The sequence below is a fragment of the Eumetopias jubatus genome, unplaced genomic scaffold, assembly GCF_037043125.1.
Source record: "Eumetopias jubatus isolate StellerSeaLion01/CBP00866 unplaced genomic scaffold, mEumJub1_p1.0 scaffold_8, whole genome shotgun sequence".
NCBI lineage: Eukaryota > Metazoa > Chordata > Mammalia > Carnivora > Otariidae > Eumetopias > Eumetopias jubatus.
The window spans coordinates 84,895,692-85,038,834 of NW_028274814.1; the positions used below are offsets into that span (position 1 = coordinate 84,895,692).

Below are 143,143 nucleotides of genomic sequence, written 5' to 3' on the forward strand. Positions count from 1 at the left end.
TTCTTGCTGAGCAGGGTGCCTGATGTGGGGCTTGATCCCAGAACCCTCTGGGACTATGACCTGAGCCGAAGGCAGACGCTTAACGACTGAGCCACCCAGGTGCCCCAAGATCTGTGTAGTTTATTGTGGCTGGAGCTTAGAAGAGACTGTAGGTAAAGTAGAATGGTGAGAGTTAAGGCTGAAGAGGTGGATTCAGGCCAAATGGTGAAGGGCCCAATATGACTGCTTATGGAGTTCGAACCTGATTCTTTAACAAAGAAATTTTTAATAGTACTGATGCTATAGTGTGGGTGCACAAGTTTCTTGAGTGTCATATTTGTCTTTTGTGTTTCTAATGCCAGACACATATGTGTCTGGCAACAAATGTTTGTGGAATATAATTCACCATCTGGAGTGGAGAAAGACTGCAGACAGACCAGTTATGATTGTTTAGGTAAGAGAGTAGGCCCAGAGCTAAAGCAGTAGCTGTACGAGTGAAGAAAAAAAAAGCTCACCCAGAATTTTGATAAATTTGAAGACCAATTAGAAAAGGGGAAGACAAAAAAGAAAAGAAAAGGGGAGGAGGGGGATTCCTCGGTTGCTCAGTCGGTTAAGCGTCTGCCTTCGGCTCAGGTCATGATCCCAGGGTCCTGGGATCGAGCCCCACATCAGGCTCTCCGCTCAGCGGGGAGCCTGCTTATCCCTTTCCCTCTCCTTCTGTCTCTCCCCCTGCTTGTGCATGCTCTCTCTTTCTCTGGCAAATAAAATCTTAAAAAAGGAGGGTAGGAATAGATAAGGAGGTTTGTAGTTGGGGAGATTGGGTAAAATGCAACACCATTAGCTGAGACTGAACGGGACAGATATAGGAATAAGAAGAGGTTATTATATTGTATATATTTAGTCGTCAAGGGAAAGGTTTTTATTTTTGTGGCTTGTTTAGGAATTAGGAGGGGATCTGTTTTTGATTTTGGTTTTTAAATCATGTTTGAAGGATGAGAGAAGCCAGGGGAAACAGAGGTATTAGAGAAGACAGGATAACTGAGAAAACAAAGTCTGGCATGAGGCAGAAGAGGATAAAACCTAGAGAAGAGAGAGATGGTTTAGGAAAAGAGAAGGAGATGAAAGTAAGTCTAAGGGATATATTCTAAACTCCTTCACACTTAGAAAAACTCAAGGCTTGGCTTGTAAGAAGGATGGATCTTTTGTGTGTGTGTATATATATAGATACAGATATAGATAGAACTATTTTTGGTATTCTAATCCTGGAATGTTACAGTTTTGGGTTTGTGCAATGGAATGAATGTTTATGTACTCCCAAAATTCATACATTGAAATCCTAACCCCAATGTGATGGAATTAGAAGGTGGGGGCCTTTGGGAGGTAAATTGGTCATGAGGGTGAAGCCCCTCATGAATGGTATTAGTACCCTTGTAGAAGAGACCTCAGAGAATTCTCTCTTCCCCTCTTTCTACCCTGCAAGTGTACAACAAAAAGTTGGCAGTCTGCAACCTGGAAGAGGGTCCTCAGCAGAACCTAACCATGCTAGTAGCCTGATCTCAGACTTCTAACCTCCAGAACTGTGAGAAATTTCTGTTTATAAGCCACCTAGTTTATAGTACTTTGTTACAGCAGCCCAAGCTGACTGAGACAATTTGCCAAAAATGATCAGGCATATGTTAAAGTGATTATTTGGTAGAGATCCAATCACCTTTGTAAAATTTTAATGATAACCAATAACAGAACAGTGTATTCCTGATAAGAGTCCTGACACAGACTTAAGAATACTTACTCCAGGGCGCCTGGGTGGCTCAGTTGGTTAAGCGACTGCCTTCGGCTCAGGTCATGATCCCGGAGTCCTGGGATCGAGTCCCACATCGGGCTCTCTGCTCGGCAGGGAGTCTGCTCCTCCCTCTGACCCTCTTCCCTCTCGTGCTCTCTATCTCTCATTCTCTCTCTCTCAAATAAATAAATAAAATCTTTAAAAAAAAAATAATACTTACTCCAGGGGCGCCTGGGGGGCTCAGTCGGTTGAGCGTCTGCCTTCGGCTCAGGTCATGATCCCGGGGTCCTGGGATTGAGTCCCACACTGGGCTCCCTGTTCAGTGGGGAGTTTGCTTCTCCCTCTCCCTACTGCTCCCCCTGCTCATGCTCTCTCTGACAAATAAATAAAATCTTAAAAAAAAAAGAATACTTACTACAAAAACTATATAGTGTTGTATGTCAATAGCATCTCAATTTTTAAAATAATTTAAAAATACTTTGTAAGCTAAATAGTAAAGTTTTGCTATTTAAATATTTTCATTTTCAAAAATAAATAAAAATAAATATTTTTAATTTTCACTATAGAATTACAGTTTCCGTGAAGTCAGGGATTTTGTTGTGTTGTATCTCTAGGCCTGACCTGTAACAGTCATTTCTTTCATTCATTTATTCAACAGATATTTATGGAACAGCTACTATGGCCCAGGCACTGTAGATGCTCAAAATATAACTGAACAAAACAAAAATCCTTGCCCTCATAGAGCCAGCACTCTTTGTTGTTTTGTTTTGTTTTGCTTTGTTCTGCCAGCACTCTTAAATCAGTCTGCCAAAAGCTGTATTACAACTTGTACCTCATTGAAAACTCATGTGGCTACATCCATCTGCAAGGATGAGACTGGGAGAATGGGAATGTTTGATCCACATGATTATGTGCCAAGCTAAAATCAGAGATGGTGTGACTTAGGAAGAAGAAGAGATGTTGAGATAGGTGGCTAACAAGTCTCTACCTCAGACATGTTTACATATTATACCATTTTTTAAAAGATTTTATTTATTTATTTGACAGAGAGAGAGACAGCGAGAGAGGGAACACAAGCAGGGGGAGTGGGAGAGGGAGAAGCAGGTTTCCCACTGAGCAGGGAGCCCAATGCGGGACTCGATCCCTGGGACCATGACCCGAGCCAAAGGCAGACGCTTAATGACTGAGCCACCCAGGCGCCCCAACACAACTTCAAAATTTGGTTGTATTTTTCATTTTCAAGGGGGAATAGAAGGCATAGCAGAAGGAAGAGCTTTGGGGTAATTAGGGGGAGAGGCTTGTGTGAATCCCAGCTACTTCATTTCTAGGTCCTCTTTTTATGGCTTTCTCAAGGTCCCCTATCCTCCTGCAAATACCTATGACAGCAAGAGGTTATCATATGTGTGCCTAGGTGTTCAGTATTTGATGTTCTTCACACTTCCTGGGACAAAAGTAGGAGCAAAGACTTTTTTTTAACAAGCTAGAAAGGGTTAAAAATGATTGCCCAGTCTTAGCATCTGGCTAGGGTATCTCCTGGGTAGAGAAATAGGAGTTGTACCCAGTTAAAGTAATCGCCATTTTAATGGAACTGTTCATTTCCCAGCATTGTGGTTTCTCCCTGCTCCCTCTCAGAAGTGAGAATCCATTTTTTAAAAAGAACCATTTGAATCTACCTACTTCAATCACCATTTCTCCCCTTCACATTCTGTCTTTGGAAACAAAGTCAATGCCTCTCCTTTGTATTTATAGATCACCTTTAGGTTTTTCTTTCCTTCAGCCTCCTTTCCTCTACTTCATCAGAAGCAACTCTCAATTTCTTACATTCCCTCTCCCTGTAGTAATTGTGGGTAGGGGAGAGGAATTTTGTACCTTGATTTTGTCATATTCTAACTCATGAAATAACTGGTAAAGTTGGCACTGTCTACTCAGTGCTTAAATTTTATTGTTGAACAATTTTAATTAAAATTTTTTTGTTGTTGGCTGTGCCTAGGTGGCTCAGTCAGTTAAGCATCTGACTCTTGATCTCAGCTCAGGTCTTGATCTCAGGGTCCTTGAGTTTGGGCCCTGTGCTGGGCTCTACTCTGGGCGTGGAACCTACTTAAAAATAAATAAAATAAAATAAAATGTTTTTTCCCTAATATTTTGGGGCCTCCTTTCCCTATTGGGTTTGGGGGGAATGAGATGTCAAATTTAATAACATGCCATGGGTAAAATATAATGAGAAAAGTGAACCTCAGTATAGTACAAAATAAAATGTTTCCCTCAGGTAAGTTTTAAACTATATTTTACTGGCTTTAACTTCCATTACATGGACAACTGAGAATTGACTACATTTCTAAGTGCAGCTCCTAGGAAGCTTGATATTTTGGTATATTCTCCATCCTGTAAGTGTAGGCTTCTAACTCTCAGAGGAAGGAAGCAGCCTCTTTGCACCTTAGAGACAAATTCAAGGAGGAAGATGTTTATGTCAGAGAACCTGTTTTCCTGTTTGGCTCAAGTCCAACAGATGTAATATTGGACAAAATGAGACATACTCATGTTTTCTTATTGTGGCCAGAAAAAAATGAAAGATCTTAGTATGTAGTTTTCTTTTCTTTATGCTGGTTGATCTAGAATTGGATAAGACAAACCCAAATCAGCCACATATTTTACTTTACTGCTTCAAGCTCTTTTGTAGATATCACAAAAACGGTCATCTCTTTAACTGAAGACATCTCTGAAGGATGTGACTGGCCATTCTATCTAAATGTTTCTGGCCCATCATATTGCAAATAAATAGCCTTTGCTGCATAACCACAAAGTAGCTTTAAACAACAATTTATTATTTCTTACTATTTTGTGTGTTGGCTGGCCACAACTATGTGGCTTTTCTGCTCCATTTGGTATCCTCTGGGTTCACTCATGTGACAGTCATCTAGAGGCTCGACTAAGTCTGAGTGATCCAATAGAGCCTCACACATTGGTTAGCAGGTGCCTGCTGTTGGCTGGAACTTTTCTCTCCACATAATCTCTCCAGCAGGATAGCTGGATTTCTCTACAAGGCTCCAAGGAAGTGAAAAGTAAAAACTACCAAAGTCTCTTGAGTCCTGACTCTCAAATTGTCACAGCTATTTCCACCACATTCTCATGGTTAAAGCAAGTAACAAGGCCAGTCCAGATTCAAGGTGGGGGTGGGGGGCAGATAAATGCCACCTTTTGATGAGAAGAGTAGTATGTGTATATAGGAATGGGAGGAACTATACTGGTCATTATCTTTGCAGACAATCTATCACACATGAGGAAAGAGAAGACTAAAAAGAGGGAAAATAATTTGAAGTTGAGAAAAGAGGAGAAACATGAGCTGAAACACAGAAAAAGCAGTATAGGTATGCTTCTACAGTGCTTTTGTGGTTAATATTCTTGAATTTCCCCAGAAAAACTAGCTGAATGTATAAATGAATGAATATATGTTTGTTTCCAGTAAAGGAAAGCAACATCATGCATTTTGTCTGCCCCCTTGTTCTTAAGCCCAGGATGTGAGAGAAAATTCATATATATGTTGTACAAAATATATAGATATATGAACTGCTGTATTTAGAATATAGGTTAAGAACAACTGCTTGAGGGCCTCCTGAGTGGCTCAGTCGGTTAAGCGGCTGTCTTTGGCCCAGGTCATAATCCCAGGGTCCTGAGATCGAGCCCCTCATTGGGCTCCTTGCTCAGTGGGGAACCTGCTTCTCCCTCTGCCTGCCTCTCCACCTGCTTGTGCTCTCTCTGTCAAATAAAATCTTAAAAAAAATTGTTTTGTAAGAACAATGGCTTGAGTTCAAATCCTTGAACCATCACCAGGGCAGTTACCTAATTTCTCTAAGCCTTAGTTTCCTCATTTTTTAAAAAAGTGGGCTCCACACCCAACGTGGGACTTGAACTCACAACCAAAAGTCACATGCTCTACCAACTGAGCCAGCCAGGAACCCCATTAGTTTCCTCACTTATTTTTTCTTTTTAATATAATCTCTACACCCAATGTGGGAATCCAACTCACAACCCTGAAATCAAGAGTCATAGCCTCTTCTGACTGAGCCAGCCAGGCGCCCCCTTAGTTTCCTCATTTTAAAATGGGCTTAAAAAGCAATACCTACTTTATTGGGTCATTGTGGGGATTAAATAAGATAATATACTTAGCACATTGCCTGGAATCTAGTAAACACTGGATAGATATTAGTTATTCTTATTAAATCTATTAAGTCTGCCTTCATATGATAGAGAATCTTCCACTGGAATAGTCGGGGAGGGTTATGGCCCCAGTGCTAGTCTAAGGTAATTATTTTGGCCTTCTGGGTTAAGGACCTCATAACTTACTTATTTTGCTTTTCTCCCTGTCTTTGTAGACAAGCAAAGAGAATATCAAAACTGCAATGTTTACAATAGGTGAACATTAGAGATTGCCTAACCTTCCAAATCCTCAAAGGAACTCAACAGAACCTAACTTCTATTGGAGGTATTATTATCCAATAATAATACCTAAAATTTGTAGATTATTTCAGAGTTTATATTGCCTTTTCATATCCATTATATAATTCTCACCATTCTGCCAGGTATTATCCCCAATTTACATGTTAAGAAACTGAGTCTCAGGGGGATCAAATTACATTCATACCCAATATCACATAGCTATTAAGTGGCAGAATTGGTATTTGAATCTGGTGTTACAATACCTGTAATTTAAAATATTTCAATACAGAAAGTAAAATATTATGGGTGTGTTAGGTTAAAATTATACTCTAGGTGCAGCTAGCATTTTAATTGGGAATTCATACGCCAGAGGGATTGCTAGAAGCACTTCAGTCCTCTTAACTCTAATCAACGTTAGATATTTTGCTTATTAAACCAATGAATGACAAATTAATTTATATTGGAGACATTAATGGATTGTTAATTGGAATAATGGACATTAGGGATGGGCTCTCATTGCTGAAAATAGTGGTGCTGTGGATTAGCTAAAATCAAAATGCTTTTGGGGCACCTGGGTGGCTCAGTTGTTAAGTATCTGCCTTTGGCTCAGGTCATGATCCCAGGGTCCTAGGATCAAGCCCTGCATCGGGCTCCCTGCTCAGCAGAGAGCCTGCTTCTCCCTCTCCCACTCCCCCTGCTTGTGTTCCCTCTCTCGCTGTGTCTCTCTCTCTCAAATAAATAAATTAAATAAAATAAAAATGCTTTTCATGCTTATATGAATTGGTAATAGTATACGAAATGATAAAACACAAAAGCATTTCAGTTAAAATCTATCAAGACTGGGGCGCCTGGGTGGCTCAGTCATTAAACGTCTGCCTTTGGCTCAGGTCATGATCCTGGGGTCCTGGGATCGAGCCCCGCATCGGGCTCCCTGCTCAGAGGGAAGCCTGCTTCTCCCTCTCCTACTCTCCCTGCTTGTGTTCCTGACCTCGCTCTCCCTCTCTGTCAAGTAAATAAATAAAATCTTAAAAAAAAATCTACGAAGACCTATAGCCTATGTCTTTAGGGATGGAACCTGACACTGGATATCTAAAAGTTTCAGTGTCTTGCCATTGTGGTGGAAGGTTTGTGGTTGCCTGATGCCAACACTAAGGGTAATAAAATTCTAAATTTTGTTGTATTACTGCATTTATCTTGTTTGAAGCTTCATGCCAAAGCATGGTGGAATCATAGAACACAGTGCTTAGGTTTTTAAAATTGTTTTGTTTTGGCTTGCTAGTAAATATTTAATGCTAAATGTCATCTTCGGATTTATAAAGTTATGTTCTTTTTGTTTCATCACAGCGATTCCATCTTCTCCACTATAGCTTGCTATAGTTTTTTTGTTTTTTGTAGAGAGAACTAGCAACCAATCTCACTTATAGATGCAAAACTCCCCACTGGCAGGGAGGCTGAGAGATGAAGGGAGAGATTTCAGCATCGAAGACTGGCACAGAGAAGGAGGCAGTGGCCCCTGGGGAGTTTGAGTGGGCTAGCCTGAGCCCGCGGGCCAACGTGGATCCAGGCCAGACCTACAGGATTGTCCTGGACTCCCCGTGGGCCTTCCTAGCCGCAGTGGAGGGTAGTGCCTGGGAGACCTCAAGACCTGACTCTGGAGAAGCGGACGGAGCTGGAGAACATGCAGCCGAGGAAGCCGGAGGTGCTGATGGAAATCCAGCGCCCGTGGGAGGCGCTCAGCAAAGCCATTGGCAAGGTGGAAGGTCTGGAAGCCAAAGAAGGCAGTTAAAACCTTGCAACAGAATCGAAGGATAACAATGGGCAGGAAGAGCTTCAACATGGACCCGAGAAGGGGATCTAGGTTTTGGTGGAAAAGGAGATTCTCCAGAGCATGTGGGTTTCCTGTACCAGGGCAAGGGCCTGAGCAAGAGAGCCATGGGGGTTACCTCGGGGAGAGGGAAGGGCTAAACCTGCCAAGGCTCCATGCCTTTATGGATCTGTATGAGTTCACAGACCTCAACCTAGTGCAGACCCTCATGCAATTTCTTTTTTTCTTTTTAAGATTTTATTTATTTGACAGAGACAGCGAGAGAGAGAACATAGCAGGGGGAGTGGGAAAGGCAGAAACAGGCTTCCCACAGAGCAGGGAGCCCGATGTGGGGCTCCATCCCAGGACTCTGGGATCATGACCTGAGCTGAAGGCAGACACCAAATGACTGAGCCACCCAGGCGCCCCAGGCCCTCATGCAATTTCTATGGAGCTTTCTACCTCCCTGTGAGCCCAGAAGATTGGCCAGATAGATGATGGAAACCTTTGCCCTGTGATACTGCCTGGGAACCCCAGGGTTTTCTAGTCTACAGACATATGCGAGGTGCTGTCCTTCACCTGATCATGCTGAACACCAGCCTTCACAATCCCAACATCTGGGACAAGCCAGGCCTGAAGCAGTTTGGGGCCATGAACCGAGGCATCGAGGGTGGGACCTGCCTATGGAGCTGCTCAGGAATCTCTATGACAGCATCTGGAATGAGCCCTTCAATATTCCTGAGGATGATGGGAATGGTCTGACCCATACCTTCTTCAACCTGGACCAGGAGGACTGGCTCCTTAAGCTGGAAGGAGGCCAGGTGAAAGTGTGGAATTGGCGCTGGTTTATGGCCACAGACAACTGCCTCTACCATTTGAGAACATGAGGGACAAGGAGCTGGGAGGAATCATCCCTGTGGAGAACCTGAACATCCAAGATCTCGATGAGCCTCAGAAACCAAACTGCTTTGAGCTTTGTATCTCCAGCACCATGGGGCAGCTCATCAAAGTCTCTAAAATGAAGGCAGGTGGCAGGAGATGTACCTGGTTTCGGCACCCATGCAGGCGGAAAAGAAAAGTGGATCCAGTCCATCCTGGAAGCTGTGAGCATAGACCTCTTCTGTGAGATGCTGGTGGCAAGAAGAAGCTGATTCTGTCAAGAAGGAGGGAGCAGCCCTGCCCCCTTGCTCCATTACTTATTACGGAGCTGCCCCACCCTGGACCCCTGGGCCCTGCCCCTGCAGATTCTGGTTCCCCATTTGGAAAATTCACCACCCCTATCACCTTTCTCTTGTTTGTAATCAACACACTGTTGGTAATTTTTTTTTTAACACTGTTGGTAATCTTATTAAATTATTTAACCACAAAAGAGAGAGAGAGAGACAGAAAGAAAGTTCCTTCTTGGAGGGGCAGTTCTTCTAAATAACATGTTAGCAAAGAGAATTCATCAATGTACAAAAGAATAATACTCTACAACTAAGTAAAGATTTTTTTTGGAATGCAGGGGTGGCTTAATATTAAGAAAATAAATCACTATCATTTAGTGTGATCATATTAGGACTATGATATTGTTAATAAGTGTTAAAAAAAAACTTTTGAAAAGGGGTGCCTAGGTGGCTCAGTCAGTTAAGCATCTGCTTTTCGCCTTTGGCTCAGGTCATGATCCCAGGATCCTGGGATCGAGCCCTGCATTGGGATCCCTGCTCAGCAGGAAGCCTGCTTCTCCTTCTCCTTCTTCTGCCGCTCCCCCTGCTTGTGCTCTCTCTCTCTCTGTGTCAAATAAATAAAATCTTTAATAAATAGATTTTAACATCCCTCTTTCAATAATTGATAGAATAAGGGGACTAAAGATTAGTACAGATACGAAAGACTTGAACAGCATTACCAGTCGACTTAACATTTATATAACATTTATATAACACTCCACCTAACCACACCAGAATACACTCTTTTCAGATACACACAGAACTTTTACCAAGATAGACCATATTCTGAGCCATAATACAAGTCTCAATAAATTTTTTTAAATTTTTATTTGTTTGACAGAGAGAGACAGCAAGAGAGGGAACACAAGCAGGGGTCTGGGAGAGGGAGAAGCAGGCTTCCCGTGGAGCAGGGAGCCAATGCGGGGCTCGATCCCAGGACCTTGGAATCATGACCTGAGCTGAAGGCAGATGCTTAACGACTGAGCCACCCAGGCACTCCAGTCGCAATAAATTTGTGAAGATTCTAGTCATATGAGCTATGTTCTAGGGCCACAATGGAATTAAATTAGAAACCAATAGCAGAAAGATACCTAGAAAATATCCCAGTATTTAAACTAAATAAAACAATTCTAAATACCCACAAATCAAAGAAGGGAAATTTAAAAGTATTTGAACTAAATGAAAATATCAAAATTTTTGGAATTCAGTAAGGCAGTACTTTTGGGGAAATTTGTTCTAAATCTACTAACTACTCAGCATTTAAAAGAAAGATTATTGATTTATACAGCAACATGAATGAATCTCAATTACTAACAGTGAAAGGAGCCACTTAAAAAAGTATATCTTGCATAATTACAGTTCCAATTTTTAAAAATTCTGGAAAATGCAAACTTATCTCTAGAGACAAAAATAGATTTACCTGGTGCCAAAGTTTGGGGTGGGGAAAGAGGAGAGATTACAAAGGTGCATTAAGGATGCTTTTTGGAGTGACTGATAGGTTTATTTTTGTCTTGGTGATGGTGCATGGGTGTATAAATATGTCAAAACTTATCAAATTGTATACTTTAAATATGAGCCTTTTATTGTATATCAGTTATACCTCAATAAATTATTTAAAAATTAAATTGAAAAAAGAGCCCAGAAATCTGTATAGAGATTTTGAATCTTTGAATTCTAAGCTGTACATGTGAGGATAAGTTTCCACTTAGTTTTAGTTTTCTGTAAAATTTGCCTAACATTACCTACTAAGCCTCCACTGTTGATGTGATGCCAAGATTTTATATATATAAATATAAATATAAATATATAAATATATATATATTTAAATATTTGAGCCCTGAGGCACCTGGGTGGCTCAGTGGGTTAAGCATCTGCCTTCAGCTCAGGTCATGATCCCGGGGTGCTGGGATCGAGCCCTGCGTCGGGCTCCCTGCTCAGTGGGGAGTCTGCTTCTCCCTCTCCTGCTCCCCCTGCTTGTGCTCTCTCTGAAATAAATAAAAATCTTTAAAAAAGAAAAAATAAAATAAAATATTTGAGCCCTATTATGGGACATGTATTAGGAATGCAAAAACCAATGAACTCCGTTTCTACAAGGAGTTCTCATCAGAGTATGGGCCCCAATCTTCAGGAGCCAAGCATGTATATATGTGTGTATAGCTACCAGGCAAGAATTATAAAGACTGAAGCACTCTAGAAAAACCAAATGTAAAAGCAGTAAAATCTAAATACTATATTTAAACATCTTCATACTAATTAAACATTTCTGTGGGCTGACCATTTTATCACTCCTAGTATAGATGGATAAGGGCAAAAAGTATGGCAGGGACAAGGTATGAGAATATATTAGGAAAGAACATAGGCAAAGGATTGCAAAATACAACAGCTTGTTTTAATTAGTCTTTTTTAAAAATTTTTTTTAAAGATTTTATTTATTTATTTATTTGAGAGAGAGAGAGAGCACATGAGAGGGAGAAGGGTCAGAGGGAGAAGCAGACTCCCTGCCGAGCAGGAAGCCCGATTGGGACTCGATCCTGGGACTCCAGGATCATGACCTGAGCCAAAGGCAGTCGCATAACCAACTGAGCCACCCAGGCACCCTACTTTTTTTTTTTTTAAAGTAATCTCTACACCCAATATGGGGCCTGAACTTACCACCCTGAGATCAAGAGTCATATGCTCTACTGAGCCAGCCAGGCACTCCTACCTACTTTGTTGCCTATGCTTCTGGTATTGCATAAATCACTGCCAAATCAAAGGCATGAAGCTTTCCTCCTGTTTTCTTCTTAGAGTTTTATGGTTTTAGGTCTTGCATTTAGGTATTTGATCCATTTGTAGTTAATTTCTCTTCCTTCGGAGAATTATTTTCCATGTGGATATCCAGTTTCCCCAGCACCATTTGTTGCAAAGACCAGGTTTCTTTTTTATACAACCAAATGGACAGCTATGTCATTCATGAGCTGTTAACAGGTAAAACATTTGACCATTCTGCGACAAAGTTAGTTGTACATTCCTTTTTTTTTTTTAAAGAATTTATATTTGTCAGAATGAGTGAGAGCAAGAGAGCACGCACAAGTAGGCGGAGCAGCAGGCAGAGAAGCAGGTCCTCTGCTGAGCAAGGAGCCCGACGTGGGACTTGATCCCAGGACCCCAGGATCACGACCTGAACTGATGGCAGATACCTAACCAACTGAGCCACCAGGTGTCCCAGCCTCGAGACTTTTGTTCAGCAAATGAGTGGTTCTATGCTGGTAAAATGGAAGGTCACCATCCTCAGCCAGATGTCAATTTGTGGTTCTCCAGGATAGTCTACCACTTCTTACCAACACAGCCCACCAGAATGAAAAGATCCTACTCAGGGGCGCCTGGATGGCTCAGTTGGTTAAGCCACTGCCTTCGGCTCAGGTCATGATCCTGGAGTCCCGGGACCGAGTCCCGCATCGGGCTCCCTGCCCCACAGGGAGCCTGCTTCTCCCTCTGACCCTCCTACCTCTCATGCTCTCATTCTTTCTCTCTCAAATAAATAAAATCTTAAACAAACAAACAAAAAAAGACCCTACTCAGAGAGTGGCTGTTTTTGGGTCATTTAACCTCTTTGGTCCTCAACTTTTACTCACCTCTGTTAAAATAGTATCTACTCTCATAGGGATCAAGAAAACTGAATTCAAGGGGCACCTGGCTGGCTCAGAGGACTGCAGGACTCTTGACCTTGGGGTTGTGAGTTCGAGCCCCATGTTGGGTAAAGAGATTTATGTACATAAACAAACCTAAAAAAATTGAATTCAGGGGTGCCTGGGTGGCTCAGTCATTAAGCGTCTGCCTTTGGCTCAGGTCATGATCCCAGGGTGCTGGGATTGAGCTCCGCATCGGGCTCCCTGCTCAGCAGCAAGCCTGCTTCTCCCTCTCCCTCTCCCCCCGCTTGTGTTCCCTCTCTCCACTGTCTCTGTCAAATAAAGAAAATCTTTCAAAAAAATACTGAATTCAGGAATAGAAATGTCTAAACTTTAGTCCCTAAAGCCTTCTACCATATGTCTGATTTATTCCCATCCTAACATTCCTTCTAGGTGTATTATCACTTACTTGTTTTAGGACTCTTGCCACTACATTTACTTTTAGCCTCCCCATTTCCCAATTTTAGTCCTCTGCTTTCCACCCCCAAACCATTTTCTAACAACCCAAACTCAGAAGTTTTACTCTTCTCCTAGGACTTCTATGGAGTTGTGTGTTTTTCGTACACGGGCTAATCATTATCAGTTTGCCTGGTTTTCACTTATTGTCCTAACATAATTATGGCTACCCTAATCATAATTTATTTTGTACATTAAAATGTCTGTATAGTGACTGTATGTCTTGAGAGCAGAGTGTTTGTACTGTATACAGTCAAAAACTCCCTTCACGAGGTACCTTTGCATTTTATTACAAAGTGGAGTCTTTTCATCCATTATGCATCCATTATGCACCCTCTCCAACCCTGCACCAAGCTCCTACATATCAACATGTAAACAATATGAACTGCTTCTCAGAGGCCAGATAAGGTCCAATATATATACTCAAAGATTGTAGGCCAGAAAAGAGGCTGATGATTGTTAAATATAGAAGAAATGATTTGCTAACAGTTAACATCTGGGAAAGAAAATGGAAAGGAGAAACTTTACATGTTAAGTTCTATTCTCTGAAGACAAGAAAGTCCTAACAGACAGACTAGTAGAGTATCTTTAAGAGATGAAAAGACTTGAGATTTTAAGTGAGGAATCTGTGGCATTAAACCTTTTCAACTGAAGCTGAGGCCTTAAGAGTAATTATGTGTTTTCATTTCTAGAGCCTTCATGTTTTTTTTGTGGGGGGGGGGGTGGAAAGAGACCAAGCACCCACTGAGTTCATCCAACAAGAAGCCATAACTTTATTAATGATAGAAACAGTACAAATTTCAAACCAAGCTGCAGTTATTCTTTTGAAACACCAAAAAAAGTCCTCGTTTTCAGATGGTTACATTGTTAATTCCTGTAAGAAAAGAGATTAGAAGCAGTTATAGGCAAATTGAGAATTCAGGACACTAAAATATGAGGTAACTCAGAATAGGCTTTGGAATGAAGCTTCCTAACTGGCTGATATTAAGTACAGAAAATAAAGTCACCCATAACTGGTCAGGGCAGAAGAAGTAAAGGAATAAAGGTTTGGACACTTACCATAATAGCATTTACAATATCATTACTGTTGTTCTTCAGGGCTCGGACTGCCTTTGCTCTTGACACATTTGCTTGTGACATGACCAATTCTATGTCCTTAACCTCTACACCGGTTTCATCAACCTAAGAGAAGGAAAAAAAGCACAATAACCTAAAGGCCAAGAACAGCTCCAGTAGTTCTTTGGAGTCACGGGTCTCTTTAATCTGTTTCTTTCTTTCTTTCTTTTTTTTTTTTTTTAAGATTTTATTTGACAGAGATACAGCGAGAGAGGGAACACAAGCAGGGAGAGTGGGAGAGGGAGAAGCAGGCTTCCTGCTGAGCAGGGAGCCCGATGTGGAGCTCGATCCCAGGACCCTGGAATCATGACCCGAGCTGAAAGCAGACACCTAATGACTGAGCCACCCAGGCGCCCCTGAATCTAGTTCTTAATATAACTCAGACACTATTTAAGTCAAATGATTTTGAGAACCTAAAGCAATATAGAATGCACCCATCAATACAAAATACTACTGGGCGTATGGGTGGCTCAGTTCATTAAGCGTCTGCCTTCAGCTCAGGTCATGATCCCGGGATCTGGGAATTGAGCCCCGAGTCGTGCAACTCCGCTCCTCAGGGAGCCTGCTTCTCCCTCTACCTCTTTCTCTCATGGATAAATAATTTTATATTATAATTAATACATATTATATATATAATAATAATATAAATAAATAAAAATCTTAAAAGAAAACCCCACACAAAATACATCTGGAGAGGATTAAAAGTATAAAAGATTTCCCTATATACCTCTTCTTCTTCACTCTCCTCTTGTACAGTTGGAGTCTGTGTGTTTTCTTGAATGTTTGAGACAGCTTCACCTTGAACTTTGAATTTCTCAGCAGCTGCTAGCTGTGCTTGCTGAGATAAATCCTCGATCTATAGGGCAAAAAATACAGATTTATATGAACAGATCGGTCTGTAGTAAATGAAATAAGTAATTTGTATCTTTTCCAAACTCTCACTCTAAAGCCACTTCAGGTTAACTTACTGTATAGCTTTAATTGTCTGCCCTCACTAAGAGTACATATTACTGTACAAAGAGAACTAGTTTAGGTCTAAAGCAGTGGTTCTCAACTGGGAGGTGATTTTGTCATCCAGGGACATCTATCAAATGCCTAGAGATTTTTTTGATTATCACAACTGGGTAGGATGCTGCTAAACATCTGTAACACTCAGGAAAGCCCCTCCACAACATGGAATTATGTGACCTCAAATTCCACACCAAAGAATTATCCAACTCCATCAATAGTGCTGAGGTTGAGAAACCCTGGTCTAGAGTGCATCCAAGAAAATGTTCTTTACCTTGGCTTCCCCAAAAACTATGTAGGTATCTGAAGCTGGGCTCTTGTAGACATCTGGTTTTGTGATGACAAAGAGGATGTTCTTAGATTTCCGGATAGTGACTCTTGTAACCCCTGTAACCTGTCGAAGACCCAGTTTGGACATAGCCTAAGAAATAGAAAAGAACATCAGGTTTTCAACTTCTCTAGAAGCAGCTTCAGAGGGCAACCTGAGTGGTTCAGCTGGCTGAATGTCCAACTCTTGATTTTGGCTCAGGTCGTTATCTCAGGGTTGTGAGATTGAGACTGAGCCCCACATCAGACTCTGCACTTAGCAGGGAGTCTGCTTCTTCCTCTACCCCTCCCCCTGCAGGCATTCTCTCTCTCACTCAAATAAATACATAACATCTTAAAAAAAGAAATAGCTTTAGGAAGTAAAGAACATAGTAATAACTATATCCAAAGCAAAGCCTTAACTGAGGGTTGCTGGTGGGGGGGGTAGGGGAATGGGTTAACTGGGTGATGGACATTAAGGAGGGCATATGATGTAATGAGCACTGGGTATTATAGAAGACTGATGAATTGGGGCGCCTGGTTGGGCGTCTGCCTTCGGCTCAGGTCGTGATCCCAGGATGGGATCGAGCCCTGCATCAGGCTCCCTGCTCAGCAGGGAGTCTGCTTCTCCCTCTCCCTCTTACCCTCTTCCCTGCCTGTGCTCTTTCTCTCTCAAAGAGATAAAATCTTAAAAAAAGACTGAATTACTGACCTCTACCTCTGAAACCAATAATACATTATATGTTAATTAATTGAATTTAAATAAAAAAGTAACAAAACAAAACAAAGCCTTTTCCTAGGCTAACTTTATTATTATTATTTTTCAAGATTTTATTTATTTATTTGACAGAGACACAGCGAGAGAGGGAACACAAGCAGGGGGAGTGGGAGAGGGGGAAGCAGGCTTCCCGCTGAGCAGGGAGCCTGATGTGGGGCTCGATCCCAGGACCCTGGGATCATGACCTGAGCCGAAGGCAGATGCTCAACAACTGAGCCACCCAGGTGCCCCCTAGGCTAACTTTAGATAATACAGAATTGGTTTCCAGGACTCCTGTTTTTTTTGCTATAGTAATTTCTATCACTTTAAATATGATTCTACCACTACAGTTCCCCCTCTCTAAAGCTGCTTCATCAGAACCTTTAATCCTTTTTTAGAACTTAAAATCTTACCTTCCGTGCCTTCTTTTCACTCCGGCTCTGTTTTGCTTTACTGACTGGTTCTTCATCGATTTCAGCAGCTGCTGCCAGCTAAGGAGATAAAACAGCTATGAGTAAACTGGAATATAAGGCCTAGATACCATAATCCCCATAAGGTTTTCCCTTTATGAAGGTTCACATTTCCAAGTACTGAAGTCAGCTTCTCTGATCAACCCTTGTTCTTCAATGCTTCCTTGACTCAAGTACTCTGACCAGCAAGTAAGAGAACAGAACACCCACCTGGGCCTGTTGTGTGGTTGCCTGTGTGGAATCCTGTTCCTCAAGCTCTGGTACTGATTCATCACTGTCAGATTCTGTTCCAGACCCTGAGATGACAAATAACTTTGAAATTTTACAGATTATAGGGAGGAGGCACCTCACCATAGCCTGCCTGGCTTATGTTAGACCTCACAAAGTTAAATGCAAACCAACTGACTTCTATGAAGCCAGCTTGACAGCCTCCTTAGCCATAAACTAGTGTGTACACATCCATTAAAGACCCAGCCCCAGAAATAAAGAGGTAATTACTAGTTACAGCCAAGCAATTTATAAACAGTAACTGCTTCCTTTCTCTCAAGGTCTTCACTTGGCACAGGCCAACACCAATGACCTACGTTAACTCCAAATTCTACCTGATAGACCACCCATCCCTAAAAGGTTATGGCAGACAAGGGATCTCCAGATACATTTAAGTGAAAAAACAGTAAGATCACATTGTGGAGGAAGACCAGGGAGGACACTACCCTCATGCTTTATACTGAGTTGGGGAAGGCCAGAAGCAGTTGTGTACACACATTTAGCCTTGTTTTCAAACCACTTACCCTAGCAATTTGGTTTCATCAACATGGCCTGAAGATTCTCAATGATTGCCAATCTATAGTTCTAACAGTCATCTCTGTTAGAGCCTGTCCTGTGACCTCTCCCATTTCTTCCAAATATAATTCACATATTTTAAGTTTACCTCAACCAAAAGGCCAAGCATCAATAAAGACTACTAAGAGAAAAAATCATACACCTGTACCATTCTCAGGCTAGGAAAAAAAGTCTTGAAAAGGGAGTCCCTTGGGCACTGGTCATTACTAAATCTAAGACGTGAAAACAAATTCAAATAGTTCCATATTTCCCAAAATTTTAGCAAATCCCAGGCCCAGGGACAAGGTTAGTTATGTGGTAGAAATTAGAGCAAATTAAAAGGTCTAATAGGTCTTGGTTTTCAATGTCAGATCACTCAGGTAAAAAAGATGGCAGATCCAGGGTTAGCTTGAACCATATTATACAAGATGATACAGAACAGACTATCTGAGGTGATGAAAACCAAGATTGTTTCACATTCCTAGAACTTTTGCATTTAAAATTATCATTCTATGTTCTATGTCCAAACACAAGCAGATATACTGGAGAAAGCGGCGCATCCTAGGGTTAGTATTGGTGGGTAGCCCCAGGAGGGGTGTGGGCGACACACCATGCACACAGCAAACCAAGGCAAATACCCTTGTTGTTCTTCAGAACAGGCTGCTTGGCAGAGGGGGTTGGGGCAGGGATCCCAGCAGGTTTGGGGGTGGGCATGTTGACGAGGACCGACTGGAAAGGCACTCCCCCCGAGATTGGTTCCGGGGGAATCAGAGGCGGCAGCTCATCCTCATCAGCAGGGGCTGAGGGCTTACAGGGTGATTCCAGCACCAGCCCAGGTGAGGACGGCAGAAACTGCTGTTTAGGAAGCAGAGGGGGAACTGGGGAGGGAGTGAGAGGCAGAGAGACTGATGGGGTGGGTGCTGGAGGGATAGATGCTGATCCAGCTTTAGGAAGGACCTTCTCAGAGTAAACTGTTGCTAGAGGAGTAGATGTCACAGACTCAAGAGGAAGAGTCAAAGGGCTCTTTGGGGAATGAAAAGAATCTTTGCTTTTTAATGGAGAAACAGAGAGGGCTTTGGGAGTCTTTGAAGAGCCTTTCTGAGCAGAGACTGTCAGCGGGGCTGGACCCATTGTAGAAAGGGGTCCTTTAGTACCATTCTTAGCTGAAGGATCTGGGCACAGAGGAGGTGAAGTAGCAGAACTCTTCTTGGCCAGCGGACCTTTCTCAGAGGGAGCTGTGACAACTGGTGCACTTTCTGGGGCTGGGGCAACAAGTCCCGCTTTGAGAGCTGTGGAGCCTTTCTTTACTGGTAGGCCTTTAGAAGCCTGAGGGGCAATGGACCCCAAGGGACATGTGACTGCAACTGGAGAAGTAGGGGCCTCTTTGGGGGAGGGAGGAATCTCAGATGAAGGAGTGGGGACACCTCTGGATGGGGTAGCTGGGGCTCTCTTGGGGGATGGAGTTGCCGAGGCTCCTTTGGAGGATGGGGTTCCTCCTGGGGTTCTTTTGGAGGATGGAGTTGCTGAGGTCCCTTTGGGGGCTGGGGTTGACAGAGACTCTTTGGGAGAGGAAGGAGTCACAGCTGGGGGAGTGGAGGCCCCCTTGGGGGATGGGGTTGCTGGGGCCCCTTTAGGGGCTAGAGTTGCTGGAGACTCTTTGTGGGAGGAAGGAGTCACAGCTGAGGGAGTAAGGGACCCTTTGATAGATGGGGCAGCTGGGGATTTTTTTGAGGAAGGAGTCACTGCTAGGGGAGTGAGGGCCCCTTTGGGAGGCTGGGTAGCTGGGGACTCTCTGGGGGAGGGAGGAGCCACAGCTGGGGCAGTGGAGGCCCCTTTGGGAGGTGGGGTAGCTGGGGACTCTTTGGGGGAGGGAGGAGCCACAGCTGGGGGAGTGGAAATCTCTTTAGGGGATGGGGTTGCTTGGCCCCCTTTGGGGGATGGAGTTGCTGGAGCTCTTTTGGGGGTTGGAGTTGCTTGGGACTTTTTGGGGGAGGGAGGAGCCACAGCTGGGGCAGTGGAGGCCTCCTTGGGCAGTGGGGTACCTGGGGCTCTTTTGGGGGCTGGAGTTGGTTGGGACTCTTTGGGAGAGGGAGGAGCCATAGCTTGGCTTGTGGAGGCTCCTTTGGGAGGTTGGGTAGCTGGGGACTCTTTGGGAGAGGAAGGAGTCATAGCTGGGGGAGTGGAGGTCTCTTTAAGGGATGGGGTTGCTGAGCCCCCTTTGGGAGATGGAGTAGCTGGGGCTCTTTTGGGAGATTGGGTAGCTGGGGCCTCTTTGGGGGAGGAAGGAGTCATAGCTGGGGGAGTGGAGGTCTCTTTAAGGGATGGGGTTGCTGGGCCCCCTTTGGGAGATGGAGTAGCTGGGGCTCTTTTGGGAGACTGGGTAGCTGGGGCCTCTTTGGGGGAGGAAGGAGTCATAGCTGGAGGAGTGGAGGTCTCTTTAGGGGATGGGGTTGCTGGGCCCCCTTTGGGAGAGGGAGTAGCTGGGGCTCTTTTGGGGGCTGGAGTTGCTTGGGACTCTTTGGGAGAGGAAGGAGCCATAGCTTGCGGGGTGGAGGCTCCTTTGGGAGGATGGGTAGCTGGGGACTCTTTGGGGGAGGAAGGAGTCATAGCCGGGGGAGTGGAGGTCTCTTTAGGGGATGGGGTTGCTGGGCCCTCTTTGGGGGAGGGAGGATCCACAGCTGGGGCAGTGGGGGACCCTTTGGGAGATGGAGTAGCTAGGGCTCTTTTGGGAGATTGGGTAGCTAGGGACTCTTTGGGGGAGGAAGGAGTCGTAGCTGGAGGAGTGGAGGTCTCTTTAGGGGATGGGATTGCTGGGCCCCCTTTGGGAGATTGGGTAGCTGGGGCCTCTTTGGGGGAGGAAGGAGTCATAGCTGGGGGAGTGGAGGTCTCTTTAGGGGATGGGGTTGCTGGGCCCCCTTTGGGAGAGGGAGTAGCTGGGGCTCTTTTGGGGGCTGGAGCTGCTTGAGACTCTTTGGGAGAGGGAGGGGGCACAGCTTGGGAGGTGGGGGCCCCACTGCAAGGTTGGGTAGCTGGGGCCTCTTTGGGGGAGGAAGGAGTCATAGCCAGGGGAGTGGAGGTCTCTTTAGGGGATGAGGTTGCTGGGCCCCCTTTGGGGGAGGGAGGAGCCACAGCTGGGGCAGTGGGGGCCCCTCTGAGAGATGGAGTAGTTGGGGCTCTTTTGGGAGGCTGGGTAGCTGGGGACTCTTTGGGGGAGGGGGGAGGCACAGCTTGGGTGGTGGGGGCCCCTCTGGGAGGTTGGGTAGCTGGGGACTTTTTGGGGGAGGAAGGAGTCATAGCTGGGGGAGTAGAGGTCTCTTTAGGGGATGGGGTTGCTTGGCCCCCTTTGGGGGAGGGAGGAGCCACAGCTGGGGCAGTGGGGGTCCCTTTGGGAGATGGAGTAGCTGGGGCTCTTCTGGGGGCTGGAGCTGCTTGTGACTTTTTGGGGGATGAGATTGCTGGGGCTCCTTTGGTGGAGGAAGGAACCACAGCTGGAGTGAAGGGAGTGAAGGCCTCTTTGGGCGATGGGGTATCTGGGGTCTCTTTGGGGGATGGAGTGGGGGAATGCTTCTTGGCCAGTGACCCTTTAGGGACTTGAAAAGAAAGACTGGCCTCTGGAAGAAAGGAAGCTTCAACTGGAGAAATAGGGGATGAGTGATTTCCAACAGGAATATCAGGGACAGCAGGAACACTTTTTGAAAGAGGAGAAAGAGTTAAAGTCGCAGAAGAAGCTGAACCCCTCTTGGTTGGACGTCTTTTAGTTTGAGGAGACACACTAGTCCCTAAAGGAGATGGAGAGTCAGCTAAGTAAGCTCCTTCAGAAGATGCATTAACAGAAGCACCAGAGTCCTTGGTTGGATGCCCTTCAGGAGAGGAAGTCACAGGTGCCAATGCAGAGGTATGAGAAGTACTGTGAGCTTTCTTTGCACCTTGAGGAGGAAGAGAGGGAAAGAGCTCAGCCTTGGGAATATCAGGGGCTGGTGCCATGGCAACTGGAAAAGCAGAAACATTCTGGGGGGATAAAGTCACAGTTGGAGCTACAGGGCAACTTTCAGAGGCTGGAGGAACCAAGGGTAAAATAGTAAGAGTGGAACTACCCTTCTTATCTGGGTGGCTTTTATGAGCTAAAGAGACATCTCCTAGAAAAGGGTTGGCTGTAGTGGCAGAAGTGGAGGTACCTTTGGTAATTGTAGGAGCCACTCCTGCAGTAGCAGCATGTTCCAGAGGAAATGTAGCTATGTTTGGGGTAGGGAGAGAACTTTTGAGAAGCAGACTAGTAGGGTATGGACTTGCACAAGGATCTGTCTTGCTTATAGAGGTTGGGGAGTTAACACCCAGAGGAGAGGGAGCAGTACTGGCTGGCGTAACTACGGGGGGAGGCTCTACAAGGCTTTTCTTTGCTAAAGTGGCTTCAGGAGAAAGAGCTATCTCCAGAGATGATGATATACTTTGGGGAGAGGGGGGATTTTTAGGGGTTGCCAGGGCCAATGGTATTAGAGTAGAGTCTTTCTTGGTAGGGAGTCCTGCCTGTGCTGGTGATACAGGGGCTCCAGTAGGAGAGGGAGGTTCAGTTTGGGTATCTTTTTGTGTCGGTAACTTTACCAATGCTGATGCAGGGAGACTTTTGGGGTTCTCAGAGGCTGGCAGAGAAGGAGGGACTGGTATTCCCAGAGGGGTTACCTGAGGAGTAGAAAGTACTTTGGGAGCCACAGGAGCTATAACCAAGGCAGTATGGGAAGCTGAGTCCTTACTACTTACGGGGCCAGATGAAACTGGAGATGACATACAAGTAGCTACCTCAAAGGTAGTAGGTGCCGCAGAAACTGTAGAGGGGTTAGTCATAACAAATGGGATGGTTCCAAAAGAACAAACAGAAGCTTCTTTCAAGCTTGGACTCCCTGGAGGAGAAGGAATTTGGGCCACCAAAGGCTGATGATGAGTGGCATTAGGAGAGCCTTTCAGAATGAGAGAGGCTGTAGGAGATAACGGAGAAGAGGTAGCTACATTTGATGAGCCAGAAGGGCTGAAGGAAGCTATGCCAGTGATGGCAGAGGGGTCTTTCTCAACAGAAAGAGCCAGAGGGGCAGCTGAAGCCCCCACTGGAAAAGCAGCCACAGCAGCAGGAGCCACCTCATTTCTGGAAGGAAGGGGAGGAATCTGAGAAGGGTAAGAGGCCCCTACGGGAGAATGATCTGCAGAAACGGCATCTACTTTAGGATTTGACAGAACATTAGGGCCTGTTTGACCTAAGGGAGAACCAAGAGAACTCTGATGTAAAGGTGCAAGATGAGAGCCTAGAGAAGTGAGGAAAACTGGAGGGACGCTGGGAGCCACAGATACAGACTGGGTGGAAAGAGATAACGCAGCAGGTGAACTAAGGGGTCCCTTTAGGCTGAGGCCTTCAGGGTTTTGTGAGGAAATAGGGATGTCTTTGAACAGGGGGGGAATGATGGCTGGGGGAGTGATGGGTGGCATTTGAGGACATGAGGCTACTCCACACTGAACAGAGGCCAAGGGAGTTCCAAGATGGGAAGGAACAGCACTGACTATACCTGGAGGGATGGGGGTGCCTTTTGAATTAGGGCCTACTTGCACGGGAGCTTGGATAGGAGAGGTCTTTGGTTCTGAGGAAACAATGGGAGCAGACAGAGATGTCACTGACCCTGACTCAGTCACAGCAATCAAAGGAGGTGAACTAAGAGGGTTAAGTGGATAAGCAGAGCTCTTCTGAACTGAGTGGGGAGCCAAAGCCACCAGAGCCAAGGGAGCTGAAGAGGAATGGGTACCTTTCACAGCTGGAGTTATCATGGGAGAGGCCAGAGCTAAGGCAGCTGGGGAGATGGGAGGCCCTATCAGGTTTGGTAGGAAAGTTGGGGTATCATTGGGGGAAGGGGAAACTCCCAAAGGCAGGGCTGTTCCAGAGGATGACTGGGGAAAAGGAGCTTCAAAAGGGGTTGAGACAACACTAGAGGGAGAAAGGAATGGGGAAGGCTGGTTAGGGGTTGCCAGAGGGCATTGTTGGGGGGCCAGGGAGCAAGGAGGGGGAAGGGTAGATTCAGGCTGCCCTAAGGCAGCAGTGACACTCAAGGCTGAAGACACAGGAAGCATAGCTGGAGGAGGAAAGCAAAAAAGGGGATAAAGAAGGAAAGGGAAGGAAAAAAACAAAGGTGAGTTATGAAGCCCAATTTGGTACAACATGCCTCACAGGAAACAAGGAAATTTTTAATCCGAGAATGAAAGTCACCACACAGGATTAGACAAAGGTGACAGGCAACAGCAACCTTCCCCAAACATACTTCGGTGGTCGAGTAAGAATACATCCCTCTCCCAATCTCCCCCATTTCCCAAGTTCTACCCCTCCAAAAGCAAAACTATTTTAAGGTGGAGATAACAGTCTAAGCAGCCTATTAGTCTCTAAATGGGGAGCACAAGCCTAGTAGAGGGTTGGGAACAGCATGCTTTCTACGCTTTCCCAGATGTGCCCTCCCTTCCCTCCTTGAATGAACCCAAAGGCTTTCTTACAGGCCACAGAATACCAGTAGAATAGCTGTTCTACTGTCAAGGATCACGAACTAACTGAAACAGATACTGAAAACTGGAACAAGGAAGGCAGTGAGTGGTGATAATTATGGGGAGTCGGAACTGAATGAAAAAAAAGAAAAACACCCCCCCCCCAAAACAAACCAAGTCTTTATATGCTCAGGCTTTCACTAGGTCAAGAAAAATCTGACTCTTAGATTAGGAAGGTGGTGTCGACATACAATTTTATGTCAAGTATTAAATACTAAGTCACTTTGCCTCCCTATGCCTCAGTTTACCTACTCACCCAAAACAAGCAAAAAACCAACCACAAATGGGTTGTTACTTCATAATGTCTATACACCTTCCTAGGTATTGTTAACTCTTCAGACATCAACTTAAGATGAATCAGACTGCCAGGGAGAGAGCTTAGTCACAAGGGTAGGGGTTGTATTATGAAACTGTAGCCCAACTTGTTAAACCAGACTGTGGTTCTATTTTGGAAGTAGGGAATTGGAGTGGAGAATACACTGGCTCTCCACCCCTTAATCTGGATAAGTATGTCATTCTGCCAAAATAGACCAATGCTCAGCACTAGAGTAAAGCTCAGTAAAAGGTTTTCTGAATGATATAAATCACAATTTATTCAACCAGTAATTCTAAAATTGTTACAGTATGCTACTACAGAAAGGACAGGTGGCTCAACCAGTTTTTCCTGGAGAGTTGGTAGGTCAAATCTTATGACTACAGTGCAAATGCCTCCAAACATATAAATCAGAATTTGAAATTTAGAATGTTTTCCTCTGACTGGACTTCAAGAGGGGATAAGGCCCAATTTACTTGCTTTAGACACAATAACCAGTTCCTTGGGCTAGTTTTTGCATTCGTTATAATAATTACTTAGTTACAGTTATAGAAAAAATTCAGAGTTTTACCACTGGCACTCCCTTAGTATTACTAAACCTACTGTGCAAGCTCAAACTATTCGGAAATAAGCTTAACAGCACTCCAGGATGACTTCAGAAGGAAATGGCATGAAGCTTGAAACCAGATTATTCTAAATTCATCTTTATTTCAGTCTCCACATTTGTAAAATCAAATTGTTCAATAAGGTTTTGGTTAGCACTGGATCTTTAGAGACCAGTCCTTTATTTTTCCTTCCATTAAGTCCCTTGTACTTCAAGGATTTCATATAGCTTGTTCACTAGCTTAGAGGCCCCCTCCTTTTTCTTTTCTAGCAGCTGTATTAATCCCTTCAGCTGCTAAAATCAGACAGGTGGGGAGAGAGAACCTCAATGCTTTCAACTATAAACAACTCTACTTTAATTCCAGAAGGGAAAAAGAATTGCCCTTAAGTGACAGGTGGAGTTAAAAAAATAATTTATAATAAGAAAAAGTGATGATGGAAGTTACAGCCTGAAGATTCCCTTCATTTATTTCAGCACAACTGGTGCAACAAGAAGAACATCATTAAATATTTTTTCACTACCCCCTCTAAGTTTTCTAGAGAAGTATTTTAACCAAAATTCAAAACTTGCCTTTACACTATATTTATATCCATCAATTTCAAAGCTGAAGAACAGTCAAAGGAAAGCTCTATTTCAATCTTGGGTTCCAGGCAAGCTGTTGATGCAGGCACTATTCCAGCACACTAGAACATCTTAGCACCAACTCATAAAATAAGTTAACCAACCTAGGAGGGCCCTGGGGCCCAGTAGGACACATTTACCACCAGCACACATCTCATCCAGACATGTGATGAAGGCGCAATGCCAAGCTCTGCCATCTAAAACCTTGATGCAACTTGCTGGCTGGAACTTCACAAAAGCTCAGGTCTCCTTGGCCTGCAAGTGTGTCATCCAGTTCCAATAGGTAAGAATCACCAAGCCCCTTCCCTGCTCAGTTTTTGTGTGTCGTGAGGGCTCCACAGAATGCCCTGTGAGGCAGTTGCCATAGCCTACAAAGCAAGCCTGGGAGTTTTTTATGCTCCTGGATCTAAATATACTGTTTATATTCCATCCTCTAATGAAGTCCCTTCAGGACGGCAGTTAATATCATGGATTCTCCTCCCTGGTAAAGCTACAGCCATCTTTATAATGAGTTAACTCTGAAAAACCGGAGTGTATTCCCTTTGCCATTTTAACCCACCAAATGGTCTTAGGGTCAGTCTTACAATTTTATGAACAGTAAGGGGGCTAGGGGAACCTACCTGTCTCAGCCTGGGGCTGTGGCAACTCCTGCTCTGTAGCAGGGACGGTTTCTGTGGCTTCACCAGGCATTTCTGAAGGGAATAAAAAGGAGGCCTGAATTGACTAGGATCCGTTCTGCTGCCCAACCCAGAGTCAAATATTCTTAAAAACTCTGCTGTTAAGAAAAAAAAAACCGTGAGGGTGTTTCGGGACAATCCTCCCCAAAGCAGCTGGGAATAGGTAAGAAATAAGACGTGACCCTCAGATCTCTGATCAAGCGAATCACCTTCTACCTCTCTTTACTCCGCAGAGAACAGACTTCTAGTGCCCAGGGGTTCCTTTCACTCTACACTCCAAATCCCACAACGGCAACAATCACCACTGCGTTCTCAACCCGAGGGAGAGGATTCCGGTCTGGCTCCCGACCACCGGCGAATTCAAACGCTACCTTGCACCACCTCCCCACCACCTCCTCTCCTACACTCAACGCCGCCTGCGCTGGGACCACCAGGTCTCCCGTTTGCCGACTTTCGGGAACCAGGAGAGGGTAGACGGTGCCTTAAGTCCCAACACTCGCTTGTCACAATTAAGAACGGCGTGTTTGTGTGTGTGGGGGGGAGCTGTTCCAAGGCTGTGACCCTCTTAACCTCTTTGGATTCTCGTGAAGCCGTTCCCAACAGGCGACGCACTCCGCTTCCGCCCCCACGCACCGCAACAGCTCTATCTGCCCAGCCCTGGCCTCCAGGCCCCGCACGCGGCCTTTCTGCCCTGCTTTTGCCAGGACATCCACCGCAGACCCCATTTTGTCGGGAGGCCCCAAGGCCACACTTCCCAGGGCCGAGTGGGAACCCGGTAGCCCCATAAAGCCTCCAACTTCCCTTAGCTCTCAGTCTCTGGGGCGGCTTAGTCCGCAAGGAAGGCGGATGGCTGCGGATAGAGACTAGCGGCAAAGATAACACTTACTGTGAGGGGAACGCGGAACCAAGATGGCGGCAGAAAGAGAGCGAGCGAGAGCGTGACCCACGCCTGTTGCAGAAGGAAGCCTGGCGGAGTGGGCGGGAGCAGGATCCGATTCCGGGTCAGGAGCGGCCGGCAGTCACTTCCTTTAACAAGTGACCCGTCTTGCTGTTCCCGGACGGGGGTGGTGACGAGGTCTAAATAAGGGTAAGAATTCAGAACAGGACGCGCTGGCCTGGCCGGAACCTCAGCTCACTCCCTAGATAGCCGACCCTTTCCCGTCCCCTAAGTCGAGGCATTTATTTTTTTATTTTTTAAAGATTTTATTTATTCAACAGAGAGAGACACAGTGAGAGAGGGAACACAAGCAGGGGGAGTGGGAAAGGGAGAAGCAGGCTTCCCGAGGAGCAGGGCGCCTGATGCGGGGCTCGATCCCAGAATCCTGGGATCATGACCTGAGCGGAAGGCAGACGCTTAACGACTGAGCCACCCAGGCGCCCTCATTTTTTTTTTTTTAAGATTTTATTTATTTATTTGACAGAGACAAAGCGAGAGAAGGAACACAAGCAGGGGGAGTGGGAGAGGGAGAAGCAGGCTTCCCGCCGAGCAGGGAGCCCGATGGGGGCTCGATCTCAGGACCCTGGGACCATGACCTGAGCCGAAGGCAGACGCTTAGGGACTGAGCCACCCAGGCCCCTAAGTCGAGGCATTTTTGATATCCGAAGGGAAGTTGTAATGGGAGAAGCATCCTCTGTCCTCTGGTCAGTAAAGTAGCCACAGCGGTATTAGAGTGACTTTTTGATTTCCCCTTTTCAACTAATGCAGGGAAATAGGAGAAACGAAATAATATCGAACACCGCAGATTGTAGTCACATCATTGTAAGGTAGCAGTGACTTAGGTTAACTCTTCTCAATTATTTTATTTTTGGAATACACAATTTAGACCGATGTTGAAACTATTAGATTACGCTCCTCAGAAGAAAGAACATAGGCACATATACAATTCTTTTTGCCTGTTTTGGGCTAATAGATACCCTGAAACTCATCCGTTCTAGTAGTCCCAGTCCCCACGTTAAGAACTCATGCTTTACACAGTTAAGATTCCTGAAAGTAGAATGTAAATTCAATGTTTTGTTAATGAAAAGCCATGGGTCCTGATCCCTGTGCCCTCTCTCAGCCCTATAAAAGGACTCAACAAATACATTACCTAAATCAGCTAGCACTATTTGAGCTAAAGTCTTTAGGACAATTGTGGCTGCCTTTTAAGGGAAGCAGTGATGTTATGCTCTGAAAACTTGTGAAGTGAGGATTAATAAATTAGGATTAAATTAAATAGTGGAGTTTACCAGCAATGAGAAATTCTGAAATTTTTTTCGGATAGGGGAGGCAATATTGTGGAATGATTAAGAACATGAACTATGTAGGGGTGCCTGGCTGGCTCAGTTGGAAGAGCATACATCTCTTGATCTCAGGTTCATGAGTTCAAGCCCCATGCTGGGTACAGAGATTACTGAAATAAATAAATACATCGACTCTGTAGCTGTACTCCAAATCACAGCTTAGTCACCTCATAGTGACCTTGGGCAATTTAATTAAACCGTTTGTGATCAGTTTCCTCATCTAAAAAGGGATATAGTAGCTACTTCATAGGATTGCTAGGAAAATTAGGTACTATATGTACATTACTTAAAAAGTGCTTACTATTATTTTTTCTAAGTAAATATGTGATCTGGAAGATTTGTCAGCACAGTCCATTTACCTTCAGAAGAAAGGGCCAGCAGTAGCCAATCATCTTCTTAGACAAGTAAAGCTATTTTGACCATTTCACTTTCTTTTCCATCAAGCCACTGACTCTTCTCTCTGTTGTTAATGACTACGGAAGGATTATTTTCTTTCTTTGGATTTCTTTATAAATTGGGCAAGTTTGGAGATGGAAGTCAGTTCTGTGCCCTTTGTTTCTACAATTCTCATATATGGATGAGTTGGTAAAATCAGAGAATAGGGAAGTCAATAGTTTTTGAGCATATTTCTGCTATCTTCAAGAACCAAACATTTATTTTGAAAAAAAAAAAAGGACTTACTTTTTTAATTCTTTAATTTTTTTTTTAAAGATTTTGTTTATTTATTTGACGGAGAGAGAGACAGTGAGAGCAGGAACACAAGCAGGGGGAGTGGGAGGGGGAGAAGCAGGCTTCCTGCCGAGCAGGGAGCCCGATGTGGGACTCGATCCCAGGACCCTGGGATCATGACCTGAGCCGAAGGCAGATGCTTAACGACTGAGCCACCCAGGCGCCCAAGATGGACTGAGTCTTTAGTAATTTTGTATTCAGGAATTTTAACTGGCTCACTGTTTTCCTAACCTAAAAACTGAACAATACACAGTAAATAGAGGCTCAAATGAGGAATTTTGCACAATGGTCTTTAATGTTTTTTTTTTTAAATTAGAAAAGAGAAGGAAATGCAAGGCATTGCAGTGTGTTGACCACATTGTAAAGTGTTTTATATATATAAACCAAAAAAATTAAAAAAAAATGTGTGGCTATAGAGAAAGCAATGTTAAAGGAAATGCAAAGGAAGGAAAAAAAATTTTTTTTTAAGATTTTATTTATTTATTTGACAGAAAGAGACACAGCGAGAGTGAACACAAGCAGGGGGAGTGGGAGAGGGAGAAGCAGGCTTCCTGCGGAGCAGGGAGCCTGATGCGGGGCTCGATCCCAGGACCCTGGGATACTGACCTGAGCCGAAGGCAGACGCTTAACGACTGAGCCACCCAGGCGCCCCAGGAAGGAAAATTTTCATAAATCATAGAAAGCACCAGCCTGATAGCTTGACTTCTCAGTGTTTCTCAGAAGATGGACTGTAATCCAGAATGGCTATTTTGTTTAGACTGGTTGTAAAACTAGGCAAGAGAAATTGACACTTTCAAAAAAAAAAATCAACTATGGAAGAAACAAAACCTTTACAATTAAGTATCTGGATATGTAGAAAGGGAAGTGTTTTGACAACTAAAACAGATTTTATGTTGGTGAAATTTGTTTTTCTAAGTTGTTTCTTTATGGTGCAGACTAATCCAATTTTTTTCTGAGGAAGGAAGTCAAGAGCTACAAATGCAACAGTTGTAAAAAACACTCTACCAACCCCTATTGTAATCTAGTAAGTCATATCTTTTGAACTCAAGTTTTGGTATGTTTAGATGCCCAGTTTAAAATGATTTTTAAAAGATAGGCAGTGGGGTGTGGCCTGACCAATAAAAATATCAGTAAGCAAAATTAGAAGTGACAGAATACATACTCCAGGTATAATTGTCTAAGACTTAAGGATAAAGCTCTCATGCACCTACAATATTCAGTCCAGAAATAAGGAGGCTATATCTAGTGAGCTGAGATTAAAGTCTTGGGCATATTACTGCTCACTTGCCTCTACATATGGCAACTGGTAAAAGTATATGAAGATACATATGGCAACTGGTAAAAGGTATATCAAAAATCTTAGTATAATATTAACTTTTACAATATGTATCTACAATTCACTTGTTCCTCCCATTATTGCTCCTTCCAGAAACCTGGACACTCTCCTTTGGTGGCCTCAGGAATCTTTTTAACATAATTTTTCAAGAAAAGGAAATTTTGCTTTGAGCATTAAGACACATTATGGTTCTATAATATTTATTAAATGGTTCTTGAAGTATTTGATTTTTTTTAAGAATTTTTATTTACTGATTGAAAGAGAGAGAGAGAGCATGAGCAGGGGGGAGGGGCAGAGGGAGAGGGAGAAGCCGACTCCCTGCTCAGCAGGGAGCTTACTGCGGGACTCGATCTCAGGACCCTGGGATCATGACCTGAGCCGAAGGCAGACACCCAACCGATTGAGCCACCCAGGCACCTGAAGTATTTGATTCTTGAAGCTAGAAGACATCTACATTGGTTTGAGGAGAGCTGTTATCTTTAAAAGTCTTTCTGTAAATCTGGAACAGAATAGATTCTTGTCAAAGGGATAGTAAAGGAAAACGACAAATCCCATTTATTTTCACATTCTGATTTGCTTAATGCTTCTATTAAATTCACATCATGCATAAAGATTTGCTTTCACATTTGCTGAAGCCTGCATTATAGGCTGAGCTACTACAGAACAAGAATACAAAGGACTTAATATAGCCAGTTGGAATGACAGGTTCATTGAGGCTTTCCAAGTTCAGAGTCATCATTGTTCATTCAGTAAGCACATATCTGAATGTCTACTATGAGTTCAGCATTATCTTGGGCACTACTAAAGTGGAAAGGAAGTTTGTATTTCTATAACACTACTACAGTTTTCTCTGGTATCCATCAATCTCCTGAATAATATTCACTGCTGATTTCTTTCATTTTGGCTTACACATATGTTTGGGTCTCTCCTATTCAAAGAACTTTTCCTTTGACACTGCTGTCCTCTTAGTTATCTCCCTTTAGTTCCAATATCCAACAGGATTTTATCAGTTCTCTATGGCATTTGACACTTGATAATCTCCTTGAAAGTTTCTTTTCCCTTGGCTTCTGTGACACTTTTATTTTCCTCTTTCATCTCTCCACTTCCAAATCATTACCAACTCTCAAGGATGGCCCTAGTATTTGCACCTTTTGGAGATATCCAGTACTAGTGTCCCAATGGTAATAGCCCAACTGGCCTCTTGGGCTCTATTTTATCCCCTACCTCTCCCCAGATACATTGCTGCTAGTTTTATTTTGCTAGATAAAACTATAAATCATGGTACTCTCTTCCTCAAAAACCTTTAATAGATTCCCTGTCCCTACTGAATTAAGCCCAAACTCTCAAGACTAGAATTCAAGGCCATTTATACTCTGGCTTCAGTCTGCTTCTTCAGATTTCTATTGCATCACTTCCTGACACATCTTTTTCCCAGATAAACTGTATTACTTATGACTTCCAGAGTGACCTGATGCTTTCCTGTCTAATGCCTTTGCCTCTGCCATTCCTTCAAGAAGGAACAATCTGTCCCCTTTTTCCATTCCTGTACCCAATCATATCTCTGCTTGTGGAAATCCTACGCATACCTCAAGGTATGGTATATTGGCACTGGGAATTAGAATCTGTATAGCAGCTCACTGTAAGGAGTTCATATACCACTTTTTTCATAAGAAATCTTCTCAGGTTCTCTCAATCAGATGAGATCTCTTTCTTAGCACTTTATACTTCTTTGTTTTGTATCAGTTTGTACTTCCTAAGGGCAGGGGGGCATGGTGTCGAATTCATTTTTGTATAATTAATCTTTGTTTCCATCATAGTACCTGATACACAGAAGGTGTTTAATGAGTATCTGTTGAATTGAATTAAGGGAGCTCATTTTTAAAATACTAAGGATAGTAAGCTAAATCAATACTTGTTTTAGTAGGGCAAAGGCTAGGCTCTAAAATTACTCACTTGCTGGATGCTTTAAACTTCCCACACTAAGATCTAAATAGCTAAAAGGGAAAGGTATAGAGTCTTACCACTCTTCTTGAGAAGTTCTCCTTTTCGGGATTTATCCAGGTTTTCAAGAAACTGTTCAAAAACTTTTATATAAGGAGCTAGACTGGTCTTCTTATAATCTAAATTATGAAGGCCATGCATTAGAATTAGCATTTTGGAAGCAAAAATAACATGACATTATAATTTTAAGTTTCTTTAAAGAATTTTCTAGAACACCACCAACAAGAAAAAGAATTATCTAGAACAGTACTGTCCAATATAATGAGTTTAAATACTCTAGTAGCAGGGCACCTGTGTGGCTCAGTCGGTTAAACATCTGCCTTCCACTCAGGTCATGATCCCAGAGTCCCGGGATTGAGCCCCACATCGGGTTTCCCGTTCAGCAGGAAGCCTGCTTCTCCCTCTGCCTCTGCCTGCTGCTCCCCCTGCTTGTGTTCTCTCTCTCCGTCAAATAAATAAATAAAACCTTAAAATAAATACTCTAATAGCCACATTAAAAAGGTAAAATTAATTTTAGTATTTTATTTAATCCAGTACATCTAAAATATTATCATTAACACATAATAAAAACTGAAATATTTTACATTCTCTTTCATACTAAGTCTTTGAAATCTAGTATTTTGTACTTAAAATACATTTCAATTTAGATGATACATTATCATGAGAAATACTTGATCTATATTTAGATCTGGGTTATAAAATAGACAGTGTAAAGGTAGGCTCATATACTCAAATTTCCCAAACATATTTAAAGTTCTCCAATAATTGAATCAAATATCAGTTTTAAATTTTATTAAACAAATTTTTTTAAATGAATCTTTTTTTTTTAAAGATTTTATTTATTTATTTGACAGAAAGAGACACAGCAAGAGAGGGAACACCAAGCAGGGGAAATGGGAGAGGGAGAAGCAGGCTTCCTGCGGAGCAGGGAGCCCGATGCGGGGCTCGATCCCAGGACCCTGGGATCCTGACCTGAGCCGAAGGCAGATGCTTAACGACTGAGCCACCCAGGTGCCCCTATTTAAAAAATTTTTTTAAAATATTTTTAAAGAGATTTATTTATTTATTTTAGAGAGAGACCCCTTAAGATTTTATTTTTAAGTAATCTCTATACCCAACGTGGGGCCTGAACTCATAACTGAGGTCAAGAGTTGCATGTTCCACGGACTGATCCAGCCAGGCACCCCTATCAGTTTTAAAATTTAAATTAATTAAAATTAAATTAAAAAAATCAGTTCCTTGTTTATACTAGCCACATTTCAAGTGCTTAATAGCCATATGTGGCTAGTGTATTAAGACAGTGGTGCTTGAAAATACACAAACCAACGGGCGCCTGGGTGGCTCTGTTGGTTAAGCGACTGCCTTCGGCTCAGGTCATGATCCTGGAGTCCCGGGATCGAGTCCCACATCAGGCTTCCTGCTCAGCAGGGAGTCTGCTTCTCCCTGACCCTCTTCCCTCTCGTGCTTTCTATCTCTCATTCTCTCTCTCTCTCAAATAAATAGATAAAATCTTTCAAAAAAAAAAAAAAGAAAATATCCAAACCACATGTACATACCTACTTTAGTAGTCAGTCTTTCTAGTATCAGACCAACAAAATCTATTGCTCTTTGTTAAGTCGCACACAATATTCTTTTCTTTAGAAATTGTGGCTTCAGTAATAAATAGTTTTACCACCAGAGCAAACATTAAAAATGTGAAGTTAGGGCCATTCTACCTGGAGACAATCAGAAGTTTATAGTCATAGCGCCTTAAGTATAAGTATTCTTTGCCTTATATAAAAATTTTAGAATGTACACAAAATTTTGAATACACAATCTTAATTATCTATTTAATTACACAATCTATAATACCCAATAGGAGAAAAAACCTGAGAACAAGATGAGATTTGGATTTCGGTAGTGTGCTATATCTGCATGGAATAGTCCTCGTAATAGTTCGTTCAAAAGAATAAAAAAGGAAATTATACTTAAAAAAATTTTTAAGGGGTGCCTGGGTATCTTAGATTGGTTAAGCATCTGCCTTCGGCTCAGGTCATGATCCTGAGGTCCTGAGATGGAGCCCCGTATCATGCTCCCTGCTCAGCGGGGAGCCTGCTTCTCCTTTTCCCTCTGCCACTTCCCCTGCTTATGCTCTCTCTCTCAATAAATACATAAAATTAAAAAAAAATTTTTTTAATAAACATTATCTGATGTACTCGGGACTAGAAAAGGAATCTTGATGAGGATATTAAGGATGAGTATCTGAACTGTGGCAATTATGAGAGTACATTATATTTTGCCCTAAACTTTTATATATGAATTTCCTTACAATAATATAAAATGTATACCAAGGAAATAGTTTAGTTTGGGATCAGCCACATAATACTTTGAACCTTTAATTCAAGATTCTAAGCTCCTTGCATAAAGGTCTATATGTTTACTTCACTGTGGAATATGTAATAGGCATTCAATAATTACTTAAATATTTACTAACTACCTATTATATATTAAGTACTCTGCTAAATTCTAAAAACGTATAAGCCAAACTTTTTGGTTTTAAGAAGTTGTTAAATGAACTGGAAAAACAAGTCCTAAATGCAGTAATAGAAAACAATATATAATTAAAAGACCAAAGAGGCATATGGATAATTATAAGGCCAAAGAATCCACCAGTCAATGTTGACTGAGGTGGCTGTGAAGTGGGTCTTAGAGAAAAGATATAATTAGGGGCGCCTGGGTGGCTCAGTCGGTTAAGCATCCAACTCTTGGTTTCCACTTAGGTCATGATCTCAGGGTCATGAGACTGAGCCCCGCGTCCGGCTCCAAGCTCTGTGTGGAGTCGGCTTTAGATTCTCTGCCTCTCCCTCTGCCCAGACTCCCCCTGCTCGTGCTCACACTCTCTCAAATAAGTAAATAAATAAAATCTTTAAAAAAGAAAAAGAAAAAAGATATAATTAAATAGGAGAGAACATTCCAGGATTTGTGAAGAAGGGCAGGAATAAATGGTACTAGTGTGAAAAAGGACAAAGGCTTAAAATCAAGAAGCTAAAGCGATAGTAAGGAACTTACACATCACTTATTCCAATCCCCCACCATCTCTAAAGCACCCCTGACTAATGGCTATTAGGCTATTTATGAATACTTGAAATGATAGGCAGTTTAGTTTATTTTTGAATAGTTATATTATAAAATTTCTCTTTATTTTTTATTTTATTTTTTTAAAAGATTTTACTTATTTATTCATCAGACAGAGTGAGCAAGAGCAAGAGAGAACGAGCAGCAGGCAGAGGGAGAAGCAGGCTCCCCGCTGAGCTGGGAGCCCGATGTGGGACTCGATCCCAGGACCCTGGGATCATGACCTGAGCTGAAGGTAGACGCTTAACCAACTGAGTCACCCAGGCATCCCAGAAAATTTCTCTTTAAAATCGTTGAACAGGGGCGCCTGGGTGGCTCAGTTGGTTAAGCGACTGCCCTGGGCTCAGATCATGATCCTAGGGTCCTGGGATCCAGCCCTGCATCAGGCTCCCTTTCCCTCTCCTGCTCCCCCAGCTTGTGCTCTCTCTGTCAAATAAATAAATAAAATCTTTAAAAAATAAAATAAAATCTCTGAACAAAAGAAAAAGATGTCCATCAAGAGACAATATTGTTAAAAAAATTGTGTTGAAGTCATGTATGCATGTTGTTAAAAAAAATAAAATAGTACTAACAGGTTGGAAAAAATAGCAGCTTCCTGCTCTAATTCTGACCTCTCCATCCTCCTGAATGGCAACCACTTTTTCTTTTCTAGCACCTACTTCTAACAGATGAACACTTCCAATGATTATAAATCCAAGGCCATTTTTCCTAGGTCTGTGGCTTTTGGGGGGAGGAGAAGTAGGCAGGGGTCAGAAAGCTAAGATCTTTTCTTAATTCTCAGTGTTTTGAAATTTCAAAATGATGTGCCTTGGTGCCGGTCTGTTTTATTATGCTGACCCTTTTCTTTTCTTTTTAAAAGATTTTATTTATGGGCGCCTGGGTGGCTCAGTTGGTTAAGCAACTGCCTTAGGCTCAGGTCATGATCCCAGAGTCCTGGGATCGAGCCCCGCATCAGGCTCCCTGCTCAGCCAGAAGCCTGCTTCTCCCTCTCCCACTCCCCCTGCTTGTGTTCCCTCTCACGCTGTCTCTCTCTCTTTCTCTGTCAAATAAATAAATAAATAAAATCTTTAAAAAAAAATAAAAGATTTTATTTATTTATTTGATAGAGAGAGACACTGTGAGAGAGGGAACACAAGCAGGGGGGGTGCGAGAGGGAGAAGCAGGCTTCCCACCAAGCAGGGTGCCTGATGCGGGGCTTGATCCCAGGACTCTGGGATCATGACCTGAGCTGAAGGCAGCCGCTTAACGACTGAGCCACCCAGGTGCTCCAATGCTGATCCTTTTCAATAAAGGGCTCATTTTTGCAATGGTTTCCTATATAATTTGGATATTTTTTCCCTCCCTGTTTGTTGTTTTTCTGAAACTCCCATAGTCACATATTAGACCTCCTGAACCATTTTTTTTTTTAAGATTTTATTTATTTGTCAGAGAGAAATAGAAAGAGAGCACAAGTAGGGGGAGTGGCAGGCAGAGGGAGAAGCAGGCTCCCTGCTGAGCAAAGAGCCAATGCAGGACTCGATCCCAGGACCCTGGGATCATGACCTGAGCTGAAGGCTGACGCTTAACCGACTGAGTCACCCAGGCGCCCCTGAACCATTCTAATTTTATCTTTTTCCTCCTTAAAATAACAACAAATTTATCTTTTTTTGTAGTACTTTCTGGAAAATCTTTTTTCTTTTCTAACCCTTCCCCTGAATTTTGTTTTCTAATGATTATGTTTCTGATTTCTAAGACCTCTTTCTTGTTCTCTGAATATTTCTTTTCATAGCATTCTGATCTTGCTTCATGGATGCACTATCTTCTCTCATTCTCTGAGGATATTACTTTTTTAAAAAAGGTTTTCAGGAGGGGCGCCTGGGTGGCTCAGTCGTTAAGCTGCCTTCGGCTCAGGTCATGGTCCCAGGGTCCTGAGATCGAGCCCCGCATTGGGCTCCCTGCTCTGCAGGAAGCCTGCCTCTCCCTCTCCCCCTCCCCCTGCTTGTGTTCCCTCTCTTGCTGTGTCTCTCTCAAATAAATAAAATCTTTAAAAAAAAAAGGTTTTCAGGGTGCCTGCCTCGCTCAATTAGTAGAATATGTGACTCTTGATCTCTGGGTTGTGAGTTTGAGCCTCATGTTGGGCATAGGGATTACTTAAAAAAAAAAGGGGTTTTCTTTGTTTCTTGCATTATCTGTTTTCTCTGAGTTCCTTTTTCCAGTTTATTCTGATTTTTCATGTTGGAGATGTTTTTCAAATACTTTATTTTTTAAAAGATTTTATTTACTCATTTATTTGAGAGAGAGATGGGGGAGGGGCAGAGGGTGAGGGATAAGCAGACTCCGCGATGAGCAGAGCCAGACGCGGGGCTCGATCCCATGACCCTGAGATTATGACCTGAGCCAAAACCAAGAATCAGATGCCCAACTGACTGAGCGACCCAGGTTCCCCTCAAGTACTTTAGACAGAATGCTTGTCATTATTTTACAAACATTAATAGTAGAATGTACTATGTTTAGGTATTATGTTAGAGCTGGAATAGATGAACTGATTTTTGTTTGTTTGTTTTGTTTTTGTTTTATGGAATGATATGTGAGCTTGGGTTTTGAAAGAAGGTAGCAACATTTGACCAAGAAAGGTCAATCAGAGATCACAGATCTGCACTGTGTTACAACAGTCACTAGGCACATGTGGTTATTTAAAAATTAAATGAAATTGAAAATCAGGTTTCTCACAATTCAAGTGGAATGTGCCACATGTGGCTAGTGAGTACCACACTCGGCAGTGCATTACATTTCTATCATCACAGGAAGTTCTACTGGCTCTGTAGCTATAGAGTGTCTCTTGGGTATTGGCATATGAAGATGTGGCTTTTTTTTTTTTGAAGATTTGCCTTCTATTAGCAGGAAGATTTATAAATTCCCCAGCTCCCTCAAATTCTTGAATATATAATTCAACCACAGTTTAGATATATATTTACCCTAACACTCATCGGGATACATCAAGAACAAAGAACAAAAGTACTGCATACATAGTAGTTGTTAAATAGGTTACTGTTGAATCTAAGATTGTGAGAGTCAACTATCAACACAAATTGATGATTTAATCTTATAGTATAGATCCTGGCATTTAAATGTTGCTTAGTAATTATCTGTTGACACAAATCGGATTCAACAACACCATTTGGGCAATTGATGAAGAAAGGACAGAAACATTGCTATGATATTATTTGTAACTGAGCTGGTTTCAGGATAAACATTGTATCCATTCTGGGCTGAATCCAAGGAGAATTAATTACTGGACTGACAGAAGGATGTCTATATAAGAAAATTATGTTAAAGTGAGACTTCAATATATTAACATACCTCTGGTTCTATGTTTGATATCAGATTCAGCTTCGTTTCCCTCCTTTCCCTCATCATTAATGGAAATGGCATCCAATTCATGGCAGATGGAGCTACAAATAATAGAATAAGAGAATTTTTTTTTTTTTTTTTTTTTACTTTTTTACTCTATACTCAATATGAGGCTCGAACTCATGACCCCAAGATCAAGAATCACATACTCTACCAACTGAGCCAGCTAGGTGCCCCAGAATAAGAGAATTTTAATTTTTTTTTTTTTTTAAGTAAGCTCCACGCCCAGTGTGGGGCCCAACTCAGGGCCTAAACTTATGACTCAGTGATCAAGACGTGAACTGAGATCAAGAGTTGGACGCTTAACCAACTGAGCCACACGGCACCCCAGAATAAGAATTGTAAAGTTGGGTCTTGGTCAGTATTACCCAGTGTATGATAGCACAAGAATCCCACAAGATTTTCTATGAAAAAACTGTGTGACCACCTAAATTTGGGATAGTCTAAAAATCACAATCTCTTCTTGGAGTTTTCCATGCATAACAGCATAATAAAAACTGGGAAATCTTGCAGTAAAGAACATTTTATCTGTTTAAGTCGTTATTTCCCAAACTTACTTGAATTTACAATCTTTTTATTAGAGAACAGCAGCCTGTGTTATGTGGAACTCACCAGGAAATGTTGCTCTGCTACAACAGAGCAGCTGCCTCTCTGAATGGGATCTAATTCAATCTACTTCAAATTCCGAGTAACAATCACAAAGAAAAATGGAATGATCAGTGATCTGGAACATACCTTATGGTTGGAACAGTAAATGGATCAAACTGGTCCACTTTCTGTAAATCAATAGGCACAGAAATACGACCTGTAAGAACCAAAAGTTATAAACTGATGATTGTAAAATATAATCCTATGTGTTATTTTGGCTAAATTTTAATCTAAGGCTTAGAAAAAAGGGTTAGACTGGGGCGCCTGGGTGGCTCAGTCATTAAGCATCTGCCTTCTGCTCAGGTCATGGTCCCAGGATCCTGGGATTGAGCCCCGCATCGGGATCCCTGCTCGGCGGGAAGCCTGCTTCTCCCTCTCCCACTCTCCCTGCTTGTGTTCCCTCTCTCGCTGTGTCTCACTCTGTCAAATAAATAAAAAAAAAATCTTAAAAAAAAAAAAGAAAAAGGGTTAGACTTATCTGTTAAAAACAATAGCTAGAAATTACTTCCACATTAGGTGTGCTTTTAATTTCTCTTAAAAAACCGAAAAAAATAGGGGCGCCTGGGTGGCTCGGTTGGCTAAGGGTCTGCCTTCGGCTCAGGCCATGATCCCAGGGTCCTGGGAGGGAGCCCCACATTGGGCTCCCTGCTCAGCGGGGAGTCTGCTTCTCCCTCTCCCTCTGCTTGTGCTCTCTCTCTCTCTCTCTCTGACAAATAAATAAGTAAAATCTTAAAAAGAAGACAAATTAAAAAAACAAACAACCAAAAAAATAGGTATGAAAGAATGTTGGGCTATTATCTAGTGCTCTTATCTCTACTTTTATTTCTATCTTCTTCTTCCTAATATCCTTTTATATGTAAGTACAGAATGATATCAAATTTAGTGAGTCCTGAAAATGAAATAACATAGATATAGTTCATTTCATTAACTTGGTTTATTTGCTGAGATTAGAACAGACACCTATATGTTGGGCATCTTTTTAAAAGATTTTATTTATTTATGTGACAGAGAGAGAAAGAGAGAGAGAGCACAAGCAGGGGGAGCAGCAGGCAGAGGGAGAGGGAGAAGGAGGTTTCCCTTTGAGCAGGGAGCCCGATGCGGGGCTGGATCCCAGGACCCTGGGATCATGACCTGAGCGGAAGGCAGACGCTTAACAACTGAGCCACCCAGGCGTGTTGGGCATCTTTAGAAAGCATTTTGGAAATAAAATAGCATTATACTACCCTTTCACAATATCCACACGTGGGATACCTCATAAAATTCATTACATCTCAGAAATGAGATAATGAATCCAAAGGATGCCAGGTAAATAACAAGTAGAATAATTAAGAGAATTGGGAGTAGCTATTTGAAGACAGAGTAAAAAGACTGCAGCTGCTTAATGGGAAAAAGGATATAATCAAAATGCATATACTTATGAACATATTTATTTACCCAAACCCTGAAGTTTAGAATAAGGGCATACCCACTATAGCTTTAGAGTCAGGTTTAAAAAAATATTAAGAAATATATAATAAGCATTGGGTGCTATATGGAACTGATAAATCACCGAACTCTACCTCTGAAACTAATACACTATAGGTTAATTAATTGAATTTAAGTAAACTAAAAAAAAAAAGAAATATTAAGCTTATTACCCAAAGAAGCTGAAAACACATAGTTGATAGGTTCGGAAAGAGGCAATTCAAATATAGGGACTAGAGAATCACTACAGATTATTAAAGGAAACTAGGCAACCTAGGAGAACTGAATGTGTGACAGACACTTTTCTAAGCACTTTACATTTTATTATTTTTTTTCATTAATTTTTTAAGGATTTATTCATTTGAGAGAGAGAGAGCACAAGCAGGGGAAGAGGCAGAGGGAGAGGGAGAAGACGACTCCCTGCTGAGCCGGAAGCCCGACATGGGGCTCGATCCCAGGATACGGAGAACACGACTCGAGCCGAAGCCAGATGCCCAACCATCTGAGCCACCCAGGCACCCCAGCACTTTACATTTTAGATTTTCACAATAACCCACTGAGGTAGGTACTATATTATCTCCATTTACAGAAAAGAAAACCAAGGCACAGAGAGTAATTAGCCTAACATCCCACAGCGAGTGGCAGAGTTAGATTATTAATGCTAAAAAGGACAACTATATACAACTGTATATGTCTCCTGGTTGGATGAAGCAAAGTTTATGTCAATACAGGAACTGTTATATTTATTTTAAAGTCAGTTTCAGTCCATCAAAACATATCTAAGAGAAATGTGAAGGAGGAAAGCTAAAACTATGGAAAAAGAACTGAGTGAGGAGACAGTGGGAAAAGCACAGAACTTTGAGGGTTTTTTTTTTTTTTAGATTTTATTTATTTATTTGTCAGAGAGAGAGGGAAAGCACAAGCAGGGGGAGCAGCAGACAGAGGGAGAAGCAGGATCCCCGCTAAGCAAGGAGCCCAATGTGGGACGCGATCCCGGACCCTGGGATCATGACCTGAGCCGAAGGCAGACGCTTAACCAACTGAGCCACCCAGGCGTCCCAGAACTTTTGAGTTTTAAGAACTGAATTCTGTTCTTAGCTCTGATACAATTTAAGACTGTGAACAAGTCACATTAACCTCTTGGACCACTGTTTTCTCATCTGTACAAGGAGAGCTGTTGTCCTGTGATTTCTAAGTGCCTCTATAGTTCCAACACTAAACCTCAGAAACTCAGAGGAAAATTATTTGTGTAGTGGAAACTCATCTGGTAGCACTAATTGACAATTAAAAAATAACTTAGGTATTAGCTGATAGTCTTTCAACCTTCAATATCTCAGACATCATACATATTCACACCCAGTGACATGTTTACTAAAATAAAAAATAACTCATTTTTCTTCTAGTTTTCTTTACTTTCTATACATTGTACCTGTTTTAGGATGAACACTAAAAGGGCTCTTCAGTAAATGATTGATTCCTTTGCTAACATTGATATCCAGCCGTGGAAAACAGTACTGGAGCATGATCTCCCATTCAAGCAAGGGTCCACATTTGTCATTTTTAGTATTATCCTAAAAGCAGATGCAAGTCTAGCATGAGGATCAGTAGAAACTTTTGAGGATTTCTTTAAGAGGTTAAAAAATGGCTTTCAATGATCTTTAACTTACTAAGCAAAACAATTAGAATTTAATTAAGAATTACATTATTAAATTTATAATAGAGATTTCAGTGGGATATACCTGCCAGCTGATGGCTTTCTTCAAATATTCCCAACGCTGAAGTGAATTGTGATACTTCTGGAAGTTTTGCTGAAGTTTCTCATGAATTGGTGATGAATCATTAAGGAACACACTCATTTAGAGCACACTGATGAACAACTTATTTTCACTATGTATTACCACAAGGATATCAAAAGTTTCTAGGAAGTAATTATCGTTTTCTAAAAAGCAAATATGAATTAAACACATATCCTTAAGAAATTCCCCTGTAAAAATATATACTGATTTGACAGAAAGAATGCCAAAATAACTATATGGTTTAATGTAAAACCTTTCCCTGGTCTGTACATATTTTGATTAAATGATCCAGCATTCTTTAAGTATCCATTAATTCTATGAAGATCAACTTCCAAAATGAGGAAATTTATTTCCAAAAAGGTCTCATTTCTTTTTTTAAGATTTTATTTATTTGACAGAGAGAGAGACAGCCAGAGAGGGAACACAAGCAGGGGGAGCAGGAGAGGGAGAAGCAGGCTTCCCACGGAGCAGGGAGCCCGACATGGGGCTTGATCCCAGGACCCCGGGATCATGACCTGAGCCGAAGGCAGATGCTCAATGACTGAGCCACCCAGGCCCCCCAAAAAGGTCTCATTTCTTATTGTATTCTAGATAAGACATAATAAAATGCAGAAAAACAGGAGATGTTTTGTGTAAAAAGATTAAACTTATAAAAGTATATAAGAATATGTAGGCAGAACACATTTATAATATCATAGATCAATACATGTAGCTCATATAGAAATGGCCTTGGGAAAGGATATTTTCAGGAACAAGGGCTAAAATCTTATCCCAGCTTTCTTTATTTTCAAGAATATCTTGATCAACTAAGGCATATTCTTCAAAGTATTTTTTTATTATGTTTATAGATTTGCTGTAGAAATAACAATAGCACAGTCCTAATACTATTAGTAACACATACACCGCATAGTTTTTCTTGCCATTTGGGAGGCTAGTGCTTGCTTCTATTGAAAAAAAATTTTTTTTTAATGAGCATATATTAGTCTAATAAGAAGACAAACAGAATTAACTAACAAACAGAAATTAGCTATGTAAAATGGGAATAATGCAACTTCAAAGGGTTATGAGAATTAACTAAGACATTCTAAGGGGGAAGAACCTAGTATAGTACCTGGCTTAGAATAGATATTCAAGAAATGTTTACTTCTTAAACTCTACAATTTAGCAGGTTAATGGCATCATAAATACGTAACAAGGGTAGAAAGCAACCAGGCCAGGACAACATAATAATACATCAGTAGTAGTGTGGGATAGAGTCTACAGTTCCTCCTCTGAATTACTTGCTTTAACATCTCAACAATTATGTAGTGCTTAGCAGTTTGCAAACAGATTTCACATCTATTGTTTCATTTTATCTTTGCCACAACTCTGAGAGAGATGGAGCAGATGTTGTTTTCCGCATCATACATTTAAGGAAATAGAGGCTCTACTATTTTGTCAGGGTATTAGGAAGCTGCAGAATAGAGATTCTTACTCATTGCAGTGCTCTTTTCACCTAGAGAAGTAGTGAATTTAGTGGAAAGAGTATGGGTTCAAAACTAAATTCAAAATTTAGGCAGATTAGGACACGAATCTTAAAAATTTAACAATTACTTGTGTGGTACCAAAGAAATTACACAATCTTTCTAAATCCGACTTCAACTATAAATGGAGATACCATCATGTCCCTCATGAAGTTATTGTTAAGACCAATAAGAACATTTGTAAAGCACCTATCATGAATGCTGCAGCATAAAATAGCCATTCAATTAACTTTAGCATTATTATCTGTAAAATGCTACCCCAATAGAGAAATTTGGTAACAATGTAATTCTAAAAGCACAAGTAGGTAAATCAGATACAACTTAAGCTGCATGGAGTCTTTTCCAACAGACCTGACAAAAGGGTGAATTTTTTCACTTAGGTGGACTTTCTTTTTAACGTCTTGACCACCCTGAAAAAGAAACCATCAAAAAAGAACTTCATGTATATGACACAAATGAAATAATTTAAATTTTTAAATGTGTTCTAAAGATATTGATTAAATTCTGTCAAAATATAGAAGTTTAGATGTTATTTTATATAGTCTCAATACCTGTAACTTTCTGGGTTAACTTTGCTTGACATAACTGAACTGGAAAAGTAATTTTCCTTTTGCTACAAAGGAGGATACTTACAGTAAAATAGGAAAGATCTTAAAAAATGTAGCTACTATGATTATTTGATCTGCTGGTAAGATCATCTACTCTGGAATGTGGATGCTATAAAAGATAGTTTCATTTTTTTCACTAAACATTTCAGGCTTGGTAACATCTAGCAAACAAAGAAGTGTAAAGTATTATTGAGATCTTACCTTTACAAGACTCAAATACTCAACTATCCCGGAACGTACTGCAGAGGACAATTTTCTAACCGATTCATCACAGACCCAACAATGAACACCTCTCCTTCCAGAATAGACCCAGAGACGATGCTTAAATCCAAAGTCCTCTGAGGAGGGGAGAAATAATAGGTTTTAAAATCTATAAATAAATTTACAAACTCCTGGTTCTTGCTTACTTCCTTGGCTTCATTTTTACCTCTTATCCACATGTACTCGCCTTAGCTATACTAAATTGTGTGGTTTCCTGTGTCTCCCATGGTCTTGCCTTCATTGCCTATACCTATCCTATTCTCTCTGCCAAGAATTTCTTGACGCCCCAGCATTTCCATTTCTCTTCCTGACCAATTGCCGTTTATCATTTAAGGCCCCATCTAGGGATATTAAAAAAGTTAATAAATTTAAAGTGTTTAGAACAGTGCCTGGTACATAATAAGCACCTTAAGAGTTAGCTATTTTTTTCTTTTTTTCTTAAGAGTTAGCTCTCGGGGCGCTTGCATGGCTCAATTGGTTAAGTGTCTGCCTTGGGGTCCAGCCATGATCCCAGGGTCCTGGGATGGAGCCCCACGTCAGGCTCTCTGCTCAGTGGGAAGCCTGCTTCTCTGTCCTCCGTTTGCCGCTCCCCCTGCTTGTGCTCTATCTCTTTGCCAAATAAATAAATAAAATCTTTATTTATTTAAAAAAATTTTTTTAAAGATTTTATTTATTTATTTGCAGAGAGAGACACAGCGAGAGAGGGAACACAAGCAGGGGGAGTGGGAGAGGGAGAAGCAGGCTTCCCGCTGAGCAGGGAGCCCGATGTGGGGCTCAATCCCAGGACCCTGGGATCATGATCTGAGCCGAAGGCAGACGCTTAACAACCGAGCCACCCAGGTGTCCCAATAAATAAAATCTTAAAAAAAAAAAGTTAGCTCTTTTTAGTATATGTGCTGCTGAAGCAAGGACAAAAGTTAGCTTTTTTTTTTTTTGAGAGAGAGAGAGAGAGAGAGAGAGAGAGCGAGCGTGCACAGGGGCGGGGAAGGGCAGAGGGAGAGAGAGAATCCGAAGCAGGCTCCTTGCCCAGCGTGAAGCCCAATGTGGGGTTATATCCCAGGACTCTGGGATCATGACCTGAGCTGAAATCAAGAGCTGGAGGCTTAACCAACTGAGCTACCCAGGCACCCTGAGAGTTAGCTATTTTTAATATCATTATCATCCTTATCATCACCTTTTCTGATCCAATCTCTTTCTATTCCTGTAGGCACTCCTGCTGTTCTCTATCCCCATGGCAACCTGTGCATATTACTAAACTAAACGTAATCCTCAATTTTATTTGTTTCCTTCTTAGACTGTATAACCTACTTGAGGCAATCATTATCTTTCATATTTCCCTCACCTAGGACAGTTTGTAGCACACAGAACTGCTGACTGATTTGGGAAAAAATTCACTGGTTTGATCAACAGCTTTATTAGAGTTTCAACTACAACTTTATTCTAATCATCTTTTATTTTCCAGCCATATGTTTCAAGGAAACATGTTAGAAATCTATGAGATTTGATTATAAAATGGTATAGATAGACAAATACTCAAACAGATTCTTGCATCTGACCCCACTCAGACACTGCCAATACTTGCCCTTCAGTGCTCGGTCGATTATGTGTATGGCCATCGTCATGAGGGTCCAGCACTTAGAACATATGTCTGCAGAACTGGAGCAGAGGCATCATTACTCACTGTCAGTGATATCACCCACCCTACCAGCAGGGCATGCAGTGCTTACCTACAACATCTCCTCACATCATCATAGTCTGTCATGTCAATGTCAAACACCAGTTCTTTTTCCTGAGCCTGGAAAGCTCCCAGCTTTACTGTATTGTGTTGATTGGGCTGTAAGGAGAAAATATCAATCAGTTTTGATAAGAGCTGTCATGCTGCCAATTATGCTATTTTCTATCCACACAAAGAAAGTGACCAAAGAGGAATGAAAAAACCATAATATAATGCCAACTCTACTCAGTTAAAGTTCATTAATTTGGATTCATCCAGAATTGATGACAATGTAAATTTCATCTACCTAAAACAGGTTTTGATAAGTATATATTACCACAGATATTTGTTTTTTACCAGTTCTACTGAGATATAGTTGATATGTAACATTGAATAATAAATATTTGTTAATCAATAGAAATCATAATAAAGCTTTTTTAGGTTTCTGATAAGGAAAAGTACATGCAAATAATTAATGCCCTATTGTTTTAAAGACCTTTAATTATTACTGGACATATAAGTAACAAAAGTGTATTTAAAAATTTTCAATAATTCAGAAGATCTCAATTAGTTTGAGCTGAGCCTTTGACTCAACCTGTAAATAGCCTCCTTTGAGGCTAGGGGCTACCTGGTATATAAAGCAGACTGAATACAGATACCTTGCTCTTTTCAGACCTGCACAAAAATGATAGTAAAGGTTTTCTTAAGAAATGCATAAGTCTTTTAAAAAAGGATCACAGGGAAAAAATTTTTTTTTCAAAGATTTTATTTATTTGACAGAGAGAGACACAGCAAGAGAGGGAACACAAGCAGGGGGGGGGAGAGGGAGAAGCAGGCTTCCCGCTGAGCAGGGAGCCCGATGTGGGGCTCAATCCCAGGACCCTGGGATCATGACCTTAGCCAAAGGCAGATGCTTAACGACTGAGCCACCCAGGTGCCCTGAAAAATTTTTATTTATTTATTTATTTATGTATTTATTTTATTTATTTATTTTTAAAGATTTTATTTATTTATTTGAGAGAGAGGGAATGAGAGAGAGAGAGCACAAGAGGGAAGAGGGTCAGAGGGAGAAGCAGACTCCCTGCTGAGCAGGGAGCCCAATGCGGGACTCGATCCCGGGACCCCAGTATGATGACCTGAGCCGAAGGCAGTCGCTTAACCAACTGAACCACCCAGGCGCCCTGAAAAATTTTTTTTTAAATAAAAAAAATTAAAAAGTACGAGAGAGGAGAAAATACCACCACAATTTTTATAAGAATACCCGTAAGAGCTGAATCTTAAGCTCTCAGTAAGGAAAGATAAGAAGCAATCCAATTTACACCTCAGCATCCCCCAAAAACTCAGGTGACACTGGGTATCCCTGGGGGGGGGGAGAGAGAGAGGTAGCGGTGAAGCTAAGATTAAAAACAGGAGTATCAGTTAAAAATCTGCTTATGAAGCAGTTAGTTCCCCAGATTCCTCCATTTACTCAGCAGAGCCAGGTGACTACGCTTTCAATTCCCTGGTAAAGACACCTGAATTATTATCTGGAGAACCTCAAACAGTGGGTCTCTCTGGACTGGGATGGGGGTAGGAACAAAAGGCACAGTTGAGGAAAGTGTATTGTACTGACATACAGGGGATTAAGTGGACATCTACGGGTGGAAAGTTAAGACCCCTCTCCCCCACTTCTATACCCTATCACTGCCACCCCAGGCAGGACACCAGAAGATTCCTCTCTGAAGAATCTGATTAGGAATGTCAGGCACTATTATAGGCTCTGGAATAGAAGATCAGTGATCAAAACAAAGATCTCTGTGCTAGTGGAGTTTTCATTCAAGCAAAAATCTAGAGAAACTGATGTTGGAGCTTCCTCCCCCCAAAATGGCCCAGCCAGATCACCCTGTAATAAAGAAATCTCAGCCATGTATACATAACTTCCAATCAGCTTTTTTAGTACTCTATTTTTAAATATAAACAGCATGCAAGAAATTATCAGACTTACGAGGAAAGCCTCTAATATGAAAGAGGAGAAAAAATGGGAAAATAAAAGCAACTTTGAGAAAACAGATTGCACAACAGAAAACAAACTATCATTGATATCCTCAGAAAGATAAGACATATCAATAAAAAAAGTATAGGATGCTCTAAAAAAATCTTGGCAATTAAAATATAACAGCAGAAGTGAAAACCACTGAGGAAATTCCTCAGCAAGTAGAGCAAAAGGACAAACAAAATAGAAAATAGGAGGAAAAAAAAAATTAATGGATCAGTCCAAGACACATAACATCTGACTTTTGGATTTCTAGAGAGACCAAATAAAAATTACAGATAGAAAAAATTGTATTTAAGAAAGAAAAGATAGGTGTGGGTGCCTGGCTGGCTCAGTTGGTAGAGCATAAGACTCTTGATCTCTGGGTTGTAAGTTCGAGCCCCATGTTGGGTATAGAGATTACTTAAAAATAAAATCTTTTTTTTTAAACTTCAAAATAAAATCTTAAAAAGGAAAATTTCCCAGAATTGAAGGACATGAGTTCATGATCATAAGAGCCCATCAAGTACTAGCACAATAGGTGAAAAAGATGCACACCAAGGCACATCATTGTGAAATTTTAGTACATTAGAACAGAGGGGATAGGTAGAAAATCCTAAGAGCTTTCAGGTCCAATACAGTGGAGCAAGAATCAGAATGGCATTAGTCTTCTTAACAGCAACACTGGAAACTAGCATATCATGCAAAATTCTAAGGGAAACTGATTTACAAACTCAACCATTAGTTAAACATAGAGGTAGAATGAAGTCATTTTCCAGATACAGAAAGTGTCCAATATTTTCTTTTCCATGCACCTGTTCTCTGGAAGCTCCTGGAGGATGTACTTTACCTTAAAGAGGAAGTAAACCAAAAAGAGAACAAAGGATTTGGGCAATACAGGATCCAAAATGGGAGAGAGGTGAAAGGAAACCGGGGTGATTACAAGACCATATTTATCCATGAGGCTTAGAGAGAGCCATCAGTCCAGCTTGGAGGTCAGAAAGCTGCCGGTGAAATTTCTTCAGGATGAAACTGACAAAAACCTGATGGGTCTGAATATATGGGGAGACTTAGACAATTGGTAAGGAGTCTGGGGTTGAGTTAGTGATCTAACCCTGATTTTTAATCTAACAAACATATTAGGACATGTGGAAATGGGAAGGGAAGCGGTGAGGTTAAACAAAAAAAAAGCCAAATCCTTATCTGCCAGAGAAGAAGGTCAGTAGATAATGCTTAAAATGGAAAATGAAAAAAATATTAAAATGTTATTTACACACAAGGGGCAAATACCCTAAGAATCAGCTAAAAAGAAAGTAGTTGCCTCTGGGGAGCAGAAAATAATGGGAGTAGGAGACTCTTAAAAAAAAAAAAAGCCTGGGGCACCTGGGTGGTTCAGTCAATTAAGTGTCTGATTTTTGATTTTGGATCAGGTCATGATCTCAGGGTCACCGGATCGAGGCTGGCATTGAGCTCCATGCTCTGTGCAGAGACTGCTTGAGATTCTTTCCTTCTGCCTCTCTCCCTGCTGGGTATGTGCTCTCTCTCTCTCTCTCTCTCAAATAAATAAATAAATCTTAGAAGAAAAAAAAAAAAGAAAAAACTCCATACAAAAGCTATTATCCCATGAGTGTGTTTCTCCCCCATGTGTTTTTTTTAAGATTTTTTATTAAATTTATTTACTTGAGAGAGATAGAGGGCAAGCAAAAGCAAGAGAGAGAGCACAAGCAGGGGAGAAGGGGCAGAGGGAGAGACAGAAGCAGATTCCCCACTGAGCAGGGAGCCTGACATGGGGCCTGATCCCAGGACCCTGGGACCACGACCGGAGCCGAAGGCAAAAAGCAGATGCTTAAATGACTGAGCCACCCAGGCGCCCCTCCCCCACCCCATATGTGTATTTTTAAGGAGAGAAAGAAGGGCAATTTTGGTATGTTCATTCATTCAACAAATACTTACGGTGTTCTCTCTCTGCCAGGCACTATTCTAGACATTTAGACTATATCAGTGGCAATGGGTAGGAGGAGTGGCAGGTTGCAGTAGGCCTCACTGAGTGAAGACTTGAGGAAATGAGGGAAGGAACCAAGGAGATATCTGGGGAAATGGGTTCTGGACAGTGGAAACTGCTTGAGCAAGGGTCAGTGTGGCAGGAGCAGAGTGAGTGAGGGGGAGAGAGGGGCTTTAACTCTGAGTGAAATGGGGAGCCACTAGAGAATGGTTTTGAGCAGAGGAATCACAGAATCTAACTTGTTTTAAAAGGATTGCTCTGGCAACTGTGTTGAGAATAGACTCTGGGTATACAGGAGCAAATTGTTAGGAAGTTTTTACAGTAATTCAGATGAAAGATGATGAGGATGGTAGTAGCACTGGTACCAGTGGTTGGATTTCAGATACTATTTTGGTAGAGCTAAAGAGATTTCCTAATGGAATAGATATAGGAGTATGAGAGATATAGAGGAATCAAGAATAACTCCATGGGGTGCTGGCCTGCCTCAGTCGGTAGAGCATGTGACTCTAAATCTCCGGGTCACATTGGATATAGAGATTACTTAAAAAACAAAAATAATAAAATTAAAAAAATGCAAAAACAAAACAAAATAAAACACCTCCATTGCTGGAAGACAATGTAATTCTTTTAAAATACGCTCCTTTAAACCATGCTGACTTTCTCATTTACTCTTTTGGCCAGATACTCAATTTTTTTGTCCTAGTGAGAATACAACCAACTCACTTCCAAATGATTTCCAGTCAGTAATGTAGAATATCAAAGAACAGAAAATATTGCAATCTACTTGCAAAAAGTTAAAGTGGGACTCAATTAGAATAAACTCTAAAAATTTAACCTCAAAACAATGGGAGCACCAATCCATTCCTGGTTTAAACAACAAAACTACAAAATACATAAAAAACCGATTTCTTACTCTGTGGGAATATACCGCGCCTATATCAATCTTGTATGGATTCATTTTCTGCATCTCCTTTTCCAGATCACTCTGGTTGTTGAAGGATTGGTAGCGAATGTAAATATCATCTTTCAATGTGAATGAAAATTCACGGTGTTGAAAGTAATTCTTTATTACTGCAAAATAAATATACAACTTTAAAGTTAATTTGGTAATTTATTCAGCTCAGCGCATTAAAACATTAACCAATGATAAGATATTTTTAATGAGCCCTCTGCACAACGCTGTTACATGTTAAAAAAAAAAAAACTAGTCCCTAATCTGAAGGGGCTTACCATCCTGCAACTGATAGGAAAAAGTAAAAATGAGGAAAAATATGCAGAAATATTTTTAAATTTTAAATACATTAAAGATGTAATGTCCCCTGTCTCTCCTCGGCGGACACTACTAAGTTCAGCTGCGAAGAGTTCAGTACCTCTCGTCTTCCGGGAGATGCCCGGCTGTCCCTGATACAGAACATGCCTCTGCAGCTTCAAGCTACGACCCAGTAATCTCCCTGGCTCAGGCACCGCGGTAGGTAAACGGGGCACTGAACGTGAGTGCCACCACGTAGTGGTAGGAGCAGCGGCTCTTTCTTTTACCGTGTGGCCGGAGGCTGGTTACCGTAACCTCTCTCGGCCCACTTATACCTCTGAGGTGGTGGGAAGGGCTCGAGATAATGCGCGAAGGCGCCCGGCATAATGCCTAGCGCACAGGAGGCACTTCATATTGTCATTCCAAGGTACCCTCCCAGAACCTCTTCACCCTCCCCGCCGAACCACTACCCACTCCCCTCCCGGCTTCCATCACCTCCGCCATAGTTGAGCCAACGATAGTACTGGGCGTAGGGAAAAAGCCTCCGGTAGTAAAGCTTAAGCAGCTCAGGCAGCTCGGCTGGGTCAAACGTCTCCATGGAGCGCGGGACTCAACGTCTGCAGGGTTACCACAAGAATTGGCGGGAACCACACAGCCGGAGCCTCTGACACTGCGCAGGCGCGCTGTGCCCGTGGCCCGGCGTATGCACGGGCCGCTGGGAATTGTAGTTCCCACTTGGGGGTTGGCTTAGAGCGCGGCGTGGTCTGGGCCTTTCAGCGTCCTCACTAGGTCAGCTGCTCTGGTGGGTAGAAGAAAGCCGCTCCCATTCCCGGAAGGAAGGTCTCCTACAAAAAGGTGAGCCCTTGAGCATATTGACTTAGGTTATTAAGATGAAGTAAAAAAATGTTCCCCGCTAACTTTTTGAATGTTTTCGAAATAACGCATTTGAACAATGCAAAGCAATATCTTTTTTTCTTTTTTTATTCATTTCAGAGAGAGCACAAGGAGGCAGAGCTGCAGGCAGAGGCAGAGGGAGAAGCAGGCTCCCCGCTGAGCAAGGAGCCCAATGCAGGGCTCGATCTTAGGACCCTGGGAGAATGACCCAAGCCCAAGGCAGACAACCGACTGAGCCACCCAGGCGCCCCTAAGCCAATGTCTTTTTGAGAGGGTTTGGAAATTAATTCTTCATAGAATTACTAGGTCCAATATGTGGAAATAAACGAAGACCAACCAAATAAGAAAATCAAAGGCTATTTATTCAAGGGGGTCAGCTGCAGACACTTGAGTTTTGGCAGAGACTCAAAGGCAGGCAGAGGAGTGGGGAAGCTTTATAGTGGGGGAAGAGGGGAGGTTTCAGGAATGTCCTGATTCAACGGGAAAGCTGTAGTTGGGGTAACTAGGAGTAGGGACATTCTGTGGGATTGATTAGGAGCGCGTATTGGCTTTCTCTGGTTGGTCCTAAATTGGAAGTGGCCACAAAATCTGAGGAAGCTGATATTTATTAATCAAGTCCTGGCCATCTGGGGCCAATTGTTACAGGGGTTACTAGAGACAATGGTCTTACCTCTGCAAGTATGACTTAGAGCAGGCTGGCTTCCTGAGCTGTTTATTACAGATAGGGGGACTGGTTACCTGGGTTGGCTTCTTCAGGTTGTAGGTCACGGTTCTGTTTTGTTTTTGTTTTTACATAAACTCTACGCTCAACGTAGGGTTTGAACTCACAACCCTGAGTTGCATGCTCTGTGAGCTGAGCTACCCAGCAGCCCTCAGAGTTCTGTGTTTATATATGGTCTGGCTACTGTTCGTATATTCAGTCTCTCAAAAAGAACACCCAGGAATGCTAAAATCTGAATTAGAGGAATCTTGCAGAATCCTGGAGAGCTTTACAAGTATAAAAGGAGCCTGTTTGCTACTAATGTGCAGATCTGCCAATCAATCTTACCTGGTAAAGATACACCTCATTGCAAATGTGGACTGGGTGGGCAGTCTATAATCACAAAGATATCATGTCACTTAAAAACCATCATTTTCATGAATTTTATGTTTGCAGTAACAGTAGGAGAGCAGGGAGAGCATAGAGTCTCTAGTAAGTTATTATTAGCCTAATCTCGGAAATGATCACGGTCTTTCAGCTTCTGTAGGCAAAGTGGTCAAAATGGGCTCTGGGCAGATCATACTTACTTGAATATTCCTTGAAATCTGGTTTCCTGCACAGATCTTAGTTGATTTTCATAATCCTTATGCATCTTGTTTTGGGTAGGGTGAGTTTTGTTACTGGGAAGGTCTTTAATAATAATGACGAGTGCTCTGGGGAGTGCTCTTTTCCAGAACCATATCTGTCTGGACTGTTTAATGGAGGTTTCTCAGTTTTCTCATTGCTGCCTTTAGGAACTGACTTCTTTGGGATATTTGGGAGTCCCCTGTTTGAATTTCAGGACCACTAAGGAGGGCAACACCAGAAGGAGCTAAGATGTAAGGGGAGAAAGCAAAGGAAGTTACATTTTTTGAGTTCTTACTATCTGCTCGATTTATTTAACATCAGTTTTCTCATCAGGAAAAGGAATAATAATAATAGCTAGTATTTATATAGCATTTGCTATGCTGTCAGGTATCCTTCTGAGAATTTATTCTTCCACTTTCCACCTGTCAGAATGGCTAAAATAAAAAAGACAAGAAATAACAGGTGTTGGTGAGGATGTAGAGAAAAAAGAACCCTTGTGGACTGTTGGTGGGCATGTAAATTGGTGCAGCCACTGTGGAAAACAGTATGGAGTTTTCTCAAAAAATTAAAATAGAAATACCATATGATTCAGTAATTCCACTACTGGGTATTTACCCGAAGAAAATGAAAGCACTGGGGCGCCTGGGTGGCTCAGTTGGTTAGGTGTTGGCCTTTGGCTTGGGTCATGATCTTGGGGTCCTGGAACTGAGCCCCATGTCAGGCTCCCGGCTCGGGGTTCTGCTTCTCCCTCTCCTTCTCTGTTCTCTCTCTCGCTCTTTCTCAAACAAATAAAATCTTTTAAAAAATTTAAAAAAAAGTACTAATTAGAAAAGATATGTGTGCCCCTATGTTTATTGTAGCATTATTTACAGTAGCAAAGATATCTAGGCACCCCAAATATCCACCAATAGATGAATGGGCAAAGATGTGAGGTACACACACACACACACACACAATGGAATATTGCTTAGTCATAAAAGAGAGTGGGATCTTGCCATTTGCAACAACATGAATGGATCTAGAGAGTATTATGCTAAGTGAAATAAGTGAGACAGAGACAAATACCTTATGATTTCACCATGTAGAATCTAAGAAACAAAACAAAGAAACAAAAAACCAGACTCTTAAATACAGAAAACAAAATGGTGGTTGCTGGAGGTGAGGTGGGTGGGGTGGGGGGGTGGGTGGGGTGGGGGGGGTGAAATAGATAAAGGGGATTAAGAAGTATTAACTTCCAGTTATAAAATAAGTCACGGAGATGAAAAGTACAGCATAGGGAATATGGTCAATAAGATGGTAATAATACTGTTTGGTGACAGATGGTGACTACACTTACTGTGGTAAGCACTGAGTAATGTATAGAATTGTTAAAAAAAAGAATTTATCAGGAAACTTGGGTGGCTCAGTCCATTGAGTGTCTGACTCTTGATCTCAGCTTGGATTTTGATCTCAGGGTTGTGAGTAAAAAAAATTTACCCCTCATAACCCTATATGGTAGATACTAATATTATCCCATTTTGTAGCTGGGGAAATATTCAGAGAATTTAAATACTTTGTTCAAGGTCACACCAGCCAGATAGCTCTCTGCATTTAACCGCTAAGCTACGTGCTGTGTCTCTACAAGGGGTTGTCATGAGAATTAAGTGAGATGAAGTGAGAGGTCCCTAGCACAGTTAACTCATAGGCCACTACTACAGGTGTGAGAAAAAGGTCTAATTCTGTGCAAATGCTCTGGTAGAGAGGCTGTTGTCCTCGGTGCCACTGGGAGGCAGTATTGCCATTCAGTTGGTGTCCCCTTGCGCTTTCATCCCCTTAGGTGCGAAACCCCTTTGTCCTTCAAGCCTTTTACTATCTGCCATCCCCTTTACAGTTACCGTATACATCTGCTGTCATCCTTTTTGGGTAATCCATCAGTTCTAGGTCTCCCTAAGTCATTTGCAGACTTGGACACTTACCTCGTGGACTTCCCTTCCCGTTCAACTCCTATTGTTATTCTGGTTGTTTTTAGCATGTAAAAGATGATCTATGTGGTAGATAGATCCACAGATAGCTAATGAACATTTGTGTTGGACACTTAGGCTCTGGGGAGAAAAAAATTCATGACATGGTTTCTGTTTCCGAGAAAGTTATAAGCTAGTAGGGGCAATAGACACAAATCAAAAAGTGAAAGGAAGTGTTGTAGATGCATTTATTTTTTTATTTTTAATTTTTAAAGGTATTATTTATTTATTAAAGATTTTATTTATTTATTTGACACAGAGAGACACAGCGAGAGAAGGAACAGAAGCAAGGGGAGTGAGAGAGGGAGAAGCAGGTTTCTTGCTGAGCAGGGAGCCCGATGCAGGGCTCAATCCCAGGACCCTGGGATCATGACCTGAGCTGAAGGCAGACACTTCACGACTGAGCCACCCAGGGGCCCCTATAGATGCATTTATAACCAGCTGTCTATTGGTATCAGCATTTTCCGTAAGACTTGGGTAAGATTGGTAAAGGAGCACAGACACAAAATTGTAAATGGCGTGGCACTTTCCAGAAAGTGCCAGTAGTTCGTTTGGACAGAGCTCAGACTTGAAGGGAAGGCTGATGAGATATGGGGCTAAGAGGCAAGCTATGGCCAGAGCATTGGATGCCAAGCTAAGATGTGTGGAAATAAAAATTCTTTATCTTCCATTTTTATTCCACTTTGATTAAAATTAAGATAAAATATTGATCATACCATTATTTGATGAGATGTCTTGGGAGTAAATAATCTTGTTGAAACAAGTAATTTGAAAATTTGATATACTTCTGTGCTAGTTGTTTTCCTCTTTAATAAGGTAAGGAAGAGAGGACTAGAGAATATGTTCTGATGAATCAAGAGCATAATAGAGACTATCTAGGTGGGGCCAAGGTCATATTTAGGTTTAATTATGATAGGTTCTGTCTCTGGTTATCATGAACTACTGAAAAGTAATAAAGAGCACCTTCATAATTGTTTAAGGGCAAAGTTTTAATTTAATCTCACAGGGATGCTGCTTTTAACCACAAAGCAAATGATGGCCACAAAGCCAATAAAACAAGTGTTATAGGACATTGCAGTTGTTTTTTAATCTCTACACTGGATTTCATGTATAAAATTGAATTTTTTCACCTAAACTATAAGTTAACCCATCAGTTTTTTTGGTAAGTAACCTGCCAGTATACATACTGTGTAGGTTTTCATGTTAGTCACGAAGTTGCATACTCTTTGGGTCTAGCTTTCTCTTTGCAGGCTGTATAAAATAAAGGATGGCAGATTCAAATGGGAACACATCAAACCTTGTTCTTCCACAGGAATTTGGATTGGTCGGAAGACAGTGGGGAGCCTTGGAAGGCTTTTAAGCAGGGGAGAGGCATAATCAGAGTTGTGTTTTATTTTTTTTTTTAAAGATTTCATTTATTTATTTGAGAGAGACAAAGAGTGTGAGAGGGAGCATGAATGGGGAGGACGGGCAGAGGGAGAGGGAGAAACAGGTTCCCCACTGAGCAGGGAGCCTGATGCAGGGCCCAATCCCAGGACCCCAGGACCGTGACCCGAGCCAAAGGCAGACACTTAACCAATTGAACCATCCAGGCGCCCCAAAGTTGTGTTTTAGAAATAAATTCTGGAACCCTGAGGAGGGCAGATAGGAGGGGAGAGAGCAACCAGAACCAGAAGCAATCCCCAGAAACTTTTGCTGGAATCCAGGTGACAAATACTTGTGGCCTGAACTAAGGCAGTAAAGTGGAGATGGAGGGGATTGGGTGGACATAACTGACTTAAGAAGGTAGAGTTATTGGGGCGCCTGGGTGGCTCAGTCATTTAGCGTCTGCCTTTGGCTCAGGTCATGATCCCAGGGTCCTGGGATCGAGCCCCGCATCGGGCTCCCTGCTCCGTGGGAAGCCTGCTTCTCCCTCTACCAGTCCCCCTGCTTGTGTTCCCTCTCTTGCTGTGTCTCTCTCTGTCAGATAAATAAATAAAATCTTAAAAAAAAAAAAAGAAGGTAGAGTTAATATTGATTGGATATGGGGAAGGAGGAAGTGGTCTAGGATGATTGCTCAGGTTTCAGGCTTGGGCAACTGGTGAGAAGTGGGTTGTCCGGCACCCAGCGGGCACTCATTACATTTGTTGAACGTTGAATAGATTTAGGGACAGGAAATAACATGAAAATGAGGAGGATTAGATTGCAACAAAGCGTCCTTCTACAGTTTTGGAAAGTTTAATTTGAAAGTATAATTTTTAATTTGAGATACCCCCTAAAAGCATCCTATGCTTTTCTTTCATAGACCCCATCAGTATGTAATGATATATTTATTTGTGGGACTATATATTTAATGTCTGTTTTTCCTGCTAAGACTATAAGTTCTAAGATTTCAAATATCATGTCTACTTTACTCACCCCTACTGTCTCCAGTAACTTGATAGGACCTAGCACGTAGTTGGGGGAATACATTATGGAATGGATGGGTGCAGCCAGGTGGGAGATGTCCAGCAGGCACTTGGATCTGAGGAGCTAGATCTCAGGAGTGAACTGGACTGAAGACAGAGATTTGCAAGTCATTAGCACTCAGATCCGGGTTGAAGCCGGTGATGACTGAGGATATGTACAGTGAGAAGAGAAAAAAGGCCAGGAGGGAACTCTTAAAGATACTGACTTTAAAAACTGGGTAGAGGAAGGGGAGCCAGCAAAGACAATGTGAATGAATAGGAATAGAAGCAGGAAAAGAGCTGGGAAGGGTGATTTCATAAGAGCCAAGGGGGGAGAGTTGTGAAAGGGTGCTGATACCAATTCCAATGTGGTTGGAGGGTGCACATATCCAAACCAATTCTTCAGACACTAGCTGGGTGTCCTATAATTCAACAGTATCTACCTGGAGCTAGCATCAGATTCCGTAGGTTAAGGGTTCAATCACACAAGACTGCCCCACTTCAGATGCCGATCGCAAGCCCCAGCTTGTCACCTGTGCTTCTGACCAACTGGCTACAAATCAGAGGGTCCCACAAATCGCTCCTTGGGTTTGATTAATTTTCTTTTCTTTTTTTTTTTTTTAGATTTTATTTATTTATTTGACATAGAGAGACACATGGTGAGAGAAGGAACACAAGCAGGGGGAGTAGGAGAGGGAGAAGCAGGCTTCCCTCTGAGAAGGGAACCCGATGCGGGACTCGATCCCAGGACCCTGGGATCATGACCCGATCCGAAGGCAGCTGCTTAACGACTGAGCCAGCCAGGCGCCCCGGGTTTGATTAATTTTCTAGAGCTGCTCACAGACCTCAGGAAACCCCTTTACTCACTAGATTACCAATTTATTACAAAGGATATGAATCAACAGCCAGATGAAGAGATATATAAGGCAAGGTATGTGGGAATGGGCTTGGAGCTTCCATGCCCTCTTCAGATTCTACCTGAATTTAATCTGCATGTGTTCACCAACCTGGAAGCTCTCTGAACCTTGCCCTTTTGGGTTTTATGGCAGCTTTATTACATAGGCACAATAGATTAAATCATTGGCCATTGGTGATTAAACTATCTCTAGCCCCACTCTTTCCCTGAGGTCTGGCGGTGGGACTGAAAATTCCAACTTCTGTTCCTGGTTGGTTCTCCTGGCAGCCAATGATGTGCTTTCCAAAAGTCACCTCATTAACATAAGCCCAGTTGTGGTAGAAAGGGGCTTGTTATGAATAGCAATACATCATTTTACCTTCATGGCTCTGGAGTGATTTCAGGGACTGAGGACAAAAGGCCAAATATTATTATAAGGAAAGATGCTCCCATTGATCTTTTTTTTTTAAAGATTTTATTTATTTGTCAGAGAGAGAGGGAACACAAGCAGGGGGAGTGGGAGAGGGAGAAGCAGGCTCCCCGCTGAGCAAGGAGCCCGATGTGGGACTCGATCCCAGGACCCTGCGATTATGACCTAAGCTGAAGGCAGACGCTTAACTGACTGAGCCACCCAGGCATCCTTTCCATTGCCCTTTATCCCTCAGGAAATTCCAAGGGCTTTGGGAGCTGTGAGCCAGAAACATGGACAAAGACCAAACATATATGAAAAATAAATAATTGGTCATCTGAAAGACCAAATATATATTTCTTACAAATCACAATATTGCATACTGATACATGCTACATTATGGATGAACCTTGAAAACATTATGCTAAACAAAAGGAGCCAGTCATAAAAGGCCATATATTGTGTGATTCCATTTATGTGAAATGTCCAGAATAGGCAAATCCGTAGATGTGGAAAGTAGATTAGTAGTTGCCTAGGGCTAGAGAAGGGAAAAATGGTGACTGCTAAGGAGTACAGGGTTTCTTTTTGGGGTGAAGAAAGTGTTCTGAAATGAGATACCCTGTGAATATACTAAAACACACTGAACTGTATACTTTGAAAGGGTTAATTGTATGTGAACTGTGTCAATAAAGCTGTTATTAACATACACGTACATACATACATACACGTACACATCCTGGCTGCAGGGCCCAAGACTAAGCAGCTGCAGCTCTTTGGCAAGGTGTCTCACTCCATGAAGGCTGAGATCCCAGAGTTGTGCAGCTGATCTCAGATTGGCGGTCTGTGTGGGCTCTGCTTAAATTAGCCGACCTCCTTACTCCTTACTCCAGCTGGGGTTTTATATTTTAGTATTCCAACTTAAATCAGAGGATGGGGGCCGAAGGGCATGGAAAATGCTCTGGTTGGCCAGGGCAGCTCTTTTCTTTCTGCTTTTTATTTCGGTTATAACCGATCTGGTTCTCCAGTTGAACAAGGATGGATGACACTGGTGAGAACTGTGAGCTTGGCCCGAGGGTGTGGAGTGGCCCCTGCTCTTACCACAAGGTTCTTACCACAGACGGAGATACTGTGCAAGCAGTGCAGAAGGTGGAGGGGGTGTGGCGAATGGGAGAGGCTGGGGCTGCTGACCTCCGCGGATTCATGAAGTCCTCCCAAGTCTCCGGGACTGGACTCTTCCCTGAGCCGGTGGGGGTGGGGGTGGTGGTGGTGGTGGGGGGTGTGTGTGTGTGTGTGTGTGTGTGTGTGTGTGTGTGTGTGTGTGTGTTGAGTTGAGGATTGGGAGGAGATAAGGTCTGTGTGGAGAGAGGTCTTAATAATGATTTCTGGTTTCTCAAAAGATCTTTCAACTTTGATTCCTGAAAGAAATTTTATCACCATTGTTTTTTCTGCTTTTTAAATCTGCACTCCTTTGGAGTTTGGGAAAATATTGTTTAAAAGTTGGGGGTGATTTTATCGTTGCAAATAAGATCCCCTGGGTATGCCCTATAAATTGAGATTCTTGACAGTGGGGAAAATCAGCTCTCATAGTTCATGCTGGTAGCTGTGGGGTAAGTTTGTGAAACTGTGGGTAAGCAAAAGGAGGTTTCTCTAATTATTAAAGTCATGAGAATTGTGTTGCTGAAGCTTGGTAGTCTAGTTTGGGTCCTGCCCTAAGCAGACCCCCGCTAACACCACCCAGTCTCCCATGGCCAGCAAGCTCTTTGCAGTGGGAGTGGTGAAAAAATTTTTTCTTTCTTTCTTTTTTTTTTTAACTCAGCCACTAAACACAGTTTAATAGTCCCATTATTGCTTCCCACTTGTTAAATTTCTAATTCTGTGGAGAACAGAGAAGTAAAATTCCAAAGGCAGTTAAATAAGAAGTGTTTGAAATCCGACATATATTCCCAAACAAGAATTCCTCAGGTAACATTTTTTCTTTCTCTTTGTGGAATCCTATATACTGTTATGAAGTGTGTTATAACAAAAAAAATGCCTGGGGGCGCCTGGGTGGCTCAGACGTTGGGCATCTGCCTTCGGCTCAGGTCATGATCCCAGGGTGCTGGGATCGAGCCCCGCATCGGGCTCCCTGCTCAGCTGGGAAGCCTGCTTCTCCCTCTCCCACTCCCCCTGCTTGTGTTCCGTCTCTCGCTGTCTCTTTCTCTGTCAAATAAATAAATAAAATCTTTTAAAAAATGCCTGTACACTGCATCAGTTGCTAGAGTATTTGTTTATTTTTCCCACTTGGCAGAGGTGAAGTCAGTTGTTGGAATGAGGCTGAGATTAGAGAATCTGTTAAGTTTTATTCTTGGATAGATGTAGCATCTTCAAAAAGAGCTTGAGGTAACCTAAAGTAAAAGACACGTGTACATTAAGGATAATAAAATGCAATTTGAGTGCTTGCTTTGGCAGCACATATACTAAAATTGGAATGATAGAGAAGATTAGCATGGCCCCTGCTCGAGGATGACATGTAAATTCATGAAACGTTCCATATTTTAAAAAAATAAGTAAATAAAATGCCAATGGAGTACAAAAAGAAATAGAAAATCAAAGTGATAGAAGAGCGAAGAAGAAAAAAATGCTGTCTACAAAGGCGGAGAGAATTATTCTGATTGAACATTAAATTTGGCTTTGAACTTCTAAGATAATATGAAGAACTAGGTACTTTAAAAATAATCAGTAGCAGGGCACTTGGGTGGCTCACTCGGTTTAGTGTCTGCCTTCGGCTCAGGTCATGATCCCAGGGTCCTGGGTTCGAGCCCCACATCTGGCTCCCTGCTCATCGGGGAGCCTGCTTCTCCCTCTCCCTCTGCACCCCTCCTCCTGTTCTCTTGCTCGCTCAATCTCAAATAAATAAATAAAAATTTAAAAAAAAATAACCAGTAGCGTACTCTTTACTTAGAAAAGACAAAGTCTCAAAAAAAGAAAAAGAAAGAAAACACAAGTACTCTCCCGGTACTAAATGCATGGCAGTATTTATGTATGTATTTATTTATTTATTTATTGAAAAAGATTTTATTTATTCATTTGAGACAGATACAGAGAAAGAGAGCATGAGCTGAGGGAGAGGCAGAGGGAGAGGGAGAAGCAGACTTGCCGTTGAGCTGGGAGCCATACGTGGGACTCGATCCCAGGACCTGGAGATCATGACCTGAGCCAAAGGCAGATGCTTAACCATCTGAGCCACCCATGCACCCCAATGACAGGATTTATTGTGTGGGGTCTTGCACAGTGTATGGATGCATGTTGTTCTTGATAAGAATTTCATAAGCAAATGCGGGGGTTATTTTCTTCAGACTTTTTTGTTTTTTTTATCAAAGAAGTATTTTTATTTTTCTAATTTGAGTTAAAAACATGCAGATCATAAGTGGATGGTTCAGTGAATTTTCACAAAATTAATACTTACATTACAGCCACACAGGTCAAGAAATGAACTTTACCAGCACCACAGACAATCCCCTAAATACCTCCCTCCATCTTTGACCCCAGCCACCTACCCAAGGGTAACCATGAATCTGATTTGTAGCAACATAGATTAGTTTTGCCTATTTGTAACTGTGTGTAGGTAGAATCTACACAAAGTTCTTTTGTGTCACAATATTATGTTTGTGAGATTCACACATCTAATTGTATGTAGCTATAGTTCATTTTTGTCACTGTATAGCATTACATTGTGTGAACATATTTCAACTTATTTATTCAACTGTTGTGGCATATTTGGGTTGTTTTCAGCTTTTGGCTGTTACAGATGATAATGCTGCCACGGACACATCTTATGATGCACATGTGCGCATATTTTGTTTTTGTTATGCACTTAAAAGTGGAATCAATTAGTATAGGGAAGGTGGATCTTTATCTTTGGTAGATAAGGACAAACCATTTTTCAAGTTGATTGAATCAATTAACTCTTTCAATGGAAATGCTTGATTGTTCCATATTTTTGCCAGCACTTGACATTGTCAACTTTTTTTCAGTTAAAACATTATGGTGGGTGCATCTGATTATGATAAATGATTATTGACTTGAGTACCACCTAGTCTGTATGTCCAAAATGAGAACAGAGAATGTTGTGGTGGATCAGTCCATGAATCCATGTACTGATTGTGTGTGTGTGTGTGTGTGTGTGTGTGTGTGTATTTTAATTTATTTGAGAGAGAGAGCGTGCGAGCACGAGAAGGGGGAGGGGCAGAGGGAGAGGGAGAAGCAGGTTCCCGCTGAGCAAGGAGCCTGATACAGGGATCGATCCCAGGACCCTGGGATTATGACCCAAGTGGAAGGCAGACACTTAACTGACTGAGCCACCCAGCTGCCCTCCATGTGCTGATTATAGACTCACTCTTAGGATCAGTGACTAGACTGATAGGAGTCTGTAGACAAACCTGAAGGTCTGAAGTTTGAAAGGAGGGAATACAGGCCTTATTTTGCCATGCACTATATTGCAGAGAGCTAGGTTCTCTGCTTGAGACTGAAGAAAGTCAGGGTGAATTAGCATTGTCCAGTATGGTGATAAAGAGCTGGTAGAAATGATGAAGCGTGTTGCAACACATGGAGTTTGACATCTGAATGCACCAAATAGTTTGAGTTCTCATGGTGCAATTTCCTTCTGTTAAAGCCTGGAGGAAGAGGTAGGGCTCATAGAGAAAGACCTAGAATGGCACTGATAAAACAACAACCAAAATAATGCTAGTAACATCTAATGATTTTATAGTGTTGTATGTGTGTTAACTCATTTGACTTTCTCAACAAATCACGGAGATGTCCTTTTCCCATTTTGAAAATGAGCACCCAGGTACAGAGAGGTTAATTCACTTACCCAAGGCCATACAAGTAAATGACAAATAAAGCTGAATTTGAACCCAGGTAATCTGGCCTCAGAATCCAGGTTCAGGACTTTATGCTAGCCACAAAATTAGGGTTGGGGGCAGGGGAACTCATGCAGAGAGATTCTTGGAAAGGAAGAAAAGGAAAAGTAGGCAGGAATTAGCCGGGTGGTCTCACTGGTATCAACTAACAGGCTCCCAAAAAAGTGTTCTGACAAACGGAATACATTCTGCACTGTTGCTGAAGGGGAAAATCTTGGAAGCCTGAAACATCTCCAGGTTTGGATGTGAGAGTCTTCAGCACACAGCAAGTACAATGGCTGGGTAGGGAAGCCCGGTTTAGCAGAGAGCCTAACACTGAGGATTGCCAGTCTTCCCTCCTTCTCATACCTGTGTCAGGTTTTTATGATTGCTCTACTGAGGGATAGATGACGAGTATCACGGCTAGTTTCTTTTGGGTTTCCTGGTTGTAGAGAAACCAATTAGGGGCAGCAGTTGATATATTATGATATATCATAATATATATATGATTATATTAAATCATATTACATATGATTTAAATTTCTAATACCCATGCCAGTGGCTTGGGACCCTGTATTTGCCCCAGATTTTGAGACAACCAACGAGGTCAATTCATGGGGCTCCAAAGGGGCCCTGTCACTGAGACCTGGGCTGGAGGGTAGGCTCTGGAGACTGATAATCAGGAGGGAGGAACAAAGGAGGGACACCTAGTGGGTTCTTAGGTGGAGATTAAACCATCTTTACTTCCTCTTGGAGCCCCTGGACATGTCCCACTTCCCTACACCCTTTTATATCTTTGTTTCCTCTTCCCCTAGCTTCTCCCTTTTTTCCTCATGCTTACATTGCCCCATCCACAAATATAAATAATAACCTTCCCTGGGAGAAGAGCTCACTCTAAATAGGGAGAGGAGGAAGGAAGTCTCAGGCTGGGAAATGGCCATATGACCTCTATAGTTCATGTAGACAGTCTCAGGACCAAGTCTCCAAGACAGGATGGGCCAGTGACTGCACTGCTGGTAAAGAAAAGGCTCTGTAGGTATTTCCTACAGAGTCATGTTTGGACTCAAGCATCTCCAGCCCAAGGAGGTAGCTCAGTGAAGAGTATTGCTCATCTCCCTGAGACTTCTCCAAGGCTTTCCCTTTTCTCCTTCCCAGTCTCCTTCAGGTTGTTCCCCATCGTTGCCAACACTTATTTTTTCTTGTTATTTTGGCTCCTATGTATATGTTGACTATGTATGTGGGTTTGTTTCTGGGCTCTTGATTCTGTTCTCTTGGTCTATGTTTGTGTGTTTATGCCAGTAAATGTCTCTTTGATTACTATAGCTTTGTAGTATAGTTTGAAATCAGGAAATGTGATGCCTCCAGCTTTGTTCTTCTTTCTCAGTATTAAATTGGCTATTTAGGGTCTCTTGGGCTTCCCTAAGAATGTTAGGATTGTTTTTTCTATTTCTGTGAAAAATGCCATTGGAATTTTGATAGGGATTTCCTTTGATCTATAGATGGCTTTGGGTAGAATAGACATTTCAACAAGATGAATTCTTTTTTTAAAACATTTATTGATTTAAGTAATCTCTACTCCCAATGTGGGGCTTGAACTCCTGACCCAGAGACCAAGAGTTGCATGCTGTTCTGACTGAGCCCCAACAATATTAATTCTTCTGATCCACGAACATGGGATCTTTCCATTTATTTGTGTACTTACTATTTCTTTCATCAAAGTCTTAATAGTTTTCATTGTACAGATCTTTCACCTCTTTGGTTAAATTTATTCCTAAGTATTTTGTTGTTTTTGATGCTATTGTAAATGGGTTTGCTTTCTTTATTTCTTTTTCAGGTAGTTCATTTTTAGTGTATTGAAATGCAACTGATTTTTGTAGGTTGATTTTTTTTTTTTTTTATGCTCCAGTTTTACTGAATTTGTTTATTAGTTCCAACGGTTTCTTGGTGGGGTCTAGGATTTTCTTTCTTTCTTTCTTTTTTTTTTTTCCCCTTAGCCCCGAACCCACCCCTAGGATTTTCTGTATATGTTGAACCATCCTTGCATCTCAGGTATTTGAAACTGGATATCATCCTAGGACTCCCCCATCTGATCACTGGGTCCTAGGGCATCTGCCTCTTATATATTTCTAATTGCTCCCTTCCTCCTCATACCCACTGCATGGTCAGCTCTTTCATCTCCTGCATGTCTTTGTCCAGATGTTGCTTTCTTAGTGAGGCCTACTCTGACAACTATATTTAATACTGTAAACTGTCCTCACTCCAGCCCTCTTGATCCCCCTTATTCTGCTCTTTTTCTTTTTCCCAAAGTGCATATCCTCTTCTAACATATTTATTATGTCTATTGTTTATTTTACTTTTTCAAAAGTTTTATTGAGATATAATTCATATATACAATTCACACATTTAAAGTTTACAATTCAGTCACTCTTAATATATTCACAGAGTTGTGTGACCATCACCAAAATCAATTTAGAATATTTTTATTACCCTAAAAAGAATTCTCTTACTCTTTAGCAGTCACCTCCCATTTCCCTCCAGCTCCTTCAGCCCAACCCTAGGTAACTACTCACCTACTCTTTGTCTCTATAGATTTACCTATTCTGGAAATATCTTATAAATCGACTCATACAATATGTGGTCTTTTGGAACTTACTTCTTTCACTGAGCATAATGTTTTCAAGGTGCCAAAGCAACTGTACCATTTTACATTTTCACCAGCAGTGAATGAGGGGTGAGCCCCTAATGCAGTGCCTGACACATAGTGGGTGCTCAATAAATGTTTATTAAATGTATGGATGAGAAAATGTGGGACACAATCTACATTGTTTAGCATGCCATCCAAGGGCTTTCCTGATCAGGTCCCTACCTATTTTTCCAGGATCATCTTTTGCTACTCCATGGCTTCTAGCTTTACAAACCTCTCTGCCTTCTCATATACATCCTGTTCCTGCTGCCTGAGGTATGCTTCTTGTCCTGCTTATGTGCTGAGCTTCTGTTCGCCTCCAGCACTACCTCTGCCCTTACACCTTTGGTGTAACAGGTGCTTTCTCTTGCTGTCCTCTCCACATTTTCTTAATAATTTATTTCTATTTCTATATCCCCTGCTAGTTCTGTGAGCTTCTTAAGGATTAGCACTGTTCTACTCATTTTTGTATCCTCTGCACTTGGCACAGAGTTGGTATTTAATAAATGTCTGTTTCAGCGAACAAGTAGAGGAAATAGCAAGAGCAAAACCCCAGCGGGAGAAATACACTGGCAGGTTTGAGAAACAGTTTTCCAACTTGACTGTGTTAAAAAACAAAACTCAACTGAGTAAATTTGAGGATCTAATTGACTCTGCTAAATGATTCATGAATTGGGCAGTATCCCATCTAGCAAGGAGAGGGGAGCTGCACTGAGCTTGGAAAAAGAAAGGTTTTTAAAGGCACAGAGAGGGCATTAAAAAAAAAAAAAGGAAATTTATTAGCAAGGAATGCATTCTTTAGGCAAGGTTGCCCTCCTAAGGGAGAAAGGGGTCTATGGGGGATTATCTCCTACTGTTGACCAGGAAATTCCATTTTGGCTGGTTAAAGGTTACATTCCTGGGGAGGTTGACACTGCAGTTAGCTTAGGTATTAAATCATGGTTTACTGACACGGGGCCTTAACATAAGTGACTCCATTTGGGGCCTGTGGATTTCTTTTTAACATAGCCCCTTTTTGATCAGACCTGCAGTTTAAGTGAGAGATGTGATAAAAAAAATTATTTTTGAGATGTCATAAAAATTTAAGGCATCACCTCCACTCTCAGCTACTATTCTGTAGTTTTTGCAGCTGTTAAAAAGCAAAATTCAGCAAGTAAATTTGAAGATCTCATTGGCTTTATCAAATGATTCATGAATCAGGCATCATCCCATCTAGCAAGTAGAGGGGAACTCAGAGGAGCTGTACAAAATGGAAAGTTTTTATAGGAAGGAGGGTGGGGCAAGAAAGTTATTTGCAAAAGAAAAGGATTATTCTAGGCAAGGTTGCTTTCCCTTAAGGGGAAGTGTAGGGGGTCTTACCATGAAGATCATCCCATCTTCCTTTAGAGGGTGGAGAGGGCCCACGTGGCAGACTTATAAGTGCCGATCATGTGCCGATCGGAAAATTCCTGATTAAGACTGTTTTTCTGGGGAGGTTGGAACTGCAGTTAAATTAGGTATTAAGCCCTTGTGTGGGGCCTTGACCTAAATGACACCATTCTGGGCTGTTGTTTCCTTTTTTTTTTGTTTTTTAAGATTTTATTTATTTATTCATGAAAGACAGAGAGAGAGAGAGAGGCAGAGGGAGAGGGAGGCTTCCAAGGAGCAGGGAGCCCGACGCGGGAGTCGATCCTAGGACCCCGGGATCATGACCTGAGCCGAAGGCAGATGCTTAACCATCTGAGCCACCCAGGCGCCCTGTTGTTTCCTTTTTTTTTTTTTAAGATTTTATTTATTTATTTATTTGAGAGAGAGAATGAGAGAGAGAGAGCACATGAGGGGGGGAGGGGCAGAGGGAGAAGCAGACTCCCTGCCGAGCAGGGAGCCCGATATGGCACTCGATCCCGGGACTCCGGGATCATGACGCGAGCTGAAGGCAGTCGCTTAACCAACTGAGCCACCCGGGCGCCCTGTTGTTTCCTTTTTAACACAACTTTGTTGATCCTTTGTTTGGTATTCACAGGTCATGACTTTTTTTGCTTAATCTCTGAGATATCCACAGGTTACAGCTTCAGGTTCACAATTTTTGAGTTGGTCCTCCTCTTTGTTCTTTTTTTCTGATGTTCCAGTCTTAGGGAGATCATTGGATTGGTGGTTAGTGGCTGTGAACATGCATGTAAAACTTTTGAGAGAATATGACACACCAGGGAGATTATTATGATTATTATAAGGAAGATAATTCCCAGTGTTTGAAGTGTACTTCCAAGCCATGGTGACCAGGACCCAAACCAATCAAAATCGAATAAGTCAAACAAAAACCTTAAATAAATAAAATGTTTAAAAAAAATCTACAGATAGTTAATGTGGATGAGAACTAACCAACTGTTGATTATCAAATAAATGTATAAAACTGCCACACACCCACACAACACACGCACACACACACGAATCTGTATGGTTTGGAGAGTAACTAAGTGTGAGTGAAGAGTGAAGATGGAGGAGCCAAAGACTGGGCAAGGCTTTGCAGCCCCATGCTGGGCAGAGTGGTCAGGTTCAGTCTTGGAGTCTTGGCTTATTATACTTGCTTCTATGTGTCTTTGTGGAGTTAGATACTTTCTAACTATCTACAGAGAAGGAAAAAGCCTGTAGAAACACTTATTATGTATTATAATTACAACCTTCAAGAAAAACAAAAGTAATACAGGGAATACAGCTGTGACATATAATTGTAGTCAATCAATTGGGTGCAGTGGCATCGTTTTTTCGATTGTGCTAAAACCAAACAGGCTCTTCTGGAAGTGATATTTGTTTATTCATACTGGACCAAAGCGCTGAAGTAGGTGCTGTGTCACTTATAAAGATGAATCACTCACAGAACTGCGCCAGGGGTACCAGTCCAGTTGGAGAGATGAATTACATGGGAGAGGTATGAATAGACGTTATGGGAGAGCAGATCTATTGATGATTCAGAGAAAACTTTATAGGGAGGAAGTGTGAATTGCTGAGGCTTGCAGGACGAGGGAGTATTTGACATGCAGAGATGAGCATCCAGGGCATTTAGGGCAAAGGCATGGTAAGAGTGTAGACCTGGAGCATGGAAAGAGCCCAGCACAACTAAATGGAGAGCAGCAAGCTCTTTGGTTTGGACATAGGTTGTGTGAGTGGGAAGAAGGGGAGGTAAATTTGAGGCCTAATCATGGAGGGCCCTGTACACCCAACTAAAGTTTTAGATTATTTTTAGTAGGTTCAAGGCTTTTCAGATAGTAACATCAGCAGAGCTGTGCTTTGGGAAAATTAAGCAGACAGCACCATGTGGATGAGAGAGGAAGGGACTGACCCTGTGGGGATAGTGAGAAGGCTTCTATGATGGGCCAAGCAAAAGCCACTGAGTGTTGAAGGCTTGAACAATGGATGTGGCCATAGGGATGAAGAGGAGGGGACAGGTGCTTCAGACACAACAGAGCCCGACTCTACAGCCTCATCTCCTCAAAGAATGCATGCGGCCAGGAAGAGGAAGTGTCAGGAGCTTTAAGACTAAAATGTAATACAAATAGAAATTGGGAATACTAGAGACGAAGCACCTTTAGGAGAGAAGATGGTGAATTCTGTCTTGGGTATATTGAGTATCTGGCTAAACATTTGGCTGGAGAGTACTTCAGGAAATTAGAAATACAGGACAGAGCCTCAGAAAATGGTCAGGTTGGAGATATAGATCTGGGCCATAAGAGGGGATGAGATTGCCAAGGAGAGCCTGAGGAACAGGCAGGGAAGGATTCTGGGACAGAACATTGGGGAATCTTTGCATTTAGGGTGTAGGAAGGAGAGAAGAAGCAACTGAGGAGGAAGGGAAGGGGTGCTCTGATAGAAGCAGGAGAACCAGGAGAGTGGAGTATCTTGGAAGTCAAGGAAGGAATATGTTCCTAGAGTTGGGTGGTCAAGATGGAGCAGGTGATGGCTTCCGACTGTGAGAGCAGGGAGCTCAGGTGGGAAAAGTAGTCCAGGGCTAGACCATGGGAAGTCTTCTAGGAAAGAGATAGTATGGTGTGGTGATTTGATCCTGTCTCTCCTACTCACTCTCTGACTTTGGACAATTCCCTTCATTTTTGCCTTAATTTGTGCCCCAGGGTCCTCATCTGAAAAGTAGGCATAATGATTGCACGTACCTCATGAGGTCGTATGTGTGTGTGTTGTTTTGAACAGTGCCTGGCACAAGGTAAGTTCTAAATTACTGTTCACTATTTTTTTTGTTTTGTTTTTTTATGTTTGCCTAATGGTTTTCTTTTTTTTCCTTTAAATTTTTATTGTTATGTTTTTTTTAAAGATTTTATTTATTTATTTGAGAAAGAGAGAATGAGAGATAGAGAGCACGAGAGGGAAGAGGGTCAGAGGGAGAAGCAGACTCCCCGCTGAGCAGGGAGCCTGATGTGGGACTCGATCCCGGGACTCCAGGATCATGACCTGGGCCGGAAGCAGTCGCTTAACCAACTGAGCCACCCAGGCGCCCTTTTTATTGTTATGTTAATAACCATACATTACATCATCAGTTTTTGATGTAGTGTTCCATGATTCATTGTTTGTGTATAACACCCAGTGCTCCACGCAGAACGTGCCCTCTTTAATACCCATCACCAGGCTAACCCATCCCCCCACCCCCCTCCCCTCTAGAACCCTTAGTTTGTTTTTCAGAGTCCATCGTTTCTCATGGTTCATCTCCCCCTCTGATTTCCCCCCATTCATTCTTCCCCTCCTGTTATCTTCTTTTTCTTTTTTTTTTCTTAACATATATTGCATTATTTGTTTCAGATGTACAGATCTGTGATTCCACAGTCTTGCACAATTCACAGTGCTCACCATAGCACATACTCTCCCCATTGTCTATCACCCAGCCACCCATCCCTCCCACCCCACCCCCACTCCAGCAACCCTCAGTTTGTTTCCTGAGATTAAGAATTCCTCATATCAGTGAGGTCATATGATACATGTCTTTCTCTGATTCACTTATTTCACTCAGCATAACACCCTCCAGTTCCATCCACATCGTTGCAAATGGCAAGATCTCATTCCTTTTGATGGCTGCATAATATTCCATTGTATATATATACCACATCTTCTTTATCCATTCATCTGTCGATGGACATCTTGGCTCTTTCCACAATTAAACTGGACCATTTCCTTACATCACACACAAAAATAGATTCAAAATGGTTGAAAGACCTAAATGTGAGATAGGAGTCCATCAAAATCCTAAAGGAGAACAGAGGCAGCAACCTCTTCGACCTCAGCTGCAGCAACTTCTTCCTAGAAACATCGCCAGAGGCAAGGGAAGCAAGAGCAAAAATGAACTATTGGGATTTCATCAAGATAAAAAGCTTTTGCACAGCAAAAGAAACAGCCAACAAAACCGAAAGACAACCGACAGAATTGGAGAAGATATTTGCAAATGACATATCAGATAAAGGACTAGTATCCAAAATCTATAAAGAACTTATCAAACTCAACACCCAAAGAACAAATAATCCAATCAATAAATGGGCAGAAGACATGAACAGACATTTTTCCAAAGAAGACATCCAAATGGCCAACAGACACATGAAAAAGTGCTCAACATCGCTCGGCATCAGGGAAATCCAAATCAAAACCTCAATGAGATACCACCTCACACCAGTCAGAATGGCTAAAATTAACAAGTCAGGAAACGACAGATGTTGGCAGGGATGCGGAGAAAGGGGACCCTCCTACACTGTTGGTGGGAATGCAAGCTGGTGCAACCCCTCTGGAAAACAGTATGGAGGTTCCTCAAAAAGTTGAAAATAGAGCTACCCTACGATCCAGCAATTGCACTACTGGGTATTTACCCCAAAGATACAAATGTAGGGATCTGAAGGGTTATGTGCACCCCGATGTTTATAGCAGCAATGTTCACTATTTTTTTTTTTTTAAGATTTTATTTATTTATTTGACAGAGAGAGGGGACACAAGCAGGGGGAGTGGGAGAGGGAGAAGCAGGCTTCCAGCAGAGTAGGGAACCTGATGTGGGGCTCTATCCCAGGACCCTGGGACCATGACCTGAGCCGAAGCCAGATGCTTAATGACTGAACCATCCAGGTGCCCTACTGTTCACTATTATAATTATGTGCCAAGCTGAAGAGTTTTGACTTTATCTGTGGGTGACAGGGAGCCATGGACAGGCTCCAACAAGGGCATGGCATGGTCTGAAAGCAATCTCCTCCTTCACCCAAGACCCAGTTGGAATTCGAGAACCAGATAAAATTACTAGAAAAAAGAAAGTGCTAACTATTGTAGTGATATCTGAGAAGGAGGAGAGATAAAAGGCCTTGGGGATTGTCTGCTTGGTCCCTGGTGAGCTCTGAGTTTCCGGAGAGGGATGAGAATGGGAGATGGAGTACAAGGGGTTGGGGAACCCATGGGTGGTGAGACAGTAGAAGACCTGTGTATACGCTCTTTGAATATTTTGACCACATGGGGTAAGAGAGGATGGTCATTTAAAGGGTGGCAGGTTAGCATGGTTTCAGGGAGGAGGAAAGACAAAAGAGGGAGCCCAGAGGACAGACAGACAATATAGAGACATTAGAGCAGGAATGGCCTCAGGGGACGTGGCAGCCCCTGAAATGAGAGGCAAAATGTGGGTATGAATTAAGACTGTGCAGGCCATTGGTTTGGAAGTGAGGAGGATGAGGCTGAGGTTGTATTTTGGCAGGGAGGCAAGAGGTGAGCTCATCTGTGGACGGAGAGCCCGATGAACATGAGGTTGGGAAATTGAGAAGGTTGGAGAGGATTTGGAACGGGTGTTATTGGGAACACACACACACACACACACACACGAGGGAAGGGTCAGATGGAGGCAAACAGAAAGTCTGCCTTGTATCAATAAAGTCCAGATAAGACAGGGTATCACTTGGTGTTGTGGCCTCTCTCTAGTGCCATTTGGCAGCTGGCAATGAGAGAATGTGGATGGGACGCCAACAAAATGCTCCTCAAGTGGCTGGCCGTGGGACCTACACTGAATAAGAAAGTAAATGAAGCCATAAGAGGACTGTAATAATAGAGAGAAGGAGCAAAGGAGGAGGAAAGAGACAGGGAGAGGTGTGGGAAAGAAGGGAAAGAGCCCTAAAGATACGAAGGGGCTGTAGTCAGAGGGCCGTTTCAGCTTTCAAGATCTTCGTGGGAGAACAGCTTCAAATGATGGTGAAGACCAAGGGTGGCGAGGCTCAGGCCTGAAGTAAATAGTAGATCTTAATTTATGCATTGTGATTGTGAAGGTGTTTTCTGAGTTCAACTTCAAAACTCAAAGGAAATTAACCAGGTGGCATCCTGTGGATGAGAAAGAGACTGACAATATAGTGTGAGAAAGCTAAGTTCTCATTACCATGACAGGAAGTCAGTTGAAAATGTCTAGGGGCGCCTGGGTGGCTCAGTTGTTAGTTGTTGAGCGTCTGCCTTCAGCTCAGGTCATGATCCCAGGGTCCTGGGATCGAGCCCTGCATCGGGCTCCCTGCTCAGCGGAGAGCCTGCTTCTCCGTCTCCCATTCCCCCCACTTGTGTTCCCTCTCTTGCTGTCTCTCTCTCTCTCTCTGTCAAATAAATAAATAAAATCTTTAAAAAAGAAAAGAAAATGTCTAGAACCAATAAATCAAGAAATAGTAGTGTAAATATATAAATCTCCATTCTGACACAGAGCCAACGGCCAAGAAAGAATTCTTGAGACGTCTTTGGTGCAAAAAAGGTGTTTTTTTTAAAGCACGGGACAGGACCCTGGGGGCAGAAAGAGCTGCATTGGGGTTGTGAGGGGTGGCAGTTTATATACTTTCAAGTTGGGAGGGGATTAGGGATAGCGTAAGTCTCTAAGAAATTTTGGAAGCAAGGTTTCCAGGAACTTGAAGGGGCTAGCTATTGTTGGGAAAAGGTCATTTATTGCTGTCTAGTCAAATCTTAGTCATGAGACCCTTCAGATGTTTATCAGTGGGTCATAGGCTTGGGGGATGATTGCCAACATGTATCTTGGGGAGTAGAGAGAAAGGAAGTTTCCAAAGGAATTTTTATATGTTAAAGTAGACTTACAGGGTCCTGGGGGTCAGGCCAAGATTGCCTTTTGCCCTTGGGAAAGTGTCAACATTGAGGCAGCTGAATCCCTAGAGGAACGTCACTTTGTTTCAAGGGCTTGTCAATGGGCTGTAAGTAGTAAGGAAATTTAATAATTTTTCTTCTGCCTTTGTTTCCCACATCAACACTCTCTACCAGGAGATAGCATTAGATCCCACAGGTGAAAGGTTCAATCCTACAAGTCTGCCCCCATCCCCCGCCCCAGCCCCTCCTGCAGATGCCAGCTACCAGCCCAGGTTATCACCCGTACTTCTGACTGACTGGCTACACATTGGAAGTTCCAGTGATCCCCTTTTGGGGTTCTATTAATTTGCTAGAGGCCCTCACAGAACTCACAGAACAAACTGAAGGTCACCAGAGGGGAGGTGGGTAGGGGGTGGGTGAAATAGGTGATGGGGATTAAGAACACATTTATCATGAGGAGCACTGAGTAATGTATAGAATTGTTGAATCACTATATTGTACACCTGAAACGAATGTAACACTGTATGTTTACTGGAATAAAAAAAAAAACCCACAGAAATATTTTATGTGCTAGATTACTGTAGGTTTATTACAAAAGGATATAACTCAGGAACAGCCAGATGGAAGAGATGCATAGGGCAAGGTGTGGGGAAGGGATGCAGAGCTTGCATGCCCCCTCCAAGCATGTGGCTATCCCCAAATCTCCATGTATTCACCAACCTGGAAGCTCTCTGAACCCCATTCTTTTGTTTTTTTTTTTTTTTTTTATGGCAGCTTCATTACATAGGCATGATTGATTTAAATCATTGGCCATTGGTGACTGGACTCAATCTCCAGCCCCTCTCCCCTTCCCAGAGGTAAAGGAGTGGGTGGGACTCATTCCAACCCTCCGACCACATTGTTGGTTCCCTCATCCTTAGATGTGGCCTCAAGGTAACCTCATTAACATAATAATACAGCTTTGTTCTCCTCACTTAGGAAATTCTAAGTATTTAAAGCATTGTGCCAGAAATGGACAAAGACCACATATATATTTTTTATTATAAATCACAGCGTCACAACACTTCATTCCCCTGTAGCTACTGCATTCTTTCTTCTCCTTCCCCAGACTCCTTTGAAATGAGTCTTTTCTTGGCTCTACTTCCTGACCTCCAGTCCATCCATCAGCTCACTGCGGGCTGGCTTCTTTACTCTTAACTCCCAGAGTCTAGTGTAGATCACTAGTAACCTGCTAGTATTCAGTGGATCTCCGTGTTGCAGAGTTGATCCTCCATTAAGCCCCTCTTCCCTTGGCTTCCTTTGGCTTTACTTTGACTACTTCTCTGGCTCATTCTTCCTGTTACTCTTTTCTCCCTTTGCCTCCCCCCTCCCCCCCCGCCGAGGATATTTTCACTTAATCTATCTATCTTTATCTAACAGCATTTATCTAACCACACAGCCCCGGCTGTGTGCCATTCACTGCACCAGGTGCAGATGAATACATAGCCTGGGCTCACAAGGGCTTTACAGTCTAAAAGTGGAAGGAAGCAGTGTAACAAGTTAGTGGGCGTCATGATACACTCAAGCGCAGGCTGCAGTGGGGATGTCAGGGAGGCAGTGGTCCATTTTGTTAGACCAGGGGTCCGGTTAAGAGGGGTCAGGAAAGTCTTCTGCCTGGACCACTCTTCCCCTGCTTTGCCCTGAGCTATACTTCATCTCTCAGTGCTCATCTATAAAATAATGTGGCAGTCATGGAAGTGTGTTGCTCAGATGTTTTTTCAAGACAGTCAGCTTTGAGGAGTGCCGTTGACTCACAGCCTCCATCTGTTGCCTTTGGATCTGCGATGGCCTGTATACTGCGGCACGCTTCTCCTGGGCACCCCCAGCCAGTAACCGAGCATGGTGGCAGCAATGGAGCCCAGCCAGTTCTGCCCAGTGTGGGATTCTACTGGGCAGTCTCTGCTCAAGGGCCCCCCATTGGCCTGGCTGATACTTTCTCAGGGTCCTGCACTTGAAGGAGCTTCCTCTCAAACCCTCTTTCTCCTTTTAGAGGTGTCAGATCTGCATTACCACCTACTCCTGTACTCTCCCCTTTATCCTCTCATGGTATTGTCCCCCCCGAATCACTTGCATGCCTAAATGTTTTGGCATTTGAACCTAACACGGGGATATGACAGGACCTGCCGTACAGTGCTGTTGTGAGAATTGAGTGAGTTAATATATGTGAAATGCTTAGAAAAGGGCCTGGTACATAGCAAATGTTATGCTATTGTTGTTGTTAGCTATTATTATTACTATTTTATTATCCTTTAGATCTCAACTTCTATTTTACTCTCTCTAGAAACCTCAGATCTCCCTAGAGCGCTCCAGCAGCATCTTGTCCTTGATTCTATTCCATCGCTTTGTTTTCTTGTTGGCCTTCACACTTAGATGGTGAATTCAATGAATAATGGAACCTTGTTGGGCTTACTGTTGTTTATCCGTGCCTAACATTGTGTCTGACTCATAGTAGGTTTTGAATTGATGTTTGTTGAATGAAAATGATGATTCAGCGGAGTATTAACAGATGAGTGTTATTTGCCAAATGGATGAGGGCTGGGAAAGAAGGAATGTTGAGAGAATTGTGTACTGGGGCATGAAAAGCCTGTGGGGTACTGAAAGCTGCTAGTTAGGATTGAAGAGTGGGGTGCAAGAGAGATGTGGCAAAAAAGAAGCCTAAGGACTAAGTCAAGGGCCAGAGCACTGGGATGGCCTGAATGCCAAGCCAAAGAGTTTGAATGGCATAGATTCACCTCATGCAGGTGTCATGATGCAGGTCTTATGCTGGCCTAGTGGGCTCACACCCATCTTTGATGGTGTTTTATGTCCTTATGAATCATATGTTACTTCACCCAGCGCTATAGATTGCCCCCAAATGGTGGCTGTTTCTCTAGAACTGCATGAAGAAATGTAGGCATCTCTGAGCACTCATTTCAACAACGCATCTGATTGGTCTTTATTTACAAACTGCTTTGGCTGCAATATCTCACCCAAACAATTGGGTCTCTTAACAGATCTCTTTGCCTTCCTCACAGCCCTGTTAAATATACCTTCCCCTCCCACTGTGAGACAGATCTCTCTAAAGCTAAATCTGCTTATTTTACTCCTCAATTTAGTACCTCCCAATAATAGCACACTCTGGTTGCCTACAGGATAGTGTCCAGATTCCTTAGTGTGGCCCACAAGGAACATCCTGGTCTGAGCCTTCGTGGCCTCTGGATGCCCTGTCCTGCACCACGTTCAACTGCTTGTAGGCATCAGGAGGTTATGCTGCTCATCACTTCTTTCATATACACACTGTTGCTGCCTGGAATGTTCTTCATCCGGGTCTACTTTTTGAACTCTTCGCTAACTTACAGGAAGTAGTTCCAAAATCATTGCTTCTGTGAAGCCATTTCTAACTTTGTCGGCAGTGGGTCCTATTCCTTTGCAGCCTCATTAGACTCTGTGTATGCTGTTACAGCACCCGCCACACTGCATGGCGCTTGTCTTGTTACCTCCGATCCCCTCTGGACTGAGGCTCTGTGAGTATTGGTGACTGTGGAGTCCCCAGCACTGGGTGCAATGCCTGGCACATAGTATATACTCAGTAGATAACTGGTTAAAGAGAAAAGGACAGAAGGAAATGAAAACTGTTCTCTTTCTTTTGAAAGGGAAGGAGGTCCCCTCACCATGTGGCTGTCCGTGGCGGCCCTCGTGGGCCTGTACTACCTCCTGCGCTGGTACTGGGAGAGGCAGGTAGTGAGCCACCTCCAGGACAAGTACGTCTTCATCACAGGCTGTGACTCAGGCTTCGGGAACCTGCTGGCCAGGCAGCTGGACCTGCGAGGCTTGAGGGTGCTGGCCGCGTGTCTGACGGAGGAGGGGGCCCAGCAGCTGAGAGACCAGACGTCAGACAGGCTGGAGACGGTGATCCTGGACATCACCAAGACAGAGAGCATCTCTGTGGCCGCGCAGTGGGTGAAGGAGCGTGTGGGAGACAGAGGTAAGGAGAAATAGTTTCTCCTTTCATTCATTCAACTTCATGGGCATGAAGTTGTTAAAGTTTTTCTCTCTATATGTAAAATCTCAAAAGCAGGCCCTAAAAGGCTGTCTTTTTCACTTGAAGGATAGTTGTGATCTTTGGTGGTGTTTCATTTCCTTAACAAGGTTTACCTTGAAGAATGAGCCAAATAGATTTGAAGCTATTACCCCACTTTTGCCAGCAGAGTATTTATAACCAAGGTTCTTTTATGCTTAAAGAATTTTCAAGGTATTCTTTTTTTTTCTTTTGAAGATTTTGTTTATTTATTTGACAGAGAGAGACACAGTGAGAGAGGGAACACAAGCAGGGGGAGTGGGAGAAGCAGGCCTCCCGCAGAGCAGGGAGCCGGATGCGGGGCTCGATCCCAGGACCCTGGGATCATGACCTGAGCTGAAGGCAGACGCTTAACCAACGGAGCCACACAGGTGCCCAGGAATACTTTTAAATGGTAGCCAAGGGGAGAAGAATCAGTTTCTTAAAAATACGATGAAAATTCGGGGCGCCTGGGTGGCTCAGTTGTTAAGTGTCTGCTTTCGGCTCAGGTCATGGTACCAGGGTCCTGGGATCGAGTCCCACGTCTGGCTCCGTGCTTGGTGGGGGAGCCTGCTTCTCCCTCTGCCTGCTGCTCCCCACTGCTTATGTGCTCTCTCTCTCATTCTCTGACAAATAAATAAATAAAATTTTTTAAAAAAATAAAGTTACATTTAGCATCCATATTTCATATTATATGTCTTATAATTCTGGTATCTAGTGTCTTTGTGAATCTTTTTCTGCTATTGATTCTGCTGGTTCTTGCATTTGGTGTTTTGTTTCCTTCTGTATTCTGATTTATGACAGTGAACTGCCTTGACCACCTTGAACTTAATTCTTGGCTTGAGATTTTTGGACCATCCAGATAGTGGGAATTTGGCCACAAACTCTCATGAGGGATGGCTTGTGGTTATGATTCCTCAGGGTTGATAGGGTTGATTCTTGCTGCTTCTCTACAACACCAAAGTTCAAGGTGGACAGTTTTACTCTCAGTCCTTTGGAAAGACTTTCTATCTCACCCTTAAACTGATAGCATAGCCATTAAAGATCCCAGTTTAATGAAAAAAGTATTTTTTATTAGAATCCTTACCTTAGGTGGGCCCTGGACTTCATATCTTATTATGAATTTTTTTGAGGCTATAAATACTGAAATTCAAATTCACACTGGTTGGCAAATTCCCTCAAATCAAAAGCTGGCATCAGTGTTCTCTTTACTGTCTCTGGATTCCTGCCTTAGTTTTTTTTTTTTTTAAAGATTTTTATTTTTTTAAAGATTGTATTTATTTATTTGAGAGAGAGAGAATGAGAGATAGAGAGCACGAGAGGGAAGAGGGTCAGAAGGGAGAAGCAGACTCCCTGCTGAGCAGGGAGCCCGATGCGGGACTCGATCCTGGGACTCCAGGATCATGACCTGAGCCGAAGGCAGTTGCTTAACCAACTGAGCCACCGAGGCACCTCCCGCCTTAGTTTTTGCCCTGACCTTTCTATACTGTCTTGTTAACTGATATATATATAAGAACATTAAAAAAATATATTTTGTCTAACATTTTTAGTTGTCAGCAGGAAGATGGATTAAGGTAAATGGTCTGTCAGTGTTGTCTGAAACCAAACTTCTGCTCTGACTTTGTTTTAGGACTCTGGGGCCTGGTCAACAATGCAGGCATTTTTCACCCACATTGCTACAGTGAGTGGCTGAAGATGGAGGACTATATGGATGTCCTCAAAGTGAACCTCATTGGTTTGATTGAGTTGACCTTGAGCATGCTTCCCTTGGTGAGGAGAGCACGGGGGAGGATTGTTAATGTCTCCAGCATTCTGGGAAGAATTGCTTTCTTTGGAGGAGTCTACTGTAGCTCCAAGTATGGAGTAGAAGCCTTTTCAGATGTTCTCAGGTAATGCTCTTAAGTTAAAACAAAAGCAACAAATATGTCTTAGGCACTGTGCTCATTGCTTTTGCCTACATTATCTTATTTCATTACTCCAAAAATCTTGATTTGTAGATATTATTACTAGTCTGTTTTATATAGGAAACTGAGGCTCAGATTTAAGTCTCTTTACCAAAGTTCACCTGCCACTACCTGGATTTGGCCGAACTGTGTTTTGACCCTAAGTCTTTATGTCCTGCCTCCACATCACACTTTTCATTCTCAAGATTTATCCTTGATAAAATTTCATTTCTTGGGGCACCTGGGTGGCTCAGATGGTTAAGCATCTGCCTTCGGCTCAGGTCGTGATCCCAGGGTCCTGGGCTCCCTGCTCAGCAGGGAGTCTGCATCTCCCTCTCTCTCTGCTGCTCCCCCTGCTTGTGTGCTCTCTGTCAAATAAATAAAATCTTTAAAAAAAATTTCATTTCTGAAGAGAAGATGACTCTCTTCTTTCCTCCTTACAGTGAGCCTGTCCTTGTCTCTCTATGGTGACTTTCTTTCTCTCTGGGCGCTCATCTGCTTTACTATGTATGTATGTATGTATGTATGTATGTATGTATGTATTTATTTATTTATTTAATTAATTTATTTATTTCATTCTTTCTTTCTTTTTCTTTTTCTTTCTCTTTCTTTCTTTCTTCTTTTCTTTCTTTTCTTTCTTTCTTTCTTTTTCTTTCTTTCTTTCTTTTTCTTTCTTCCTTCCTTCCTTCCTTCCTTCCTTCCTTCCTTCCTTCCTTCATTTCCTTCCTTTCCTTCCTTTCCTTCCTTTCCTTCTTTCTTTCTTTCTTTCTTTCTTTCTTTCTTTCTTTCTTTCTTTCTTTCTTTCTTTCTTTCTTTCTTTTTTAAAGATTTTATTTATTTGACAGAGAGAGGCACAGTGAGAGAGGGAACACAAGCAGGGGGAGCGGGAGAGGGAGAAGCAGGCTTCCCGCTGAGCAGGGAGCCCGATGCGGGGCTCGATCCCAGGACCCTGGGATCATGACCTGAGCTGAAGGCAGACGCTTAACGACTGAGCGCCCCGTATATCTCTTCTTTATCTGAGAACTTCTTTTCTTAGAACTTCAGTTTGCCATGGCCCATAATGGCCCTGCCTCTACCTCCTGGCTTTTTTTCATGCACTGTTTCAGCTTTGTGTAGCTCTATCTGCTGCTTCCTTTTTATATTTCCCTTTACCTTTTCCTTCCTAAGAGGGAGGACTCTGTTAGCTGTGTTTATTTTCTGTGTGTGTCAGGAGACCTGTTCTGCGACATTTTTGTGCACTTATTATGTGCCAGTTACTGTTGCGAGTATTTTACATCTCACAAGTCATTTAATTTTCATAGCAACCCAATGAGGAAGGTATTATTTTTATCATTATTGTATGTGTGAGGAACAGGGGTGCAGAGGTTAGTAAGTTACCATGGTCACAACACAGGTAATAACAGGCAGAGCTGCTCTCCAGTCCTTAAGCAGGGCTCTCCTCCCACCAAGTACCGTCTCTGGTCCAGTTAGCTGGGGACATGATGGGGTAGTCATATGGCACAAAATATTGCTGCACAGACTCCCCGTTTAGCAGGAACTGACTTTAGGGCAGTTTCACACTTGGGAATGAGCTGTGAATGTTTTAGGCACCGTGTATTAGCTTCCTATGGCTGCTGTAATTTTTCTTTTTTAAGATTTTATTTTTTTAAGTAATCTCCACACCCAACTTGGGGCTCGAACTCACAACGCCAAGATCAAGAGTTGCATGCTCTGTCAACTGAACCAGCCAGGCGTCCCATGGCTGCTATGATTTACAGTGTCTGAAAACAACACATATTTATTCTGTCACAGCTCTGGAGGCCAAAGCCTGAAATCTGTGTTATTGGGCCAAAATCAAATTGTTGACAGGGCCAGGTTCCTTCTGAAGGCTCTAGGGGAGAATCTGTTCTGTGCCTCTTCCAGCTTCCCTTCACAGGGCTGTCAGCATTCCTTGGCTTGTGGCTACATCACTCCAGTCTCTGCCCCTAAGTTCACATTGCTTTCTTTTCCTCTGTGGGTCTTCAAATTTGCCTCTGTCTCTCTTATAAAGACAGTTGTGATTGCTGGTGCCTGGGCGGCTCAGTCGGTTAAGTGTCTGCCTTTGGCTCAGGTCATGATCCCAGGGTCCTTGGATCAAGCCCTGCATTGGGCTCTCTGCTCAGCAGGGAGTCTGCTGCTCCCTCTCCTCCTTGCTCATGCTTCTCTTGCTATCTCTGTCTCTCTCTCTCAAATAAATAAATAAAATCTTAAAAAGATAGCTGTGATTACACATCGAAATTATCTAGCATAATCTCCCTGTCTCAAGATCCTTAATTTAATCACAACTGCAAAGTGTCACATAAGGTGACATTTATAGGTTCCAGGGATTAGGACCTGGTATCTTTGGGGGCCATTATATAGCCTACCACATGCCATGACTAGTAGATGTCTCTTATAATATGCATATTGTATTATCTGCCTAGGAAGGGAATAGGGAAATAATTGAGGAAGTCATATGAGTTGTCACCATGTGGCAGGCACCTTGCTTGGCTTCCAGCCTAACTGACCTTCTGTCTGCCTCCATGGGGCTGCTGCCTGCTGATTTACCACCACTCACGACTGGTGTCTCAGACCCCTTGACTCATTCTCAGACCAGGAGTAAAGAATGTCCTTCCAATGTTCAAATCACAGATTCCTTTAGAAAATTCTCATGTGCTTTAATTATGCTAAGGCTGAATAGGGAAAGGAAGTTCTGTCCCACTTATGAGCTGGAGTTTTAAAGGGAATGCAGGTGTCTTGGTGTGATGGGAATCACCGTGAGGAAGCTACAAGGGGAAGTGGAATTTTAGGGCAGAGGCGCTACTGGCTTGCACGGCCCTCTCTCTTCTCCAGCACATATGGGCACCTGGAGAGTCTCTGAGGCTCTACCATGGAAGGTTTTAGATTTTGCTTTGATAAGGGAGGCTTTTCCTTTAGAAAAGTGGTTTTCAACCTCTAGGATGTGTCAGAGCCAGCTGGATGGATTATTCACGCAGATTGTTGGGTCTCACCCCCCAGTTTGACTTAATAAAACTGGACTAGAGTCCAATAATTTGTATTTCTAACAGGCTCCCAGATGCTGATGTTGCCATTTATCTGGGGACCACACTTTGAGAACCACTCGCCGCTTTAGAGGGTCATGATGCTTTGTGTTTTACCTTCTTCTGGACCATTATTTCAAACATTTCTCCTTGACATCAGCTTGGGCTTCACCTTCTCCAGTGAGGCCACTTCAACTTCTAGATTAGGGAACACCCCTCATCACTGTCCCCTAAACATCTGGAGTATACCTCTCCTGTGGGACACAACGGCATCTTATTTCACTTGGTGAAGGCAGCACTTAGCACAGTGCCTGGTACATACCCAGCCCCTGAGAAGGATTTTGGAACTGTTTGTTGAACTAACCTGAATATTCTAGAATGACCAATGACTTGTAATTTTCATGGCCACCTCATATTCCATTAATGGTCTCTTGTAGTCTTTGAATACATGGTAATTCTTCAGAGGCCCGTGCTCTTGAAGGTCCAGTTCCCACTACCTGGTATTCTGCTCTCTCTTCCCCTTTCTTCACTCAGAATTTTCCTCTTTATCCTTCAAGCCTCAGCTGAAACATTCTCTCCTCATTGAAGCCTTCCCTGACTCCCTCAGAAAATCTATCTGCCTCCTCCTGTCTACATATGTAGCCCCTTGAACACCTCTCCGTTATAATTCTGAGTTGTGTTACAATTATTTGCTTACTTGTCGGATTCATCCACTGTGAATGTTTTGAGGCTAACTGAGCCTTAATTTTCTGAGATGTGCATGTAAGAAGCTTAGCACAGTAGCTGCCATAAAAATGCTAACTTTCCTGATTCTTCCTTGTATTCTGCATGGCTCTACAGTCTAACACATGGTAGGGACTCAGTAACTGTGAAAAGAGTGGATGTAGAATTGAATGGTTATGGTAGTTTGTGTAATCCTGTCCCAATTTTTGGACCTAGGGATATTAAAAAATTTTTTTTCTTTTCCTCTCCATTTCTTTATCCTTTAAAATATTCAGTAGAGATGTTTTTATACACTTGTTTTGTTTTCCTCCCTGAGAGCATTGAAATTGTGTCTTCCAAGCAAAAGAGTTAACTCAGGGGTTTTTATTTTCAGGCGTGAGCTTCAACATTTTGGGGTGAAAATCAGCATAGTTGAACCTGGCTACTTCAGAACCGGAATGACGGAATCACAGCGGTGCTTAGAGAAACTAAAGCAAGCCTGGGAAGAAGTCCCTGTGCATATTAAGGAAGCCTATGGACAGAAGTTTTTTGATACCCGTGAGCTTTTCTTGGGATAGGATAATGGCTAACCTTGCCTGAGAAGGGGAAAAGAGGGTTGGTGAAGAATGATGAACAGGTCCTCTGAGAACAAAGCTCCTTAAACAAAGCCTTCCCAGGACAGGAGGGGTTTGGGAAGGTCCCAGTGCCCTCATGGTTGGCTTGGTGATGGCTGTCATGGCTGAGGAAGAGGTTATATGGACAGCCTAGGGCCAAGGCCACATGAGCGCTAGGGAGGTATTACATGGTTAGAGGCCCAGAACCTCTGGGTGTGCCCCTCTGTAGTTTGGTGGGGCTGGTGTGGGAGGCCCGCACAACTGAAGTACAGGCTTCAGTATTGTCTACCCTTTTGGTAACAAAGGGCCCAGGCACAAACTCCATGTCTTACTGTGGGAGGAGAGAGGGTATGTGTGGGCAGGGGAAAGTGGGTGAGGACCAGCTTTGCAGCGCTTTATTGGCTGTGCCCAGAGACTGGACCCCATGTGCAGCCCTCAGGAGCTTCATGGGAGTGAGATGGTTCAATTTCTTTCTTTTTTTTCTTTTTTTAAAGATTTTTACTTACTTATTTGACAGAGAGAGACACAGTGAGAGAGGGAACACAAGCAGGGGGAGTGGGAGAGGGAGAAGCAGGCTTCCCACGGAGCAGGGTTCCCAACGTGGGACTCGATCCCAGGACCCTGGGATCATGACCTGAGCCAAAGGCTGCCCAGTGACTGAGCCACCCAGGCGCCCCTGGATGGTTCAATTTCTTGTAAGAATGGCATTCTTATGACCTGGAAGAGGAGGCAGTTTGGGGGTGGAGGCAAAGCAGTCTTTTTCATAGAAGTAAGTCATGCACGTTGGTGTGGGGTTCCATCTCCCTGGGGGCAGTGATGCTTTTTCTTCACACAAAGGAGTCAGCAGCTTGCCAAGGCCAAAGGGAGCAGCTCTCCTTTCACAAAGGGACCTGTGATGGGTGGGTAGCAGCGGCTCTGTCACTGGCTTTGAGTGATACTGTAGTCCTGAGAAAGAAAGGCAGATGGAAGTGCAGACAGAAGACTCCCAACCTACAGCACTGTCTTCTGGGTGCATTAGGCCTAAGAGGGTCACCGATAGCAGAGGGGAGAAAAACTGGATCAAGAAAAAGCTAGCACAGAATGGTGCCTGAGCCTCTCAGAACTCATAGCAAGCTAGGGAACTACAGTTCCCAACATGCCAGAGGGCCAGCCATAGTTGTAAACTCTTTCCCATCTAAGGTTTTAAACTGGGTATTAGGGACTTTTTCCCCCTTCTGGATACATATAGTTTGACAGTAGAAATTAAGAGGGAAATAGAATTTATTGTAGTGACTATACATCAAAGTATATATAGATATAAAAGGATATATATATTTCATGATTTAAAAGGAGTTGAGGGGCACCTGGGTGGCTCATTGGTTAAGCATTTGCCTTCAGCTCAAGTCATGATCCCAGAGGTCTGGGATTGAGTCCCATATCGGGCTCAGTGGGGAGCCTGCTTCTCCTTCAGCCTGCTCTGCCTGCCACTCCCCTTGCTTGTGCTCACGCTCTCTTGCTCTCTCTCTGACAAATAAAATCTTTAAAAAAAAAATGAAGGGAGTTGAAATTGTTCATAGAGTTATTATCAATATAAAGTTGTTAGTAAGGTATTTTTTATTATTTTTCTTATTAGTCTTTGAGAATTGGTGTGTATTTTACACTTACAGCATATCTAAACTTGGATGCTAAATTTTCCTAGGAAATACTTCATCTGTACATTAAGAAAATTTAGAGTTGCCACCAGCATTACTTATAAGAATAAAAAATACCTTATTAACAACTTTGTATTGATAATAAGTACTGAAATGATAGTATTTTGGATATGTAGGATTAAATAACTGTATTATTAAAATTAATTAATTTCACCTGTTTCCTTTTTTTAAAGTGACAACTAGAAAATTTAAGATTATATATGTGGCTCTCATATTTCTGTTGGATAGCACTGTAAATTATTTTCATCCATGGACAACTCCAAAAATACTAAAACATTTTCCAGTAATGGATTTGAGTTTTAAAATTAAAATTAATTAACATTTAAAAATACAGTTTTTAGTCATACTAGCTAAATTTTAAGTGTTCAACAGCTACATTTGGCTAGTGGCTATCACTGGGAAGCATAGATCTGATCAGCCTAATTCTTGTAGAAATTAAATGTAGTTAGGCTTCTGTGACTGGGTATAACAGGATCTTAACATTAAAATACAAGGAATAAGATTGGGGCACCTGGGTGGCTCAGTCAGTTAAGCATCTGCCGTGGCTCAGGTCATGATCCTGTGGTCCTGGGATCGAGCCCCACATTGGGCTCCCTGCTCAGGGGGAAGTCTGCTTCTTGTTCTCCGAGTCAGCTTCTCCCTCTCGCTCTGCCTCTCCCACCACTCATTTTCTCTCTGTCTCTCTCAAACAAATAAATAAAATCTTAAAAAAAAAAAAATACAAGGGATAAGATTGCTGACCACCATTTCTCTTTTTGTATACAGATTACGATGGTGTTAAACAAGGGCTGTTGAAATGTAGCACAAACCTGAACCTGGTCACTGACTGCATGGAACATGCTTTGACATCTGTGCATCCCCGCACTCGATATTCAGCTGGCTGGGACTCTCTGTTTTTCTTCATTCCTCTATCTTATTTACCCACATCACTGTCAGACTACATATTGACTAGATCTTGGCCCAAACCAGCCCAGGCAGTCTAAAGAAAACTGGTGTGATGGCTCTTGAAATGAAGAAGACAGAAGTCTGAAATTGATAATTAGTGTCTCAGTAATCCTTATTAGGAACTAACATGTTTATATTCCAGATATCCAAAGCTTATTCCTTGAGGTGATGAATTTTTACTATTTTAAGCATTTTTGATGAGAATATTTCCAAAATACATCATTCTTTGACTATGAAAAACAGAGTAGACTGAAAACAGTTCAACTTGTTTGGATATTATTTCCTTATGTAAATGAATAGTTCTGTGCTATGATACACTATTGCTCGAGGACTATTGAGAAATAAAGGGCCTGTGTATCCTTATTTGTACTATGGTACTTGTTTTTTTTGGTACTATGGTATTTTCAGTAAATATTTCATTTTGCTTTCTTCTCTCTGTCAGCTATTTTTGACGATGTTTCTTCCTTGTTTAAAAATAAATGATTTTTAATTTTGTAAATTAAAATAATATACACACACATAGTTAAATGTTCAGTTAATACTCAAAAGCTTAAAAATAAAAAACAGCAGTTCCCCACCCTTCATTGCTGCTCCTCAGAGGTAAATGCTTTCAACTTTTAGCTATTGCTTCCGATATTAACCTCTGTATTTCTAAATAATATACTGTTATTTCTTGATTTATTAAGTTTAGACATTCTCAGTTGATTTCCCATTAAGAAAAATCCCGTTGAGGGGCGCCTGGGTGGCTCAGTCATTAAGCGTCTGCCTTCAGCTCAGGTCATGATCCCAGGGTCCTGGGATCAAGCCCCGCATCGGGCTCCCTGCCCCGTGGGAAGCCTGCTTCCCCCTCTCCCACTCCCCCTGCTTGTGTTCCCTCTCTCGCTGTGTCTCTCTCTATCAAATAAATAAATAAAATCTTTAAAAAAAATCCTGTTGATTTTCCTATTAGTTTATTTATACCACTTTCCTGACCATTTCCTGTATCCCCGTATTTTTAATAAAATCTTATTTTTAGTAATTAATAGTGTTTGCATTGTTAAGTATGTGAATATTGCTTACTGTTCAGTCAAGTATTTTTCCTTTATAGTACCACTTTTTTTTGTTTTAGAGTTAATTGTTGCTTGCTTTTTTACTTATACTGTTCTTAATATACTTTAATTTTTTTGGTTCTCTCAGATGGCAGAACACTATCAGTAGTATTTTTAGATAGTTAAACAGGTTATCCATTCCATTTCAACTGGTCCAATACAGGATCACGCTTTGATTTAGTTGTTATGTCCCTATACTCTCATTTAACCGATAATAGTTTCTTAACTTCAAAAAAAAAACTTTTATGATACTGACATTTTTGAAGAATACTAGTTATTTTGTAAAGCATCCTCCCATTTGTATAGTCTGTCCTCATGATCAGATCCAGGTTTTGCATTTTGGCAGAAATGCCACAGAAGTAATATGTATCCCTCTCAGTGCATCATATCAGTGGGCATAGATGTCAGTTTATCTCATTATTGGTGATGTTGTTAAGTTTGAACCTTTGGTTAAACTAGAATCTGCCAAGGGGCACCTGGGTGGTTCAGTCGATTAAGTGTCTGCTTTCGGCTCAGGTCATGATCCCAGCATCCTGAGATCAAGTCCTGCAGTGGATTCTCTGCTCAGTGGGGAGTCTGCTTCTCTCTCTTCCCCTGCTCATGCTCTGTCTCTGTCTCTGTCTCTCTCATTTGCTCACTCTCTCAAATAAATAAATAAAATCTTAAAAAAAATAGAGTCTGCCAGGTTTCTCCACTGTAAAGTTAATTTTTTTCTTTTGTAACAAATAATTTGTGAGGACATTTTGAGATTATATAAATGTCCTATTCCTCATCAAACTTTTACCTACTAATTTTAGAATTATTAATGATTTTTTAAATCGGTTATTACTGTGATGATTATGAATGGTGATTTTTAACTCCCTCATTCCACTTATATTTACAAGCTGAAATTTCCATCTCCTTTTTTTTTTATTTATTATAAGAATAGATTCATGGGGGGCACCTAGGTGGCTCAGTGAGTTGAGCCTCTGCCTTTGGCTCAGTTCATGATCCTAGAGTCCTGGGATTGAGCCCCATGTTGGTCTCTCTGCTCAGTGGGGAGTCTTCTCTCTCTGCCTCTCCCCCAGCTTGTGCTCTCTCTCGCGCTCACTCTCTTAAATAAATTAATAAAATCTTAAAAAAAAATGGACTCATGGATTCTTATTTAGTTATAAGCCATTTCTGTCATTATGTGTTTCATATTTTTAGAATTTTTATACCCATACAACTGTATTTTTTTTTAAAGATTATTTGAGAGAGAGAGAGAGAGTGGTGGGGGGCCGGAGGGAGAGGGAGAGAGAATCTCATGCAGACTCCCCGCTGAGCATGGAGTTGATGTGGGGCTTGATTTCACAAGCCTGAGATCATGACCTGAGCTGCAGTGGAGTCAGATGCTTAACCAACTGCTTTTGGCTGCACTTTACCATTAACTCCAAGCCCCTGTGCATTAATGTGACTGCCCTTCTAGCACAAATTGGCACAGCCACAGTGCAGCGAGACTCTCCCCCAGAGGATCAGCATGGGTCCGTGCCTCGCTGGCTTCCTAAAATTTGGAGTTTTAAAACCCAGCCAGTGGACTTGAGATAAAACACAGGAGCAGTGCCCTGTCAGGTGAGCAGATGGCTCGGACACAGGATGAAATCAGGGGTCTAAGAGATGCCTGGGACACATGAGGGGAGATTGTTCACTCTTCTGTGAGTGCTTCCTGAACAGTGGTGGTGTGAGCTCCGCCACCCCTCCCCCCCCACAACAGCACACTGCCGACAGTGGAGGCTTGAGCCTATTATACCAAGCCCCACCCGCCTGAACAGCAGAGTGCACACAGCACACACCAGAAACACTTCCTGAAGTGCCAGGCCCTGGACAGTATAGGGACCTCTTCTTAATATAGCCATTACTCTCAGGAGCAGGAAACATAACAGGCTTTCATAACACACAGAAGACAGGGACCTAGACAAAATGCCAAGACAGAGGAATTCACCCCAAAAGAAAGAACAAAAAGAGGTCACGGCCAGGGATCTAATCAAAACAGATATAAGTAATACGCCTAAACCAGAATTTAGAACAACAATCCTAAGGATAGGTAGCTGTGCTTGAGAAAAGGGGTAGAAGACACCAGGGAGTCCCTTAGCACAGAGATAAAAGACCTAAAACCTAGTCAGGCCAACATAAAAAATGCTCTAACTGAGATGTGAAACCAACTGGATGTAATGGCCACAAGGATGGAAGAAGCAGAGAAACAAATTTAAGTGATGTAGAAGATAAAATTATGGAAAATAAGCTGAAAAGAAGACGGAAAGAAAAATATTGGATCACAAATATAGACTTAGGGAACTCAGTGACTCCATAAAGTGTAATAACATTCGTATCGTAGGAGTCTCAGAAGAGGAAGAGAAGGAAAAGGAGACAGAAAGTTTATTTGAGCAAATTATAGCTGAAAACTTCTGTAATCTGGGGAAGGAAAGAGACATCCAAATCCAGGAGGCACAGAGAACTCCCATCAAAATCAACAAAAGCAGGCCAACACCAAGACATATTGTAATAAAATTTGCAAAATACAGAGATAAGGAAAGAATCCCTAAAGCAGCAAGGGAAAAGAAAACCCTAACCTACAATGAAACTAGGAGCTGGTTTCTTTGAAAGAATTAATAAAGGTGATAAACCCCTCGCCAGACTTATCAAAAAGAAAAGAGAAAGGACCCAAATAAATAAAATCACAAATGAAAGAGGAGAGATCACAACCAAGACCACAGAAATACAATTATGAGAGAATATTATGAAAAATTTTATGCCAAAAAATTGGGCAATCTGGAAGAAATGGATAAATTCCTAGAAACGTATAAACTGTCAAAACTGAAACAGGAAGAAATAGAAAATTTGAACAAACCTATAACCAGTATAGAAATTGAATCAGTAATCAAAAATCTCCCAACAAAAAAAAGTCTAGGGCCAGATGGTTTCCCAGGGGAATTCTACCAAACATTTAAAGAAAAGTTAATACCTATTCTTTCAAACTGTTCCAAAAAATAGAAATGGAAGGGAAACTTCCAAACTCATTCTACAAGGCCACAATTATCTTGATTCCAAAACCAGACAAAGACCCCACTAAAAAGGAGAATTACAGGCCAGTATCCCTGATGAACATGGATTCAAAAATTCTCAACAAGATACTAGCAGATAGAATCCAACAGTATATTAAAAGAATTATTCAGTACAATTAAGTGGGATTTATTACTGGGCTGCAAGGGTGGTTCAGTATTTGCAAATCAAAGTGATACACCACATTAATAAAAGAAAGGATAAGAACCAGATGATCCTCTCAGTAGATGCAGAAAAAGCATTTGACAAAGTAAAGCATCCATTTTTGATAAAAACCCCCAACAAAGTAGGGCTAGAGGTAACATACCTCAACATCATAAAGGCCATATACAAAAGACACAGCTACTTTCATCCTCAATGGGGAAAAACTGAGAGCCTTTCCTATAAAGTCAGGAACAAGACAGGGAGGTCCACTCACTATTGTTATTTAACACAGTACTGGAAGTCCTTGCCTCAGCAATCAGACAACAAAAAGAAGTAAAGATATCAAAATTGGCAGAGAAGAAGTCAAACCTTCACTATTCACAGAGGACAAGATACTCTATGTAGAAAACCCAAAAGACCACCAAAAAATTGCTAGAGCTGATACATGAATTCAGCAAAGTTGCAGGATACAAAATATGTTGCATTTTTATACACCACTAATGAAGCAGCAGAAAGAGAAATCAAGGAATCGATCCCACTTACAACTGTACCAAAACCCATAAGATACCTAGGAATAAACCGTACCAAAGAGGGAAAAGATCTGCACTCAGAAAACCATAGAACACTTGCGGAACAAATAGAAGATGACACAAAGAAATGGAAAAACAGGGGTGCCTGGGTGGCTCAGTTGGTTAAGTGACTGCTTTCGGCTCAGGTCATGATCCCGGGGTCCTGGGATCGAGCCCCGCATTGGGCTCTCTGCTTGGTGGGAAGCCTGCTTCTCCCTCCCCCATTCCCCCTGCTTGTGTTCCCTCTCTCGCTGTCTCTCTCTCTCTCTGTGTCAATTAAATAAATAAATAAAATCTTAAAAAAAAAAAGAAGTGGAAAAACACTCCATGCTCATGGATTGGAAGAACAAATATTGTTAAAATGTCTGTGCTACCCAGAGCAATCTACACATTCATGCAAGCCCTATACAAATATCATCAACATTTTTCACAGAGCTGGAACAAATAATCCTAACATTTGTATGGAACCAGAAAAGACCCTGAATAGTCAAAGGAATGTCGAAAAAGAAAACCAAAGCTGGTGGCATCACAATTCCAGACTTCAAGCTATATTACAAAGCTGTAGTCATCAAGATAGTATGGTAGTTATTATGCTGAGCAAAATAAGTCAATCAGAGAAAGACATGTATCATATGACCTCACTGATATGAGGAATTCTTAATCTCAGGAAATAAACAGGGTTGCTGGAGTGGTGGGGGGTGGGAGGGATGGGGTGGCTGGGTGATAGACATTGGGGAGGGTATATGCTATGGTGAGTGCTGTGAAGTGTGCAAGACTGTTGAATCACAGATCTGTACCTCTGAAGCAAATAATACATTATATGTTAAAAAGGAAAAAAGAAGAAGATAGCAGGAGGGGAAGAATGAAGGGGGGGAAATCGGAGGGGCAGACAAACCATGAGAGACTATGGACTCTGAAAAACAAACTGAGGGTTCTAGAGGGGAGGGGGGTGGGGGGATGGGTTAGCCTGGTGATGGGTATTAAAGAGGGCACGTTCTACATGGAGCACTGGGTATTATATACAAAAAATGAATTATGGAACACTACATAAAAACTAATGATGTGATGTATGGTGATTAACATAACATAAAAAAAAAGATAGTATGGTACTGGCACAAAAACAGATACCTAGGTTGATGAAACAGAATAGAAAACCCAGAAATGGATCCATAATTCTATGGTCAACTAATCTTTGACAAAGCAGGAAAGAATATCCAATAGAAAAAAGATGGTCTCTTTAACAAATGGTGTTGGGAAAACTGGATAGCAACATGCAAGATAATGAAACTGGACCACTTTCTTATACCATACACAAAGATAAATTCAAAATGGATGAAAGACCTAAATGTGAGACAGGAAACCATCAAAATCTTAGAGAACAGAGGCAGCAACCTCTTTGACATTGGTCATAGCAACTTCTTACTAGACACAACTCTCTGGATGCAAAGGAAACAAAATTAAAAATGAACTGTTGAGATTTCATCAAGATAAAAAGCTTCTGCACAGTGAAGGAAAGAATCAACAAAACTAAAAGGCAACCAACAGGATGGGAGAAGATATTTGCAAATGACATATCTCATAAAGTGTTAGTATCAGAAATCTATAAAGAACTTATCAAACTCAACACCCAAAATACAAATAATCCAGTTAAGAAATGGGCCAAAGACATGAATAGATATTTTTCTAAAGAAGACATACAGATGCTAACAAACACATAAAAAGATGCTCAACATCATTCATAATCAGGGAAATACAAATCAAAACCACAATGAGTACCACCTTACACTGGTTAGAATGGCTAAAATTAACAACATAGAAAACAACAGATATTGGCGAGGATGCGGAGAAAGGGGAACCCTCCTACACTGTTGGTGGGAATGCAAGCTGGTGCAGCCACTCTGGAAAACAGTATGGAGGTTCCTCAAAAGTTAAAAATAAAACTACCCTATGACCCAGCAATTGTACTACTAAGTACCCAAAGGATACAAAAATACTAATTTGAAGGGGCACACACACCCTGATGTTTATAGCAGCATTATCAACAATAGCCAAATTATGGAAAAAGCCCAGATGTCCATCAACTGATGAATGGATAAAGAAGATGTGGTATATATACATAATGGAATATTAGCCATCAAAAAGAACAAAATCTTGCCATTTGCAATGACGTGGATGGAGCTAGAGGGTATTATGCTAAGTGAAATAACTCAGTCAGAGAAAGACAAAACTATATGATTTCACTCATATGTGGAATTTAAGAAACAAAACAGACGAACATAGGGGAAGGGAGAAAAAAAGAGAGGGAGGCAAACCATAAGAGACTCTTAACTATAGAAAACAAACTGAGGGTTGATGGAGGCAGGTGGGTGGGGGATGGGCTAAATGGGCGATGGGTATTAAGAAGGGCACGTGATGAAATGAGCACTAGGTTTATATGTAAGTGATGAATCACTAAATTCTACTCCTGAAACCAATATTACATTATATATTAACTAACTAGAATTTAAATAAAACATTAAAAAAAGAGCAGCGAGCTGAGGCATGTGGAAACTTGACATGACAGTATCATAACAAGGTAGTGGGGAAACAATCTGATAAGAAACATAGGACAATAGTTTTTTCTTATCGAAAATAATAAAATTAGATACCTATCCCATACCACACACAAAAACAAGTTCCAGAGGAATACCTGAATGCAAAAGGCAAAAAATTTTTAACTATCAAAATAAAACATTGAGAGCATATTTATTGTCTCTATGATAGGGAAGTTTCTTTAAAGAAGATACATACACAAAAACACAATCATAAAGAGTATTAAGTCTGACTACAATGAAATTAAGGACTGCTCTATATCAAATACACCTTACATAGGCCAAAAGACAAGCCACCAATTGGGAGATGTATTTGCATCATATGTAACCACAAATTTTTTTTTCTCTTTAAATTTTTTATTGTAACCACAAATTTTTTAAATGAAAAATTTTCCAGTTTTATTGAGAAACAATTCACATACAGGACTGTGTAAGTTTAAGGTACATAGTATGATGGCTTAATTTACATATAGTGTGAGATGATTAACGAAAATGGGTTTAGTTAACATCCATCATCTAATATAGATAAAACAAAAAGAAAAAAATCTCCTTATGATGAGAACTCTTAGGATCCACTCTCTTAATAACTTTCCCATATATATATTATACAGCAGTGTTATAGCTATGGTCATCATATTGTGTATTATATTCTTAGTACTTATTCATCTTATAACTGGAAGCTTGTATCTTTTCTTTTTTCATCCAAGAGAGGGTTTACATTTAAGTCTAATCCATTTCAAGTTAATTTTTGTGGGTGGTGTTAGGTAAAGGTCCAGTTTCATTCTTTACATGTGAATATCCAGTTTTCCCAGCACCATTTATTGAAGAGACTGTCTTTTCTCCATTAATTTCTTGGCTCCCTTGTCAGCTATAAGTCGATTTTATTTTTTTAAATTTTTTTTAAAATTTTTTTAAAAAGATTGTATTTATTTATTTATTTGAGAGAGCGAGAATGAGAAAGAGAGAGAGCACATGAGAGGGGGAAGGGTCAGAGGGAGAAGCAGACTCCCCGCTGAGCAGGGAGCCTGATGTGGGACTCGATCCCGGGACTCCAGGGTCATGACCTGAGCTGAAGGCAGTCGCTTAACCGACTGAGCCACCCAGGCGCCCCTATAAGTCGATTTTATATGCTTGGATTTATCTCTGGGCCCTTAATTCTTTTCCATTGGTCTAGTTGACTGTTTTTATGTCAGTACCATACTGTTTTCATCACTATATCTTCATAGTGTAGCTTGAAATCAGGAAGTGTGATGCCTCCTGCTTCGTTTTTCTCGGGATTTCTTTGGCTATTAGGGGTCTTTTGTGGTTCTATATATATATCACAAAGTTTTATTGTTAAGTGGAAAGAACTTGAAATTTATAAGCAAGGGAAACAATGATGGGGCTCCTGGCTGGTTCATTTGGTAGAACATGCAACTTGATCTCAGGGTTATGAGTGTGAGTCCCACATTGGGTGTAGAGATTACCTTAAAAAAAGAAAAGAAAAAGAAACAATAATAGAAAAATGGACAGGGGAAAAAGGAGAAAAAAAGAGACAAACCCAAAACCAAATCCGTGTATAGTAAACAGTCAAAAAGCATTTGTTGAATGTAAAAAACAAACCACATTTTTTCAATAGGGAGTAATAATTTGAATCTACTTTTCTAGGTTCTCATTTTCTAGGTTCTCATAGTAGATTTTGTTGGAAATTTTATTGTGGCCAAACACTGTTTTAAAAAATATGTTTAAGTAGATCATTAACAGAAACTCCTATTTATCTTCTCAATTGATTTAGCAAAGTGTAGACTGTTTAGAGGGCACCAGCATTACAAAATAGTTTAGTCCTTGCGGAGGAAATCAATCAATAAATGTGACAGTAAAACTTGCATCTAGTAGTCATTAAATAAATATTTGTTGAATGAAGCAAATACAGGAAATATAAAATTATGTGAAGTGTAAACATTTTGAGGGGAAAGTTTTCTTTTTCTCTTTTTTTCTTTTTTCTTTTCTTTCTTTTTTTTTTTTTGAGCGGAAAGTTTTCTTGAGAAGTTAGCAATTTCAGGAACAAAAGTCAATTTAAATTGCTGACTGGAACTCAAAAGAGTGAGAGCTCTCTCTGCATGTTTAGGAGTTTTTCCCATGGACTACACTATTTTGTATGGCTGGAAGCCTCTAAACATTCATTTAGATGTGCTGGCCAGGATAAACAAAATATTGATCTTTCTATTAATGAATTTCTTAAGCAAAACCTCTAAGTCATCAACTTTTTATCTACATAAAAAGTTGTGTCTACGATACATTATCAATGAAAAAATATAGAGTAGCATGTATATTAAGAAATCTCTGTAAAAATAAATTTACACATGTACATATACATACATGCAGGCATGTGGTGTGTGCGGGTGAGAGAGAGAGAGAGAGAAATAATCCCAATTGTTGGTTTGTCTCAGAGGCAGGATGGGGGTTGGACCTACACTTTCTGCATTGTACACTTTTGTAATATTTGAGTTTTCTATGATTTATGTCATGTTTGTGATGGGGATATTTTATATTTCTATTTCTGGCAGGCCAGAAAACCAGTATATTAATCAGTGTTGTGAGGTTCTTATTCTTTGGGGGTAGGGGAAAATACTGGGGTGCTTTCTACCTGGGGTAGATGATAGGATGGGAGGTGGGGAAAGCATTGCCTAAAGCCTCCATAACAATTTAAGGGCTAAGTTGATGATCTTACCACCTGTATAGCTTCTTATTGCAAGAGGACAAAGTAGGCAGTTCTAGACATTTTCGTATGTTCAATTCCAGTTAATGGAAGCCAAGCCCTGGAATGATTTTCAGGGTTTTTCTTGATCTGGGCTGTTGACCTCAGGGCCTGCAGTTAACTACCACTCTCCAAATGGGGACAGCACGTCCTTAAGGAAGCCTGAAGTCTTGGCTTAGGGCACTTTCACTCACTGTTTGTGGGAATGTTAATTGCTTTGGGGGCAATTTGATTACACATCATTAGAATTTGTGATGTTTTAAATACTCTTTCATCCAGCAATTTAAGACTTTAGTCTATGGATATAAGGTACGAGCCAAGGAAAGACTTATCTACAAGGAATGCTCATGGCTGCATTTTTTAAAATATTATAAAAAACAAATGAGAAATGATTTGAATTTCCAGAAATAGGTGAAAAGCTGTAAGAAAAATGAAGCAACCATATCATAGAATATTTAATATATATATTCAGAATATATTTAATAATATTAAATATTTCACAGACTTGAGAATATTTAATTTATATTTATATAGTATAAGTAAATATAATATTAACATTATTAAATAAAATGATCAAAACTTGATATTTAGTATAATATAATAATTTAATAAATATATTCACAATATACTTCAAAAGTGAAAAAAGACTACAAAACAATCTGAAAAGTGTGATCTACTTTTGATTTTAAAAAAGGGTACATATGTGGGGCTCCTCGGTGGCTCAGTCGGTTGAGCGTCAGACTCTTGATTTCGGCTCAGGTCGTGATCTCAGGGTCGTGGAATCAAGCCCTGCACCAGGCTCCATGCTCAGCAGGGAGTCTGCTTGAGATTCTTTCTCTCTCTGTCTCCCTGTGCTCCTCCCCGTCACTTTCTCTCTAAAAATAAAAAAGGATACACAAGTGCACACATCATACACTCACACAGGTAAAGAAAAGTCTAGAAGGATACACATTCAAGTGTTAACAAGGGCTATCTCTAGTGGGATTACAGATAGTTCTTTCTCCATCCTTTGCCTGTCTGCCTTTCTTTATTCCTTGCTTCCTTCCTTATGTCATACTTCCTAAATTTTCTACAATGAGCATTATAATAAGCAAAAAAAAAAAAAAACATTTTAAAAGTCTTGGTTCAGGTTGTACAACAATGTGGATGTCCTCAATGCCGCTGAACTGTACACTTTAAAATGATTAAAATGGTAAAATTTATGTTATGTATGTTTTATCACTGTAAAAAATAAAATCTCAGTTTAGGTACCACGTCTAGGAACACTTTCCTGACTCTCTTCTCTTCCCCTTTGTCGGAGGCGTGGCTTTTCCTCTGGTCGGAGTGCAGAATGTCAGATGGACGGACCGCCATCCCAGCACTTCTTACACTGTAATCGAAGTGCAGAGTGACATAGATATCCCCTTCCTGTACAATTTTGAAGACTTCAGTTTCCCCTGGAGTTAGCCAGGACACAGCACGTAGAAGTTTGCTGAGGGAATGAATAAAAAATGGAAGGACACTACTGGTTCGATTCTCTCCTTACATCTATGTTAAAGGTTTGGAGTTGGATTATGGTTTTATATAATATTCCAAATCCTGCACTTGAGTACATGCATTCCCTACCATCTGGAATGACCTGCCCAAGTGACCTGTCTCCCTCCTGGGGATTCCTGTGGCACTTCATCAATACTGTTACTATTCCTGAGCTGCTTACTGTTTTCTATCCACAGACTTCTCTCTCACGGTAGATTTTAACATTCTGGAGAGGGACCAGGTACCAGGCACACAGGGTACTTGGCCCTGGGTCTAGACAGATACAACAAACACAGTAAATATTTGTGGAATGGGTGGATATAAACAATTTTCGGGCACCAATACATCAGTTGAAAAGAACAAACCTTAACATAGCAAAGCATATTAAGTATTTGCTTTAAATATTAAATCTTTGTTTTTATTATTAAAGACATATTAAATCTTGGTCTTTGACTTTCAAGATAAGGTGTTTGTTTTAAACTCTTGTCAAGGAAGGCCAGGGCCAAGTGCAGAGCGGTGGATGTGCACATCTTAAATAGAAACCTCCATGGGATGTCTTGAAGGTTTTGAACATAGGAAAATGTTAAATATATAATGTTGATGGGAAAAAGAAAACACATGTGAAATGGTATACAATTCCAAATAATAGGGTGACCAAATAATTGTTGAAACTGGGATATTTATGGGAATAAAAGTTGGTGTTGCAATACTTAAAATTATATAATTTTTGTTGGTTTGAAACCTTCTCAGGAGCTTCCCGGGTGAAATCTGAAACCGGCCCCCGTACTCAGAGGGCGGGGAGAGACGAAAGAAAGAGGCAGGCCACTCCAGGTGGGTAGGTGGCAGTTTTAATAAGCAGAGAGAACTTACATACGAGGTTTGTCTTGGGCGGCAGCAAAACGAATGGATCCCTGCACCCGCCCGCTGCATCTTAAGAGTTTATAAAGAGGCCCTAGCTGGGTTCAGTCACCTATACGGTGCAGGTGTTGTCAACCCCACATCACTATCTCAAGGCTGTGCCCTTGGAGCAGCCCCTGGGAGCAGGAAAGACAAGTGGAACCCATATTCCCAGCACAGGGGAGGGGGCGAGGAGCCAGTCGTCACCTGGGCCCAGCTCACGGGTCAACTGGTGGTCACATCTTTTCAGTGATACATAATTCACATACCATAAAAATCATTCATTTAAGTGTACAATTTAGTGGTGCTTAGGATGTTCATAGAGGTGTGCAACCATTGTCTCTCTAATTTCAGAACATTTTCATCCCCCTCAAAGGAAACCCTGTACTCAAAGTATTTATTTCTTTATTTCCTTTAGTTTTAACCTTATTTTTTACTGTGAAATATAATGTACATAAAAAGAAATGCATTATATATGTAGAATTTAATAAATAACTATAAAGTGAATACCCTTGTAACTCCCACTTTGGTCAACATATGGAGCACTTCCACTCAATGTATATTATCCTCATTTGACCATCTAGAGGTAAACACTACCTGTGATTGTTAAAATCATTTCCTTGGTTTTTTTTTTTTTTTAGCTTTTAGTTTAACTACTCAAGATTTTCTTTCCTTTTTAAAAAATTAAGATATACTTTTTTTTAGCTTTTATTTTAACTACTCAAGATTTTCTTTCCTTTTTAAAAATTAAGATATACTTGACACATATTATACTAGTTTCAGGTGTACCACATAATGATTTGCTATTTGCATGGATTGTGAAATAATCACCACAATAAGTCTAGTTAACATCCATCACCATACATAATTACAAAATTTTTTCTTATGATGAGAAGTTTTAAGATCTCTTTTAGCAACTTTCAAAGATGCAATACTGTATTATTAACTATGGTCACCATGCCTTACATTATATCTCTAGGACTTATTCATTTTATAACGGGAAGTTTGTACCTTTTGCCTCCCTTCATCCATTTCTCTATGCACCCCCCAACACACACAGCCCCCCCACTGGACAACCACCAATTTGTTCTCTGGTATCTGTGAGCTCGGTTTTTGTTTTTATTTTTTTTATTTTATTTTTTTAAAGATTTTATTTATTTATTCGAGAGAGAGAGAATGAGAGATAGAGAACACGAGAGGGAAGAGGGTCAGAGGGAGAAGCAGACTCCCTGCTGAGCAAGGAGCCGATGTGGGACTCGATCCCGGGACTCCAGGATCATGACCTGAGCCGAAGGCAGTTGCTTAACCAACTGAGCCACCCAGGCGCCCTCGGTTTTTGTTTTTAAGATTCCACATGCAAGTGAGATCTTATAGAATATCTATGATTGTATTCCTAAAAAACATAGTCTTATTTTACCTATTTTAGTTCTTACATATCTTGCTTCTCTTGGCTAGCATTATGCTTACACAATATAGTGTTATACATGGAAGTAGTTTCTTCATTTTCATTACTGTGTATTTAAACTCACGAGGATTTTCTAGCAACCATTTGGTTATTGTTTTGTAGAATAACTATTTTTTGGTGACAGAACTATCAGCAGAGGACTTTGATATTTGTTGAGATTTGCTTCATGGCCTACTATATGGTTAAGTTTTACACAAAGCATGCATTTATTTTTCTTCTTTTTAAAATTCTTTTATTTTTTATTTTATTTTATTTATTTATTTTTAAATATTTTATTTATTTATTCATGAGAGACAGAGGGAGAGAGAGAGAGAAGCAGGCTCCCAAGGAGCAGGGAGCCCGATGCGGGACTCGATCCCAGGACCCTGGGATCATGACCTGAGCCGAAGGCAGACACTTAACCATCTGAGCCACCCAGGCGCCCAAATTCTTTTATTTTTTAAATTTTAATTCCATCATGGTTAACACACAGGGTTATATTAGTTTCAGGTGTACAGTATAGTTATTCAATTCTACACATTACTCAGTGCTCATTGTGATAAGTGTACCCTTAATCCCCTTCACCTATTTCGTCCATCCCCCCGCCACCTCTCCTCTGAGAACCGCTGTTCTCTATAGTTAAGAGTCTGTTTTTTGGTTTGCCCTTTTCCCCCCTTTGTTTTATTTCTTAAATCCCACGTATGAGTGAAATCATATGGTATTTGTCTATTTCACTCAGCATTATACTCTCTAGCTCCACCTATGTTGTTGCAAATGGCAAGATTTCATTGTTTTTTTATGGCTGAATAATATTCCATTGTACATTATACCACATCTTCTTTAACCATTCATCTACTGGTGGACATTTGGGCTGCTTTCATAATTTGGCTGGTGTAAATAAGGCTGCAATAAACACAGGGGTGAATATATCTTTTTGAATTAGTGTTTTTGTATCCTTTGTGTAAAATACTCTGTAATTGGATGATTAGAACAAAGTATTTACTTTTTTTTTAAAGATTTTATTAATGTATTTGACAGAGAGAGACACAGCGAGAGAGGGAACACAAGCAGGGGGAGTGGGGGAGGGAGAAGCAGGCTTCCCGCTGAGCAGGGAGCCCAGTGCAGGGCTGATCCCAGGACCCTGGGATCATGACCTGAGCCGAAGGCAGACGCTGAACGACTGAGCCACCCAGGTGCTACGAGAACAAAGTATTTACTTTTTTTTTTTTCAGAGAAAGAGAGAGTGCACAAGTAGGCAGAGAGGCAGGCAGGGAGGCAGGCAGAGGGAGAGGGAGAAGCAGGCTCCCCGCTGAGCAGGGAACCTGACGTGGGGCTCGATCCCAGGACTCCGGGATCATGACCTGAGCCCAAGGCAGCCACTTAACCGACTGAGCCACCCAGGCGCCCCTAAAGTATTTACTTTTAACATCAGTTTTGTCACAACAAATTTCAGTAGTGTAGTTCAGTTACTCTGTATATAAATTAAAATATTTGTAAAAGTTGACGGATACAACTTTTACTTTGATTGGTTGAAGATCGCAGCTTGTTGGGAAGCCATCATTAATGATATGTGTGCCATAACCAAGGCCAAGTGCCTTTCTCTTTCACAGATTTTTAACTTAGTGAAAACATTGTTCTAATTATGTCACTGGACTCTATCAACTTCTGTACTTGTAATTATCACTGCCAAAAATAATAACTTTATCTTTAATGTTGAAATTTTTAGCTGAATTTACAGTTATATTTACAACGTTGCATGTTTTCATCTTTGACAGAATTAACTTCAAAAGCTTTACTTTAATTTTAATAATTGGATAAAAATCAAAGCATTATTGTAATTAATTCATTTTTCTACTTGAATCACATGATAATACTGACATAAAATGGCATTATTAGCCATTTGTGAAAATCTTCTGCTAATGAGTTGACACATCAACAGTTTTGACTTCATTTAGCACATGTGGATGAGAAAACTTGGGATCAAAACTGTCATTTGTTCAAAATGCAAAGTGATTCTTCACAGAGTGATATGGAAATGTGTCATCTGCAGTTGCAGGTGTTAAGTCTTTGTCTTTGGGTACAGTCTTCATAAAATAATGGCTAACTTTTTTTAAAAAAGATTTTTTTAAATTAATCTCTACACCCAGTGTGGGGCTCAAACTCACAACCCCGAGATCAAGAGTTGCATGCTCCAGGTGCCCCAGTAATGGCTAACTTTTGAAGTAGATGCAGATGCTTCTTCAACCTTCCTGGGTTGGTCAGTGGTATTAGTAAGGCCTCTAGGTGTCAACAAATATTTGCAAGTTACATTAACTTTTTAAAGAAATGGAAATTTGTTACTTAATTTTAAGTTAAATATGCACTTTTAGGCTCATTGCTGCCAAAGGTCTATTGCAAAATAAGAAAGCATGATCAAACAATGAAATAAATAAATCACTGTAGATTTGTACCATACAAAATCACTGTGAACAAGAACATTCAGACTCCAATAGTAGCACGTAGTCTTGTTCCTGTACATATTTCATGTACATGTAACCTATAATTTCTCACTGACCCCACAGATTTTTAGCTCAGGGCTTTGTGCATCCCACAGGTCTCAGCACAGACCATGGCACAACTGGCTAGTTTATTCCCCAAGAGACCAATAGGGGCAGCAGTATGGAATACTCTCCCCCTTACCATCTGAGACCAGGAGCTGGCTGTTCTCATCTGCTCATGTCCAAGCACACTTTGCATGTTGTTTTATCATTGAACACCCTGTGAAGATTTGAGAAAAGAGAGATGCCTTAATTCTGGGTTTTGGGTAGATTTAACTATCTGGTAAAGTGAGAATTCTCTTTAGTGCTACTAGACAAGCATGGCAGAAGGTATAAATACAAAGTGAACTCTTCCAAATCCATTTGTAGTTTATTTTAATAATAAATAAATAAATAATAAAAAATAATAAAAAAGGAAAAACCCAGGATAAATGTTAAACCAGGTGTGACACTGTGGCCACAGGCATGAGCTAGGACTACCCCAGGCTAACCAAGATGTATAGTCACCTTACAACTGTCCTAGTAAGGGTTCTCTTGATGTAAGCAACAGAAACTACCTTTTGTTAACCCAAACAAAAAGATGGCTTATGGGAAGAATTTTCTGGGGTGGGGTATAGAACTCAAGGCTTAAGAGCCAGGCTTGAAGATTCTCAATAGCAAGAACTCCTTGTTAGGTTTGTCAGGGTGCCTCTCTGAAATAAATGTGTCCAAATCATCCTTTGTGTTTGTACTGCCCTGTACTATGCCCATCCCTTGGCTAGAGGAGGACAAGTTACTGGGATATACACATCCATCTAGCCTGCAGTCCATGAGAGAGGTGATTCCCCAAAGAGAAGTCAAGATGTGATATTTATTCATTTATTATTATTTTTAAAGATTTTATTTTTTTAAGTAATCTACACCCAACGTGGGGCTCGAACTCACAACCCCGAGATCAAGAGTTGCATGCTATACTGACTGAGAAGGCCAGGTGCCCCTCAAGGTGCTATATTTAAAGAGGAAGAATTAGAAGCTGGGTAGTCAAAACCCAAATGCCCACCATATCCATTATGTTTTTTCATCTGGTTTATGGTCTTCTCCATCACAGTTCTGCCATCAGTCTAGGTGTCTTCGGTGCCCATGACGATGATATGATATCCTAGTTTCACACTTTTTTTCTTTCTTTTTTTTTTTTAGGGAGGGAGGGAGGGAGGGAGGGAGGAGCAGAGGGAGAGAGAGAATCCCAAGCAGGCTCCATGCTCAGTGCAGAGGCTGACATGGGGCTCGATCTCATAACCCTAAGATCATGACCCGAGCCTAAATCAAGTGTCAGTTGCTTAACTGACGGAGCCGCCCACATGCCCCCAAACTTTCTTGATCTCCCCAACTTTAGTGACTGTTTTCTGTTTCAGGCAGAGACAGGTCATTAACTCAGTCTGGACCCTTAACGCTCAGAAGCATTCCTTCTCTGGAGCCTTTGTTTCTTTCTTTTACATGATAATTCCAGGTCTCTCAATTTTGTCCTCCCAAATCCCTGTTCTTTGGCCTCATGTACTCTGCAGGTCCCTTGATCCTTTCCTTCACTTCCTCCAAACTATCAACCTGCTCTTGCTTTCACTTTCTTCCCAGGAGAGGACAGACACATAGCCATTGTAGCAGTCAGTCTTGCTACTATAATATTGAACTTGTGGTCTTACACTGAGCTAGCTTACTGCAGCATCGCCTATATCCCTAACCAGTTGTCTCCCATTTCCCCAAGGAGTCATTTAAACATTCACCATTATTCTCAATGCTCCAACCCCACAATCTATTAGTTATACTGAAAATTGAAGGTACCAAATGAGGAAACTCCATTTCCTGTCCCACTGACCAACATAACTTCCTTCCCTGTAGTTTTACGGAATAAGTGTCTTTCCTCTTGCAAGTCTAATTTCTTCCCCTGTTCTGAATCCAATCCCTTCCTGCATCTTACTCCTTCCCTAGCCTGTGTCCTCAACCTCTTCTGTCCATAGGCTCTTTCCTCAAGCCTAGAGGCATCTGCCATCTTGAAAAGACTTTCTCTGTACCCTAGCATCTCTTTCTAGATATTGTCCTGTCTTGCTCTTCCTTTTGAATTAAAATTCTTCAAAAAAACTAGTTTATATTCCACGCTCCACATCTTTTTTTAAGAAATATTTTTGATGACTCCATTTTACTCTTTTTTTAAAAAGATTTTTTATGTATTTGAGAGCGAGAGAGAGAGAGAGATAGCAAGAGAGAGCATGAGCTGGGGGGCGGGGAGGAGAGGGAGAAGCAGACTCCCCACTGAGCAGGGAGCCCGACATGGGGCTTGATCCCAGGATCCTGGGATCATGACCTGAGCTGAAGGCAGGCATTTAACAAACTGAGCCACCTAGGCGCCCCCACTCTTCACTTCTTTACCCTTGTGTCCTCCTCAGTCTGGTGCAACCTAGCTCTTTTCTTTGCCAACTCCTGTAACCTCCAGATAAAAAGTTAATGGATGCTAGTCAGCTCTGACATCAACTGACCTCACTATAATATTTGCCTCTTGACCATTCCCTCTTTCTTGAGATTTCTTAACACTACCCTTTCAGAGCGCCTGGGTGGCTCAGTTGGTTAAGCGACTGCCTTCGGCTCAGGTCATGATCCTGGGGTTCCGGGATTGAGTCCCGCATTGGGCTCCCTGCTCGACGGGGAGTTGGCTTCTCCCTCTGACCCTCTTCCCTCTTGTGCTCTCTTTCTCTCATTCTCTCTCTCTATCTCAAATAAATAAATAAAATCTTTAAAAAAAAAACAAAAACACTACCCTTTCATAAGTCTCCTCTGAGGAGGGCTCTATCCTCTGTGTGCCCCCAGGCTCCCCCACCTCACACCAGCCCTCTTCTCTACATTGAACCAACTCCGTAAACTTCCTCATTGAGTTGGAAACTGAACTATTTCTATGTGGTTTAGTTTTATGAGGAAGAGTGATGCAATTTGTTAGAGCAGTCAAGTTCTTCGGTTCTGCTGGTCTGACACGTTTTACTTCTCACGTATTGTAGTCACTTCTCATTAGCCATAGGAGCTGAAATGAGAACATACCAAGAACAACAAAATTTTCCTAAACTTTAATAACCTTTAAATGCTGTTTCTAGATGGCTTGTATCATGCTGACAGCCCAAGTTATAAGAGTTTAAAAGGCACAGGGAAAGCTGGGACACAGGAAGTACAGGATGTAATCATTTTGAAAGCAGAAGTTGCAGAAGTAGAGCTGGATGCACCCTCACTAGTCATTACTCAGTGTCTGGGTGTACATTTGTAATAGTGCCTTTGTTTATTTCTTGCATTGGGTCTTAAGGGGGCTGCGGGGGATGCAGAAGACATTGTTCCTTGAACATAATAGTTGCTTAATAAATATTCATTGAATGAAAAAGCAGAGACAGACGCTTCAGAACTTTACGGATGCGAAGAGTTGTTCATTGAGCTATGCTGCAGGTTTTTGGTGTGGGTGGAAGTGGTAAGAAGATAGCGTTTTATGTGGAACACCTAGGGCACAGAGGCAAATGAATAGAAAATAGTGCCATGGAAAGCTTCTAATGTGATTATGTAACAAAGTTGCCCAGAGTTGAGGTCTCTTTAGTTTAGGCCCAAGGAAATGTGACGTCCCCTAAACTTTTCTTTTTATATTCCTTTAGCTTTATTTTTCAAACTGGTATCCATGTAACACAAATGAACTCCTTTGAGCCAGGCGGTGAGGTCACAGAGGCAAGGAGACTCAGTCTATACCACATGCTTTCACATCGCACAAGGATTGAAACTTGTTTAAAGATGAATGAAAATGCAGGGGCGTCTGGGTGGCTCAGTCAGTTAAGCGGCTGCCTTTGGCTCAGGTCCTGGGATCAAGCAAGCCCTGCATCGGGCTCCCTGCTCATCAGGGAGTCTTCTTCTCCCCCTCCCCCTGCTACTCCCCCTGCTTGTGCTCTCTCTCTCTCTCTCTCTCTCAAATAAATAAATAAAATCTTTAAAAAAAAAGAATGCATATAAAGCCTCTAGTGTTTAGTATATAGGATACATCAAGGAGTTGTTTTTGTTGATTAACCCTGATATGGTGGTCTCTTGTGCTCTAGCTTAGGTAGCCATGTCTGTTTTTGCCCCATATAAACCCAAAGGTGGAACTCAGAATCTCTCCAATTTCCGCCCAGAGAATTCATTTACAAAAGAGTAATGATGGGCAGCATAGGTTTTACTGAAGATTTTGTAGGGAGAAGAAAGCACCTTAAAATCCATAAGTGGTTTGATCCCCCAAACTTCTTCTCTTTTACCTTTACATGGGGTCTTCTCTCTCTGATGCTCTTCCACCTGCACCCAGCTTCTTGACTTCTTCCCATTGCTCTGGGGATCTCCCCTGGGAACATCAAATTCTCCATCACGCAGATTGATTTAACTTGGCCCTACTTCCAGTTCCAGGTGTGTAAACCCATGTCTCTCGTGGTATTCAGCAAACAAAGGGTTACCCAGATCTAATCTCCTTATGGGGTCTATATGTCTTGTTTTGCCCAGTTTTTACTCCTACTGCCTCAGCATAATTATTAATACCCCTCTTCATAGTCTCAAAAGTGACTTGGTTTGGATAATAAATTATGTGTTCCAAGTTTTACTTGACTTTTCTTCCTTGAGTAAGCTAGTTCTTTAAAGCCTACCTTTTTTCTCAAATGAGATTGATAACGCTTTAGTTTATTTTTTTTAAGTAGGCTCTACTGCCCAATGTGGGGCTCGAACTCCTGATCCTGAGATCCAGTGTTGTGTGCTCTACCATCTGAGCCAGTCAGGTACCCAGATATTGGCAACTCTTTAGATAAAGGACTCAATCTTTTATGCGTTTGTATCATCTTTCTTGGTAGCTATTCAATAGATACTTGTCAAATTGGACAGTGTGAGTCAAAGTGTATGAGCAGCCTCATGCAGGGGTGTGTGTGGGCAGGACTATCTTTAAAGAGAATGTTCATGCTGGGGAGCCTTGGTGGGAGATCAGGTTGATGGAAAAGGTGGGACCTATAGAAGGCAGGAACTGCCTTGAAGATTAAATGAGATTGTGTGTGTGTGTGTGTGTGTGTGTGTGTGTGCGTGAATGTAGGGAGATCTTAGTATAGTGGCATGTAGTGTAGTCAATGAATGTTAGTTTCATTCTCTCATATTTATTTATTTATTTATTTATTAAAAATTTTATTTATTTATTTGACAGAGAGAGACACAGAGAGAGAGGGAACACAAGCAGGGGGAGTGGGAGAGGGAGAAGCAGGCTTCCAGACGAGCAGGGAGCCCGATGCGGGGCTCGATCCCAGGACCCTGGGATCATGACCTGAGCTGAAGGCAGATGCTTAACAACTGAGCCACCCAGATGCCCCTCATTCTCTCATATTTATGTCCCACTAGCTTTTTTCTAAAAAGCTTTATTGAATTATATTGACATAAAATTATAAGATATTTAAAATGTACATCCTGGTGATTTGATCTATCTCACTAGCTTTTTTTTTTAAGATTTTATTTAGTTGAGAGAGAGAGAGAGAGAGAGCGCGCGCGTGAGCAGGGGGGAGGGGCAGAGGGAGAGGTAGAAGCATACTCCGCTGATGCAGGACTTGATACCAGGACCCTGGGATCATGACCTGAGCCTAAGGCAGATGCTTAACTGACTGAGCCGCCCAGGCGTCCTATTTCACTAGCTTTTTATGTGACTTTACATTTGCCTAATATTGGGCAGTTTCCAAAATTTGGTAAAGACATTGTCTAATTTTAAGTCTCAACATCCCTCTGAGGTTGTATTATTATTATCCAGAGGGGATAATAGGATCCAAGATATAACAACTTTGTTTTCAAATAATCATCTAGATTCTTTAAAAAAAATTTAAAAACTGCATGAAGAGCATTCATGCAAATGAAAATAAAAGAAAGATAATAATCCAACTAATAAGAGTTCAATCACCTTAACAAATTAAACTGTTAGATTTTTTTTCCATGTTTCACTATGCAGACATAATTTTAACATTTTAATTATAGTGTCAAAATAATGTCCTTTTTTCACTTAATATACTGTCTCTCTCTACATAATCTTTATACATTTTAATGACTTGTATTATAATTTATAATTCATGTAACTTCTAGTAATTGGATATTTAGGCTGTTTAAAAAAATATTTGTGTTTGGAGCGCCTGGGTGGCTCAGTCTGTTTAGCAGCCGACTCTTGATTTCATCTCAGGTCATGATCTCAGGATCCCGAGATTGAGGACTGCATTGGGGCTCCGTGCTCGGGAGCAGGGGAGGGGGAGGGCTGCAGAGCTGGGGGGGAGTCTGCTTGAGGATTCTTTCTCTCTCTCTCTCTCCCTCTGCCCCCACCAGCTCGTGCATGCACATGCTCTCTCTCTTTTTCTCAAATAAAATAAATCTTAAAAAAAATTGTTTTTGTAAATGCTGTTGCAGTAAGCAGCACTGGGACTTTAGATCTATGTTTTGTATTATTTTTCGGGGGAAGGAGGTCGGAGAGCATATTTTCATGGCTCCACAACAGGCAGTTTGAAGATAGAAAAACTCCTTGAAGTTATGGCAAAGGTGCCTGAGGTCTCTGTAGATCTATTTCCTTTCTGTCCCACAGTACACAATTCTGTGCTATTTTATCTAATGGCATCTTAATGTTTTTTGTCTACCAACATATGTGGACATTTACATGACATAGCTGTTAGGTATTTTCTTGTCATATTTGCTACAGCTTCTATGTCCCAGGGAGGAGATATTATTGTGATCCAAGATAGTTATGGTCTTTAATGTCAAATTAGTGGGAATAAGAAGGGATAAGACTGGAAAAAGGAGAATCAGAAGGGTACAGGGACCTAAAGAGGAGATGACGAAGTAAGGAGACCATAGTGGGAATAGCAGTAATATTTTGTATTTGTATAGTATTTTCCAGTGTATAAAAAAACATTTAAAAATCAATTATCTTATTTGAAGTGGAGAGAAGGATGGATCCTAGAGGCACTGCAAAGAAAGAATGAGTAGGACTCGGTCACTAGTTATATAAAGTAGTGAAGACAGATTCCAGTGATCTAAAATGGGTCAAGTGCAATTATCTTGAGCAATCACGTATTTACCATATACTTTTTCAAAAGATTATTTATTTATTTGAGAGAGAAAAAAGGAGCAGAGGGAGAGGGACTAACAGACTCCACACCGAGTGTGGAGCCTGACATGGGGATCCATCCCACAATCCCAAGATCATGACCTGAGCAGAAATCAAGAGTCGGCTACTTAACTGACTGAGCCACCCAGACACCCCTACCATATACTTTTTGATGAAAGGGTGTTTCTTTTTACCGATGTCACGAGTCTCATTTTATACATATGAATTCTGCACGTTTGTAAATTGCTTAGTGTGTACACATGAAAACCAATTTCTTTGCTTCTATTTCTTTAAAGAGAAAAAAATCTGAGGTTAGGCTGAAATGTTAACTATCTGACAAAACTCAGTAAATCCAGCCAAGAAAATATCTTGGCTAAGCTCAACTTATATAACACATAATACTGACACTTTTTTTGCAAACATGATGCATTGACAAATGTATTGAAATAGATGGTTTTGATAGCATTAGTCATGGGAGTCACATTGCTCTGGGCAGAGATATCACAAGGCATCATTTGAATTAAAGAGACTCCTTTAATATCAGATATTTTTCTTGGGTGGACAGGTTAATGTTCAAAATTAATGTTTTCACAAAATGTCAGATTAATGCATTTAAGAAACAAAAAAGGAATGGATTTGAGAAAGAAATATTCGAAAGCTTCAATATGATTAAGCATAACATAACCACAGGTTGTATATTAAATTTATCTACTAATTTTTCTAACCTTGCCTTGGCCAAGGTGGAGTTGTCTACAGGAGCCTCATGTCAGCTTGGGTTCTTTCTCTCTACTTCTCTCCTCTTGGTGCGGCCAAATTCATCTTGGATGTTCAGTTGTTTCTGCCTGGGTTTCTCAAGTGCAAGTCCTTTCTGTCTTTAATCCATGTGGTTTTGAATCCAGGTGGTGACTGACCTCTTTTGTTCTGTTAAATGTTACATTCTGTTTGAAGCACTGGGGCCTAAACTGAAAGGGTTAGAGGAAGAAAATCTCCCCTGGGGAAGTGATTGTACTTTAGCACAGAACCATCTATGTATACAATCTGTTGGCTCCTGCTACAAGATACAGGATGTTCTGGGTTAGCCTTGGGCCTGCTTTTATCTGCCTTCCCACTGGAGCTTAGAGGTCTTTCAGGCCCAACCAGTTCCACCATTCATGACCTTCAGTGGAGCCTGGTGCCAGCCCATATCAATATTCAGAAACTGAATAGCATGACTTTTCATTAAATGCAAATAAGAATGAGTCCAAGAAGCTTGTGCTGATTAACCCTTGAGATGACTGGGTAATTGATAAATTCATGACTACTTGGGATGGGGTTTTAGGAGGATCCTGATTATGTTTCTTTGACAAAATTAAAACTTGATGGTGTTAAAAAGAAAACCACAGGCCCCAAATGGTGTCACTTATGTTAAGGCCCCATGTCATGAAACCAAAACTCAATACCTAATCTAACTACAGTTTCAACCACCCCACCCCCACCCCGAATGTAACCTTTAACCAGCCAAACTAAATTTTCTGGTACATACTAGGAAGTAATTTCCTAGCAGACCCCTTTGATTCCCCTTAGGAGGCTGACATACCTAAAGCAATGCATTCCTTGGTAATACATTCCTTTTTTACATCTCTTCTCTGCTTTTAAAAACTTCCATTTTGTACAGTTCTTTGGAGCACCCCTGTATTTGCTAGATAGGATGCTGCCTGATTCATGAATCATTTAATAAAACCAATTAGATCTTCAAATTTACTTGGTTGAATTTTGTTTTTTAACAGTGTAAAATCGGGGGGAAATTTGCCTAACCTAGATAATAAAAGCAAAGTTGTAACCTTTTTTGTTTGTTTAAATGAGATGGGGGAGGCTGGGAGGATAAGAATGAACTGGGAGAACATGGAGATCTGTATTTGTAACATGAAAAAAATGTACTTGGCCATTAAAAACGATAATATTAATCATCACTATTTTAACTACATCTTGTAAGTTGACTACTTTTTAGGGAAATTAAATTTTGTCTAGACTATTGGATAATGTCTGGAAAAATAATTTCCTCACATGAAGGCCTTGGATCATCAACTTCCATTTATGCTTTTGATCAAATGCTATTTGGCTAATATATTGCAAGAGTGATTTAAGGTATTTGCCTTTTATTGTAGTGTCAGTCATAAGGCTGGTTTATTATTAAGTAAACAAATTAAAAGCTTCCCTGAAAATCTGAGAGAGGAATGTTGAGGGAGGAGTTCATGCCATCTGTGTATAACTGGTTGCACCATTTACTCTTCTTATGCAGAGGGAGGCATGTGTTTGCAATGGACACAGCAGCTACCAACATGATCCCACTATCAGAGGAAACACTAAGCCCTCAAACCCTTTATTTCAATAGCAAACTATATAATCAAAAGGTTAGGAGTGCAAAAAGTTTTTAATTTTGATATAGTCCAATGTATCTATTCTTTTCTTTTGTTGCCTGTGCTTTTGGTGTCATATCCAAGAAATCATTGCCAAATCTAATGTCAGGAAGCTTTCCCCCTATCTTTTCTTCAAAAAGTTTTATAGTTATATCTCTAAGTCTTTGATTCATTTTGAGTTAATTTTTGTGTACGGTATAAGGTAAAAGTCTACCTTCATTCTTTTACATGTGGATATGTAGTTTCCCAAGCACCATTTGTTGAAAAGACTGTCCTTTCCCCTTTGAATGGTTTTGGTACCTTCATCAAAAATTATTTGATCATGGGGCACCTGGGTGGCTCAGTTGGTTAGGCATCAACTCTTGATTTCAGCTCAGGTTGTGATCTCAGGGTTGTGGGACAGAGCCCTGCATTGGTCTCCATGATCAGCAGGGAGTCTGCTTCTCTCCCTCTCTCTCTTCCTCTGCCTCTACCCCTCCCCCACCGCTTGTGTGCACGTGCAGACATGCACGTGCTCTCTCCCTCTCTCTTTCTCTCAATAAATAAATAAATAAAATCTTTAAAAAAATCATTTGACCATATATGCAGTGTTTTACTTCTGGACTTTCTATTCCTTTCCATTGGTCTATATGTCTATCTATATGCCAATACCACAGTATTTTGACTACCTTAGCTTTGTAGCAAGTTTTGAAATCAGGAAGTGTGAGAACTCCAACTTTGTTCTTTGTTAAGATCGTTTTGGCTATTCAGGGTTCCTTGAAATTCCAACTGAATTTGGGATGGATATTTTTTTAATTTCTGTAAAAAAAACGTTACTGGGATTTTGATAGGGATTGCACTGATACTGTAGATCTCTTTGGGTAGAATTAACATCTTCCAATCCATGAACGCTGGATGTCTTTCCTTTTATTTATGTTGTCTTTAGTTTCTCTCAGTACCATTTTGTAGTTTCTAGTGTACAAGTGTTTTGCCTCTCTGCTTAAGTTTTTTCTAATTATTTTATTATTTTTTAAAAAAGATTTTATTAATTTATTTTAAAATTTATCTATCTATCTATCTACCTATCTATCTATCTATTTGTGGGGTGGGGAGGGACAAGGGAAGAAGGAGAGAGAAACCCAAGCAGACTCCGTGCTCAGCACGGAACCTAATGCTAGGCTCAATCTCCTGACCCTAAGATCATGACTTGAACCAGAACCAAGAGTCGAATGTAACTGACTGCACCACCCAGGCGCCCCTATTTATTTATTTTAGGGAGAGAGAGAGAGAGCACAAGCAGGGGGAAGGACAGGGAGAGAGAGAAGCAGACTCCCCACTGAGCGTGGAGCTGGATGCAGGGCTCAATCCCAGGACCCTGAGATCATGACCTGAGCCACAATCAAGAGTTGGCCACTTAACTGACTGAACCACCTCATAAGGTGCCTCATAAGTATGTTATTCTTTCTGATACTATTGTAAATGAAATTGCTTTCTTAATTCCCTTCTAGGATTGTTTATTGTTAGCGTATAGAAATACAGCTGATATTTTTATGTTGAGCTTGTATCCTGCAACTTTTCTGAATTTGTTCATTAGTGCTAATGGTTTTTTTGGTGTGTATGTGGAGTTTTTAGGGTTTTCTCCATATAAAATCATGTCATCTGTAAACAGAGATAATCTTACTTTTTCTTTTTTAATTTCAATACCTTTTATTTCTTTTTGACTAATTGCTCTGGCTAGAGCTTCCAACACCTTGCTGAATAGAAATGGCAAGAGTGGGCAACCTCATCTTGTTCCTGATCTTAGAGGAAAAGCTTTCAGCATTTGACTCTCAAGTGTAATGTTTGCTGTGGGCTTGTCACATATGGCCTTTATTATGCTGAAGGGATTTCCTTCTGTTCCTAGTTTGTAAGTGGAGAATAGTTTTTTTATTTTTTATTTATTTTTTATTTTTTTACTTTTTTATTGTTATGTTAATCACCATATATTACATCATTAGTTTTTGGTGCAGTGTTCCATGATTCATTGTTTGTTCATAACACCCAGTGCTCCATGCAGAACGTGCCCTCCTCAATACCCATCACCAGGCTAACCCATCCCCCTACCCCCCTCCCCTCTAGAATCCTCAGTTTGTTTTTCAGAGTCCATCATCTCTCATGGTTCGTCTCCCCCTCTGACATACTCCCCTTTTCTTCCTCTCCTGTTATCTTCTTCTTTTTCTTTTTTCTTAAAATATGTTGCGTTATTTGTTTCAGAAGTACAGATCGGTGATTCAACAGTCTTGCACAATTCACAGCGCTCACCATAGCACATACCCTCCCCAATGTCTATCACCCAGCCACCCCATCCCTCCCACCCCCAACCACTCCAGTAACACTCAGTTTCTTTCCTGAGATTAAGAATTCCTCATATCAGTGAGGCCATGTGATACATGTCTTTCTCTGATTGACTTATTTCACTCAGCATAACACCCTCCAGTTCCATCCACGTCGTTGCAAATGGCAAGATCTCATTCCTTTTGATGGCTGCATAATATTCCATTGTGTATATATACCACATCTTCTTTATCCATTCATCTGTCGATGGGCATCTTGGCTCTTTCCACAGTTTGGCTATGGTGGACATTGCTGCTATAAACATTGGGGTACACGTACCCCTTCGGGTCCCTACAGTTGTATCTTTGGGGTAAATACCCAGTAGTGCAATTGCTGGATCGAACGGTAGCTCTAATTTCAACTGTTTGAGGAACCTCCATACTGTTTTCCAGAGGGGTTGCACCAGCTTGCATTCCCACCAACAGTGTAGGAGGGTTCCCCTTTCTCCACATCCCCGCCAACATCTGTCATTCCCTGACTTGTTAATTTTAGCCATTCTGACGGGTGTGAGGTGGTATCTCATGGAGGTTTTGATTTGGATTTCCCTGATGCCGAGCGATGTTGAGCACTTTTTCATGTGCCTGTTGGCCATTTGGATGTCTTCTTTGGAGAAATGTCTGTTCATGTCTTCTGCCCATTTCTTGATTGGATTATTTGTTCTTTGGGTGTTGAGTTTGATAAGTTCTTTATAGATTTTGGATACTAGCCCTTTATCTGATATGTCATTTGCAAATATTTTCTCCCATTCTGTCGGTTGTCTTTTGGTTTTGTGGACTGTTTCTTTTGCTGTGCAAAAGCTTTTTGTCTTGATGAAATCCCAATAGTTCATTTTTGCCCTGGCTTCCCGTGCCTTTGGCGATGTTTCTAGGAAGAAGTTGCTGCGGCTAAGGTCGAAAAGGTTGCTACCTGTGTTCTCCTTTAGGATTTTGATGGACTCCTGTCTCACGTTTAGGTCTTTCAACCATTTGGAGTCTATTTTTGTGTGTGGTGTAAGGAAATGGTCCAGTTTCATTCTTCTGCATGTGGCTGTCCAATTTTCCCAACAGCATTTGTTGAAGAGACTGTCTTTTTGCCATTGGACATTCTTTCCTGCTTTGTCAAAGATAAGTTGACCATAGAGTTGAGGGTCCATTTCTGGGCTCTCGATTCTGTTCCATTGATCTATGGGTCTGTTTTTGTGCCAGTACCATACTGTCTTGATGATGACAGCTTTGTAATAGAGCTGGAAGTCCGGAATTGTGATGCCGCCAGTTTTGCTTTTCTTTTTCAGTATTCCTCTGGCTATTCTGGGTCTCTTCTGGTTCCATACAAATTTTAGGATTATTTGTTCCATTTCTTTGAAAAAAGTGGATGGTATTTTGATGGGGACTGCATTGAATGTGTAGATTGCTCTAGGTAGCATTGACATCTTCACAATGTTGATTCTCCCAATCCATGAGCATGGAACGTTTTTCCATTTCTTTGTGTCTTCTTCAATTTCTTTCATGAGTATTTTATAGTTTTCTGAGTACAGATCCTTTGCCTCTTTGGTTAGATTTATTCCTAGGTATCTAATGGTTTTGGGTGCAATTGTAAATGGGATCGACTCCTTGATTTGTCTCTCTTCTGTCTTGTTGTTGGTGTATAGGAATGCCACTGATTTCTGTGCATTGATTTTATAGCCTGCTACTTGACTGAATTCCTGTATGAGTTCTAGCAGTTTTGGGGTGGAGTCTTTTGGGTTTTCCACATACAGTATCATATCATTTGCAAAGAGTGAGAGTTTGACTTCCTCTTTGCCGATTTGGATGCCTTTGATTTCTTTTTGTTGTCTGATTGCTGTGGCTAGGACTTCTAATACTATGTTGAATAGCAGTGGTGAGAGTGGACATCCCTGCCGCGTTCCTGACCTTAGGGGAAAAGCTCTCAGCCTTTCCCCATTGAGAATGATATTCGCTGTAGGTTTTTCATAGATGGCTTTTATGATATTGAGGTATGTACCCTCTATACCTATACTCTGAAGAGTTTTGATCAAGAAAGGATGTTGTACTTTGTCAAATGCTTTTTCTGCATCTATTGAGAGGATCATATGATTCTTGCTCTTTCTTTTGTTAATGTATTGTATCACGTTGATTGATTTGCGGATGTTGAACCAGCCTTGCAGCCCAGGAATAAATCCCACTTGGTCGTGGTGAATAATCCTTTTAATGTACTGTTGGATCCTATTGGCTAGTATTTTGGTGAGAATTTTTGCATCCATGTTCATCAAGGATATTGGTCTGTAATTCTCTTTTTTGATGGGGTCTTTGTCTGGTTTTGGGATCAAGGTAATGCTGGCCTCATAAAATGAGTTTGGAAGTTTCCCTTCCATTTCTGTTTTTTGGAACAGTTTCAGGAGAATAGGTATTAATTCTTCTTGAAATGTCTGATAGAATTCCCCTGGGAAGCCATCTGGCCCTGGGCTTTTGTTTCTTGGGAGATTTTTGATGACTGTTTCAATTTCTTTAGTGGTTATAGGTCTGTTCAGGTTTTCTATTTCTTCCTGGTTCAATTTTGGTAGTTGATACATCTCTAGGAATGCACCCATTTCTTCCAGGTTATCTAATTTGCTGGCATAGAGTTGCTCATAATATGTTCTTATAATTGTTTGTATTTCTTTGGTGTTGGTTGTGATCTCTCCTCTTTCATTCATGATTTTGTTGATTTGGGTCATTTCTCTTTTCTTTTTGATAAGTCTGGCCAGGGGTTTATCAATCTTGTTAATCCTTTCAAAGAACCAGCTCCTAGTTTCGTTGATCTGTTCTACTGTTCTTTTGGTTTCTAGTTCATTGATTTCTGCTCTGATCTTTATGATTTCTCTTCTCCTGCTGGGTTTAGGCTTTATTTGCTGTTCTTTCTCCAGCTCCTTTAGGTGTAGGGTTAGGTTGTGTATTTGAGACCTTTCTTGTTTCTTGAGAAAGGCTTGTATTGCTATATACTTTCCTCTCAGGACTGCCTTTGCTGTATCCCAAAGATTTTGAACAGTTGTGTTTTCATTTTCATTGGTTTCCATGAATTTTTTTAATTCTTCTTTAATTTCTTGGTTGACCCATTCATTCTTTAGTAAGATGCTCTTTAGCCTCCATGTATTTGAGTTCTTTCCGACTTTCCTCTTGTGGTTGAGTTCTAGTTTCAAAGCATTGTGGTCTGAAAATATGCAGGGAATGATCCCAATCTTTTGGTACCGATTGAGACCTGATTTGTGACCTAGGATGTGATCAATTCTGGAGAATGTTCCATGGGCACTAGAGAAGAATGTGTATTCCTTTGCTTTGGGATGGAATGTTCTGAATATGTCTGTGAAGTCCATTTGGTCCAGTGTGTCATTTAAAGTCTTTATTTCCTTGTTGATCTTTTGCTTAGATGATCTGTCCATTTCAGTCAGGGGGTGTTAAAGTCCCCCACTATTATTGTATTGTTGTCAATGTGTTTCTTTGCTTTTGTTATTAATTGCCTTATATAATTGGCTGCTCCCATGTTCGGGGCATAGATATTTACAATTGTTAGATCTTCTTGTTGGATAGACCCTTTAAGTAGGATATAGTGTCCTTCCTCATCTCTTATTACAGTCTTTCTTTTAAAATCTAGTTTGTCTGATATAAGGATTGCCACCCCAGCTTTCTTTTGGTGTCCATTAGCATGGTAAATGGTTTTCCACCCCCTCACTTTCAATCTGGGGGTGTCTTTGGGTCTAAAATGAGTCTCTTGCAGACAGCATATTGATGGGTCTTGTTTTTTAATCCAATCTGATAGCCTGCGTCTTTTGATTGGGGCATTTAGCCCATTTACATTCAGGGTAACTATTGAAAGGTATGAATTTAGTGCCATTGTATTACCTGTAAGGTGACTGTTAACTGTCTGTTGTCTGTGTTCGTTTCTGCTCTTTGCTGCTTTTAGGTTCTCTCTTTGCTTAGAGGACCCCTCTCAATATTTCTTGGAGGGCTGGTTTCGTGTTTGCAAATTCCTTTAGTTTTTGTTTGTTCTGGAAGCTTTTTATCTCTCCTTCTATTTTCAATGATAGCCTAGCTGGATATAGTATTCTTGGCTGCATATTTTTCTCGTTTAGTGCTCTGAAGATATCTTGCCAGTCCTTTCTGGCCTGCCAGGTCTCTGTGGATAGGTCTGTTGCCATTCTAATGTTTCTACCATTGTAGGTTACATATCTCTTCTCCCGAGCTGCTTTCAGGATTTTCTCTTTGTCTCTGAGACTCGTAAGTTTTACTATTAGATGTCGGGGTGTTGACCTATTATTATTGATTTTGAGAGGGGTTCTCTGTGCCTCCTGGATTTTAATGCCTGTTTCCTTCCTCACATTAGGGAAGTTCTCTGCTATAATTTGCTCCAATATACCTTCTGCCCCTCTCTCTCTCTCTTCTTCTTCTGGGATCCCAATTATTCTAATGTTGTTTCGTCTTATCCTATCACTTATCTCTCGAATTCTGCCCTTGTGATCCTGTAGTTGTTTCTCTCTCTTTTTCTCAGCCTCTTTATTTTCCATCATTTGGTCTTCTATATCGCTGATTCTCTCTTCTGCCTCATTTATCCTAGCATTTAGTGCCCCCATTTTTGATTGCACCTCATCAATAGCCTTTTTGATTTCGATTTGGTTAGATTTTAGTTCTTTTATTTCTCCAGAAAGGGTTTCTCTAATAACTTCCACGCTTTTTTCAAGCCCAGCTAGTATCTTTAAAGTCATGATTCTGAACTCTAGGTCCGACATCGTACTAATGTCCGTATTGAGTAGGTCCCTGGCTGACGGTACTACCTCTTGTTCTTTTTGCTGAGGTGATTTCTTTCGTCTTGTCATTTTGTCCAGAGGAGAATAGATGAATGAGAGAACAAAAGGCTAACAGGTTTACAACGTCCCCAGCAAATATACTGTATACAAATCAGAAAAGACCTGAAACCAGGGGAAAAGAAAGGGAAAGAAAGAAAAAAGAAAGAGAAAAAGAAAAAAAAAGATAAAAACAAAAACAAAACAATACAAAAAAGGCAGAATATGATCAAATGTGATCAGGCTAGTGCATAGATCAGTGCCACACACTAGATTTTGGTTGTTAGAAAAAAGTGCCTCCTAAAATTTTAAAGGAAGAAAGACATATATGTACAAAATAAGGGTTGATACAATGAAGGGATGGAAGATGACTGTAAAGATGAAAATTATAAAAGATCTTATAAAAGGACTTGGTAAGATAAGTTGTTTGAAAAAAGAAAGAAGATTTAAGAAAAAAAAAAAAGGAATAAGGGAGAGAATGTGATCAGGCAGGAGACTAGAACAAAGCCATACACTAGTGATTTAGGGTATATTTTGATCTGTTAGAAGAAACTGTACCTCAAAATTTTAAAGAGAGAACAACTTATATATATATGCCAAAAATAAGGGTAACTACTATGAAGGGATAAAATATGACTCTAAAAATGAAAAATAAAAAATGTTTTTTTTTTTTTTAAAAAAGGGATTTATAAGATGTTGGTTGAAAAAGGGAAAAATAAAAATAAAAAAAACAGTCAACAAAAATTAACTTTGATGAAATAATGAATCATGGTAAAAAAAAAAAAAAAAAAGCCATGAATCTATGTGCAGTATTCCCCTAGCGCTGGAGTTCTCCTATTCTCCTTGATCGATCAACTTGGTCTTGGCTTGCTGGCTGTTTGTGCTGATCTTCTGGGGGAGGGGCCTGTTGCTGTGGTTTCCAAATGTCTTTGCCGGAGGCAGAATTGCCCCGCCCTTGTCGGTCCGGGCTAAGGAAGCTGCTCCGGTTTGCTCTCAGGAGCTTTTGTTCCCTGCAAGCTCTCGGTACAGCCTTGGAGGACCAGGGCAGAAATGGTGGCCTCCCAATCTCCACTCGGAGGAGCTGAGAACTCGGGGCCCCGCTCCTCAGTGTGCCCCCAGAGAAAAGCAGTCACTTCCATGTCCCCGGTCTCCGGCCGCACTCCGTGCTCACCCGGCCTGTGATCGAGCGTTGCTATCTCTGGCACCCGACCCCGCGCGGAGTCTCCAAACCCAGCAGATCCCTGCAGTGCGTTCCCGCACCGCTCCTCCCCGGGAAGGAAGGGGAGTCTCCCCGGATCTGCTGCTTGTTGGGTCCCTGCTGGGGGAGCCGTGCCCCGACTGGGCCGCAGATCACAGTTTATGGCAACCCCGAGCTGAGAGCCCGCGCCTTGGCTCCGTCTCTGCAGCCGGCTTCCCTGCTCTGATACCTGGGAGCTCTGGCGCACTCAGGCACCCCCGGTCTCTCTGTGACCCCAAGGGTCCTGAGACCACACTGTCCCGGGAGGATTCCACCCCCCGCTTAGCCACTGCAGCGACGTCCCTCCGCCGAGCCAACTTCTAAAAGGTCCGATTTTGTGCTCCGCGGCTCTAGCACTTGCCAGAAGCGGCAGACGGAGGCCCCTCCCCCGCCGTCTATCCTCCCGAATATCGCCTCGGATTCACTTCTCCGCACGCCCTACCTTCCAGTAAGTGGTCGCTTCTCTGTTCAGAGAGTTGTTGCTACTCTCCTGTTCGATCTCCTGTTGAGTTCGTAGGTGTTCAGAATGGTTTGATCCCTATTCAGCTGGATTCCTGAGACCAGACGAAATCTAGGTCTCCTACTCCTCTGCCATCTTGCTCCGCCGCCGGAGAATAGTTTTTTTAAAGCTAACTCTTTTTTGAGTACTTATTGTGTCAGGCACTATGTGAAGCTCTTCACATGGATCAGTTAAATTGATGCTTCCAAGGGTCTTTGGGGTAGGAATACTATTGTCGCTCTTTCAGCGATAAAGAGACTAAAGCTTAGAGTTTGTCCAATGTCACATAGTGACTGAGTGATGAATTTGGCTAGAGTTTGAATCTGGAGTTTGTGTTCCTGACTGTGCTCTGTTTATGCTACTACTTAAAGTTTCACTCTTCAACATGTTTCAAATACAAGTCCAGGGGGTGTGAGTTTGGAGGTGTGAGTTGCAGGCTGGGTCGTGCTCTGAGGAGGAAGATGAATGCACTGCCCTGGGAAGGCCTCGGTTACCACAGGGAGAAGTTATATATCAGTTGGTTGGAACCAACTCTTCCCAGCTTAGCTCTGAGGAACAAGTCTTCTGTAGAGATTAGATTTTAGAAATCAACTTGCTCAGACTGTAGTAAGCTGTTATATAAAGAAAATGTTAGAAGAGATGTGTTAACACATGCCTATGAAAGCAAGTACGAAAAAATGCTAAGAAACAAACAAACAATATGTATCCTCTGGAGTAGGGAGGAAAAGAAATTTATCTGTGTTCCAGGTGTGATGGCTGTGTGGTGGCTGCCAGAGGGGTGTGAGGAGAGGCAGCAGTACGAAGGGTTATAAGCACAGTCTCTGCATCGACTGTCTGGATCCTATTCCTGACTTTGCCACTGACTTGCCAGGTGATCTTGACATTTCTTACCCCAGTTTTCTCATCTACAAAAGGGGAATAATTATACTGCCTACCTCAGTGGGTTGTCGTGAAAATGTACTGAATTAGTCTCATAAAGTGGTTAGAATTGGCCTGACATGTAGCTCAAGTGTACTGGGTGTTGAGATACAGGGAAAAGAGATCCATCAAAGCATGAAGGAGAGGAAGCAAGCGAGCCTGGAAACAATGCTCCATAAATATTATTTGAACAAATATGTTTGTCACCCCACTCTTGGGGAATTGAGGAAGGGAATCTGTAGTCTTCAGGGAACTTTTCTCTGAGTTTTCCTTTGCCTTCCTTTCCAACAGCCCTGGAATATCCTATATGTTGTCAGGGTTTGAGAGACCTGTTCTGGAGTTGCCTGGTTCTATGATAGCCACATGAATTTCAAAAGGACTACCCTCTCTTCTGAAATGGGAGGCAAGAGAGTGTGAACCAAGGGAAACTTAGGAATATCTGTGAAAAATGCTGCCCTGTCCTCCCAAAGATGCTCAAGGCAAAGTGCTTGCGAAGAATAGGAAAAGGGAAACCCCAGGCAGCTGGGGAAGAAGTCAACTCAAAGGTGAGTTCCATGAGGTGGAAATGAGTTTCCTTGTCAGATCTGAAGGTACTTCAGGCAGAGGGAGGCATTAGTGTTGCCTCTTTCCAGCCCAGTCTCACACCTCTCTCATGGACCGCCCCCCCCCCCGCCCCAGGACTGCCATGATGAGCGCCATGTGGTTCCCTGGACTCAGGAGCTCTTTTCTTTCTTTTCTTTCTTTCTTTTCTTTCTTTCTTTCTTTCTTTCTTTCTTTCTTTCTTTCTTTCTTTCTTTCTTTCTTTCTTTCTTTCTTTCTTTCTTTCTTTCCTTTCTTTCTTTCTTTCTTTCTTTCTTTCTTTCTTCCTTCCTTCCTTCCTTCCTTCCTTCCTTCCTTCCTTCCTTCCTTCCTTCCTTTCTTTCTTTCTTTCTTTCTTTCTTTCTTTCTTTCTTCTTTCTTTCTTCTTTCTTTTCTTTCTTCCTTCCTTCCTTCCTTCCTTCCTTCCTTCCTTCCTTCCTTCCTTCCTTCCTTCTTTCTTTCTTTCTTTCTTTCATTTCTTTCTTTCTGTCTTCTTCCTTCCTTCCTTCCTTTCTTTTTCGTTAAAGATTTTATTTATGGGGCACCTGGGTGGTTCAGTCGTTGGGCATCTGCCTTCGGCTCAGGTCGTAATCCTAGGGTCCTGGGATCGAGCCCTGCATCGGGCTCCCTGCTTGGCGGGAAGCCTGCTTCTCCCTCTCCCACTGCCCCTGCTTGTGTTCCCTCTCTCGCCATGTCTCTCTCTGTCAAATAAATAAATAAAATCTTTTTTTATTTATTTATTTGACAGAGAGAGAGAGCACAAGCAGGGGGAGTGGTGGGCAGTGGGAGAAGTAGGCCCCCACTTTGCAGGGAGCCCAGTGTAGGACTCAATCCCAGGACCCTGGGATCATGACCTGAGCCAAAGGCAGACGCTTAACTGACTGAGCCACCCAGGCGTCCTGAGCTCTTTCTTTTCTTTTCTTTTTTTTAAAGATTTTATTTATTTATTTGAGATAGAGAGAGCGAGAGAGTGCAAGAGTGGGGGTGGGGGTGGGGGGAAGGAGCAGAGGGAGAGGGACAAGCAGACTCTGCGCTGAGTGTAGAGCCCAACACAGGGCTCGATCTCATGATCCTGAGATCATGACCTGAGCTGAAATCAAGAGTTAGACATTTAACTGACTGAGCCACCAGGCGCCCCGTCATGAGCTCTTTTAAACCTTCTTTCCATGTCTTTGCACAGGTGGTTCCCTCTGCCCAGAATACCCTTCACGCTCTTGCCTACTTCTCAGTTTAGAGCTCAACTCCTTTGTGAGTCCTTCCTTGCCCTATTGCCCCAAGGAAGATTAAGTGTCTTTCTCATTGTTTCACCAAAGACCTGATATGTACACATAACATTTCTTCAACAAACATTTGTTGTATACCTCTATGCTGGGCCTTGGGCCAGGGTCTAGGAAAAGTTACAAACACACCCTTAGGGAGATGATTACATGAGCCAGAGGTCACACAGTTCAGTTACCTTCTGAGCCACAGATTCTCTGAACTCAGGGCCCAGCTGGATTTAGATAGTGTGGCCTTGTTGCATAGTTATTAATCATTGACCTGCTTGTCTCTTCTGTAAGCCATGAACTCCTCAAGTACATAGGATTCATTTTCCACATGTTTGGCTGAACCCTGGCATTATGGAGCAGCACCGAGCCCAGTGCAACCAGACTTGAAAAGTGTCTGAGGTCTGTAGCTCTTGTTCGATGGAAAGTTTCTCCTAAGATGGTCAGGAGAGGTGTGTGTGTATGTTGGAAACTAAGGTCCAGACTGAAGGGGGAATGACAGAGCCCAAGCCACTGCATGGTGTGGAAGGGGGTGTGAAGAGTGAATGTGTTTAACAGTGTAAACCACACATATGGAAATACTGTCCCCACCTCCACTGTACTGATATCCACGTAACATGGGTATAATCTGAAAGGAAAGGGTTTAGAGAATTTTGGCAGGAGTAGTGCCTCAGTAATTGTTCTTCTAGAAAATCCTGATTGACAGTCAGAACTTTGGTAAAGGACTGGATGGTTTCTTATATAGGAAAAAACATGAATCGTTTTTACAGGCAGATCTTAAGGTGAGAGAAACAACTGTGTTTGTGTGCTGACAGGCTGGCTTGAGTTGGAGAGGATGGCTTGTTTGGAGGTTCTAGCGGGGGAGCGCAGCTACTTGTATACCCTTGACCGAAGAACGGTCCTCTCCTCTATCGGGGAAGGTAGTCCTCTTCGACCGAGCGCGCAGCTTCGGGAGGGACGCACATGGAGCGGTGAGGGAGGAAGGGGACACCCGCCTAGCCAGCCAGATCAGCCGAATCAACCCTGGCGATCAATGGGGTGACAGATGTCGCAGCCAGATCGCCCTCACATCCTTGAGTTGGAGAGGATGAAGTGAGAGTCATAGACGGGAGGACCCGGAAGGATTGGCTCACGGGCACAGGGAGAGATGGTCTCTGGTGATAGTGATAAGGCCGCATATATGCTGGAAGACGCTGAGAGTCTGAGGTCCTGGGAGTGGTGGAAGTTCTCTTAAAATGCTTCAATTCACTCAGTAAAGTAGGAAGCAAGATCACTTCCTCAAAGTGAGCTGGGGGAGACATTGAAAGTTTGAAGAAAGAGGACAAGGTGTAAAGTACTTGCCTAGGGGGGTGGGAGAGAATGGGCTATGGAAGGATAATATGTTAGCTGGGCAGCGGTCAGGGCCCAACTGAAGTTTGTCAATTTAAATACACATCAGCTTAGCTGTTCTTCAGCTATGTTCAGCATGTGGAGCTGGCAGAGTTGGATTCGACCAGAGCTGTGGTTTGGCTGTGTGGAGGACACTTTTCCTGGAGACAGGCAAGTGAGTTGAAGATAAACAAAGGAGTGACTAAAGTGATTGTCCAAGTGGAAGTGCTGTTTCTTCCTTTCTGCTGTAGGCTCAAGTGGCTGGTGTTGAGATGGGCAAGTTCATGAAAGCCAGGAAGGTGGTGCTCGTCCTGGCTGGATGCCAATCTGGGTGCAAACTGGTCATCGTGAAGAACATTGACAATGGCACCTCAGACCGTCCCTACAGCCATGCTCTGGTGGCTGGAACTGACCACTATACCCCCCTCTCCGTACAAAGTGACAGCTGCCATGGGCAAGAAGAAAATCGCCAAGAGGTCAAAGATCAAGTCTTTTGTGAAAGTTTACACCTACAATCATCTCATGCCCACAAGGTACTCTGTGGATATCCTCTTGGACAAAACTGTCCTCAAAAATGATGTCTTCAGAGACTCTGCTCTTAAACACAAGGCCTGAAGAAAGGCCAAGGTCAAGTTCAGGGAGAGGTACAAGACTGGCAAGAACAAATGGTAGCTGCTGTTTTAGATCTGTTTTGGGTCAGTCATTAAAAATACCAAAAAAAAAAAAAAAAAAAGATTATCCATGGAATTTAAGCTGGATAAAGATCAAAGTGAATACACTGCGGTAAGGAGCCCGGAAGAGGTGGTAGACCCAGTCTGAATGTATATCCTGGTGGGATCTAAGAATATTTACTTACTGGAGGGAGTGAGCTGGCAAGATAGGCATAGGATCCATGGATTAGAGATTGCAGGGGCTTCTCTCGGCCGGGAGGAAATGGTTCCAGGGCACCTATGTTCGCTGCCAAGAGTGAGGCAGATCCTGTGGGAATCTCACTGAGCTCAGTAAATTGTGGGAAATCACTACTGCAGGAGGCACATGGCTGGCATACCCCACCCCTCATCCTCCCCAAAGTGGTCCCAATTCAGAGTATGTTGGTTCTGGACCCAGAGAGAGAAAAACCATGAGTGGAAACTTCAACAACTGTAATGCTGGTAGATGATTTGCTTTTAAAGTAGATGTTGGGGGCAACGTTCCTGGGGCGGTATGGGCCTTGGATCTTCACTTTTCTCTCGAAGAGGTGATGGTCATGTGTGTTACCTACATCCATGGACTTCCTAGCTGTGTAATCTGTGCCCCTCTCCTATTTTTCAAATCTCAAACAAACAAGCCGGATAATAAGCAAATGAGGCTTATGTTGTTGGTGAGATAAGTCTGCCTCCTCCTGTAGCTTTGTAATTAAGCCCTTTGTAAATTGTGGTACATACTGCTTTTTATTAACCAATGTCTCGACGCTCCAGCGACTGGGTGCAACCCCTGCTGTGCTTTCCGAGGCCCCTCTTGGAGCGGATCCGCATGGGCAGATGGGGCCGGTCCCTGGCCCAGGACACAGGGTGGGGGTGGTATGAAGTGACACGGCAGCTAGGCAGTGAGTCTGGGAAACACTTTGCCACTTCCACAAAGATGTAGGAGAAAAATAGAAGAGAGAGAAAGAAGAGGAAGAAGTGGATGAATCAGAAGGAACAAGCGGAAGAGGAGGAAGAGAAGGCAAAGAGGGAGGAAGAGGAAATGAAGAAGGACACCAAAAGGGATCAGTCAGATCCTAATCTTCCCGTCCATGCCATCAGCCCGTGGCATCTGAGCGCCTCATGAGACGAGGTAGGGGATCGTCAGGGAGGAAGGCCTTCTTCTGCCCCATGATCTTTCCAGCTGGACTTGGAACCAAATTGACATGAGACAGGTTAACAGGAGCAAATAAAATTTAAGGTGTGTACATATGGTGAATCCACACAGACATGAAACTCAGGGTAATGAGGCAACGGGAAGCTCGTATGAGCTCAGGACAAAGCTAAGGGCCTAAGGACACAAAGGTGAGAAAAGTCCTTAGCGAGAAGGTGAAAGGAGACGTTTGGAAAAACAAGATTGTTTTATCGTGCTTCTGAGTTCCTGTGGTAAAAGAGGTCTCTGTTAGTACTTCTCTCCCTGACGCAGGCTCTCCCTTCCAACGTAAATTTAGGCAGTTATGGGGGAGGCAGAAACTTCCCTGCATCTGCTGGGTTTTTATTACTTTTAACTCGAAATAATCTTTATGCCAGAGTGGCATATTGGGGGTGTCTCATCCTGTACACCTCTAGGGTGGTCACTCGTGCTCAGGCTGAGGATCAGCCTTCACTACCCTTTCCTATTTTCATTTTTTAAGAGTTAAAAATTCATAGGCCAAGAGGGTAGCATCTTGCACAATATATGGTTTTGGCTCTACACTCTCCCTATTCTCCCACCTGTTACTGAGTTTTCTGTTCAAATGGGAAAGGACAAGGGGTCTTGTCTTGGTGCTGTACCAGCACCAACTTGGGCAGGAGGTATTTGCTGATTCTTCTGTGCCCAGCACCTCCGAGGGCCCCTGAGAAAGACCAAAAGATTGTTTATGCATATTAAGTGCACATACATATTTATGGCAACATTCCTTCTCTCAAAAAGATTACAACTTGCTTAAAGTAACAGGCATATTAAACAAGTATATAAAATGTTAATTGCTAGACAGTGAATATGAAAGGGTCTTGAACAGGGTTGTAGGGCTCAAACCATCCCAGAGGTGTCAGAGGAGAAGATGGCTTTTATAGGACAGGCTGTCAACAATTTTGAAAAGACTTTGCTTGCCAAGTCTCAAAGGAAAATCTTTTACTTTCCTCAAACAGATACAGCCCCTGAGCTGACACGTTCACTTCCTACGTCAGACTTGGGGCCCAGAGCTACTGGGGATGAAAAGATTGTAGGGTCAGGCAGAGAATATTAATACCCTGTTTTCTTTTCAAGATCGGGAGCGGGAGGGATATGCACAGAAGGAAAATGCAAGAGAGCTACAGAGTGAATTGCAAAGAAAGCAAAAGTTTAACCAGGTCTTTGTGCCACTTGCCATCTACCCCCCCCCTGCATCCCCCATGTCCTGCCCTGGTCCTTGAGAAAGTAAATATTGACTTGAGCTAAGAAAGTAAATTTCTGCCAAATTTCTGGCCGAGTGTTTCTCCAAGGGACGTGGGGCAACCATAAAGTGTTTTAACAACCCCTATGTTTGAGTGACTACTGCATTTTCACTTACTGAGAAACCTTGTTCTCTGAAAAAGCATCTCTTGTACAAAACTTTGCTGTTTAAAATTGTATCAGTAAGAATGGATATATCATTCTTGCCTCTGAGTCGCTCTGACACAGAAGCAACTTCAATATACAACTCAGAGAGCTTCAGATAATGGGTGCTAGACACAACATTTCACAGCTGTATGCTTGACCCTTGAAAAACATGGGTTTGAACTTGACGGTCTACTCATATACAGGTTTTTTTTTAATTTGATATATACAATATAGTACTGTAAATGTATTTTCTCTTAAGATTTTCTTTTGCAGTATATAAAATTTATTTGAACATTTGTTATTCTTGAAATTAAGGGGGAGCACATCTGGAAAACACACTGGCAATTGAAATCAGATCCTTGAATTTGCATAATAGCACCTAGGATTTGAGATCGATGCCTGATTTGAACTGACCAGATGTCTGGAGGTGGGAAGTTCTGCTTGCTTTATGACACTGCCTGTAATGCGATTATTTTCCAGTGGAACTCAAGCCATACCTTCAGCTTGGCTGCTGGAACCTGCTGTACCGAATGACCACGGGAGTGGATGTAGCAGGTAACTCCCTGTACCTAGGACTAAATATTCTGTTTGAAATTATGATATCCTCATTTGTAAGGTGGTTCTTTACCCAAGTTGGGAAGAGACATTATTGTGAACCTCAGAGAAAAGAAGGTGGTCCCCTTAGTTAATGCAATATTATATATGGTACAGGCGTCCAGTTATGGAGTGAAGAAGGCATGGGAATAAAAGACGGAGTGTAGGGAATATAGTCAATGATATTGTAGTTGTATTGTATGGTGACAGATGGTAGCTGATGGTAGCTACAGTTGTGGTGAGCCATAGCAAAATATAGAGATGATAAATCACTATATTGTACACCTGAAACTAATGTAGCATTGTGTGTCAACTATACTAAAAAACTTTAAAAAATATATTATGTTTGGTAGTCAGGATAAGGATCTGACATAAGGATATTATATTTGTAAATGTTTATGAACCCATCATAAGATCACCGGAGGCTCTAGGTATGAATCTGCTTCCAAGCCCTTTTACTCTGTTGGCCGAATTCACTTTCTTGTTATAGGATTAAGATCTCCCGTTTCCGGCTGGCTATCACTCAGGAACCAGTCTTTGCTCCTAGAGCCTGTCTGAGTACGTCCTTATGCTTTGGAGAAAGTCCTGGAAGCCTCTCTCCAGTAATTAATTGTACGTGGCTCACATCTCAGAACCATCAACAGCACCTCAAATACCTTTCACCATCGAAGTCTCCCTGACTTCCCTTCTGCCATTTCCTGCACTTTCCTTATGATTTTCTTAATAACATTTTCTTTTCTCTAGCTTACTTTATTGTAAGGATACAGTATATAATACATATAACGTACAAAATATGTGTCAATCGACTGCTTATGTTATCAATAATGCTCCCAGGCAACAGTAGGCTATTTATAGTTAAGTTTTTAGGGTATCAGAACTTATGTGAATTTTCGACTATGCAGGCGGTCAGCGCACCTAAGCCCTTATGTTGCTCAAGGGTCAACTATACTTTCTAAGGTAACAGACCTTGGGTCCACTTTGCAGTTCAGACCGGATGTAGACCCCTTTTCACACAGCCCTGCTTTGCTTGGAGACTATCAACACATTGCTTCACTCCTAAATCCTGTACTAACTCTTTTCTTTTGTTTGATGAGATGACCCATGGGTCTTCTGGGGGGCAGTCTCCCTTGTGGCAATAAGTCAAAAGACCTGACTATGTTGGACTGCAAGTTGGTTCAGACCTCGGGCTGATTGGGCTAGGACACCTTTTAATTTTTTTTACATTTTTTTTAAAGATTTTATATTTTTTTTAATTTTTATTTTTTTTTAAGATTTTATTTATTTATTTGAGAGAGAGAATGAGAGATAGAGAGCACGAGAGGGAAGAGGGTCAGAGGGTCAGAGGGAGAAGCAGACTCCCTGCTGGGCAGGGAGCCCGACGTGAGACTCGATCCCGGGACTCCAGGATCATGACCTGAGCCGAAGGCAGTTGCTTAGCCAACTGAGCCACCCAGGCGCCCCTAAAGATTTTATTTTTAAGTAACCTCCACACCAAGGCTGGGCTCGAACTCACAACCCTGAGATTAAGAGTCGCACGCTCTACACCCTAAGCCAGCCAGACACCCCAGGACACCTTTTAGCTTCAAGACTTTCTCCATGGGGTTCTATCCTTCTCCCCTCAAAGCACGTGACCAGGATGCCAGCAGGCTCTCAGGCCTGTGCTATGTTGGTGAAAGGATGAAAGAGTCATGGGAATGTGTAAAATTTGCATGTGGAGTTCTTGACTGCAGCTGGTCCTACTGGGTGTACTCTCTTCCCCTCAGAGGGCATCGCATGACCACCTTTGGCATTTCTTCCAGGAAACAGTAACACCTGTCTCTCTCCTAAGTTGATCCTTGATTAGGTTCAGAAGGTGTTTACTAGTTTCTTAGGCTGCCTCAAAAATTATCCTCACGGTGTGCCTGGGTGGCTCAGTTGGTTAAGCATCTGCCTTCGGCTCAGGTCATGATCCCGGAGTTCTGGGACTGAATCCCACATAGGGCTCCCTGATCAGTGGGGAGTCTGCGTCTCCATCCGCTCCTCCATGCTCTCTCTCTCAAATAAATAAATAAAATCTTAAAAAAAAATTCTCCTCACAACTAATGAGGAGGACACAATATGCAGAAAAACGCAAAAACATGCTTTAGTAATAAAAATACAGGTCTGACTTGATGTGTGATACTACGACTTCACCAAAGATATTTTTGGAAAAATAAAACTTCTTAAGATTTACCTTGGATTCAGTGGAAATGATTTACACAATGATCCGCCTTTGGCAGAACATGAAATAAAATGATCTACTCACTAAGGTTAAATTTGAGATGTCTCCCAGGCATTCAAGGGGAAATGTGGAGGAGGCCATTGGCAATTCGAGTCTGGAGCTCAGCAGACAGGTGCGGGCTGACACAGAAGATAGCTACACAGGAGGCTGAGGACTGAGCCCCGAGGGCACCCGACATTAAGGATCTGGGAAAAGTGGAGGAACCAGCAAAGGAAACGGAGAGGAAGCATTGAGACAAGAGGAAGTGAGTTGCAAGACAGAGGTGTCCCGGAAGCCAAAGGAAGAAGGTGTATCAAGAAGGAGACAGAGACAGTGGTCAAATGCTTCTGTGTAAAGTCACATGAGGACAGGAAGTGAACCCTGGCAGTCCAGGAGGAGGTCACTGGCCACGTCCGTGGAAGCGGTTTGGGAAGAGTGGTGGGTGCGGGTGCGTGATGCAAATCCTTTCATCCAATATGGGAAGAGGGGTTGGAGGCAGTGAGTGTGGACAGATCCCTAGAGGAATTTGGGGGCCACCAGAGAAAGATGTGGTGGTGGGGGTGGGGAAGGGACAGCAGGCGGCGAGAAATAGGTAATGGAGAGCGAGAGAGTGGTGACTTAGGAGAGGAGGGGGAGGGTGGAATTGCAGGAGGGCGCGCTGCAGGGGCCCAAGGGGCCGTGCTCTACTGCACACGTGCAGGGACAGCACTCAGACGGGGGGAGGGTAGGCAGCGCGGCTGCAGGCCCTGGTGGCTGCCAGGGCGTGGGAAGACTCGGGGGGAAATTCTCCTCCAGTTGCTTCAGGGTTTCTCAGTCAAGTTGCTCATCAGCTCAGTGCGAGGACAGGAGAGGACAAGTTGGAGGACTGAGGAGAGAGGAGGGGTTTGGAAAGGTTGTCTGGAAATGGGGAGAATGAATGGAGAATGGCCATATCCAAGAGCGTAAAGGCCCACTGGAGATCTGTGGTCATGGATTTCTCCTGAGACCAGTCAGCCTATGAGTTCTGTTCTCTCCATCCGCACTCAAGGCGACAAGGGCAGGCCTGAGGCAATGAGAGGTGGTATGACCCGGGCTTGTGGTTTGGCCAAGCGAGTACCACTAAGGGAGACAGGGGGGCAAAGGAGTCTCAGGCATGGCCGCTGCGGGGGAGGGTGATAGTAACAGATCAGGGAGTGTAGGTGGGGAACGAAGGAAGGGAGGATAGCAAGGGATGGGGGTTAGTGTAAAGGGGGTTGTTGGGTCAGTGGCACTGGAGTCCTGGCGGGCTCAAGAACACTGGGGATCCGGGATGCCTGGGTGGCTCAGTCGGTTAGGCATCTGCCTTCAGCTCGGATCATGATCCCAGGGTCCTGGGATCGAGTCCCGCATCGGGTTCCTTGCTCAGCGGGGAGCCTGCTTCTCCCTCTGCCTGTCGCACCCCCCGCTTGTACTCTCCTGCTCTCTCTCTAGCAAATAAATAAATAAAATCTTTAAAAAAAAAGAACACCGGGGATCTGGGAGAGAGATGGAGTGAGCTGGAAGGAGCAGGGGTGGTGGTTGCACGAATGGGACGCGTGCACCTGAGATGCCTCGGGCTTCTGGGAACGAATGCCCCTGCGCTGTTGCCTCATCTCTGCTTTGAAAACCTTGCAGTTACCTACAGGAACAGGGAATTCTTTACCTTGAAAACCATTCAGCTTTGGGAGCAATATCCAGAAGAACGTCCTCATGCCTCAGACACTAAATCTCACCCTCTCCCATTCCTGGTAGGTGATGGGGCCATCAACGTGCAATTCCGGCCGTGTTAACTGGGACCCCTTTCCTCCCTTCCTACTTAAAAACTCTACTGGGCGGCGCCGGGCTGGCTCAGTCGGTTAAGTGTCCGGCCTCTTGGCTTCAGCTCAGGTCAGGACTGCGTGGGTTGTGGGATTGAGCCCCACATCGGGCTCAGTCGGCTTGAGATTCTCTGTCTCCCCCTCTGCCCCTCTGCCCCTCTGCCCATGCACACACCCTCTCTGTATATATATATCTAAAATAAATAGATAAATCTTAAAAAAAAAAAAACCTATTGGAATGTGAGGAACCTGTGGAGAGTGAGGTCATAGGTAATCTCAGCTCCTGTTTTTTGGGTTTTTTTCCAATGTATTTCTGAAGGGACAGCCTGGACTCCCCTTGCCACTCAAATATTACTTGTTAAGTAATAAACTGCTGTGTCTCCCCACGACTTTTGCCACGTCTGGGTGCTTTCACAAGTCCCCGACTGAGGGTTGCTGATGTAGGGCAATGTGCAGAGAGAACCGGCCCGGGTGACACGGTCCTGTCCCTGGACAGTGACTCAGGGAAAAGGTCTCCAGGAAAACAGGTTGTCATTTACAAACATGAACAAAGGGGAAGGGTCTTAATTTCCACATACATTCCTCGTCTCACATTGCGTGGTCCCCTGGGCCCCCAGCCTCATCACCTGAAACTGCTGCATTATCATTGCTGCTTCGTGAGGCTGGAGGTCCGGACGCCACTCCCCAGTACCGGTGTTACCCCTCCTTTGGTAATAACGACACCCTTTATCCTCACTCTTTAGAACTGTGTGTGTGTGTGTGTGAACGACATCCACCACAGTTCGTGCCCTCGGCTGGCTGGATGCCCCACAAAGGCACTCCCCACTAAGAGAGCCTTACTCTCAAAAGGAAGAGGGCGAGGGACGGTGCTGTGGCCGTGTCGCGGACACGACCCCAGGAATGCTGGCTGTGTCCCCCCTGCTGGTGCCACCCAGCCTCTTGGGAGAGCCTGTGTGTAAATAGTACGTGTGTAAATGCCTTTTAAGACATGAGTCCTTCTCTCAAGAGATTTGAAACTGCTTGTCGTAGAAGCTGTAATGGGGAAAGGGAATGATGCGCTGGTAATTATTACAACCAAGTGAAGTACCCGAAGAGTGAGAAAAGCATGTGTCACTAGATTTGCCGAGAAGGTTTGTGCCGGGGGCTCGACTTTGAAGGGAAAGTTTCTGAATCAGCGAGGCAGAAAGGGGAAAAGGTGACCACGGGAAACCAGGGGCACCATGGCACCATCAGTCCCCAAGCACAGGAAGACTTAGCTCCCGAAGTGTAAGAGGCTTATTTCAGACACATTCAAAGTGTGAGGTCTTGAAGCTTCCACCTTTCCTGGACACAGGCAGATTAGTCTCTGGAAGAGCCAGGAAGGCCCTTTTCCTGTTCTCTCTCTACTACAGCAGAGGAAGGAAAAGTACACTTTGCAGGAGACAGGCTTCCTGGGGCCCGAGGGATTTTCAGTGTCTATGGAAATGCTGGAGGTAGTAAAAGGTGTGTTCACTCCAGGATCCTGAAATCAAGTGGCCAAATAGAAGCCCTTTGAAACAAGCGACTGAGGGGCACCTGGGGGCTCAGTTGGCTAAGAGTCTGACTCTTGGTTTTGGCTCAGGTCATGATCTCAGGTTCCTGAGCTGGAGCCCTGTGTAGGGCTCCAGGCACAGCGGGGAGTCAGCTTCTCTCCCTCTCTCTGCCCCTCCCCCTGCTCCCGTGCTCTCTCTCTCTCTCTAAAATAAATCAAATCTTTTTAAAAAATGAAATAAATGATTACAAAATATATGTCCACCTCATTAATGGTCCATTGTTCTGTAAACAATTTAGGGATTAAGATTTCTCACATCTGAGCACCTGGGTGGCTCAGTCTGTGAAGTACGTGTGTAATTCAACTCTTGCTTTCTGCTCAGGTCATGATCTCAAGGTTGTGAGATGGAGCTCTGCGTGGGATTCTCTCTCTCCAGCTCCAGCTCCCTCTGCCCTTCCCCCACCCCTCTCTAAACAAACAAACAACAAACAAAAAACAAATAAAATTTTCTCATGTCAACAGAATTTCTGAGTGTTTGTGATGACTGCTACAAAGACATAGCCAATCACAGACTAAACGTGAATCATGGTAGTTGTGATGGTTTATTTTGAATTCCATTAAAATTTTTTTTTAATTAAGTAAACTCTACCCCCAACGGGGGCACAAACTCGCGACCAGAGATCAAGAGTGCATGCTCTGCTGACTGAGCCAGCCAGGTACCCCTTAGATTCCATTGTTTTAAAGATTTTATTTATTTACTTTCGAGAGAGAGAGAGAGAGAGAGCGGGCGAGCGCAGAGGCAGAGAGAGAAGCAGACTCCCCGCTGAGCAGGGACCCCCCCCCCCCCGACGCGGGACTGGATCCCAGGACCCTGGGATCATGACCTGAGCCAAAGGCAGACGCTTAACCTACTGAGCCACACGGGCGTCCCCCTTAAATTCTTTTTTTTAAGTAAAACTTTATTTTAAAATAAAACTGTCTCAAGCAAGGCAATGTCACATGCTCTTTGGGGGAGGCCTTAGGAACCACAAAGCTCAGAAAAAAGATTCAACCTGTTTCTTGTGTTGAATTTAAACTAGAAAATGATGCTGCTCTCACCAACTGGGATGTGAACAAGCTTTGTTGCCAAACCCCAGAGGAAGACTCGAACTTTGCCCCTAAAATGGGGCCCAGTGCCTTATCCAGCACTGGCGGTAAAGTGTTGTCTTCCTCCGGAGCTGCAGGAGCCCTTGGGAAGGAGCAGGAGGACCACACAGCGTGGGCAGAGGGAATGAATTCTGCATTTCCTTCTCAGAACTGGGAGTGGGAGGGCCCTGCAAGGAAGCGGCATGCAGAGAACTTGAGCGTGACTCGCAGAGACCAGCAGTCCCCTCAGCGTGGGCACAGCGGGGTGGGGACAGGCAGTGTGCCCTTCCTAGGGGCAGCCTCTGTTGGGGATCCCCGGTGCTCCCACTCAGAGCTCTTACCTGGGGAGCGTCAGGCCGGCCAGGTGAGGGCAAGGCCGGCAGAGAAACCCCTACAGCTGCCAGTCGGCAGGATGCCTGCTGCCGTCCCTGCGGGATGCCCTCCTTCTGCAGCCCCAGTGGTCTGCCCTGGACTTTCTTCTAGAAAACTGGGGAATTTGGCTGCTCCCTTGCCAGGGGTCGGGAACCTGCTGAAGCTCACAGGAAGCCTTTTCTGCTACTTACCCGGGCTTCCTCAGAAGCCCTTCCCAGGACTGATAAGAGGAGAAAACACAAAGGAAACATTGGGCAAAATATGTCAGCACATGAATATGGATTTAAGCAATAAAAAACACCATGAAACAAAACAGGTTTTTTTCCTCTGAAAACTGCTAAGGGCAAGAATTTTCCCTATGCACCAGTTCTGATTTTGCACCATGCCTGTTGGAGAGCTTGTGAAAGGAAGCACCTTGCAGAACAGAGAGGGCTCTTGGGCAACAAGACCCGGTTTATAATCCTGCTTTTCCACTGTTTGGATTATTGGGCGATTAACTCAATTTCTCTCCCTGTAGTGTCCTGATGTATAAAAATTCATAATCCTCTCCCTTGTAGGGTTAATAGGCAAAGGAACTCAGTGGTTGGCAATGAGCTCATTGGAATCTAGGGAAAGTTGGCTCTCTGCCAGAAGAGCAGAGGGCAAAGCTAGAACCATGCCTGGCACACAGTAGGTGTTCAGGAAGGTTTGTTACATTAATGAATTTGCCTTCCCTACTCTGATGGTATTGAGAGCAATTTTACAACCGTCCAATTATGTCTCCAAAGCTCTCTTCCACCACCGGGGACACTTGCCCGCAGTCTCCTTGAGTATGTCCTATATGTGGTCAGGGCAAAGGATGGACATTCTGAGGTTTCCTCTGTCTCTGTTATTAACATGAAGACCAAAGGACCAGCTCCCTTCTGAAACACAAAGCAGGAAAATATCAAGAGAACGGTGTGCATCTACATAATATCCCCATCCTGTCCTCTTGTAGATAATGAGACAAGTCAGCCTGAAGTATGGGAAGATGAAAGGATGAATCCCATTGTAGCTGGAGAAAATGTCCAAGGATAGCACAATTGGGCAAGTTATTAGTTGAATCGTATGTTTGTCATTTTCGTAAGTCAAAAACAGTGGCATACGGGCAGTATAATAGGATCTAAACCAAGACACCTAGATTTCTTACTAGCAGAGAAGATGCTTCTGGTGGAGGGAGACTTCAGGGCTGCGTCTGTCTGGTTCAGTTCGGGGCCACTCGCACTAACGCATCTTACAGTGGGGCCAGGCCGAGGCCCTCTGTGTCTCTGGACACCTGAGCCCTTTTCTATCCACTGTGCCCTTACACAGGCTGTTCCCTCTGCCCAGAACACCCTGCACCTTTTTGCCTGCCTTCTCGGGCTATGGCTCAGCTCCTGTGTGAAACTGTCCCTGACCCCCGTCCTAAAGATAAACTAGTCAGCTCCTCACGTATGCCCCCCTTGCACTGAGTAAACTCCCATGCATTCAGTAGATACCTACTATACAGCCAGGACTTTGCAAGGTTCTCAAAAGTCCATGCCCCCAGGGGGATACTAGAGTAATGCATACGCATTTTTTGCTGTATTAGAGCTGGCTTCCGGCCTGATGTCCCTTCCTCAGGCTGGGAGGTAACATGCCCTCACCGCCACCCTCCCCAAAAGACATGCCGGCTTAGACTAAAGTTGCCTGGCCAAACAATGGTTGGAGGTAACCACAACCGTACAACCAGGAAATCATTGTGCAAGTATGAAAAGAATAAATTTGTGGTGGTAATGTTTCTGAAGTTACATGTTAATGTGCCTCGGATCTTAACTTCTTCCCGTCCTCCCACCTGACAAACGATGGTGACAGAGATTGCATATCCACACATGTACTTTTGCCACAGTAGCTTTGACTCTGGTGACCCTATGATGTATCATTCAAACTGTTCCCTGTGCCCAGCCGTGACCTATTACCTGCAGGTTCTCCCTGGGGGTTTCTGTCCTCATCTTCAGAGCACTTACCCAGGATGCCAAGTGAAGGAAGAAAAAAAGGGAAGTCTTTGAGACTTACCCAGTGAGAGATTTTGTTTGCTGGGGTTAGAGCCCCAGCTGTCGGGGGCCTGCAGGTGTGGTGTCTTCTGCCCCACTGAGTTATTCTGTAAAAAATACCACTTCATATAATGTGACTGAGGTGACTCATAGAAGGTGTCAGGTAGTTTAGAGTCCTCTGATGGCTCCATCTGAAAACAGAAGAGCAGTGTAATTCTTCCTAGATTATTTGTGACTTATTCTGATTTTATCATTTTAATACAATTTTGGCCACAATTTAGTTGCAGAATGGCAGAGGACAGAGACCTATCAGACACAGGGAAGGTAAGACAATCTACTTAATGAAGACCTCAGAGTGGGGAGTAGGAATGGGAAAAGGCTGAGCAGAGGAGGGAAGAGAGGATTTGAAACCGGGGCTCAGAGCTGGCAGAGATGCAAACACCAGGGGAAAGGATTGACCAGGAGGCTCACTGAGGAGACTGAAGGGGTGGGCTCCACAGCCAGTGATGGGGAAGAGAGATCTCATGGTCCCTTCTGTGGAGAAGCCAATAAGCATGAGGGGATGCTGACAAGTTGGTGGGGGCACAGCGAGGGAAACTAAGAGAGATCCAAATGGATGGACCTGATTTCTCAGTGAATTCAAAGACAAGGTCTTCTCCTGAAAGAGAAAAAAGTGGATGGTGAGTTTTGAAAGGAGGGGAGGAGAAAACATCTGAACAGCTGTTGGGAAATATGGGAGGAAGCTGATTTGAGATATGGAGCAGTATTGGACAGAGGTTGAGAATAGTGGGCTCATGGTGGCAGCAACCTCCTGCAGAAAACAATTTTGCTCTAGCAGAACTCAGTAGTGGGTTAGAGGAGAGAAAGGGTCCAAATGGGTTGACCCAGAAATGAAGTTTTGCTTGGCAGGTGGCACCAGGATGTGAGGGTACCAGCTGAAGGACTTTTCTGTGAGTGATCACCTGTGAATCTGGACTTAGAACAGGGAGGGCTGGGTAACAATGACCGGCTGATATCATTAATATCCTTAATCCAGAAAATATAGAAAAAGCTCATCCACTTTAATTGGAACACTATGAGTAAGTTTTCCCTTAAAACAATAGACAAGGGCGCCTGGGTGGCTCAGTTGGTTAAGCGACTGCCTTCGGCTCGGGTCATGATCCTGGAGTCCCGGGATCGAGTCCCACATCGGGCTCCCTGCTCAGCAGGGAGTCTGCTTCTCCCTCTGACCCTCTTCCCTCTTGTGCTCTCTATCTCTCAAATAAATAAATAAAATCTTTAAAAAAAAACAATAGACAAAAATCATGAATAAGAACTACAAATAACCTAACAAATACATGGAGAATGTTTGACCTCATCAGGGGTCAAAGAAATGAGAATTTAAATACTGAGGTTTCATTTTTCACCTACCATGGTATCAAAAAAAGCCTAGTTTCAAAAAATAAAAATACTTCATGCTGATGGGTGAGAGGAAAACTACAAGGGTGTAAATTAATATAAATCTTTAAGAAGATAATTTAACAGCAATTTCTAGAAGGCTTAAAATTTTAGAGGTGCCTGGGTGGCTCAGTCGGTTAAGCATCAGACTTGTGATTTCTGCTCAGGTCTTGATCTCAGGGTCGTGAGATGGAGCCCTGCATTGGGCTTCTCGCTGAGCTGAGAGTCTGCTTGAGGTTCTCTCCGTCTGCCCCTTCCCCTACTTGTGCATGTGCATGCACGCTCTTGCCCTCAAATAAATAAATCTTT

At 42.3% G+C, this 143,143-nt stretch overlaps 3 protein-coding genes, 1 non-coding gene and 3 pseudogenes across 8 annotated transcripts; 4 read left to right on the top strand and 3 right to left on the bottom strand.

The window, feature by feature from the left end:
- Positions 1–8,491: 8,491 nt before the first annotated feature.
- Positions 8,492–9,148, top strand: LOC114214870 (cytohesin-2 pseudogene; annotated as a pseudogene).
- Positions 9,149–14,081: 4,933 nt separating this feature from the next.
- NACA (nascent polypeptide associated complex subunit alpha) lies at positions 14,082–27,577 on the bottom strand. 2 transcript variants are annotated; one of them, XM_028110941.2, is made up of 8 exons: positions 27,474–27,577; positions 26,531–26,602; positions 17,194–17,279; positions 16,927–17,004; positions 15,725–15,871; positions 15,170–15,298; positions 14,386–14,508; positions 14,082–14,200 (listed from the first exon to the last, which is right to left on the bottom strand). In XM_028110941.2, the coding sequence occupies exons 2-8, from the start codon at positions 26,598–26,600 to the stop codon at positions 14,186–14,188; spliced, it is 648 nt and encodes a 215-aa protein (XP_027966742.1). In that variant the 5' UTR covers positions 26,601–26,602; positions 27,474–27,577; the 3' UTR covers positions 14,082–14,185. The 2 variants fall into 2 exon arrangements, with proteins under 2 accessions (XP_027966742.1, XP_087881366.1); XM_088025240.1 differs by lacking the exons at positions 26,531–26,602; positions 27,474–27,577 and adding an exon at positions 18,444–20,880.
- On the bottom strand, positions 20,888–24,457 carry LOC114214967 (nascent polypeptide-associated complex subunit alpha, muscle-specific form pseudogene; annotated as a pseudogene).
- A 36-nt stretch (positions 27,578–27,613) lies between the features above and the next one.
- Positions 27,614–90,202, top strand: HSD17B6 (hydroxysteroid 17-beta dehydrogenase 6). Of its 4 annotated transcripts, XM_028110958.2 has the most exons (6): positions 27,614–27,674; positions 41,900–42,110; positions 79,963–80,294; positions 81,997–82,255; positions 86,444–86,607; positions 89,120–90,202. In XM_028110958.2, exons 2-6 carry the CDS (start codon positions 42,040–42,042, stop codon positions 89,335–89,337), a joined length of 1,044 nt encoding a protein of 347 aa, XP_027966759.1. In that variant the 5' UTR covers positions 27,614–27,674; positions 41,900–42,039; the 3' UTR covers positions 89,338–90,202. The 4 variants fall into 4 exon arrangements, with proteins under 4 accessions (XP_027966759.1, XP_027966761.1, XP_027966760.1 ...); XM_028110960.2 differs by lacking the exons at positions 27,614–27,674; positions 41,900–42,110 and adding an exon at positions 52,828–52,932; XM_028110959.2 differs by lacking the exons at positions 27,614–27,674; positions 41,900–42,110 and adding an exon at positions 53,464–53,568.
- Positions 31,116–53,368, bottom strand: PRIM1 (DNA primase subunit 1). The gene is made up of 13 exons (XM_088025241.1): positions 53,209–53,368; positions 52,378–52,535; positions 47,465–47,571; positions 47,320–47,393; positions 45,678–45,814; positions 45,220–45,278; positions 44,089–44,198; positions 43,289–43,380; positions 42,979–43,120; positions 40,173–40,242; positions 39,387–39,478; positions 32,954–33,052; positions 31,116–31,431 (listed from the first exon to the last, which is right to left on the bottom strand). The coding sequence occupies exons 1-13, from the start codon at positions 53,309–53,311 to the stop codon at positions 31,412–31,414; spliced, it is 1,263 nt and encodes a 420-aa protein (XP_087881367.1). The 5' UTR covers positions 53,312–53,368; the 3' UTR covers positions 31,116–31,411.
- LOC114215109 (U6 spliceosomal RNA) lies at positions 63,097–63,201 on the top strand. Its single transcript, XR_003610536.1, has one exon. It is a non-coding gene; the product is annotated as a U6 spliceosomal RNA (small nuclear RNA).
- A 38,501-nt stretch (positions 90,203–128,703) lies between the features above and the next one.
- LOC114203970 (large ribosomal subunit protein eL27 pseudogene) lies at positions 128,704–129,046 on the top strand (annotated as a pseudogene).
- Positions 129,047–143,143: the final 14,097 nt, after the last annotated feature.

What these genes read in the sequence shown, in the direction of transcription:
- NACA (XM_088025240.1), bottom strand. Translation starts at nt 20,865, where the DNA reads ATGACTCCTTCCTCCCCCAAAGAGGCCCCAGCTACCCAACCTTGCAGT. An exon ending in TAGTTTTTGGGGAAGCCAAG is followed by an intron (nt 15,299 to 15,724) that starts GTAAAGAACATT and finishes TTTGCCCTATAG; the next exon opens with ATCGAGGATTTATCTCAGCA. An exon ending in AGGAGAGTGAAGAAGAAGAG is followed by an intron (nt 14,509 to 15,169) that starts GTATATAGGGAA and finishes TCCTTCTCTTAG; the next exon opens with GTTGATGAAACCGGTGTAGA.
- HSD17B6 (XM_028110958.2), top strand. Translation starts at nt 42,040, where the DNA reads ATGCCCAACCATCTGAGCCACCCAGGCACCCCAGCACTTTACATTTTA. An exon ending in GCCTTTTCAGATGTTCTCAG is followed by an intron (nt 82,256 to 86,443) that starts GTAATGCTCTTA and finishes TTTTATTTTCAG; the next exon opens with GCGTGAGCTTCAACATTTTG. An exon ending in ACAGAAGTTTTTTGATACCC is followed by an intron (nt 86,608 to 89,119) that starts GTGAGCTTTTCT and finishes TTTTGTATACAG; the next exon opens with ATTACGATGGTGTTAAACAA.
- PRIM1 (XM_088025241.1), bottom strand. Translation starts at nt 53,311, where the DNA reads ATGGAGACGTTTGACCCAGCCGAGCTGCCTGAGCTGCTTAAGCTTTAC. An exon ending in GATGTGAGGAGATGTTGTAG is followed by an intron (nt 47,394 to 47,464) that starts GTAAGCACTGCA and finishes CCTCTGCTCCAG; the next exon opens with TTCTGCAGACATATGTTCTA. An exon ending in AATCGACCGAGCACTGAAGG is followed by an intron (nt 45,815 to 47,319) that starts GCAAGTATTGGC and finishes TCCCCTCCTCAG; the next exon opens with AGGACTTTGGATTTAAGCAT.